This window comes from Saccopteryx bilineata, chromosome 5 (assembly GCF_036850765.1).
Source record: "Saccopteryx bilineata isolate mSacBil1 chromosome 5, mSacBil1_pri_phased_curated, whole genome shotgun sequence".
NCBI classification, from domain to species: Eukaryota; Metazoa; Chordata; class Mammalia; order Chiroptera; family Emballonuridae; genus Saccopteryx; species Saccopteryx bilineata.
This window is the reverse complement of record NC_089494.1, coordinates 113,263,324-113,407,502: the sequence shown is the minus strand read 5'-3', so window position 1 is coordinate 113,407,502 and position 144,179 is coordinate 113,263,324. Positions and strand designations below refer to the sequence as shown.

The 144,179-nt window shown below is 42.9% G+C and overlaps 1 protein-coding gene and 1 pseudogene across 4 annotated transcripts; one reads left to right on the top strand and one right to left on the bottom strand.

Annotated features, from left to right (window-relative positions):
* Window positions 1-23,764: 23,764 nt before the first annotated feature.
* Window positions 23,765-24,480, bottom strand: LOC136338428 (ferritin light chain pseudogene; annotated as a pseudogene).
* Window positions 24,481-35,354: 10,874 nt separating this feature from the next.
* On the top strand, window positions 35,355-129,992 carry CCDC93 (coiled-coil domain containing 93). 4 transcript variants are annotated; one of them, XM_066281160.1, is made up of 25 exons: window positions 35,355-35,818; window positions 40,296-40,405; window positions 41,910-42,004; window positions 55,658-55,769; window positions 59,758-59,856; window positions 60,563-60,619; window positions 64,058-64,158; window positions 65,168-65,185; window positions 73,250-73,286; window positions 76,089-76,181; window positions 76,463-76,513; window positions 77,615-77,701; window positions 94,341-94,457; window positions 101,174-101,236; window positions 106,246-106,319; window positions 107,478-107,559; window positions 108,853-108,924; window positions 110,458-110,511; window positions 112,315-112,377; window positions 114,951-115,059; window positions 120,059-120,141; window positions 122,365-122,402; window positions 122,518-122,602; window positions 124,707-124,820; window positions 129,603-129,992. In XM_066281160.1, exons 1-25 carry the CDS (start codon window positions 35,413-35,415, stop codon window positions 129,654-129,656), a joined length of 2,274 nt encoding a protein of 757 aa, XP_066137257.1. In that variant the 5' UTR covers window positions 35,355-35,412; the 3' UTR covers window positions 129,657-129,992. The 4 variants fall into 4 exon arrangements, with proteins under 4 accessions (XP_066137257.1, XP_066137258.1, XP_066137259.1 ...); XM_066281162.1 differs by having other exon boundaries at window positions 35,646-35,818; window positions 40,292-40,405; XM_066281161.1 differs by lacking the exon at window positions 65,168-65,185 and having other exon boundaries at window positions 35,357-35,818.
* Window positions 129,993-144,179: the final 14,187 nt, after the last annotated feature.

Genomic DNA, 144,179 nt, shown 5'->3' with positions numbered 1-144,179 from the left:
GAGAAGGGAATAAAGAATATATTCAAATAAATAATTGATAAGGACTTCACAAACCTATGTAAACAGCTAAACCCTTGAATCCAAGAAGCAATCAGAACACCTAGTTAACTCAGCCCAAAGAGGCCTTATCCAAGGCACATTGTGTTAAAACTGTCAAAAATTAACAACAAAGAAAGAATCCTCAAGGAAGCCAGGTAAAACAAGACAACATATAAAGGAAAGGCCATCAGATTATCATCAGACTTCCTAGCAGAAATGAGTGGACAGAAAGAGAGTGGACCCAAACACTCAAAGTACTAGAAGAGAGGAATTACCAGCTAAGAATAATATACGCATCAAAGTTATCCTTTGCATATTAAGAAGAAATAAAGACTTTTCCCAATATACAGAAGCTGAGGGAATTTATCACCAGAAAAGCCCTACTATAGGAAATACTCAGGAGGTTACTTTACCTGATACAAAAAACAAAACATCATAAAACTACAAGAACTCCAATAAGCTTACAATATAAATAAGGATAATCTCTGACAACTAAAACATAAAAGAAGAGGTGATAAAGGTCTGAATTAGCAAAGAAGAATGGAGGGCAGAAGTATTCATAAGACAAAAGATTATTACATATATGAAACTTTTTTTTCAATAACCTAATAGTAACCACCCACAAAAAAGCCAAAACTGAAATATATAGTTTAAAAAGGCAGAAACAGAAGAAAGAAGTATAGGATACTACCAAAGAAAAACAAATGAAACACAAAGGAAAAGACCAAAAAGAAGCACAGAACTATCAGAAAACAAAAGATAAAATGGCTATAGAAAATCCTTATGCATCAATAATTACCCTAAATTTAAATGGACTGAACTCACCAATAAAGAGGCACAGAGTAGCAGATTGGATCAAAAACAAAACTCAACCATTATGCTGCCTTTAGGATACATATCTAAGCTGCAGGGATAACAATGGACTCAAAGTGAAAGGTTGGAAAACAATTCACTAAGCAAATAATATCCAAAGAAAAGCAGATGCAGCCATACAGTTGTCCCTTACCATATTATGGTTCACTTTGCACTGTCTCACTGTATCACATATTTTTTAATTGTATATATCTAATTTTGTATCACAGATTTTTCACTATATTGCAGGATTGTTCAGTATAAAGGGATTTTTATATATTTCTTAATTATTTTGTGGTAAAATAAGCATTTTCTAGACTAAAAAATTGAAAACAATATAAAAATATTAATTAAAATATATTAAAAGAATATTAAATCAAAATAAAATACATAGCATACAGCAGATGAATAGACAAAGACTCACATGTATGGAAAATGCAACTACAGCCACTTCCATTTAAGCTAGTTTGCCCAGGTGAGAACATACATGGCAAACTATTGGCTGATGGATGGGAGGCAACCAACCAGAGCACTGTGTTCTGTATCCAGGGCGCTGATTGGCTCAGCGACTGTAGCCTTAAAATATATTAAATAATAAAATAAATATAAGGTCACTACTTTGCAGATTTTCACCTATCATGGAGGGTTCTGGAACCTAACCCCCATAATAGATGAGGGACCACTATACTTATATCAAACAATACTGATTTTAAGACAGAAAAGGTAACAAGAGCAAAAATAAACATTTTATAACAATAAAGGAGACACTACATCAAGAGGACATAATGCTTCTTAATATATACGCACCAAATCAGGGAGCAGCAAAATATATAAAGTAACTACTAATGGAACTAAAAAAAAATCAGACAAAAACAATAATAGTTGGGGATCTTAAGACTCCATTGACGTCTCTAGTTAGACCATTCAAACAGAAAATCAATAAAGAAATATCAGCCTTAAATGACACATTAGACCAAGTGGACATAATTTACATTTACAAAACCTATCATCCAAGAACATCCGATTGCACATTCTTCTCCAGCATACATGGAACATTCTCAAGGATAGACCATATGTTGGGCCACAAAACTAACCTCAACAATTTTAAGAACATTAAAATTACACCAAGCTTATTCTCTGACCATAATGCTCTAAAACTAGAATTCAACTGCAAAAAAGAAGTAAAGAGACACACGAAAAGGTGGAAATTAAACAACATGCTACTAAAGAAGAAATAAAAGGAGAAATAAAAAAATATATACAGACAGATGAGAATGACCAGAGATGGAATTAACAGTTGGTGCACTGGGAGTGCACCCTAGACCCCAACTTCTGAAGGACCTCACAAAACCTCAACTTTACACTTTTTTCTAATGACACCAAGTTTGGTTTAATATGTGTAATTTTAATTATGTACAAATTACATAAAAATATGGTTAAATGTATTTTCATTTTCCCTGTCTCTCTCTTTTTTTAAAAAATTTTTCTTCTGTGCCCTAGGCCTCAACCAACCTTAATCTGCCCCTGAGAATGACAACTCAACATAGCAAACCTTTGGGGATGCACTGAAAGCAGTAATAAGAGGAAATTTATATCATTACAGGCCTATCTCAAGAAATGAGAAAGATCCCAAGTAAACAACCTAACATTACATCTTAAAGAACTAAAAAAAGAACAAAGGCAACCCAAAGTCAGCAGAAGAAAAGAAATAATAAAAATTAAGTCAGAAGTAAATGAAATAGAGAACAAAAAAACAAATTAGTACAACAAAGAGTTGGTTCTTTGAAAAGGTTAATAAAATTGATAAAAACCCTGACTAGACTCACTAAGAAAAAAAGAGAAATGACTCATATAAATAAAATCCAAAATGAAAGAGAAGTTACCACCAACATCATAGATATACAAAGGATTATACTAGAATACTACAAAAGACTATATGCCACCAAAATCAAAAACCTAGAAGAAATGGTTAAGTTCTTAAAACTATACAATTGTCCTTGATTAAGTCATGAAGATGTGAAAAACATAAATAGACTGATGAACAGTGAGGAGATAGAAATAACTATCAAAAACTTCCGCCAAAATAAATTTCTGGACCAGATGGCTTCACTGCTGAATTCTACCAAACATTCAAAGAAGATTTAATACCTATTGTTCTCAAAGTCTTCCAAAAAAAAATTTAAGAAGAGGCTCTTCCCACACTGCCTGGGCAGCTGCAAGAGGATGTAGAGCAGCTGAAAAGTGGGGGCAAATCTTATGGAGCTTAAGGCTTTTACAGAGTAGAGCTGCTGTCTGGTCTCTAAGCAGGAGGAAGCTGATACTGATATACAGGTTGGCCCCTCCCACACTACCCAGGCACAGAAAACGCAGACACAAACAGTGAAAGGAGCAGTAGCTGCAGACACATAGCCCATAGAGGGTTATAAAAAAACAGCTGATGCCAATCCAAGAAGATCTAAAACACAACTGGTAGTGGTGTCAGAATGGCACTCATTATCATGTTTTTCACTCCATAAGAAGCACCTGACCATAAGATGCACCTAAGGTTTTAAGAAGGAAAATAAGAAAAAAAAACTGAACCAAATGGTGTTAAAATATTTAATAAAATATACCACAATAATATTTCAACAATGTAAACTCAACAGCAGTATTAATAACCATTAGCACTGTTATTAACAAATGAGAAGAGACTTTAATGTTCAAATACTCTTCTAGTTGTCCAGAAACTTACAGAAGCTAAAAAAACAAACAAACAAAAAAACCATTCACTCCATAAGACACATGGGCATTTTCCCCTTCACTTTTGGAGAATTAAAGTGCATCTTATAGAGCAAAAAACATGGTAACTAATCAACACACAATAAGTGCTGGCAAGGATGTGAGAAAAGGGAACCCTCCTGTACTGCAGGTGGAAGTGCCAACTTGTGCAGCCACTGTGGAAAACAGTATGGAGATTCCTCAAAAAATTAAAAATGGAACTGCCTTTTGACCCAGCTATCCCACTTTTAGGAATATATCCTAAGAATACCAAATCACTGATTCAAAAGAAAATATGCATTCCCATGTTTATTGCAGCATTGTTTACAATAGCCAAAATCTGAAAATAGCCCAAGTGTCCATCAGTGGACAAGTGCATTAAAAAGCTGTAGTACATGGAAAAGAAGAAGTAAAACTATCATTATTTGCAGATGATATGATATTGTATATAGAAAACCCTAAAGTCTCAGTCAAAAAACTACGGGACCTGATAAATGAATTCAGCAAAGTGGCAGGATATAAAATCAATACTCAGAAGTCAGAGACATTTTAATACGCCAACAATGAACAGTCAGAAAGAGAAATTAAGAAAACAATCCCCTTCACTATTACAACCAAAAAAATAAAGTACCTAGGAGTAAACTTAACCAAGGAGACTAAAGACTTGTACTCAGAAAATTACAAAGCATTGATAAAAGAAATCAAGGAAGATACTAACTAGTGGAAGCATATACCATGCTCATGGTTAGGAAGAATAAACATCATTAAAATGTCTATATTACCCAAAGCAATCTATAAATTGAATGTAATACCAATTAAAATACCAATGACATACTTCAAAGATATAGACCACATATTCCAAAAATTTATATGGAACCAAAAAAGAACACGAATACCCTCAGTAATCTTTAAAAAGAAGAATGAAGTGGGAGGTATCACACTTCCTGATATCAAGTTATACTACAAGGCCATTGTACTCAAAACAGCCTGGTACTGGCATAAGAACAGGCATATAGATCAATGGAACAGAACAGAGAACCCAGAAATAAACCCACAGCTCTATGGACAACTGATATTTGACAAAGGAGGTAAGGAAATACAATGGAGTAAGACAGCCTCTTTAACAAATGGTGTTGGGAAAATTGGACAGCTACCTGCAAAAAAATGAAACCAGACCACCAGCTTACACCACTCACAAAAATAAACTCAAAATGGATAAAAGACTTAAATGTAGGCTGTGAAACCATAAGCATCTTAGAAGAAAACATAGGCAGTAAGCTCTCTGACATCTCTCGGAGCAATATATTTGCTGATTTATCTCCACGGGGAACTGAAATAAAAGACAGGATAAACAAATGAGACTATATCAAACTAAAAATCTTTTGCACAGCTAAAGACAATAACAACAGAATAAAAAGACAAACTACACAATGGGAGAACATATTTGACAATACGTCTGATAAGGGGTTAATAACCAAGATTTATAAAGAACTTGTAAATCTCAACACCAGGAAGACAAACAATCCAATCAAAAAATGGGGGAAAAAAATGAATAGACACTTCTCCAAAGAGGACATACAGATGGCCAATAGGCATATGAAAAAATGCTCAATATCACTAATCTTAAGATAAATGCAAATTAAAACCACAATGAGATATCACCTCACACCAGCCAGAATGGTGCTCATCAACAAAACAACACAGAATAAGTGCTGGCTAGGATGTGGAGAAAAGGAAACTCTCCTGCACTGCTGGTGGGAATGCAGACTGGTGCAGCCACTGTGGAAAACAGTATGGAGATTCCTCAAAAAACTGAAAATCAAACTGTCTTTTGACCCAGCTATACCACTTTTAGGAATATACCCCAAGAACACCATAGCACTGTTTGAAAGGAAGAAATGCACCCCCATGTTTATGGCAGCATTGTTCACAATAGTAAGATCTGGAAACAAACCAAGTGTCCGTCAGAGGATGAGTGGATTAAAAAGCTTTGGTACATATATATTATGGAATACTACTCAGCCATAAGAAATGATGACATCGGATCATTTACAATAACATGGATGGACCTTGATAACATTATACGGAGTGAAATAAGTAAATCAGAAAAAACTAAGAACTATATGAATCCATATATAGATGGGACATAAAAATGAGACTCAGAGACATGAGGGGTATGCAGCATAATCAAAGGTCAAAATAATCTGGAGATGTTTTCTCGGAACATATGTACCCTGATTTATCAATGTCACTGCATTAAAATTAATAAAAATAAGATTAAAACAAAACAAAACAAAACAAAAAAGATAGGACCCACACTCTGGACTGGGAACTCAGTTTATTTATAGAGATCTGGGCAGCAAAATAAAGGGATATATAGTAGATTCTGCTGTCACCTCTAGTTCTTCCACATTTCTCCACCTTGTGAAAATAAATGACATAATATCTTTAAAATGCCTGATACAGAGTGGATGTTCAAAGTAAGAGTAATTATTGTTATTTTAAAATATTACATTTCTCTCACAACATGCCATACTTTCTTGATCAAGGCACTCATGTCACTACATTATAATGGCTCATTTGCCTCTTATTCTAGACTGTATACTATAAGAGAGTGGGAACAGTGGTACATAGTAATAACTTCATATGCATCTAATGAATGAATTAATTAATATATGCTTATTGGGTCTTTATTAAAGGATTTCTACAGACTAAAAAAAAAGAATGTGATGGCAACGGGGGTGGGGGTGGGGGGAAGGGGGAATGGAGCAAGGAAGGAGAGAGGGGGTGGGGGAGGGGAGGGGCACAAAGAAAACCAGATAGAAGGTGACAGAAGACATTTTGACTTTGGGTGAGGGGTATACAGCACAATCAAATGTCAAAATAATCTGGAGATGTTTTCTTTCAACATATGTACCCTGATTTATCAATGTCACTGCATTAAATTTAATAATAATAAAAAATACTACCAAAAAAAAGAAATAAAAAAAAAGCTGTAGTACATATTCACAAGGGAATACTACATGGCTGTGAAAAAGAAAGAAATCTTTCCTTTAGCAATGGTATGAATGGACCCAAAGATTATTATGCTAAGTGAAATATACCAGGCAGAGAAAGACAAATATCATAAGATCTCACTTAGATGTGGAATATAATGAACAAAGTAAACAGGAATAGAATAGAGGCAGAGGCAGGGTCACAGGGTCCAGAGGGAGAGCTATCAGTGGAAAGGGGGGTGAAGGGATGGGATCAGAGAAGGTGAAGGAATTTGTGAAATTATATATACATAACACATAAATACAGATAACATGACAGCAATTCCCAGAGGGAGGGGGGGAAAGGTCTGTAAACAGGGACACAAGGGTTGGGTGTAAGAGTGTTATTTTCAGTGAATATAACTTGAATCCATGTTAACACAATAAATTAAAATTTAAAAATATATGTGTACCAAATACCCAAATATATGATCTGAAACAATAAATTACATAGAGGAAAACATAGATAGATTGGACTTTGGCCATAGAAAACATTTCATGAATTTGACCCCAAAGGCTAAGGTAGTAGAGGCAAAAATAAATGAATGGTACTATATTAAACTAAAAAGCTTCTTCACAGTAAAAGAGACTGACAACAAAACAAAAAAGGCAACCAACCAACCAAGGGGTTAACATCCAAAATATATAAAGCACTCATAAAGCCCAACAACAAACAAACAATCCAACTAAAAAATGCGGGGAGGACCTGAACAGACACCTCTCTCATTTAGACATACAAACAACAAATAGATATATAAAAAGATGCTCATCTTTACTAGTTATTAGAAAAATGCAAATCATAACTACCATAAGATATCACCTCACATCTGATAGATTGGCTCTTATTAACAAGACAGGTAATAATCAGTGTTGGAGAGGGTGTGAAAAAAAAGAAATCTTCATTCACTGTTGGTGGGAATATAAACTGGTACAGCTAGTATGAAAAACAGTACGGTAGTTTTTCAAAAAATTAAGAATAGAGTTACCATATGACTCAGCAATACCTCTACCGGGTATCTATATGAAAAACTCAAAAACACTAGTACATAAAGACACATGCAGCCCCATGTTCATTGCAGCATCATTCACAGTGGCCAAGGCATGAAAACAACCAAAGTGTCCCTCAATAGAGAATTATATAAAGAAGATGTGGTACATATATATAACGGAATACCCCTCAGCCATAGAAATGATAAAATATTACTATTTAGACAATGTGGATGGACCTTGAGAATATTATGCCAAGCAAAATAAGTAAACCAGAAAAAGTTAAGAACTATATGATTTCACACTTAGGTGAGATACAAAACTGAGATTCACAGAAATAGACAAATGTGTGGTTACCAGAGGGGGGTTGTGGGTAGGAGGATAAAGGAGGCCAAATATATGGTGATGAAAAGTGGTTTGACTTTGAGTGATGGGCACAAAATGCAATGAATAGTTCACATGCTATGGAAATGTACACCTCAAACTTATGTGTTCCTATGGACCAATGTCACCCCATTAAATTTAATTTCCAAATTAAAAAAACAAAACAAAAAGAAATGTAAGACCCAAAACCATAAAACTAGAAGACAGCATAGGTGGTAAACTCTGACATCAATCTTATTAATATTTTGGGAGATATGTCATCTTGGGCAAAAGAGACAAAAAAAAGTTAACAAATAAGACTACATTAAATTAAAAAGTTTTTGCACAGAGGAAACCACCAACAAAACAAAAAGACAACCTACTGAACAGGAGAACATATTTATCAATGATACATCTGATAAGGGTTTAATATCCAAAATGCGAATAGAACTCATGTAACTTAACACCAAAAACTCCCAAATAATCTGATTAAAAATGAACATAGGATCTGAATAGACATTTCTCCAAAGAGGACATACAGTTGGCCAATAGATGCTCAATGTCACTAATCATCAGAAAATTGCAAATTAAAACCACAATAAAATATCATCTCAAACCTGTCAGAATGGGTATCATGATTAAATCAACAAACAAGCATTGGCAAGGATGTGGTGAAAAGGAAATCCTCATGTGTTGTTGATAAGATTGTAAATTGGGGCAGCCACTATGGAAAAGCAGTATGGAGATTCCTTGAAATATTAAAAATAAAACTACTATATGACCCAGCACTCTTACTTCTGGATATTTATCCAAATAAATCTAAAACACTAATTTAAAAGATATATTCATCCTTGTGTTCATTGCAGCATTATTTACAATAACTAAAATACAGAAGAAACCTAAGTGTTCACCGACAGACAAATGGAAGTGGTACATATATACAATGGAATATTACTCAGCCATAAAAAAGAATAAAATCTTACCACATGTGACAACATGAATGAACCTCGAGGTTATTATGCTAAGGGAGATAAGTCAGAGAGAGAAAGGCAAATAAATACCATATGATTTCCCTTAGATGTGGAATCTTTAAAAAAAAAGAAAAAGAAATGAGCAAACAAAACAAAAACAGACCCATAGATACAGAGAATAAACTGTTGGTTGCCAGATGTAAGGGAGGATTCAGGAGCTGAGGGGAAAAAAAGTAAAGGTTTAAGAAGTATAAACTGGCAATTACAAAACAGTCATGAGTATATAAAGTACAGCATAGAGGATATAATCAATAATATCATAATAGCTACATAGGATATAAGTGGGTATTAGACTTAATGGGGGGATCACCTTGTAAGTTACATAAATGTCTAACCACTATGCTGTACACATAATACTAAAATAAATAATTAAAAATTTTAATTTAAAAAGAAAATAATTTTATTGCATTTTTAACCCCTTTCAGAAACTTCCACAAAAGTAACTGAATTCCAAGCCCCATTCCGACTATCAGTGTTTTAATATAGTGTTTTTCATATCTCAAATCTAAAATCATGTTATCTATTTTAAATAATTTTAGTGGAACAGACTGCAAAGAACCCTAAAAATGATAATGCTGTTAAATCTGACATATTGAGAAATTTTGGTATTCAACCCAAGCTTTACATTTTCTTTGCACTTTTCAAGATGCACAGCCTCATGCTCTTTTACAAAAGCTCTGGGCTTATTCAGAACCAATTATGAAGAAAAGCAAAATTACCTTTCGTCATTCTATCTATTCAGAACCTTAGAAATGCAGACTGACAATGAGCTGACAATTATTTTTAATCCACTTTCAGTTAATTTCACTATATATTGAGCCTGAGAACTACTGACAAATAAAATATATTATTCTTCTGAAAACATTCTCTTTGGGACTACAGATCTCCAATTTATTTCATTAGTGATCATGATCAAACTAAGATGAGAACTGATTTATGCAATAGTTATCCCTCCACAATAATTAATTAGAAAAATAATACTTTAGCAGAGCTTTGAAAAGAAGCAGTTCCTAAGACTGTTTGATAAAATAGAAAACTTTTAAAATAATTATGAGGCAGTGTTCCTAAGGGAATAGATATGCATTTCCCTTGCCTATTTCCACATGTCACTAGACTTAAATCATAGTCAGGAAAATTCCTTGAATCTTAATTCAGTTCATTTCACAATTTTTAGCATGTAGTACATGCCAGGAACTGTGTGCTAAGTCTGTGAGTATTTCTGAAATGGAGGATTCTCAATGAGTAAACATGGACTAGTAACCAACCATTCACTGTCCTAATAAATGTTACGATAGACTTAACAGCAAAGTGTTTTTGTAGTCATAGAGGCTCCAGGGATTAATTCTGCTTGAATCATTGGGGAATGCTACATGGGGGAAAAAGTGGCATTGGAAATGGTCCTAGGACAATGAGCATATTTTCAATTGGCTGAAAAGAAGGGCTGTGGGCAAGAAGGAATGTAAACACAATCCTAAGCAGAGAGAATAGTGCAAACAATTACCAAGAATTAAGAAAAATCCAGGTGGGTTTGAGAAATGAAAAATCTAGAGTGGTTGTGAGAAGTTAGGAGAGGAAGATGTGTTGGGACCAGATTATAAAGGAGAAATTTAAAGTCCACAGACTATTTTTAAAAAACTGGTGTTTAAATTGAGGGCTGTGTTGTTCAGATAAAAGGATAAATCTGGTGGTAGTGCCATGGGATTGTAATTATTCTGGTGAGAGGAAATGAAAAAATTGTGGAAAGAAAAATAAGCATGCAAGAAGAAACAGAACTTGTGAATCATTTAGTTTACCCTATGGGGAGTCAAGGCACATTAAGGTCAGTGGTTGAAAGATCTATGAGTGATGATGTCATGGAAGTTGTGAGCAAGAGATGGTGAAGAAAATAAAGTATGAATTAATTGCCAAAGTCTTGAAGGAGGTGGGAGTGTCTTGGAAGGAGATAGAGAAGGAGGATGTTTCTTTTACTCTTAGGTTCACTTATTTATTCAAAACCCACTACACTGGGCAGTGGGGAAACAGACACCAGTAAGACACTAAGTCAGCAGTATGATCAAAGGGGGAACATACTATCTTCAATCAAGGTTTCGAGGTTGGATAACTCAACAAGAAAGTAGGAAGTCATAGACTTCCTTCAGAATAATGTATGCAGGTGAACCAGACCATGTAAAGAAATGGGAGGAAAATGCTGCTACAACTCCAACTTCATGTCACTTTTCCAAGTAGGAGGACTAGAAGAGAAAAAGGCAAATGCTGCATATGCTGAGTTATACCAGTTTTGAAGGATTTTTCCTGAAAACATCCACTTACATTTTTAAAAATTTTATTTAGACAATTAATTTTAACGGGGTGACATTGATCAATTTGAGTACATAGATTCAGAGAAAACATCTCCAGATCATTTTGACATTTGATTATGTTGTACTAGAAAGCTCGGCAGTCATACGAAATGACCGTTGTTCTAGATATTATAAATTGTAATTAAAATGATTTGTGCAAAGGTGTCTGCTAATTCAAACTGAATTACCCAGGGCAGGCGGCGAGGACGCCCCTTTGCTTACTGCCTCACGGGGTTTCCCCCTTCTACTTGCTTAATTGCTTAAAGTAGAGTGCAATGAAGGAAACCACTGGCGGTACATTTCTTAAGAGCCACCGCTAGCTCAATAAATAAAGGTAATTTAAATAATAAAATGTTAATTCACATGTCAAAGATCTCTTTGTACACAACATTTCTTGTGTAGATCTTTCCATCATTTTTAAGCTCGCCTTGCAGAGGACCATCAATTATTTTTAATTTTACGTCTGTTCTTTCACGAACTCTTGAACAGGCAACATAAAGTTGACCGTGTCCAAATGCAGGCTCAGGTAAAAAAATGCCAACACGCTTAAGCGTTTGGCCCTGAGACTTATTGATGGTCATAGCAAAGACAAGTTTTACAGGAAATTGTCTACGTCCCAATTGAAACGGCAACCCTGTTTGAGATGGAGCCAAATCAATTCTTGGAATGACATGTATTTCACCTTTAGAGGAGCCAGTCAAAGACTTAGCTATTATGACATTATTTTTCAATTGGAGAGCCTCTAGTCTTGTACCATTGCAATGACCCCTTCTGGTGTTAAGATTTCTTAACAGCATAATAATTGCTCCAATCTTTAACCTCAATTTGTGAGGTGGCATGCCAGAAGGCGATACTATTTGAATGTCATGGCAACTTCACCCCATTGGCTAGTACAGTTACGCAAGCAACCAATAAGCTATCGGCGACAGACACTTAAGCCGCATATAATAAAGATACCTATCACCCAAAATCAAATTGTCCTTCATTACCTTTTCCTTGGTTTTCTTTATGCCCATCCCCTCCCCCAACCCCTCCCACTCCACCTTTCCCCTTCTCCTGGTAACCACTGCACTCTTATCCTTGTCCATAATTCTCAATTTTGAGTGTATGTATGGAATCATACAGTTCTTAGTTTTTTCTGATTTACTTATTTCACTCAGTAACAGGGGTCCCCAAACTTTTTACACAGGGGGCCAGTTCACTGTCCCTCAGACCTTTGGAGGGCTGCCACATACAGTGCTCCTCTCACTGACCACCAATGAAAGAGGTGCCCCTTCCGGAACTGTGGCAGAGGGACTGGATAAATGGCCTCAGGGGGCCACATGCGGCCCACGGGCCGTAGTTTGGGGACACCTGCAGTATAATGTTGTCAAGGTCCATCCATGTTGTCGTAAATGATCATATGTCATCATTTCTTGTGGTTGAATAGTATTCCATAATATATATGAACCACTTTTTCTTCATCCAATCTTCTGTTGAAGGGCTTTTTGGTTATTTCCATGTCTTGGCCACTATGAATAATGCCGCAATGAACATGGGGCTGCGTGTGTCTTTATGTATCAATGTTTTTGAGTTTTGGGGGTATATACCCAGTAGAGAGATTGCTGGGTCATATGGTAGTTCTATTCTTAATTTTTTGAGGAACTACCATACTTTATTCCATAATGGTTGTACTACTTTACATTCCCACCACAACCTCTCCAACACTTGCTATTACCTGTCTTGTTGATAATAGCTAATCTAACAGATGTGAGATGGTATCTCATTGTAGTTTTTATTTGCATTTCTCTAATAACCAATGAAGATCAGCATCTTTTCAAATATCTATTGGCCATTTATATTTCTTTCTGGGAGAAGTGTCTGTCCTTTTCCCATTTTTTATTGCATTGTTTGCTTGTTTGTTGTTGAGTTTTGTGAGTTCTTTGAATATTTTGGATATTAGGCACTTATTTGAGCTGTTGTTTGAAAATATCATCTCCCATTTATTTGGCTGTCTGTTTTATTGTCAATTTCTTTTGCTGTGCAAAAGCTTCATAGTCTACTGTAGTCCCATTCATTTATCTTTGCCTTTCCTTCTCTTGCCTTTGGAGTCAAATTCATAAAACGTTCTTTATGGCCAAGGTCCATGAGCATAGTATCTATGTTTTCTTCTATGTACTTTAATGTTTCAAATCTTATATTTAGGTCTTTGATCCATTTTGAATTAATTTTGGTAGAAGGAGACAAACTGTAGTCGAGTTTCATTCTTTTATATGTGACTTTCCAGTTTTCCCAGCACCATTTATTGAAGAGGCTTCCTTTTCTCCATTGTGTGTTTTTGGCTCCTTTATCAGAGATGATTTGACCATATATATGTGGTTTTAATTCGGGGCTCTCTATTCTGTTCCATCAATCTGAGTGTCTATTTTTCTGCCAATACCATGATGTTTTGATTATCATGGCTCTATAATACAATTTGAAGTCAGGTATTGTAATACCTGATGAGGCCCCTAGCCTCGTTCTTTTTCTTTAGAATTACTCTGGCTATATGAGGTTTTTTTTATACTTCCATATAAACCTGATAATGTTTTCTATTTCTTTAAAAAATGACATTGGAATTTTGATGAAAATTGCATTAAATTTATATATTGCTTTGGGTAATAAAGTCATTTAAACTATATTTATTATTCCCAATCCAAGAACAAGAAATATCTTTCCATTTCATTGTATCTTTTTTTATTTCCCTTAACAGTACTTTATCATTTTCATTATATAGGTTCTTTATATTCTTTGTTATGTTTATTCCTAGGTATTGTTTTGTTGTTGTTGTTGCAACCGTAAAAGGTATTATTTGTTTAGTTCATTTTCTGAAGTTTATTTGTTGGCATATAAGAAGGCAATAGATTTCTGTATATTAATTTTATATCCTTCAACCTTACTGTATTGGTTTATTGTTTCTAATAGTCTTTTTCTGGAGTCTTCGAGTTTTCAATGTACAGGATCATATCATCTGAAAAAAGTGAAATCTTTACTTCTTTCCCAATATGAATGCCTTTTATTTCCTTCTCTTGTCTGATTGCTCTGGCTAGAACTTCCAGCACTACGTTAAATAAGAGAGGAGAGAGTGGGCATCCTTGTCTTGCTTCTGATTTCAGAGAAAAAGTTTTCAGTTTTTGGACATTTAATATGATGTTAGCTGATGGTTTGTCATAAATGGCCTTTATTGTGTTGAGATATTTTCCTTCTATACCCATTTTGTTGAGTGTTTTAAACATAAAATGATGTTATATTTTTCAAAAGCCTTTTCTGCATTTATTGATAGGATCATATGGTTTTTGTTGTTTTGTTGGTATGGTGTATTATGTTACCTATTTTATACATGTTGGACCATCCTTGTGATTCTGGGATGAATCCCACTTGATCATGATGAATTATTTTTTTTAATGTGCTGTTGTATTCAATTTGCTAGTATTTTGTTTAGGAGTTTAGCCTCTGTATTCATTAGAGATATTGGTCTATAGTTTTCTTTTTTCGTATTGTCCTTGCCAGGTTTTAGAATGAGGGTTATGCTGATCTCATAAAATGTATTTGGAAGTATTGCTTCTTCTTCAAATTTTCGGAAGACTGTGATTAGAATCAAAACCAAATCTTTGAATGTTTGATAGAATTCACTAGTATCACCATCTGGTCCTGGACTTTTATTTTTTGGGAGGTTTTTGATAGTTCTTTCTTTTTCCTCCCTGCTTATGGGTCATTTAGGCTATCTACTTCTTCATGATTCAGTCTAGAAAGATTGTATTGTTCTAGGAATTTATCCATTTCTTCTAGATTGTTAAGTTTGGTGGCATATTGTTTTTCATAGTATTCTATGATAATTCTTTGTATACATGTCTATGATACCTGTGGTTATTTTTCCTCTTTCATTTGGATTTTGTTTATATGAGTCCTTTCTCTTTTCTTCTTAGTGATTCTTGCCAAGGGTTTGTTAATTTTGTTTATTTTTTCAAAGAACCAGCTCCTTGTTTGTTTACTTCCTTTATGCAGCTGAATTCTAGTTTTAAAGCTTTATGGTTAGGGAATATGCTTGGTATAATTTCAATCTTTCTGAATATGTTGATGTTAGTTTTGTGGCCCTACATATGTTCAATTCTTGAGAATGTTCCATGTACACTGTAGAAAAATGTATACTTTGGTATTTTGGGATGAAATGTCCTGTAGATATCTATAATATCTTATTGTTCTTGTGTTTTGTTTAAGGCCAATATTTCTTTATTGATTTTCTGTTTGGATGAACAATCTAGAGCCGTCAACGGTGTATTGAGGTCTCCAAGTATGATTGTATTTTTGTCAGTTTTAGATCAGTTAGCACATGTCTTATATACTTTGGTGCTCCTTGGTTTGGTGCATATATATTTATATATTAAGAAGTGTTATGGCCTGACCAGATGGTGGCACAGTGAATAGAGTGTTGGACTGGGATGTGGAGGACCCAGGTTCGAGACCCCCAACATCACCAGCTTGAGCGCAGGCTCATCTGGTTTGAGCAAGGCTCACCAGCTTGTGCCCAAAGCCACTGGCTCAAGCAAGGGGTTACTCGGTCTGCTGAAGCCCCCTAGTCAAGGCACATATGAGAAAGCAATAAATGAACAACTAAGGAGCCGCAATGAAGAATTGATGTTTCCCATCTCTCTCCCTTCCTGTCTGTCTGTCCCTATCTGTCTCTCTCTCTGACTCTCTCTGTCTCTGCCACAAAAAAAGAAGTGTTATGTCTTCTTGATTAAATGTCCGCTTTATCATTATGAAATGACCATCATTGTCTCTGATTACATTTTCTGTCTTGTAGTTGGCATTGTTAGATATGAATACTGCTACCCTTGCTTTTCTTTAAATATTATTTGCTTGGAGAATCATTCTCCAACCTTTCACTTTGAATTTGTTTTTATCCTTGTAGCTTAGATGTATTTCTTGAAGGCAGCATACAGTTGGATTTTTTTTATCCACTCTGCTACTCTGTGTCTTTTTATTGCTGAGTTCAATCCATTTACATTTAATGTAATTTTTTGACACTTGAGGGTTTCCTATTACCATTTTATATATTGCTTTCTGATAGATCTGTATCTTGTTTGATTCTTCTCTTTTTTTTCTGTCATTTGTTTTTGTTTGGTTGTATTACATACTTCTTTTCTCTGTTTCTTCTTTTTTTTAAGCTGTGTGTTTCTATAGTGATTTTTTCAGGGGTGGATGCCATTAGGTAATAAAAAGGACATATATCATATTCATTGTAGTACATTATCTCATGAGTGCTTCTACTCTCCAACCTCCTTAGTTACTGTTAATCTTTGTCCTCTCCCCTTTTTTGTTTTTGTTGTCACAGATTAATCTTGTATTTATTGTGATCTTGTTAGAGCTTTTAATTGTGATTTTGTTTTATTTTATTTTTTGTATCTGGTTGGATTACCTCCTTTAGTATTTCCTGAAATGGGGGTTTTCTCATATAAATTTTTTCATCTTTTCTATATCTGTGAATGTTTTTATTTCCCCTTCGTATTTGAAGGATAGCTTTGATGGATATAATATTCTTAGCTAGAAGTTCCTCTCTTTCAGTACTTTAAATATTGGGGTCCACTCTCTTCTGGCTTGTAGATTTTCTGCTGAGAATCTGATGATAACCTAATATGCTTTCCTTTATATGTTTTATTCTTCTTTTCCTTGGTTGCCTTGAGGATTTTTTTCTTTGTCATTGGTTTGTGATAATTTCATTATGATGTGCCTTGGAGTAGGTCTGTTTGGGTTAAGGTCACTCAATGTTCTGTTTTCTTCTTGGTTTCAAGGTTCTAATTCTTTCCACTGGCTAAGGAAGTTCTCAGCTATTTTTTGTTTGAATATATTCTCCATTCCATTTTCTCTCTATTCTCCTTTGATATAACCATTATCCTTATGTTGCTCTTTCTGATGGAGTTAGACAGTTCCTGTAGGGTTTTCTCAATTTTTTTAATTCATAAGTCTCTCTCCTCTTCTCTCTGCAGTATCTCTAATTGCCTATCTTCTATGTCACTAATTCTCTCCTCTATCTGGCCTGTTCTATAAGCTAAGCTTGTTAACTCATTTGTCAGTTCATGTATTGAGTTTTTCATCTCTGTTTGGTTCCTTTTTATAGTTTCAATTTCCTTGGTGAAGTATTCTTTTTGTTCATTAAATTGTTTTTTGAACTCTCTAAATTGCCTTTCAGTGCTTTCTTATATTTCCCTGAGTATTTCTAGGATGTTCATTTTTAATTCTCTGTCATTTAACTCTAAGGTTTTCAAGCAATTAAAATTTTTTCTAAAGATTTCTCATCATCTATCTGAGCTACGTCTGTCTTCTGTATCCATGATATTTGATTTCTTTTTTTAATGGCATTCGAGAGTGGTATTGTTAATAACACTAATCAGAGATCATTTTAAAAATAAAACAAAGATTGAAAAAATACAGTGAAAAAATGAAAATTTTATAATGATAGTGGAACAAAAACTACAGAGAATAAGGAGCAGAAACTGAGAAAAAACAACAAAAGATAAAAAATGAATTAAGGCCCTGGCCGGTTGGCTCAGTGGTAGAGCATCGACCTGGCGTATGGGGGACCCGGGTTTGATTCCTGGCCAGGGCACATAGGAGAAGCGCCCATTTGCTTCTCCACCCCCCCTCCTTCCTCTCTGTCTCTCTCTTCCCCTCCCACAGCCAAGGCTCCATTGGAGCAAAGATGGCCCGGGCGCTGGGGATGGCTCCTTGGCCTCTGCCCCAGGCACTAGAGTGGCTCTGGTCACGGCAGAGTGACCCCCCAGAGGGGCAGAGCATCACCCCCTGGTGAGCAGAGCATCACCCCTGGTGGGCGTGCCAGGTGGATCCCGGTCGGGCGCATGCGGGAGTCTGTCTGACTGTCCCCGTTTCCAGCTTCAGAAAAATACAAAAAAAAAAAAAAAAAGAATTAAAAAACATGCAAAACACCACAAAGAAAAATTTGAATCCAAAATATACTAATTTGTTGATAAGTGATGATCAAATGAGAGAAAAAGAAAAAAAAAGTAAAGATTTTTAAAATGAAACCCTTATAAAACAAAACAAGAATGAAAAATGTAACAACTATAGATAATGAAGTTCAAAAGGAAAAGGAAAGAATAAAAGGGAAAGAAGATAAAATGATAAAAATGGAAAAAAAATTGGTTATAAAAATGTAATTTCTTTTGGTTTTGAGTGGTAGCTCCTTTCTTTTTGGGGGGCAGGTGTTGCTGTACTACATGTTTTGCCCCTGTGGGGCTCTTGGGCAGAAGTTTACTGTCGTGTCACTGTGGCAATGATGTAGGCTGGCCTCAGTCCCATTGGTAGAAGGGGCTTGTTGGGCTGGGAGGCCCTGAAAATGGGAGTCTCCATTTTCCAGGTGCCTCTCTCCCTGCGTCTCTTTCACCTGAGCTAGCAGCCTGGGGACTTAGCTGTGAGGTTCGCCCCTGCCACTGCTTGCAAAGCAAGAGGCTCTAAGAGCAGCCAAGTCCTTCCTCCAATGCCGCTCAAAGCACAATTCTAGGTAAGGCTGTGCCAACCAGAGCTGCCAGCAAGAGCAGGCAGGGCTGGGAGCTGCCTGCAGATCTAGTGCCTTTCTAAGTGCTGGTGGACAGGTCCAGCACATCTCAGTGTGCCGTGGGTTGGATGCCATTTCCAGATCAAGCGCCTTTCTATGGGCCCCCAGGCAGGTCTAGTATGGCTCAGTGCTCTGCTGGTCTAATCTCCACAGGCTTTTCCCTTTTGAACTGTTTGGTAGCCTGAGCAAGCCACGTGCATGCCCAGCCCTCGTGTCTTCAGCAGTGCACACAGAGATCTGCACCCACCCACTTAGGCACAAAGAGCCTGTGAACTCAGGCCAAGCTGGGAATGCAGAAATGTGCTCAGAAGCTTTTATTGGCCACATGGAGGCACCTGCTCGGGCAGTCTCTGATCCAGGGACCCCAGTCCTTGTGCATGTCCCATGCTGGTGATTGTAGAGCTAAGAATGCACAAAGATGCTGGCAACAGCCCATACAGATGTCTATCACTGACAATCTTGGGATAAGCCCTTCACGCGGGCATGTACCTATGCCAGAGTTGCCAGGTGAAGCCACTTGCACAACCTCCATGATCGTGGATCCAGGAGCACACAAAGCTGCTGGCACCAGTGCCGGCTCCCATGGGCACCCCGCACTGGTAACCTTTGCCACAGCCTGCTGCCCAATTGCACCCCTTGTCTACGATCTCAGGCAGATCTGGTATGTGCTTTCTTTGCTTGACCATCCACCCTAACCCAGTTCCTTCTCTCTGCCTCGGAACCTTCGCTTCACTCGGTTCCAGATGAAAGCAATCCTTCCTCAGATCAGTGAGGAAAGTGAAAAGCCCCATTCTCCATCTTATTTCCTTCAGAGTGGATTATATATTCAGCCACCTTTTTGCCCAATTATACCTTTGTCGGTTGTGTATATTTCAGGGGCTCCTGAGATTTTTTCTCTGTCTTTAGTTGTTGAATTTGTTGGAATTACAAGGGGAGATATTGGGAGCACCCCTCGTGGTGCCATTTCTCTGACATTACTCCAAGTTACATTTTATTTTTAGAACTGAGTCACGTGTCTACCGGTAATCTGCATGGCAGGCTGAGAAATTTGGCATTTAACTGAACGCATTTTTAAGCCAAACAAGTTCTGCTAGAAAGAAAAGGAGAATAGACATTGTATAGACAACTAGCCAGTATATTTTTCATGTTTAAATATAGTATTATTCTATCTCCTAGTTAATTCAAATCTTATGAGATATAGAATTTTAAGTTAAAAATAGATTTTTCTTTAGAATTTTGAACGCATTGATCCATTGTGTTCTAGATACTGGTGTTTCCCTTGACAAATGCTATTCTGATTCTCATCTCTTTGTTACATGACCTCGTCTTTCTCTAAAATCTTAGCATCATCACTTTATCTCTAGTGTTTAAAAATTCCATTTTAATGTGATTTAGAGTGGGTCATTTTTTTATTTATGATGCATAGTATTTGGAGAGTTTTTTCAATCTGGACACTGTTTTATTATTTCTTTTGAAATCCGCTCCCTTATTGTCCTCTCTTGGATGTCTAACCTGCTGGATGTTTTCTTGGCTCTATCTTCCAATTCTTTCATGAATTTTTATTTTTAGCTATTATTATTGATTGATTGATTTTTAATTTATTGTGTTTACATAGATTTTAGTGTTGCCCCGAATGTATCCCCCCTCCCCCATATTCTCCTCAACATCTCTCTTGCCCCCCTCCCCATAGCGCCCTCCCCCTTTCCCATCAGGTTTATTCCATCCTATCATCCTCTTTACCTCTGTTCTCTTTTCCTCTGATACCTTTGATATCTCCTCTGTCTCAATTCCATTCCTCAGTACACATTGTTCATTAGATTCCTCAAATGAGTGAGGTCATATGATATTTCTCTTTTTATGCCTGGCTTATTTCACTTAACATAATAGTTTCCATATCCATCCATGTTGTCACAAAAGGTAGGATTTCCTTCTTTTTTATGGCCCCATAGTATTCCATTGTATATATGTACCAAAGCTTTTTAATCCACTCTTCCACTAATGGAAACTTGGCCTGTTTTTAGATCTTTGCTATTTTGAACCATGCTGCCAAAAACATGGGGGTGCATTTCTCCTTTTGAAAAAGTGCTATGGTGTTCTTGGAATATATTCCTAAAAGTGGGATATCTGGGTCAAAAGACAGTTCCATTTTTAATTTTTTGAGGAATCTCCATACTGTTTTCCACAGTGGCTGCACCAGTCTGCATTCCCACCAGCAGTGCAGGAGGGTTCCCTTTTCTCCACATTCTCGCCAGCACTTATTCTGTGTTGTTTTGTTGATGAGCGCCATTCTGACTGGTGTGAGGTGATATCTCATTGTGGTTTTAATTTGCATTTCTCTAATGATTAGTGATGTTGAGCATTTTTTCATATGCCTATTGGCCATCTGTATGTCCTCTTTGGAGAAGTGTCTATTCATTTCTTTAGTCCATTTTTTTATTGGATTGTTTATCTTCCTGGTGTTGAGTTTTACAAGTTTTACATATATTTTGGTTATTAACCCTTTATCAGATGTATTGTCAAATATGTTCTCCCATTGTATAATTTGTCCTTTTATTCTCTTCTTATTGTCTTTAGCTATGAAAAAGATTTTTAGTTTGATATAGTCTCATTTGTTTATCTTGTCTTTTATTTCCCTTGCCCGTGGAGGTAAATCAGCAAATATATTGCTGCAAGAGATGTCGGAGAGCTTACTGTCTATGTTTTCTTCTAAGATGCTTATGGTTTCAGAGCCTACATTTAAGTCTTTTATCCATTTTGAGTTTATTTTTGTGAATGGTGTAAGTTGGTGGTCTAGTTTCATTATTTTGCAGGTAGCTGTCCAATTTTCCCAACACCATTTGTTGAAGAGGCTGTCTTTACTTCATTGTATGCTCTAACCGCCTTTGTCAATATCAGTTGTCCATAAAGGTGTGGGTTTATTTCTGGGTTCTCTGTTCTGTTCCATTGATATATATGCCTGTTCTTATGCCAGTACAAAGCTGTTTTGAGTACAATGGCCTTGTAGTATAACTTGATGTCCAAAAGTGTGATACCTCAAACTTTATAATTTCTTTTCAAGATTGCTGAGGCTATTTGTGTTTTTATTGGTTTCATATAAATTTTTGGAATATATGTTCTATATCTTTGAAGTATGACATTGGTTTTTTAATTGGTATTGCACTGAATTTATAAATTGCTTTGAGTAATATAGACATTTCAATGATGTTTAGTCTTCCTAACCATGAGCACAGTATATGTTTCCACTTGTTTATGTCTTCCTTGATTTCTTTTATCAATATTTTATAATTTTACGAGTACAAGTCCTCAATCTCCATGGTTAAATTTACTCCTAAATACTTTATTTTTTTGGTTGCAATAGTGAAGAGGATTGTTTTCTTAATTTCTCTGTCTGACAGTTCATTATTGGTGTATAAAAATGCCTCTTATTTCTGAATATTAATTTTATATCCTGCCACCTTGCTGAATTCATTTATCAGGTCCAGTAGTTTTTTGACTGAGACTTTAGGATTTTCTATATATCATCTGCAAATAATGATAGTTTTACTTCTTCTTTTCCAATTTGAATGCCTTTTATTTCTTCTTCTTATCTGATTGCTGTGGCTAGAAATTCCAGGTCTATGTTGCATAAGAGTGGTGAAGGGGGCAACCCTGCCTTGTTCTTGATCTTAAGGGGATTGCTTTTAATTTTTGCCCATTGAGTATGATGTTGGCTGTGGATTTGTCATGTTGGCCTTTATCATGTTGAGGTATGTTTTCTGTATTCCCACTTTGCTGAGAGTTTTGATCATGAATGGGTGCTGGATTTTATCAAATGCTTTTTCTGCATCTGTTGAAATTATCATGTGGTTTTTTTCTCCTTCCTTTTGTTTATGTGATGAATCACATTGATTGATTTGAGAATATTGTAGCTGCCTTGCCTCCCCAGAATCAATCCCAATTGATCATGCTGTATAATTTTTTTCATATATGCTGGATCTGGTTGGCTAATATTTTGTTGAGGATTTTAGCATCTAGATTCATCAGGGATATTGGACTATAATTTTTGTGTGTGTGTGTTGCCTTTGCCTGGTTTTAGAAGCAGAATTATGCTCACCTCATAAAAGGAGCTTGGAAGTCTTCCTTCCTCTTGAATTTTTTAAAATAGCTTGAGAAGGATATAAGTTAGTTCTTCTTTGAATATTTGGTAGATATAACTTGTGAAGCCATAGGGCCCTGGGCTTTTGTTTGTTGGGAGATTTTTGATAACTGTTTCAATTTCATTTGTTGTAATTGGCCTGTTTAGGTTTTCTGATTCTTGCAGATTGATTTTTAAAATATTATATATTTCAAGAAATTTGTCAATTTCATCTAGGTTGTCTAATTTTTTGGCATACACTTCTTCATAGTATTTTCTTACAATCCTTTGTATTTCTGTTGTATCAGTTGTTATTTCTCCACTCTCATTTCTAATTTTATTTATTTCAGTCCTCTCTTTCTCTTAGTGAGTCTGGTTAAAGGTTCATTGATCTTCTTTATTTTTTCTAAGAACCAGCTCCTTGTTTCATTGATCCTCTGTATTGTTTCTTTAGCCTCTATGTCATTATTTCCACTCTGATCTTTTTTTTTTCCTGCAAAAAGCTTTATTTCCATTTGGTCCATTGCATGGGAGAGGGCTGCAGGGAAGTTAAAAGGATGCAGAATGGTTTCAGGGAGAGGCTCAAACCAATGCCAGACACATTGCAGAGGGGAATGCAGAGGGGCCCCTGAAAGGCTTCTGGGCTCTAAAGGCTCCTAGTCGTGCCTGAGGGTGAGACTTTCAAAGAGATACTCACCCACCCCAGCCTGGGGTTCAGCCAGTCTGCAGAGGTTGGTCAGGTGGTCGCCCATCTTCTTGATGATTTTCACCTCCTCTTCCAGGAAGTGGTCCTCCAGGAAGTCACAGAGATGAGGGTCTGTATGGGTAGAACCCAGGGCATGCAGATCCAGAAGGGCCTGGTTCAGACTCTTCTCCAAGGCCATGGTGGCTTCCATGGCATCCTGAGTTTTACCCCAATCATCTCGGGAAGGCTTCTGCACATCTTGGAAGAGAATGCAGCCACCGCGCTGGTTTTGCAGCTTTAAGACACGCTCAGTGCCCTCCCACTTCTCCTTGGCCAACTTGCGGAAGAAGTGGCTCACACCCTCCAGAGCCACATCCTCACTACCGAAATAGAAGCCCAGAGAGAGGTAGTTGTAGGAGGCCCACAGATGCAGGTTGATCAGGCGGTTGACGACAGCCTCCACATCCGGGGAATTATTCTGATGAACTTGGGAGCTCATGGTTACTACGCAGTAAGAAGTTAAGGTCAAAAACGGTGTGGGCTGGTCTCTGGAGGCTGAGGTGGTTCAGAAGGTAGTGACTGGAAAAGAGGTTGGAAGGTGGTTGAAGGCTGGAAGAAAGGATGTCCAAGGGTCTGCTCTGTCCAAACACTGTTGAAGCAAGAGACAGATCCGCGGACTGTGGCGGGCACTGTCTGATCTTTTTTTTTTTTTTTTATGGCTCTCATGGAATTACATTTTATTTTATTTTTTAGTCTTTTTTAAAAATTAATTTTAATGGGGTGACATTGATAAATCAGGGTACATATGTTCAGAGAAAATATCTCTAGGTTATTTTGACATTTGATTATGCTGCATTCCCATCACCCAAAGTCCAATTGTCTTCCGTCACCTTCTAACTGGTTTTCTTTGTGCCCCTCCCATCCCCCAACTCCCTCCATCTCCTCCCCCCGCACCCAGTAACGCTCATACTCTTGTCCATGTCTCTGAGTCTCATTTTCATGTCCCACTTATGTATGGAATCATATAGTTCTTAGTTTTTTCTGATTTACTTATTTCACTCAGTATAATGTTATCAAGGTCCATCCATGTTGTTGTAAATGATCCGATGTCATCATTTCTTATGGCTGAGTAGTATTCCATAATATATATGTACCAAAGCTTTTTAATCCACTCGTCCACTGACGGACACTTGGGCTTGTTTCCATATCTTACTATTGTGAACAATGCTGCCATAAACATGGGGGTGCATTTCTTCTTTTCAAACAGTGCTATGGTGTTCTTGGGGTATATTCCTAAAAGTGGTATAGCTGGGTCAAAAGGCATTTCGATTTTTAATTTTTTGAGGAATCTCCATACTGTTTTCCACAGTACCTGCACCAGTCTGCATTCCCACCAGCAGTGCAGGAGGGCTTCCTTTTCTGCACATCCTTGCCAGCACTTATTCTGTGTTGTTTTGTTGATGAGCACCAGTAAGGTGATATCTCACTGTGGTTTTAATTTGCATTTGTCTTATGATTAGTGATGTTGAGCATTTTTTCATATGCCTATTGGCCATCTGTATGTCCTCTTTGGAGAAGTGTCTATTCATTTCTTTCATCCATTTTTTGATTAGATTGTTTTGTCTTCCTGGTATTCAGTTTTACAAGTTTTTTAATAAATTTTGGTTATTAACCCCTTATCAGACATATTATCAAATATGTTCTCCCATTGTGTAGTTTGTCTTTTATTTTGTTCTTATTGTCTTTAACTGTGCAGAAGTTTTTTAGTTTGATATAGTCCCATTTGTTTATCCTGTCTTTTATTTCACTTGCCTGTGGAGATAAATCGGCAAATATATTGTTGCGAGAGATGTCAGAGAGCTTACTATCTATGTTTTCTTCTAAGATGCTTATGGTTTCACAGCCTACATTTAAGTCTTTTATCCATTTTGAGTTTATTTTTGTGAATGATGTAAGTTGGTGGTCTGGTTTCATTTTTTTGCAGGTAGCTGTCCAATTTTCCCAACACCATTTGTTGAAGAGGCTGTCTTTACTCTAATGTATGCTCTTACCTCCTTTGTCAAATATCAGTTGTCCATAAAAGTGTGGGTTTCTTTTGGGGTTCTCTGTTCTGTTCCATTGATCTGTATGCCTGTTCTTATGCCAGTACCAGGCTGTTTTGTGTACAATGGCCTTGTAGTATAACTTGATATCCGGAAGTGTGATACCTCCCTCTTTATTCGTCCTTTTCAAGATTTCTGAGGTTATTCATGTTCTCTTTTGGTTCCGTATAAATTTTTGGAATATGTGTTCTATATCTTTGAAGTAAGTCATTGGTATTTTAATTGGTATTGCATTGAATTTATAAATTGCTTTGGGTAACATAGACATTTTAATGATGTTTATTCTTCCTAACCATGAGCATGATATATGCTTCCACTTGTTTGTATCTTCCCTGATTTTTTTTAATCAATGTTTTATAATTTTCTGAGTACAAGTCTTTAATCTCCCTGGTTAAATTTATTCCTAGGTACTTTATTTTTTGGTTGCAATGGTAAATCCACTCTGATCTTTATTATTTCCTTCCTTCTGCTACCTCTGGGCTTACTTGCTGTTGTTTTTCTAACTCTTTTAGATGCAGGGTTAGGTTGTTAACTTGAACTTTTTCTTGCTGCTTAAGGTATGCCTGTAGTGCTATCAACTTTCCTTTCAGGACTGCTTTTGCTGTGTCCCATAAATTTTGAGTTGTTGTATGTTCATTTTCATTTGTCTCAAATTATTTTTTATATCTTTCTTGATCTCATTGTTAACTTATTCATTATTTAATAACATGCTATTTAGTTTTCAAGTGTTTGAGTGTTTTTCAGTTTTTCTGTTGTAGTTGATTTCTAGTTTCATGCCATTATAATTAGAGAAGATGCTTGATATAATCAGTCTTTTAAATTTATTGAGACTCATTTTGTGTCCTAACATGTGGTCTATCCTTAAGAATGTATCATGAGAACTTGAAAACAATGTATATTCTGCTGCTTTAGGGTGAAAAGTTCAGAAGATATCTATTAAATCCAGTTGATCTAGTGTGTTCTTCAAGTCTAACAAGTCTAACAAGTGTCTTTGTTAATTTTCTTTCTTGAGGATCTATCCAGTGATGTTAGTGGGGTATTGAAATCACCTACTATTATACTATTGTTATTGATCTCACCCTTTATGTCTATTGAAATCTGCTTTATATATTTATGTGCTCCTATATTAGGCACACACACACACACATATATATATAATGGTTATATCTTCCTGTTGGATTAATCCCTTTATCATTATGTAGTGACCTTCTTACTCCTCACTATATAACCTTGTTTAAAAGTCTATTTTGTCATATATATGTAGTGTTATCCAACGTTTTTTTCATTTCCATTTTCATGAAATATATTTTCCATCCTTTACTTTCAGTCTATGTGTATCTTTTGTTTTGAAGTGAGTCTCTTTTAGACAGCATATGTATAAATCCTTTTTTCTTATCCATTCAGCTACCTTATGTCTTTTGATTAGAGCATTTAATCCATTTACATTTAAGGTTATTATTGATATGTAATTGTTTATTGCCATTTTATTCTTTAAATTTATATTCTTTTTTACTAGATTTCCTCCTCCCTCCTTTGCTCTTTTTTACAGCAGGCCCGTTAACATTTCTTTTATCATTCATTGGTTTGGTTGTAATGAATTCCTTGAGTTTTTTTATTTTCTGGGAAGCTTTTTATTTCTCCTTCAATTTTAAATGATAACCTTGCTGGATAAAGAAGTCTTGATTGTACGTTCTTCTTTTGCATTATTTTAAATATATCTTGCCATTCCCTTCTGGCCTCCAGTGTTTCTATTGAAAAGTCGGATATCATCTTTATGGGTACTCCTTTGTAGGTTATTGACTGCTTTTCTCCTGCAGCTTTTAGTATTCTTTCTTTGTCTCTTAGCTTTGATATTTTAATTATGATTATCTTGGTGTAGGTCTCTTTGGGTTCCTTTTTTTTTTTTTTTTTTTTTTTTGTATTTTTCTGAAGCTGGAAATGGGGAGAGACAGTCAGATAGACTCCCGCATGCGCCCGACCGGGATCCACCCGGCACGCCCACCAGGGGTCGATGCTCTGCCCCTCTGGGGCGTCGCTATGCTGCGACCAGAACCACTCTAGCGCATGGGGCAGAGGCCATGGAGCCATCCCCAGCGCCCGGGCCATCTTTGCTCCAATGGAGCCTTGGCTGCAGGAGGAGAAGAGAGAGACAGAGAGGAAGGAGGGGGGGTGGAGAAGCAAATGGGCGCTTCTCCTATATGCCCTGGCCGGGAATTGAACCCGGGTCCCCCGCACGCCAGGCCGATGCTCTACCTCTGAGCTAACCGGCCAGGGCCTGGGTTCCTCTTTAATGGGATTCTCTGTGCTTCTTGAACTTATGTGACTTTTTCCTTCATCAATTTAGGGAAGTTTTCAGCTATGATTTCTTCAATCAGGTCTCCTATCTTTTGTTCTTTCTCTTATCCTTTAGGAACCCCTATGATGCAGATGTTGTTTCTCTTCATGTTTTCACAGAGCTCTCTTAGAGTTTCCTCAGATTTTTTGATCCTCTTTTCTTTTTGCTCGTCTTTTCTCTTTACTATTCTGCTTCTGTGCTTTTACTTATCTTGTCTTCTAAATTGCTGATTCAATCCTCTATTTCATCCAGCCTACTTTTAATTCCTTCCAGTGTAGTCTTCGTTTCTGATATTGTGTTTGTCATTTCTGACTGATTCTTTTTTATGATTTCAATGTGGTTTTTGATGCTTGCTATCTCTTTGTTTAGGTTCTCATTATGTCCACCTGTTGTTGCTTTCAGATCCTTGAGCATCCTAATAATCTTTATTTTAAACTCTGCATCCGGTATCTTGGTTATTTCCATCTCATTCAATTCTTTTTCTGGGGATTTCTCTTGTTGATTCATTTGAATTGCATTTCTCTGTCTTCTCATTTTTGTCTCTATATAGACTTTGGATGTGCTGTTTGTGTAGCTAGATGAGTATAGGGTTGGTGTTGTCTGCTTCCAGCTTTCAGTTGTGTTGTTTCTAGATCTTCATAGGTTGGCCTCAGTTGTTGATTGTAATGTGCTGTGGGCTACTTGTCTGCTGCTACTGCTCTTTTTGCTATTTGTGTCAGTGTTTTCTATGCCTTAGCTGGGTCAGGTGTGAGGAGAGTTTCCTTAAGATACCACTCTAACCAGGGTTGTTTGGTCCTGAGCTGATGCTCTTCATATCTGGTTGCTGGATGTACCAGCCCTGAATCTCCTTGGCCAGAACCTGGTGCAGACCTGTTTGGGTCACTGCTTATGACTGGCAGTTAGCAACCTTTTTGGAGCTACAAGCGATCTAGAATTTGTGGCTGCCTCTCCAGGGACCTGATGCCATTGTAAATATCAGCTGCATTCCTAGGCTGGCTTTTATCTACTCTTGGCTTGTGTGTGTGGCCTCTTTATTCCTGAGGTGTGGTCTTTCCACTGCCCCCCCCCACTGCCACCACCTCCTCGGGCACTGCTGGGTGCACGGGCTCACCAGCCGCAGCTCAGGCTGCCCACAGACATGTTGGATGCCTCTCTAACCTCCACCCCACCGAGGGGGGCAGGACTCCTCACCAGGCTCTGCCCCCTGCTGGTGCAGGGGAATCCTTGCCCCTCTGGGCTTCACTCCCCACAGGCACACGGGATGCCTCTCCAGGCTCTGCCCCTCATCTCCAGTGCACTGGCTGCCGGGTTCTGCTCCCCATGGGCATGCAGGATGCCTTGCCCCACCAAGCTCTGTCCCTCACTGCCCCCAGGTGGGCCGCCTGGCTCTGCCCCCACTATCTTGCTGGCTGAGCTCCGGGGTCGCTACTGCAACTGGGCCCTCCCGCCTTTTGTAGGGTATTCAGCAGTTTGGGGGGTGGTGTATCCCAGACCTTAGCCCTCAAAACCTGTATCCCTGATGTGTCCCTTGCTTCTAAGTGTCTCTTTGAACTGACTGGAGCAGGAGAGCCTCTGGTACAGGGTAATTGCTTCCCTTTGCCGGCTTGGTTCTCCCAGGAAAAATGGCCACTTTAGGTTTGGGGAGTGACCCAGTACAGGGGTCAGTTTGGCTGTCCTCCACAGTCTCTCTCTCTGCCCTCAAGACTACACTCTCCTCTCGCAACTCCAGCCCTCTCAGTGCTCCCCGCTTCTAAAGCCCCAGGTAAGTGGCTGAGAACAAGGTTTTCTGTGCAGTACCTTTAAGATGAAGCCTGGGTCTGAGAGTTCTGTCTCCCTCTCGCAAACAGTAACTTGGCTCTTCTTTCAGCTAAATACTGTCCATATGCTTCCTCTAGTCTCTGGGGCTCTAGTCTGGGGCTCTGGTCCTGGCACTGAGGATACGCAACTCTCCGGGCAACCCACCCCACTGTGAGAGACCCTCTGGGCCACCTCTCACTTCTGGAAGTGGGGCAGCTCTTTCCACATCTCTGCCCTTTCTACCAGCTCAGTCTAGTTTCTTTGGCGATGCTTGGTTATAGATTCCTCTTAGTTTAGTCCAAAATTGGTTTTCCAGATGATTGTTCCTAAGTTAAGTTGTAATCCACTTTGGCTCTGGGAGGTGGAAGCTGTAATGTCCACCTACTCTGTTACCATATTCTCTTATAAATAACATTGTGATGAAGATCTTTGTACATAAATCTTAAAAGTGGAATTATCCTATCCAGAGATATTTCTAAGTTCTTGATGTTTCACCAAATTAGTATTGTGATTCTATTCTCCAAGCCCCAACTGTCACGATCCTCCCAACCAGGATCCACACCCCAGATCTGCATTCTCTAGGTGCCCACACTTCAGCCTCTGCTGATGAAGCCCTTACTGGCCAGCCTTGCACAGCAGCAAGCAAGGTTAGACAGGTGAGAATGGGTCTGGAGGGCAGAGGGAAGATGCCCAGATCATCCCAGATGCTCCTTCCTCCTGGAGTGCTCTTTTCTGAAATGGTCCCACAACACCTTCTCAAGTTTAGGTGTCTCCTCAATTCTGAGAACCCTTTATCTAAAAGAGCCTCTGATTCCAGCTATGCTCTATCTCCCTACACTGGTCTGGGTGTTTTCCTGCAGAGCACTTATTTCTACCAATATTATCTTCTTCATTTACGTGTTTAATTTCTGTCAGTAATTCTCTTGTCTGGTTTGCTGACTGCAGTGCATGAAACTATTCTCTGGCACAGAGAAGAGTGGTTCTCAAAACTGCTCCATGGCCTCACCTGTGAAATTTTAAAAATTCGACCCCCCCAATAAGTATGCTGTAAAATTGTACTGTTAGAGAATAGACTGGCATACAATTAAGCATTTTCAGGAAGAACTTTTTTACTTAAGGACTCTTAGTTTATGAATTTTAAATCTGTGTGCCACTACACTCTATAAAGAAACATTATAATAATGAGGTCACTGTTTACTACTGTGTTGCCCTGTTGCCCAGGGTATACATCCCTTCTATTGAATTATACATAAATAATATTTTTCTTATGTACAGAATGATATATTTCAAAGGGAAAAATAAACATTTATATTTCTCCCCAAATCAATTAAACCTGAATCTGTGGGGGTGGAATTTAGTCATTGGTAGCTTTTAAAACTCCCCAGGTGATTACAACATGCAGCCACATTTAATATCCAATGACACAGAAGGAACTCAAAATATCTGTTGGATAGATGAATCAGTAGATATATGATAGATAAATAAAAAGACATTGTAAATCAGAAATTTGGGGCACTAATCCCAGCACTGCCACTAATATGATATGTGATCTCAACTGTCACTTTACTTTTCTAAATACCCGTAGTTACACTAGATGCTTCCTAAGGTCCTTTCCTGCTTTAAGACTTCACAATTCCCCCTTCTTAGTGGCAGCAAGCGCCCAGAGTGAAAGGACCAAGAGAAACATAAAGACAGAATGATTGAGGTTTTATAAAAATCTTCATCCAGGTTACAGGTGTTCCTTACAGAAAGCTGTTTATTATGGCACCCTTTACCCAGGAAAAAAAGTATTTGTGAGGTTCTGGAGACTATTTCACTTAGAAGAACATCATGTAGCTCTGGATTAGACTTGCACAGGAGGGACAGGATGATCTCTAATCCCCAAATATCCCAGTAGAGAGACGAAATGTGTGTATGGATACCCTGATCCAGGGGTGAGGGAGAGAGATGCATTTATCTAAGTTAAGTCCTCACAAACCTACATTATCTCCAAGGCTGTGTAGGGTTCCTCTCTCAAACATGGGCTCAAAGATTTCTTGAGCTGTTATGCTAGGATCTTTTGTGAGTGTGTATGTGTGTGTGTGTGTGTGTGTGTGTGTGTGTGTCAGAGACAGAGAGAGTCAGAGAGAGGGACAGACAGGAAGAAAGAGAGATAAGAAATATCAATTCTTCCTTGCAGCTCCTTAGTTGTTCATTGATTGATTTCTCATATGTGCCTTGACCGGGGGCTACAGCAGACCGAGTGACCCCTTGCTCGAGCCAGTGACCTTGGGCTCAAGCTGGTGAGCCAGATGAGCCCACGCTCAAGCTGGTGACATCGGGGTCTCGAACCTGAGTCCTCCACATCCCAGTCCAATGCTCTATCCACTGCGCCACTGCCTGGTCAGGCTATGCAGGATCTTTAAAAACTAAAATAAAATGCTATTAGCTCAACTCTACAACTGTCACCTTACAGCAGTGGTTCTCAAAATGTGTGCCCTACAAGATTTCCAGGTGAGCCCTATGGTATTCCAGAGAAATATATGCCTATTGGGGAGCAAAAAACCAACAGGGTTTTTGGATTTTAGATTTTTTAGGTACAGAGGTGTGGGGAATTGGCTGTAAGCTGAGAGTCTGCCCAACCCCCCACCTCACTTGCCTGGTTGGGTTGCAAAAGGCTGTTAAGCTGTGTTGCTGGATTGTTTACACTACCCCACATGTTCCCCAGAAAGACTGGAGGCAAGTTTCTTCTATCCTTTGTTTGGGGTAAAGTTAAGATGATATGTATGGTGGTGGTTTTCTGCACTCAACACAATTAGGAGTAAAGAGAGAGGAATTCTTCAATGTATTGATGAGAAAATGAGAGTTTGCCTTTCAAATATATGCCCAAACATTGAAGAAATCACTAGGACACATTAGGCTTATGTTTCTCATAAACACAAGAATGAAAAAACTTAACACATTCATGCCGGGACCTGCCGAATTTACTAAATCTTACTAAGAATGTATCTATCTATATATATATATCTATATATATATATATATATATATATATATATATATATAAACAGATAAATTTTCTGTCTTTTTATTTTTTAGCCCCTCTTCTTTACAAATTCTAAAAAAGCATAACTCAAAAAATTTAACATAAAATGTTTTTTAATGTCAGAATAAATTTAATTTTGTCTTGTTTTGTTTACCATAAATGCATGCTTAGACTTTATGTTTTTTTCTTTAATATCTGACTTAATTATTATATTTCTCAGAAATTTGTATATAGTGCACCTACAATTATTTGTAGGATTTTAAGTGCGCCCCGACTTAAAAAAGTTTGAGAACCACTGCCTTACACAGTTAAAAGAGGACAGTTTCTTATTGGGAAAGATAGCTGCTTATGCTTATTTAAAAATATTGCAAAGGCATTTACAATGGGGGACTCCTGTGTAGCTTACCCAAGTCCTAGTATTTTTCAGGCTCTATTCCCTGGTGTGCTCTATATATAGCAATTTAGGTTCTCCTGCTATGTGAGATTTTGCTACCTGTCCTTAGGCATCAATACCTATCTGGTCACCCAACAGATAGGTACCTATCTGGCTACAAATGATCACCCTCCATTATTTCTCATTCTATACGATTTCAGGGAAGAACAATTTTAAGAGTCCAAAATAACACATTTGGAGAGCTATGAGAGTAGGCACTTTAGAAATTGAATTTCATTGGCTTCAAAATGGGTAAGAGCCAGAGGTCACTTCTCCTTCATCATTTTTTTTTTTTTTTGCAATAGAGAGAGAGAGACAGAGAGAAAAGTGTCATAGTTGCAACACTTTAGTTGTACATTCATTGCTTCTCATATGTGCTTTAACCATGGGGCTCCAGCAGAGGCAGTGACCCCTTGCTCAAGCCAGCAACCTTTGGGTTCAAGCCAGCAACAATGGGGTCACGTTGATGATCCTACACTCAAGCCAGCGACCTCTAGCTCAAGCTGGTGAGCCTGCACTCAAGCTAGATGAGCTTGCGCTCAAGGCCACAACCTTTGGATTTTGACCCTGAGTCCTCAGTGTCCCAGGTCAATGCTCCATTCACTGCACTATCACTGTCAGGCATATTCATCACTTTTAATACACATAAAATTAACATAACAGAGTTCCCATCTCAACACCTAATTTACATATTCAAAAATTTCAAATTATTGGGAACTGGGGGTAGGTGACACACAGTATTTCTAGCAATATTGTTAACTACATTTAAGAAGGAAATGGCTGTGCATAAGGAACTTCCAACCACTTGTGTACTCTGGTTCCAGAGATGTCTCTTCTGTCGGTTTTGACTCTAAAACTACAAAAGGCGCAAAGAATTTCTTCAAGGACAAATATTTACTGAATACCCACTTTTTAAGATGCTAAGGAAGCAGGCAGGAAACACACACACACAACCTCTTTGACCTCAAGGAGCTCATAGCCTCACATTCCGGCCCCTCTTCAAACACACACACACACACATCAAGTTTTCACGTGTCATCTTTCTTCATCACTTAAAAAAAGAAGAAGAAAATGCTGGAGAAACCATTATGGAGCGGGTGCAGTGGCTTGTGGCCAGAAGACAACTCTTTATTGATTTTTTAAAATTTTTTTTAATTTAATTTAATTTTTTTACAGACAGAGAGTCAGAGAGAGGGATAGATAGGGACAGACAGACAGGAATGGAGAGAGCTGAGAAGCATCAATCATCAGTTTTTCATTGTGGCGCTTTAGTTTAGCTGTTCATTGATTGCTCTCTCATATGTGCCTTGACCGTGGGGCTACAGCAGACCGAATAACCCCTTGCTTGAGCCAGGGACCTTGGGTCCAAGCTGGTGAGCTTTGCTCAAACTAGATGAGTCCGCGCTTAAACTGGCGACCTTGGGGTCTCGAACCTGGGTCCTCCACATCCCAGTCCGACGCTCTATCCACTGCGCCACTGCCTGGCCAGGCCAGAAGACAACTCTTACATAGCTGCTATCCTCTGGAAAGCCAAGGGGTGCATCATGTAAGTGATGTGGCTGCCAAAATAACCTTAAGTCGCCTTCTCAGAGACCTTCCCTTAAGGAAGACCAGAAGTTGGGGTGGGGTGGGGGGAGGATATTATCCCAGATGAGGTTTCCTGGGGAAAATGATGCATTGGCTCAGACATTAGGGAGGCAACAGGCATGAAGAAACGTTCTTACGAGGCTCAATTCCTGGTCTGTAGGTCTAGAAGTGTGCCCAAGTGAGCATTAGTCAGGGTACACTCGATTCTGACTTAGAACCGAGCCGTGTCTGGAATCCGTAAGCCCATCAGTACTCGGGAGTCTGACTCAGGAGCGAAGGGGTTTCCAAAGCACGGAAGCGACTTGAATCGTGCCTGTGAGAAGCAGAAAAGGGACTCCAAATGCAAAATTTCCCCAGATGCAGGAATAGCCCTTTTTATAAAACAGCTTGGAAGAAAACGCAAAGCCCCAGTACGACGCTCCCGCAGATCATCAGCGCCTACACCACAAGACAGCAGTTCCAACGTTCCCTCAGTCCTCCCTCCTCTGGGTCTCCGTCGCGCAGGCGCAGCGGCGCCGCGTCCCCGCCCCAATGCGCATGCTCCACAGGGCAGAAGCGCTCCCGGCCCGCGGCAGCAGCGGTTTCAGAAGTGGCGGAGGGAATTTTCCCTTCGTACTCCATCCCGGTAGCAGCTTCACGGCTGGGGACAGCTTCCTCCGGGCGCTCCGCGGATAGGTGCCGCCACGTGGCAGTCCAGCCGGATCATGGGCTTGCCCAAGACGCCGGAGCGCCAGGGTCTCCCCGAGGTAAGGGACCCCTCTTCCTGACATGTCAGGTTCCCGAGAGAGGGCCGAGCCAGCCCAGCGCCGGGGGCCCGGGGCCCGGGGGCCCGGCTGCGTTGGGGACGCCCCGCCCCCTTGTTCAGGTGTGCACCGCGGGCGCACCGGCCGGGTCGTCTGGGCCTGAGCAGGTCCTCCTGCGAGGACGGGGATTCCTGGGACCGAGGTGGGCCTTCCCAACCCAGTAACTGCCCCAGACGCCGCGGCCCCGGGGCCCCACCTCCCCTGCTTTCCGGGGTAGTCTCCCCGATCCTCGGCGCCGCGAGGCGCCCGCACGGCCCGGGCTGCTGCGCCAGGAGTCACGAGACGTGCTTGGGGACAGCGAGGGCTCGGCTTGTGCAAAGGGCGGTGACCTGCCGCCGCCTCGTGGGGCTCCCGCGGCCCCGGCGGCCAGCCCCACCGCCTTGGTGTCTGGAGGGAACGCCCCCCATGGGACCCCGACCTGAGACCGGGCGGCGGAAGGACGTTAGGAGCTGTGGCCGTAGTAGGTTGTGCGGCACTGGTTCCATGGCCGCGCTGTTCCGCGCTTCCCGCGGCCCGCAGTGTGGCGGGGCGCGCAGCCCTGCGGGGATGTAACGCGCGCCTTTCCTTCCAGGGGTGTTCGTTACCGACCACTCAGGCGGTCCTAAGGAACAGGGTCATCAGGGGTTTCCGGGCTTCCACTTTGGGAATAAAGAGAAAGGCATTTCTTTATGGATGTAAACGTTACTTAGCTAGGCGCTTTACATCTGCCTTCTCTTCCAGTTGATTTATCTGAAAGCGAGACTGGTATATTGGCTTCTTGATAGAAATGGAGCCCACGCTGCACCTCTGTCCTCCTCGTGAGGTTCTGAGAGAGACTTTCGGCAGGGGACTGATTACGGGACCGGGCGAGTGGTCCTTTGGCTCTTAGCTGCCTGTGGCCAGTCTTGCTTCTCTGTCCCCCTCCCGCTCATATCTTTCCTCTTGCAGGTTCCCGCTAATTGAGAGATCGTTCGGTGCGTAAAAGCTGGGGATATAGTGATGGAAGGATAGTCTTACCTGTCAGTATGTGTTCCCAGAATGCAAGTCCGTTTTGTTTTTATCTTAGGAAACCCTAACAAGTGTAATGTTGTCAGAACCCTTGTAGTAAGTAAAAACCTTACTAGTTGTTTTAATGGAGCAGATATTGTGAATGCTAGGGTGGATACTGTGATATTTTATTTGACATTTTTCTTGCTGCTTCTTTATTCTAGGCTCTCATCAAATTTTTGTTATAGACTCCTGTCTAATCTCTCTGGTTTTACCTTAAATCCTTCCTATTCAATGTCCCACCACCAATGGAGATCTATCTCCCATCCAAGTACTAACCAAGCCCAACCCTACTTAGTTTCCGAGATCAGCTGAGATCTGGTGCATTCAGGGTGGTATGGCCATAGACAGGATCTTTCTAAAATAAAAGGCAACCTGCTCCTGTGTGTCCTTTGTTTAACCTTTCTCTACTAGGTCAGAGAGGCTAGGTCTTATTTGTCACTTTTCCAAGAGCCTAGGACAGTTCTTGGCAATTAGGAAGCAGACAGGGTGACTCTATAATCAAGTTATTTTTTAGTTCAAAGACCAGCACGTACAGTCATTAAACTGTTACTAGTCCCATTAATCCATTAACTTCTCTTCTTAAACACTTTATGGTGTGTCTGTGGTGAGGTAGCTAGTTTTGGCCTGGCCCTCCGGCTTGCATGAACTACATACAGTATAGGGCAATTGAAGATTTAAGTGTGCCTGGTTTAGGAGTTCACAGTCATTCTTTACCAGAATTTTAGTTTTTTAACAATTGGAGGTATTAACCAGCCTGGGGACTTTTTATTTGGCTTCAAGAGGGCATTCTTTCAGGCTCTTTTCCATTTTTTTTTTTTCAGTGTTAATCTGTGAAATGAATGGTATCTTATTAGCATTATCCATTCAGTATCTTGTGCCAAAAAAGTTATTTCACAGGTTATATTTGCAAAAGTATACTTCTTCATTCTGGGGGTGAGCGGCAAGGAGCATGAGCCATGCATTCCATTGGATGTGCCTTAAGTAGAAGTTGAGGCAGGGCTGATCCTCCCATGATGTGCTGTCCTCTTCTTAGAAGTGTGTTTATGATAAATGATGGTTGAGCAAATGAAGGCTTCCTATTTTACATCCCAAGAGTTTAAAAAAAATACTTGTATGATCCTGTTTTTCTTTTCTATCCTTTATGGACCAAAACTACTCTTCACCATCTTTTTTAGTTGAGTTTCTCCACATGTAGCTGTTTTTTACTCATCACAGATGTTTTTCCAAGGAAGAGAGGGTGTGAGTAATTAATATTACTTTATCTTTGCATGTCCACTATTAACTAGTGAAGGCTGTCCTTCAGAATCTTTGATAGACTGGCCCGGGGTTCATTTGAGAGGTAAGTCAAATGCATAGTGGTACATGGTTGTCACCTCCTCCCACCCCCCCATGGCAAGGGATGAAGAGTCACTTTAATAATTCCTTGTTCAACTATATGTTAATATGTATACTCCCTCTCCTGTCAGTTTGTACTTCAAAACAAACCTGAATTTTCATTATCTATGTCATGATTATGAAAACATTTTGTTAATACATGATTGTCTTAGGTCATGCACTTTATGTAGTGATTGAGCATGCCATTCTATATATAATACGTGTGTCTTTGAAGGATAATTTTGTTTCAGAACAGAGTACTAAACATGGGTAAATAATGTATGGGCCGTCTCTTGAACCAGATAATATAATAATAGTCTATTTGGAAAGGTAGGCATGTTTATTAACACCAGAAATGTCACTCTAAAGAGATTGTTACTTTTTATTTTTACAGAGACAGAGAGAGAGTCAGAGAGAGGGATAGACAGGGACAAACAGACAGGAACGGAGAGAGATAAGAAGCATAAATCATCAGTTTTTTGTTGCTACACTGTAGTTGTTCATTGATTGCTTTCTCATATGTGCCTTGACCGTGGGCCTTCAGCAGACTGAGTAACCCCTTGCTCAAGCCAGCTACCTTGGGTCCAAGCTGGTGGGCTTTGCTCAAACCAGATAAGCCCACACTCAAGCTGGTGACCTCGGGGTTTCAAACTTGGGTCCTCCGCATCCCAGTCCAACACTCTGTCCACTGCGCCACCACCTGGTCACAAGAGGTTGTTACTTAATTGTGTGAATGACATGGTTTATAAATAAAATAGAAATGCAGAGAAATGACCATTTCAGGCTGGATTTTTAAAGATTTGGCGTCAGACAGGAGCTGGAATTTGAGGATGACTTCTGAGTGATCAGAGACTGTAAGAAGAAAGCAGGTGGTGTGAACAGTGCTTGTGTAGGTTGGCCATAGCCATGTCTGAATTGTTTTGTGAGAGGAGAAGGATGAAGCTGAAAGATAAATTGCAGCCAAAGATCTGGAAACCAAATGAAGACATTTAGAGTTTATCTTACAGACAGTGTCTGATATACTAATGATGAGGGCCAGGGGATGAGCTAGGAGGCAATGATGTGAAAGCTGTGATTGAGGAATGAAGGAGCAAGACAAATTAACGGAGAAGAAAGATTGAATGGCTGTTGCAGTAGTCCTGGCATGAAGTGTGAATAAAAGGAATGCGCAGATTAATGTGAGCATCTTAGTAAAGGAAGATTTAACAAGCATTGTTGAGTAAGGGAGTAGTCATAAATGGTGCGTACAAGGATTCGAACCAAGTTACCTTGGTGGTGGTGTTTTATGTAGACAGATATATATAAATACATATTTCTCTGCAATGATGTAAGAGAGGAAAGGCATATAGTCCATGAAAGTGAATGGTGGCGAAAGTACTAGAATATTTAGATATAATTGACTTGTAAAATACCTGGAAGTGAAGGTAGGATATAAATTAAAGTTAAGTCAAATCTTTATTGAAATATATTAGATGAATTTCTTACTTGTAAAGCAAGCCTGTTGTATGGCAGTATTCTCCCTTTAATATTTTTGGGTTGAAAGCCTTTATATTTGCCTTAGAGATTAAAAAAAAAAATGAAGTATAGAGAGGCATACTGGTTTGAATTCTCTGTTCTTGCCCCTCTAGAAAATAACTTGGACCAAAATGAGTATGAAGTTGAAAAAAAAAGTGAAAACCCCCTTGTTGGTATCTGTAAGAAATGTATCTAGCTGAGAAGGCTGTCAGGTAAAGTAAAGCACATGTTAGAGAACAGGGAGGTAATGTGCTGTAATCTTCCTCTCTCTGGGTCTGTTCAGCAGCTGGTGAATAGGCTGTGCTGCTTGTGTCTTCTCCCCCCCCCCATGATGATTAACATCTGTCTTCTGTGAAACTGGCAGCACTGTGTCCCCAAGTTCCTTCATGACTGCAGTGATATAGCCACTGTCACTTGGCAGTGTCGTGGCATCAGGAGATACACCTGCTGTTCCTTTAGTCAAGGTAGCTTTTATTGGCATTTCACTTTTTGTTTTAGGTAGAAACTAGAGAAGATGAAGAACAAAATGTCAAGTTGACTGAAATTCTGGAGCTGTTGGTTGCAGCTGGGTATTTTAGGGCAAGAATTAAAGGCTTGTCACCTTTTGATAAGGTAAGAGGGAATCTTTCTAACCATTAAGCTATTTTTTGTCAGGAGAGCCTGGTTAACCATGGAAAGGAGGAAGAGACCGTCTTTTTACTTTCTCTATGTCCATGTTTCCATTTCTCCCTTATTAAGATTCATTATAGAGGTGTTCTAATTTATTAAAAGAAATTAATAATCTGTTGGTAGATAAATTTTGAATTATTTTTCTATGCATGAAGCTTTGGGGAATGCAAATAAGCAAATGAAATAGTTCCTCATTTCAAGGAATTTACAATATAGGTGGGAAGAGAAAACTTATATAAAACAAAATACTCTTGAGTTAATTAGTAGCTGTCCCAAGTTGGTATGCTCATAGACAATTGCCAGGTTTTTGGAGATGGGTGGTAAATGCTTAGTTTGGAGGAGGGAGAAGTCACTATGGGGCGAAATTTAATTCAGCAGAACCTTAAACAATTATTATGCACGAGGCATAGTAATAGGTATTGAAGGCAGAGATAAGACAGATACCCTGTACTCAAAGGACCTGACCACAATAGCGTAAGGAAGAGAGACAAGTAAACCAGCATGCATGAAATAAATGGCATGCTGCAGTAAGGACTACTGCAGTGAACTGTACACGGAAATGAAGCGTCCAGATCAGACAGGGAGGCCTAGAAAGCTTCCTGGTGGAAGACAGTATTGAGTGCTCCCATGGGCCACAGCCCTGGCTGCTAATAACAGAATCACTGTGGATTGTTTTAGAATACAAATGGCTAGGCCTCACCCATTGAAATTCTGGTCAGTTAAGTCGTTCTGGGACCTGGAATCTGTATGTTACTAGACATCTCACATGAGTCTACAGCACAGCCAGGAGTAAGTGACTGTTGTTTTGTCTTTTTTTTTTTTAACATCAAACTATCTGAAAAGGATTTTGTTTCAAATAGATTTTTAGCCTTAGACTCTTTTGTGTCTCAGAGAAATCCTGTGAGAAAAGTAGAGCAGGGATTCCCATCTCCTTTAGGTAGATAAAAAAATAAGATATATGGAAATTACATAATGATCCACAGAATGTCGGTTTTGCTAGTCCTATGTCTTGTCCATAAACCATATAATTTCTCTGGAATCTGGCACTTGCTTGAAGCTGGGTTAAGACTTCCCTTACCTGAGATTTAATGTCTATCTCTTTCAGTGTAAAGGAAGTCTGTGAATGATGATATGTCCAGTTAGTAATAAAAGTCAGTTTCTCAGTTGCACTAGCCACATTTCAGGTGCTCAGTAACCACATGTGGCTAGCCGCTCCTGTACTGGACAGTGCAGATACAAGAACATTTCCATCACTGCAGAAAGTATTATTTAACAGTGCTGTTTTAGATGAATTGTGGTTGATGGGGTCAGGACATACATACTCTAACAGTACATAATTTTGTATGTTCTTTAAGTCCATAAAAAACACTTAGATTTTAACTACCTGTCACTTCTTTCCCTCTCCCTAAACTAGAAAAAGAAAACACGTATTTTCTTTGTTTTGCAGGTGGTAGGAGGAATGACTTGGTGCATTACAACTTGCAACTTTGATGTAGATGTTGATTTGCTCTTTCAAGAAAACTCTACAATAGGTCAAAAAATGTAAGTTGTTAGAGTTTGCCATAGAAGAGCCTAAAAGGGGAGAAGAGATTAACTTTTGAGTGCCTACTGTGTGTCAGAAGTTGTGCTAGATACTTTACATATTTTAATTTTCATTACAACAGGTATTACCGCAGTTTTATAGATTATAAAACTGAGGCTGAAAGAAGCCAGGGTCACACAGGTAGCATAAAAGAGTTGTTTTAATGTTTAGGCTACTTCTAACACTATTTTAAAATTTTTTTCTACCTTTATTAAGATATAATTGGCACATAACATTGTATTAGTTTAAGGTGTTGAAAATAAAATGCTTTGATATATATATATATATATATATATATATATGGAAATGATCACCACAATAACTTGAGTTAAAACATTCATCATCTCACATAGGTATTATTTTTTTCATTGGGATAAGAACTTTTAAGATCTGTTCTCTTAGCAACTTTCAGATATACAATGTCATATTGATAAAATAGTCAGCATGCTGTACATTACTCTCTAAAACTTGTTTATTTTATAATGGAACTTTGTATCTCTGACCACCTTTACCCCATTATTCCACCTCTGCCAACCACTAATCTGTTCTCTGTTTCTGTGAGTTCGGTTAAGTGAGACCATACAGTATTTGTCTTTCTCTTCTGACTTATGTCACTTAGCACAGTGCCCTCAGTGTCTTTCCATGTTGTTGCAAATAGCAGGATTTCCTTCTTTCTTATGACTTAAGATAATTTTCATTTTGTATGTATATTATATTTTCTTTATCCATTCATCTGTTGATGGACACTTAGGTTGTCTCCATGTCTTTGTTATTGTAAATAATGCTGCAATGAATATGGGGATGCACATACCTCTTCAAGATAGTGATAGTGTCTCCTTCTAATATAGACTTGGAAATGAAATTGCTGAATCATATAATAGATCTATTTTAAATTTTTTGAGGAACCTCCATACTGTTTTCCACAGCAGCTAGACTGAGTCACCATTCCACCAACAGTACATGGGATTTCGTTTTCTCTACCTCTCACCAGCTCTCATTATCCTTCTTTTCTTGATAATATGCATTCTAACAGGTGTGAGATGATAATTTCATTGTGGTTTTGATTTATATTTCTCTGATGAGTAGTGCTGTTCAGTAGCTCTAATACTTTTTCTTGATAGAAGTTACTAGAGACTGCTTATTGTGTCTCTTTCTAATGGCAGCTCATTTGAGTAGAAGATTGTGATGGGATCAGAGAAAAGCAATTGTAATCTTCTGGACAATAATGGTGCTGTTTAATGGGGTGAGGAAAGGAGCGTCTTTCCCTCCCTGTTGCCTTTGTGAAAGACAGAGCTTCACTTGGTCTGCCATCCAGAGATAGCATGGGCTGCTGGTTAGAGATTTCAGCTGAGGGCTCCCTGGCTAGTCTTCTGTAGCTCACCAGGGGCTTGGTGATTTCATTAGACCAATTGGGATCTCTGGTTTTGCTCTCAGCCCTGCCATTGTGTAGCTGTGTGACCTTGGGCAAGCCTCTGCTCCCTTGTCTGTAAAAATAGGGATTTATGATCTCACATCTGTGTCTCATTTTTTGAAACCTTATTCTGCCCTAAGAATAAACATTTCCAAATGGATTAAAGATAGTTTACAAATATGCATATGAAGCAATAAGAGTGGGAAGTTGAGGCAAAGATAAAACAAAGCGAATGGATAAAAACAATGGAGACAAAAGGGACATTTGGGGATAAGGCTAATAATACATATGTGATGGGCCACAAAATGCCTTGCTTTCTTAGGGTGGGCTGCAGATTTAGCTTAAGCTTTCTGGCAGCCAACAGAAGAACACCATAATAAATGACCCAATTCACAGTTTCTGTACAGTAGAAGAAAAATCAGTCCCTTAGAATCACCAAAATTTTTAATGCTAAGACCAGAGGACATCTCTTGAGACACCTGTTGTTTAACACAGTGACACTATTCTTGTCAGTGCCCAGCCATGAAGAGGGCTCTACATCTCTAACATCTGCTGCTCTGGGACTGTGACATCATATCCTGCCACCAGTAATAAAAAGTCCTATCCTGAGAGGCAGTGCAACGGAGTCCAGATGTGTGGCCATGCTCTCTGCTGGTCAGACTAAATCAAGAAGTAGCTTTTTATTCTTGTCTTTTTGTTTGTTTCTATTATGTAGGTATTAACATCCATAAAGTAAAAAAGAATTCAAATACTACCAAAGGGAACAAAATATACAGCTCTTTCCCCCTACCCTTCCCATTCTATACACCAGTTTATCTCCTATAGTCATTTTAACTGTTTAGTTTTGGATTCTTCATAGTGGTCACATCTGTATTTCTATATATACAGGGTACACTGTTTCATTCATATCTAATGAGGGGAGAAAATTAGTTCAATTTTAATCTACCTAAGCTTCCATTTCTTGACCTATTAACATAAGATACTTTCCCCTGGTTTCTAAGCATTTTAGTATCTCTGTTTCTCCTTTCACTTTTCAGCTTCCGTCTACCATCATAACATTACTTTTATAATGTCTGTTCAGTAATAGCAATTTATAGTCTCTTCAGTAATAGCAATTAACTTGTCCATGTTCTATAAACACTGTTTACAATAAGAACTAAGATTGTGATGGGATCAGAGAAAAGCAAATGTAATCTTCTGGACAATAATGGTGCTGTTTAAAGGAGAATATTTCAAATACCTCCATCAAAAGTAATCTCTTTCCACCTATTCATTGACTCAAAAAATATCTATTGAGTTCTTACTACGGGTCAGGCATTATTCTAGGTACTTTGGTTGCATTAAGGATTTCTTTTTCATTTTTCTTTTTTATGAGAGAGACAGGAAAGGAGAGATGAGAAGCATCAATTCTTTGTTGCAACACCTTAATTGTTCATTGATTGCTTTTTCATATGTGCCTTGACCCAGGGAGGGGGGATTGCAGTAGAGCAAATGACCCCTTGCTCAAGCCAGCAACCTTGGGCTTTAAGCCAGTGACCTTTGGCTGTGATCCCATGCTCAAGCCTGTGACCCCGTGTTCAAGCTGGTGAGCCCACACTCAAGCTGATGAACCCACACGCAAGCCAGCGACCTCAGGTTTTGAACCTGGGTCTTCTGTGTCCCAGGCCAATGCTCTATCCACTATGCCACCACCTGGTCAGGCAGGGATTTTTTGACAGATTGGATATGGAGTGTGAATAAGAGGGAAGTCAAGGATTATTCTGAGTTATTTGGCCTGAACAAGTGAAGGTGACCTCTGTGAGCCACTGAAAATCAGGCACATTGTATGTATTTTCAATCTGTAATTGGGAATTGGCAGATGCAGAGGATTAACTAATTATATATGAATTTTCAGCAGTGTGGGGTCAGTGCCCTAAACCCCCACATTGTTCAAGGGTCCGCTCTATTTGCTTTATAATTATATATATAGCTTTTAAACATTTTTTGAGTTTCTGATTGCCATTTTTTTCTTAACAATAAAGCACATACCTTTACCTGCAGTACAGATCAGCCAGCTTCTTAATCAGTCTGTGTACTAACATGGATTCATCATCTTTTTGAGGACACTGGATTGAAGCCTCTTTCTGTTACAGTGTGAGCTGATTGCTTCTTGCACTTGGGGCAACCCGGCCATGCTGGGGTTTCTTTCCATTGCACTCTTTCTGGGCTAGTCCTGTCAATTCTGAGATTCTGCATATCTTTTCTTCTTAAATTTCTTTGGAGTTTTACAGTGGTTCTTATTAGTCCATTTTCACCTTGGGAGTTGTATACATTTTCATCAGTGACAGTACTCTTAGTGGATAATGGAACATCATGTTTTTTATATAGATTTTCAATCCTTTATTCATATTTCTAAACTTTAACATTAATTGGAAGGACTCTTTATTTTCTTTTTAAGTGTGGATGTAAAACTTACATGAAGGCAAAAATGTGACCTGAACTGGCTTAAAGCCATTTGTAGTCTTTATTGATCCCCCTTATGTGAGTATCCATAAATTTTGCTGCATAAATATTAATTTCTTTGATTTCAGAGTAGTGGTCTAGATTTTACTGTGGTCTTACATAGTACATAATGTATGTCTCTTTCAACGTAAAAAAAAACTTACAAACCTGTAAGAATTTTTATGACTTTATTTGAGCCAAACTGTTGACAATTGCCAGGAAGCAAAGTCTCAAAGAATTGAGAAAGTGCTCCAGAAAATGGCGGTTTCACCATGTAAAGCCAGTAGGCAGGGCCAGGGCCGCTATCACAGCAGCCTTCTGGCCTATGCAGGTTCACATTGGATTCAGACAGTCGGTAAAGAAACAGCGGAGCCAAAAACTGATGGGCCATAGTCTTTAATTCTAGCTTGCACCCGGCGGGCAAGTAAAAATATACACTGGACTCCAAAACCCAGTCACATTCAGTGCTCACTGTAAAGCCAGAAGCCACGGCCAGGGCTACCATCAGAGCAGCCCGGCCCATGCAGGTTTGCATTGGATTCGGACAGTCGGTAAAGAAACCGTGGAGCCAAAAACTGGTGGGCCATAGCCTTTAATCCTACCTTGCATCCAGCGGGCAAGTAAAAATACACGCTGGGCTCCAAAACCCAGTCACACTCAGTGCTCACAAAGCTACTGATTTATCCAAGTTTCCTAGAATCAAAGGTTTCTAGCTCACCAGACTTATTCTCCTCTGTTCCCCATCTCCTTCCTTATCCCAAATACAAACTACACAAACTGGCATCTCACTCAGCACTCCACCATCTTGGCTGCTTCTCCTGGCCTACTCCACGTGGCCTCCTTCTGCTGCTGGCTCTACTTTCTCTGCTCTCTCATGCTAATCTCAGGAACCAAGAGCCAAACTCCCGCTCTGTTCCCATTTTATAGTGTAGAAATCCAAACCCTTAATCCAATATACATAACAGGGAAGTCTCTAATACAAAGTCACTTCTCTGAGGCATGATAGGATTGTACCACCTTACACCAAAAAGGGTAGGAAAGGGTTAATCCCAAAACCAAGCCCCAGGCTACAAGGATTCTGCCTGCCTTTAGCCCACCCCAACACACATTAATATCACCTGGGCAATGGCCTCTTTAACAAAGTGAGCATAATACATTTTATCTGCCCAACACTCACAAAGCTACTGACTTATCCGAGTTTCCTAGAATCAAAGGTTTCTAGCTCACCAGACTTATTCACCTCTGTTCCCCATCTCCTTCCTTATCCCAGATACAAACTCTACACAAACTGGCCTCTCACTCAGCACTCCACCATCTTGGCTGCTTCTCCTGGCCTCCTCCACGTGGCCTTTCTCTGCTCTCCTCTGCTCTCTCTTCTAATGATAATCTCCCAGGAACCAAGAGCCTAAGCTCTCATTCTACCCTCATTTTATAGTGTAGCTTCACAACCTCTAATCCAATATATAAAATAGGGAAGTCTCTAATACAAAGTTACTTCTCTGAGGCATGATTGGATTGTACCACCCCATATCAAAAAGGGTGGGAAAGACTTAATCCCAAAACCAAGCCCCAGGCTACAAGGATTCTCAACACACATTAATATCACCTGGGCGACGGCCTCCATCTTTAACAAAGTGAGCATAATACATTTTATCTGCCCAACACACCACTTATTTATAAAATAATTAGAATCAAAGGGGAACACGTAAGGGGGTTCCATGAAATTGGTGATACATTAGGGAGACAGGATAAAGCAAAGCGGGGGAATCCCTGGGATTGTGTAAAAGGTAAAAGTGTATATGCTGAAACTTCTTTACATAGGCGGAACAGTTAATGGTTACAGAACAGTAACAATGAGGGGTGTTTTGGCTTCTGTTTGGTGGGTTGTCTGACCTTACATTCCAAAGGCATGTTATCAGGCACGTTATCATAGACCAGCAGTTCTCAACCTGTGGGTCGCGACAGAGCCCGGAGGGTTGAGAACCGCTGCCATAGGTGCAGAAGATAGCAGACAGGCTGTAAAAGCAAACATTGACCTTTGTTTAGAGAAAGTTCCACCCTGAACTTCTTCCAGCTATTGGGGTTTAGTTGAGACCACCCAGTGTTTACCTTAGTTCCCTGAGTTCACAAGGCCACCGTGCAGGCCCTCCCTGAGCCTGCCAGGCTCAGTTCCTGGCAACATCTTCATTTATTAAAAAAAAAATTTTTTTTTGTCCACACCTCTTAGGTACATACACTAAGGTAGAAACATCTTTTAAAAAATCTGAATTCTGGGTGTTGGCCCTCCTGGGAGCACACCCACGCCTTTCCCTTCCTCCTTTCTCTCCCTACCTCCCAGGTGTATATCCACTAAACTGTAAGGGTCCTTGTTACATCCTAGCGAGAGAGGCCACAGCAGACACAAAGTGAATTTTATAAGTTTTATTGCAGACCTGCACAGGGACTGCAGGCAACCCATGCAAGGGAGCACTGCAGCCCCCCAAACCTGCACAGGGACTGCAGGTAACCTACACAGGGGAACACTGCAGCCCCCCAAACCTGCACAGGGATGCAGGTAACCCACACAGGGGAACACTGCAGCCCCCCAAACCTGCGCAGGGACTGCAGGCAACCCACGCCTCCGAAGAGACTGGAGCACTGCAGCCACGAGCTTCTAAAATGGCTCCTTTTATAGGGTGGCTATCTAGGATGAGCAAGCATCATACAGAAGCTGATGTGGCTGTTAGTCATTGGCTAGGGAGGTCGTGCACAGTTACGGGGGGGGGGGTATTACTCAGTGAAGAATTTCAAACATAAACTTCTGATAAGGGTCTCTGACTCAATGCAGGATGTTGCTGAACTCTTTGTTCTCAGCGTCACAGGGGCCCTTGTCGGCACTCCCTGTTCCTTCAGTAGTTACACTCTTGGCAGTCCCGAGCATATCAGTACTCCTTGAATCTAACAGTCCTCACCAGGGGAGCAGTGGGCAAAGGTGGCTCATCCAGGGCTAAGCCCTGGTCCTGTATTCAAGGCCCCCTTTTCTCTGACTTCCCAGTGTAGGCTCTCCTGTTGCTTCTGTTCTTGGCCCTCCTCGTTTCACTGCCCCCAGCTTTCTTAAGCTTACTCTCAAAATCAGAAAAATTAAATAATTAAAAATTCTGAATTCTGAAACACATTTGGCTTCAAAAGGGTTGGATAAAGGGTCAAAGATTGGTCTCTGGTGGGTACTTCTTGTGTAGCTTGTTTGTTTTTTTTTTGTATTTTTTTTTTTTTTTCTGAAGCTAGAAACCGGGAGAGACAGTCAGACAGACTCCCGCATGCGCCTGACCGGGATCCACCCGGCACGCCCACCAGGGGGCAACGCTCTGCCCACCAGGGGGCGATGCTCTGCCCCTCCGGGGCGTCACTCTGCCGCGACCAGAGCCACTCTAGCGCCTGGGGCAGAGGCCAAGGAGCCATCCCCAGCGCCCAGGCCATCTTTGCTCCAATGGAGCCTTGGCTGCGGGAGGGGAAGAGAGAGAAAGAGAGGAAGGGGGGGGGGGTGGAGAAGCAAATGGGCGCTTCTCCTATGTGCCCTGGCCGGGAATCAAACCCGGGTCCCCCGCATGCCAGGCTGACGCTCTACCGCTGAGCCAACCGGCCAGGGCCTCTTGTGTAGCTTTTTAAGTTTATAGCTGTGAATTGTCATTGTGGGCAAAGCTGGGGACAGGGATTTGTATGACTAAAGACCCGTCAGACTCCTAGCAGTACATGAGTAATTGTGTCTTTATTATTGTAGAAGTGTCATGTCATAGTCACAGGACACCAAATTATCCAAAACTCTTCTGTTTTATTTGATTATGTGTTCTGGGTTTGGGGTATTTGCACGAATGTTTCTGGTTAGATACAGTTTAGCCTAATACTGCCTTATGTTTGCAGCGCCTTGGCATTGTCCCAGCTGATGTGATTGGTGGCCAGCAACACTGTCTGAGGAGTGCACTTGTTTGTTGAGGGTGTGATTATCTTTCAGGCTCTTCTGAATGTGCTAACTGGGGCTGTATTCTCCTTTATCCTTTTTCCTTGAGGGTTACATGAGCTTCTGCTCAGAGATCCATGAGATTTTAGCTTTATAACTGAATTTATTTTAACACACATTTACTAGGCCCCTGTGTGCAGAGCACTTGTATATGCTTTTTATTATTTATTTCATAACAGCCTTTGAATAGGCAGGGCAGTGGTTATCCTTTGTTTTATGATGGGAGTATTGGACCATAAAGACCAGGTAACTTACCAAAAGTTCCAGAGTAAGTGATGGAGCTGGAACTTAGGCCCAGGCTTAATTCACTCTCTTTTAAACTACCACAGAGGAAGAAACTTTCAGTGAACAGTCTTAAAAGCTAAAGTATCATACTGATCACCTGCAATGACAAATGGGCATGTTAAAATCTTAGACTAGGAAACCTACCTGATAACCTCTACAGCTTCCGTTCTCCTTTATTTTCAGAAAGTCAGAGGCTTCACCCTGAGCTCCAGGGAGAAGCCAGATGGGGACTGGAGGTTTTCTGTATGAAGTCTTCCTAGTTTTTGTCCCGCCTACACTTTTCTATATATGCCCCACCCCCTCGCCCTCTGTCAGTGTTAGTGCCTTCAGGTACTTTCACAGGCTGCCAAGACTGTCCAGACTTGGAAGTCATCTCTGGGAGGTGGGTTTAAGAGGGTTGTAAACCCTGCGATGACCTGCAGCATCCATCCTTTAGGGCCTTTATAAGCGGGGAGAGTAGTCTGTCTTTGAGGAATGGCTGGGGAGAACCTTGTCTAAAGGTTGTTGTTAGGGATCCCAGGCTTGTTTTTAAGCTACTGAATGGTTGAGGGTAGAAAATTGGGCTGGTTGGTGGTGGGGGTCTCAGCCTTGTTTTTAAGCTACTGACTGGTTATAGACAGTCAGTAACCCTGTGCAAAACTGTAGACCTGTAGCCACTAGAGGGAGCTTTCTTCCTGTTGTACCAAAATATAGCTGAGAGGAAAGGATGCTTCCTGTATGTATCAATAGTTAAGACCTTCCTGTAGCAAGGGCACAAGCCAGGGTTGGTAATCATCTTCATTTGCTAAGGTTGGAATTTGAGGAGCAGGACCAATTAAGCACCCATTTCTTCCCTTCACAAGTTCCAAGGCATAGGAGTCTGATGGAAATGAAAATAAAAAAGTTTATTGAAGAGAGAGAGCTTTAGATATGTTGCCAAATGGGTTTGTTAATACATCTATCTTTCCTTTTTTTTTTTTTTTTTTTTGTATTTTTTTTTTTTTCTGAAGCTGGAAACGGGGAGAGACAGACAGACTCCCGCATGCGCCCGACCAGGATCCACCTGGCACGCCCACCAGGGGACCATGCTCTGCCCCTCCGGGGACCATGCTCTGCCCCTCCGGGGGTCGCTGTGCCGAGACCAGAGCCACTCCAGCGCCTGGGGCAGAGGCCAAGGAGCCATCCCCAGCGCCCAGGCCATCTTTGCTCCAATGGAGCCTTGGCTGTGGGAGGGGAAGAGAGAGACAGAGAGGAAGGAGGGGGTGGGGGTGGAGAAGCAAATGGGCGCTTCTCCTATGTGCCCTGGCCGGGAATCGAACCCGGGTTCCCCCACATGCCAGGCCGACGCTCTACCTCTGAGCCAACCAGCCAGGGCCTTGTTAATACATCTCTAACAAACTTTCCAATTTCAAACCCCAAGAAGAGCTGGACAACCACAGGCTTCTTCATTGAGGCAGGGCAGAAATGATGCATGTGACCCATAGGCGGGCTGCTCAGAAGGGAGGAAATGCAGGAGTGGCTGAGAGCCACTTGATGAGTTTCTTTTCGTATTCTGGATCTTTAGCATAAATCATACCTCCTATATGCTTTCCTCCTGGGAGGTGGGAAGGTGGACAATCCTACCCTCTGTGACTGTGTACAGTAGGGTATCAGTCTTTTTCTTTCCAAATTGTTTTCTCTTGTCATGTTAGACTTGGCATTGATACTACAGATGTGTGGAGATGGGAGTGTGGTTGTGTCCCTCAACAGCTTTAACCGTGGCCCCACCTTGTATAGCTGCTTTTTGTATGTAAATGTATTCATAGTATGTTCTCCAGGAACCTTTCTCTGATGAGCCATTTAGCTTTCGTCCCTAGTTTACTTAGTTTCTCTCAAGATAGGAGGTGAAAGCTGCTAAGGGAACACAGATAAGACAGTGATTGCTCTCACCCAGGTCTGAGTGGGATGTTGATCTTAAAGGTGTCTGTCTCCTGGGAAGATTATGGAACTGCGGAAAGATAAAGATTTCTTTAAACAGAGAACATGTTTGGTAGATCTAAAACTTACTGAATTTAAAGCATCTATTAAGATTTGGTGACTATTGGGCAGATAAAATATATTATGCTCACTTTGTTAAAGATGGCGCTGCCCATGTGGAAGCCCGTTGCCCAGATGATTGCTTGGGATGGGCATGATTGTATTAATGTGTGTTTGTTAGAATCCATCGGAGTTTGTAGAGCCAGTATCCAAGGCTACTATCACAGCCGCCTGGCCCATGCAGGTTTGCATTGGATTCGGACTGTCGGTAAAGAAACAACAAAGCCAAAAACTGGTGCACCATCATCTTTAATTCTAGCTTGCACCCGGTGGGCAAGTAAAAACACACACTGGGCTCCAAAACCCACTCACATTCAGTGCTCACAAAGCTACTGACTTATCCGAGTTTCCTAGAATCAAAGGTTTCTAGCTCACCAGCCTTATTCACCTCTGTTCCCCATCTCCTTCCTTCTCCCTGCACAAACTCGGCACAAACTGGCCTCTCATTCAACACTCCATCATCTTGGCTGCTTCTCCTGGCCTCCTCCACGTGGCCTTTCTCTGCTCTCTGCTCTCTAATGCTAATTTCAGGAACTAAGAGAGCAAGCTCCTGTTCTGCCCCCATTTTATAATGTAGATTCATAATCTTTAATCCAATATACAAAATAGAGAAGTCTCTACTACGAAGTCACTTATCTGAGTCATGATGGGATTGTACCACCCCACATCAAAAAGGGTGAGAAAGGCTTAGTCCTAAAACCAAGCCCCAGGCTATAAGGATCCTGCCTGCCCATAGCCTGCCCCCAACACACATTAATATCACCTGGGCTACGGCTTCCACATGGGCAGTGCCATCTTTAACAAAGTGAGCATAATATCAATATATTTTATCTGCCCAACAGAGTTCGAAAAGACCAGTGTAACAAGCTTTATTGAAAGGAAGAAAGGAACCCTGCCGGGCTGACTCGCAAGGGAGAGTTGCGCCAGGCACATCCTGGGACCTGGTTTTAAGGGTTTAGGGGAGGGGGAGTGAGACAGGTCGTGGGACATTAGCCCATTGGCTGCTGGACCAAGGAGGGTCTTTTATGGAAGTTTGCCAGGACTTCTTGGCTTGTGACTTCAGACATTCTTTTGCGATTGGTCGTCTGCTGCGAGCTCTGAAACAGACTTCCTGGAAGGATTAAAGAAATGAAACCTAAGAGTGTTGGGGGAGGGCTTTCGCACCAAAAGGTTTAAAAGGAAGAGAGATCACGTTGTTCCGGGAGAAGAGTGATTGTGGTCTAGGAGGAGGGCAGAGAAAGGCCACGTGGAGGACAGGAGAAGCAGCCAAGATGGTGGAGTGTTGAAGGAGAAGCCAGTTTGTGCAGAGTTTGTGCAGAGAGAAGGAGATGGGGAACAGAGATGAATAAGGCTAATGAGCTAGAAACTTTGATTCTAGGAAACTCGGATAAGTCAGTAGCTTTGGGAGCCCTGAATGGAAAGGGAAGTGTTTTCCCACTGTGTGTATTTCTTGCCCGCTGGGTGCAAGGATATAAAGATGGTCCACCAGTTTTTGGCTCCGTTGTTTCATTACCGACTGTCCGAATCTAATGCGAACCTGCATTGGCCAGGCGGCTGTGATGGTGGCCGTGGCTACTGGCTTTATAGTGACTTTATTCACTGGGGCCTTCAACTACTACCTTATATCCCCACATATAAGATGCTCCCATGTATAAGACGCACCTTAAATTTGGGGCCCGAAATTTGAAAAAAAAAAAGTGTTACATAAAGTTATTGAACTCAAGTGTTATTCATTATAAAATTCATACAACTCCTCATCACTGTCAAAACTCCCATCCATTAGCTTGTCCTCATCTGTGTCTGATGATGAATCACTATCTACAACAGTGAGTGTAAATCAAGTGCAAAAAAAGAGGGAAATGCAAGTAAAGAAATCTACAACCACTGTATAAGACGTACCCAGTTTTTAAACCCCAAATTTTTCAGAAAAGTTGTGTCTTATACATGGGGAAATACGGTATATTAACAAATAGTTCTACGTGTGTAAATAAGGCCACAGTATTTTCTGTAACTGGCTAAGATTTTTTTAAGGGTCTTAAATGAGGTTATAACCTAAACTCTCCATGTAGGTTGAGTCAGAAGCTCCCATTACTCCATATGGCCCCATAGGGCCATGCCTTATGACCATTTCTCAAGGTTCCTGGTCTATATGTGCATGATATTGGGATTTAGGAAAACCACAAAATAACCTTTATTCACTCCTTTTGAATCTGATTTAAGTAGAATATAAGAAGGCTGTTGGAGATCAAATATCAACTGATTAGAGAAGGAGGCTTAAATCTGTGGCCAGATGGACTTGCACGCAAATCCTTCTATCACTCCTGTGAAACTGGCCCACCCAGGCCCAGATTGAGCCTAGGAACCTCCAGCCAGGCGGAGAATGCTTACCTCCTGACCAGGACAGGAGAATGCTTCCGGCCCTCAGCCTGGTGCCTGCCTCCTTCCTCCCAGCCATTTAGGAGGAGGACCGAGCTAAGGTGTTGGAGAGAGATCAGTGTCCCTCATGAGAAGAGAACATTTCTCTGTGGGAAAATGAGTGAGGATACGTGCTTGTCCCCCAAATCTAGCATTGATTTTAGAGTTTCAAAAAATTAAAGAATATTTTTTATTATAAAAATGCTTTTGTATCAGAGTAGAGAACTCCAATTTTTTCTTAAGCTTGAGGCCCCATGTTTTATCTTAATAGTCTGGGGACCTGGCACAAGTCTGGTAATTATTACTTACCAGAGTGATATTTACAATTTAATGTGTATCCTAGTGGTTCCCAGACTTTTGGGAAAAATGGATCAGTAAAATGAAATATAAAAGAATATGGGGCACTGATAACTTTTTTTTTTTTAATTTTTAATTTATTCATTTTTTAGAGAGGAGAGGGAGAGACAGAGAGAGAGAGAGAGAGAGAGGAGAGACAGAGAGAGAAGGAGGGGAGGAGCTGGAAGCATCAACTCCCATATGTGCCTTGACCAGGCAAGCCCAGGGTTTCGAACTGGCGACCTCAGCATTTCCAGGTCGACGCTTTTTCCACTGCGCCACCACAGATCAGGCAGGGCACTGATAACTTTTTATTTTATCATGTAAAGATGTTAAAAAATAATTACTACCTCAGACATCACCATAATTTCTCAAACAATATTTTAATGTGAAACTGTAGGAAGCGCACAGTCTCAGAATAGAGGATGGAGGCAGTGCTGTGGATTCACTTGCGTGCACACACACATCTAAACGGTGCTTATTTGCTCTAGTTTTACAGTCAGCTAGGAGAAACTTGGTCACGGTCTGGCATGGAGGAGCCCCAGATTTTTCTGGGATGCTGCCCAGACTTGAGAGATGTCTTTAAGGGTCACTTGGTTTGTTCTCACTCTTTGTTTATTGTTTTTTTCCAAATAGAGCTCTATCAGAAAAAATTGTCTCAGTTCTGCCGAGGATGAAGTGTCCGCACCAGCTGGAGCCTCACCAGATCCAGGGGATGGATTTTATTCACATATTTCCTGTTGTTCAGGTGAGAGCCTCTGTGTGGTTTCTTGTCCCCTGGACACCAAAATCCTACCATGGGCCTGGCTCTTGGGCTGTCTGGCTTATATCCTAGATCTAATAATGGGTGTGGTGTGGATTTGCTGGCAGCAGAACATAGCGATGTTTTCTGATGTCATCCTGAGAAGGTGGCTGGTACTCCACCTCCCCCAGTTTCACACTGTCACCTGATCTTTGAATGTCCCCATTAGTTGCTTCTCATTGTCTTTTTGGTAAAGTTAGGACTCCACAGCCCCCATGCTCTGGTGTCTTCTGACCTGTCCAGCCTCATTTCTTGCTTTTCTTTGTTCATTCTGTTTTAGCCCCTCTGACTTTTATATTTTCTCACAGTTGCTATGCTTCCTCCTGACAAAGGCCTTTTCCCCACTCTGGAAAGCTCTTTCTTTTACTTCTTAACTGTGTAATTCATATTTATCCTTCAGACCTCTGTTCCATCAAGCTTCCTCAAAAAAGCTTCCCCGATCCCTAATCTAGAACAGTTTCCTTTTTTATATCTACTCATAAGGCCATTTTCTTTCTACACAGGGATGTTCCTTACCGTAGTTTATACCAGCTGTAGTCAAGTGTGTGGTTATTTATCTGTCTCTGCGTCCGACTGTACGCTTCATGAGGACAGGCACTGTGTTTGTATTGCTCACTGTTGTATCTAGCAGCTCATGAACTGTCTGGCATTTTGGAGGAATTCAGTTCTTATTTGATGACTAAATGTATGCTGGGAGACTTATCTCCAACCCAGCTTTTCACCAAGACTCTGAGGTTAAGTGGCTTGTGCTCTGTGGCTACCTATACTCTCTGCATTTCTTGTGTGCCTCCTAAAGAGGAGGAGCAAAGGGACTCACCTTTGTTGCCTGCATTGTGAATGGTACTTTGCACTTGATCCTAATAGTCTTTGGAGCATCTGTTATAACCGCAGTCTGAACATCTGAGAAAAGTGAGAGTCAGAGAGGGTAACTGATTTGCTTAAAGGCAGAGTAGAAAAGCAAATGTTCCAGTGTAAACTCTCTGTCTTCAAGCCTTGTACTTTTTCGGTCCACCATTCATGCAGCCACCTTGAACAAAACTGTGCAGCTCTTACAAGATAAGTCTTCTAATTCTGTCTAGATTATATAGTGTAGGTGTGTGGACCGTAGAGACTTCCTGGGTTCATATCTTGGCTCTGATGTGTGACCTTGGACAAAGGACTTAACTTCATATCTGTTAACTAATTGATAGGATAAGAATTAAGTTACCATGTGTCAAGCTCTTAGCTGAAGGACTGGCACATTTAGTAAGTGCTTTGTAAGTGTTAATAATTGTTTCTTTTGTTATTACTGTGTTGGGCATCTTCCCTGAATTAGACTTTGAATCAAATGCCATGTAATTTGTAAATTTGAGGTTGAAACTTTTACATAAAATTTGATAAAGTTTGTTAGACTTTCTGTTTCTCTGATTCAAGAAAATGTTACCTAATCCTTTTTGCAAAAACAGGAAGTAGGGACCCTATATTGACTGCTACTGACACCTCCAGCATCATCACACTATGAGCTTGTTGCCTCTTCCCAAAAACCTGCATCTCTAGTGATTAAATCTTACCAACCTTATGCTGGAACTTTAAGGGCAAAACTCGAGTCCAGATAAAAGAAGGGGATGAAAGGGAACTTATCTACTGTTAGTTTGGGCACTTTGAGTGTCTGTGAGTGAGCAGTTCCATTTTGTGAGTAGAGTGCTGGAGGGCTTTCTGTCTGGACGTGAGAGCACAAGCTCGTACTTACCCTCTTTCTTAATTTCATGGGCCTGTAAAATGTAAAGGAAAAGTGGAGGTTGACTGACAGCTGCACCTTATTTTGCCAGGCAAGGATGTTTTCTAAGGCAACAACTATCTTACTTTCACCATCATTTCCTAAAAGAAATGCCATTCCTAAAAGAATGACCCCAATCTCATAGTAAAGAACAGGTCTTCAAATTTAATATCTTTAGCATTATCAGAAAACTCACCACATGCTGGTAGTTTTTTCCTATTTTGCTGGAGACCAATGAAAGAACAGTCACAGACCATCAATTGGGAGCCATTGAACTCGTTTATGTGATTCTAGGGGCTCAGCAGCCATGTTCACACTTTTTAGTGAGGTTGAATTCCGGCCAAGAGAAAAACAGTTTACCGTCCAGCCACTGTTAGTTCTAGGTCACATTCTTTTTTTCCATGACAGACATGTGAAGCCTGTGAGGATAGGTGTGGTTTTCCTAATTCTTGGGATCTGTGGCAGAGCTTGGTCATCCAGGAGGTTCCCTCCATAGCCCTTCTTCTCGCTGGGAGCGCCAACACAGAGCAATCCGTTCTCTAAGGGAGTCCTATGACTCAGCAGGCTTTACTTTCCGTATTTGATCACACTCTCCAGGATCCAGCCAAATAGTAACTCAGTGTAGGTTTGATTAATGGAGGTGGATCTGAACAGGAACAAGTATGAAAGACCAAAAGCTGATCTCCCCATCTGAAGGAATGCGGAGCAAAATTGAGTTGAGCAAGAGTCCGCCTCCTAAGTCGTCCTGGGCCATGGTGTTGCATGGGGGTACGGTAAGGGATAGAGTAATTCTGAGTGCTGTCTGACCTTCTGTTCTGCCTCTGGATTTTAGCCAGTGTCTGAAATGGGTGGAGTGGAGTGATGGAAATAAATGGGAGATATTAATAACAAAAGAATATTCCTCATATAGTTCTTTGCAGCCACCCCTATTTTGGGCAACTTCCTACATGTTTACTTGCTAAATGTGACCTTTACTTAGACAGGCCCCTCAGCAAGCATCCTCTCCAGCTCTGGAGGAACACCGTGTTATGTGCCACATGTCTACTTGCCTAGAGAGCTGCATTTTGCCAAGTGTGACTGTGTTCCTGGAGAAACACCGCTGCTCTCCAAAAACTGCTTCTGAGATCCAGTAGCTCTCTCTGGAGAGAGAATGACCACCCTTACAGATGAGATCTGCTTCTGTAATGTTCTTCAGTACTAAAGGGAATGAGTGAAGAGCCAGGGTGGAGATGTGAAGGCTCTTTTGCTGTTAGTTTTCTTACCTTGGGAGTGTCTGGATCTCCCACAGATTATGGGGTAGGAGTGTGTGCATGTGTGTGTTTTAATTAAAGTGGAGTTTTAAGTAGGAGAAAATGAAGAGCAGCTACTTCTGCACCTCAATCCAGTAGAACTGGGAAACATTTATAATGAAACCCGTATGTCCAGTCTTCTGGTGTAGAAGACCCTCCAAGTAGTGACTCATGGCTTTGTGGCTTGCTAGCTATGGGTCAATGGGTAAATTACATATCCTCTCTGAGCTTCAGGTTCTGTAAAATGCACTTGGTACCAACTGCTTATAGTGTTATGTGGATTAAAAGAGAAAATGTTGTGAGTATCAGACTTACCCGAAACCTGGGGCTGTGTACTCAGTATACCCTATTCTCAAATCTGAATATTTGAGTTTTTTAATCTGTCAAATGAGGGGTTATATGAGGTGTTCCTTGTGTTTCTTCTCTATTCTTTGGTCTCTGGTGCAAGCAGCTCAGGAGAAAGAGTTACAGTAAGATCTGCCTAGATCCAGATAGTTGTGGAGAATGGCTCTGTTCGCATTGTGCTTCAGGTATTTGAAAAGCACTTTAGTACTTGTGATTTCATTTGCTCCCATGGCAGCTCTTTGAGGTGAAAGGAACTGTTACTCTCACCTCTGCTTTGCCCGAAGGTGGGAACTGAGTCCTGAGGCTCTGAGGTGAGGCTTTCAAGCTCCTGCACAGCCACTCAGCTCCAAGTCTCACTGGATCTTATCATCTCAGACATCTAGCTGCTGGCTTTGCCTGTAGGACAGAACACGTTGATAGTATTTCATCAACTGGTCCATTCAAATATGGTGATTGGGGTTCACAAGTTGTGCCATCTCTGAGTTGGCTTTCACCGTGGTGGTATTTCAGCCCTACTCACCACGTTCCTAACTTTCTTCCCCAGTGGCTGGTGAAGCGAGCTATAGAGACAAAAGAAGAGATGGGTGACTACATCCGCTCCTACTCTATATCCCAGTTTCAGAAAACCTACAGTCTCCCTGAGGTCAGTTTTCTTCTTTTCTCTTCTCATCCAGCCTATACCGTGAGTGCACACTTAGAGACTCCCAGGAAGGGGCTTAGTAAGCTCAGGCTCCTCTACATACCCCCTGGGAACTGAGCGTGAAGACCTACAGTTTTGTCCTTTTTGTCTCAATTTTGGTACCTGATCCAGAACTTTTCTTAAATTGCAAGGACATGAATATATTTTTATATAATCACATAAAGCTTTTTGAGAGCCCACCTGCCTGGGACATTCCTATATTAACAGTTTAACAATCATCCCTACAATAGCAACAGCTGAGAGCTAGCATGTTCTTATTGTATCCCAGTCACAGCATAGCACATGCCTTCTACTTCAGTCCTCTCCGTCGCTCCCTGAGATAGATGTTGATGTCTCATTTTACAAATGGAGAAACTGAGGGTTAGATGTTAGGTAACCTGTTCATAAGGGTTCTCAGTGTGAGCACCTGTGTGCACCACAGCACTCTCTGGTTCCCCTTTCTCTTACTCACTGTGTGAATCTGTTTCAGAGCTCTCTGCAGAGGCTCTGGCTTTTCCCCACATTTTATATGTTTCAGTCTGTTAGAAAATTAAGACTTCCTTAGGCAAAGTTATGATTTGAAATCAGTTTATAAGATAGATTTCTGAGCAGTCCAGTTGAGTTTCAGTCTTTACACAGATTTGCATAATCCCTGTGTTTTGTCTTACAGGATGATGACTTCATAAAGAGAAAAGAAAAGGCCATCAAGACTGTTGTTGACCTTTCAGTAAGTTCCCTTGCTTCTATTTTTCTGTAAAAGAACATAGATTCACAGCCTCTAAATAGCGCTTTGATTTAAATCACAAAACCGTCTTCCTGAGGTTGGTGTCTGTTGGCATTACCCAGGTGCTGACCTCTGAGGGTGTGAGGGCCCTGCTTGTCTCATGTACTGCATATTTGGACACACCAGTCTCAGATAAAACTTGCCACTGCCCTCTGTTTTTCTTAGTTCCAGCTTTAAGGGAGACATTTTCCAAACCCAAAGCCCTTCCTCATTTGTGCCAGTGACAAGTGTAAACTTTGAATACCTCCAAAAAAGCAGATTATGAGCTGGATATGGTAAAGTGAGGTTACCACCCCTACTGTGGCTTTGGAGAGGCAGAGTAGCTTCTGAGCTCTATGTAGGAGACTCTAGAATGGCCTTTGTTACCATATGCACAGTGTGTCTTAATGTGAGCCTGCTTCCCCAGCACAAGAGGCAGTGGAGAGCTCTGGGCCTTTCCAAACACTCTGGGCCGAAGCCCAGCAGAACCTTGTCAGCCCACCCCCAGCTCACCCCCAGCCTTCGTAACTGAGCTGATGGGGAAGCCTCAGTGCCTAGGTGTACATTCTCTCCCATTCAAATACTAACCAGGCCCGACCCTGCTTAGCTTCCGAGATCATACGAGATCGGGCACGTTCAGGGTGGTATGGCCGTAGACTGGGTGTACATTCTCTTCCGAGAATAATGTACAGTGTTATTTTACATGTTTTTTACTTTAAAAATAAGTATGTGGTCTCCCACGGTGCTTTCTCTCGAATGAGTAGCAATCATTTGATGATGAAAGACACAAAGTGCTTATTTACCCACCCCCCCAAATTCTCACTTTATAGTTGTAACCTGTATCTTTTCCTCAATTCCATTTTGGAAATGGGAGAACTGGACAATTTGTTTGTTTTTTAGGTGAGAAGAGGGGAGATAGTGAGGCAGACTCCCACATGCACCCAAATCGGGATCCACCCAGCAACCCCAACTTGGGCTAATGCTCAAGTACAGAGCTATATTTAGCGCCTGAGGCTGATGTGCTTCAGTGGAGCTATCCTAGGCACCCAGGGCCACACTTGAACCAGTCAGACCACTGGCTGTGGGAGGGAAAGAGGGAAAGAGGGGGAGAAGGAAGGAGGAGAAGCAGATGGTCACTTCTCCTGTGTGCCCTGACTGGAGATCTATCAGGACATCCATATGCCAGGCCACAGTGTTCTATCTACTGAGCCACTGGCAGAGCCGGGACAATCTTTAAGATGATTAAACTCTGAGGCCAAATACTATTTTCAGATTTGATGGCAGTATTAATATACAGTAAGAAAAAGAGCACATGCCTGACCAGGTGGTTGCGCAGTGATTAGAGCATCTACCTGGGGCACTGAAGACCCAGATTTGAAATCACGAGGTTGCCGGCTTGAGCGAGGGCTCATCTGGCTTAAGCGTAGGATCATGGACATGACCCCGTGGTTGCTGGCTTGAGCCCTAAGGTCACTGGCTTGAGCAAGGGGTCATTGGCTTGACTGGAGCACTCCACCCACCCAAAGCCTCATTAGAGCACATACGAGAGAAAAACCATTAAGGAACAGCTAAAAGGGCCACAACTATGAGTTACTGCTTCCCATCTCTCTTCCTGTCTCTAGCTGTCTGTCTCTCACTAAAAGAAAAAGAGCAGATGATGACAGTACTTGACTTTCTTTAAAATTTCTTGACTTTTCAAGCAATAGTTAGCTGCTCCCTTCACCACCTTCTACTTCCTCACCACGATGGCTCACACACAGGCCCACTGAGGGAGCTGCCTTTCCCAAGGTCATACAGCTAGTTAGTGCCAGAGACAGGACTAGACATCAGTATTCCTGACTCATATTGCTTTCTAGGGTGACTCAGCAATAGTCCTTTTTGGTTGGCCTAGAAACCTCTCACTTTTAGGTTTGTATTACTGTTAGGTCCTTATTAGGTCCCGATCCCTGTAATGATTCAAGTGGTAGCTTCAGATTATACAGTGAGTCGCATGAGAGGGCTCAGCTGAATGGTTGTGGGTGACTGGAGGGCCCATCAGTACCAAAGTAGTGTAGTGGTGAACCCTTGGGGCCAGAGCGCCTGGGGCCAGGCCTAATATTCTCCCAGCAATCCAGAGCAAATGATTTCATCTTTGCTTCTTCAGTGTGAGAAGTATGAGTAATAATTACACAAAGCCAACATTTTCATTGTCAGAATAAAACGTCCTTGTAGCTGTTGGTTTCAGTATGCTATGTTTTGGAGTTGATTCTTTTTTTAGGAGAGTTCAGTTTTCTGCCTTGGGTCATTGACTCTATCAATGGTAACTAAGGAAGATAGCAGTTAAGCTCAATTAGATAGTTCTGCTATAATAGCAGAGCTTAGTGGAAATTGAAGCAGATGCAGTAATTGATGTCATCTGGGATCATTATATTTTTCTGCTTTCCCACAAATATATTTTATGCTATTTCTATCTTCCTACTTATAGGGACACCAGCAGCAAACACGGGAATATTTGCGGTGGCAATCTATCAGAACAGCCCTCCGGCATCATCTCAGACCCTGGTTCATTCCTTTTCCAAAAAACTGTTGAAATTATATAGTATATGTTACAGAAAGTTTTTTCTGTATGTTTGAAATATTTTATAATAAAAAGTAAAATAACAATAAACAGCCAGAATTATCAAGGGGAACAATTCTAATTAGAATAAAAATGCCACTATCTGGAGAAAGCTGACAGGGTTGCTTGTCCGGGTGGTGCCCAGGTAGAGATTAGATGCAGTGGACTTTGGTGGTGAAGAAAAGATCCAGAGACACAAACTAGAATACCCCGCTAGCATACACAACTGCCAGCTTGGCAGTTAAAAGGACATTTGGGAGAAAATGACAACCCAGGTCATCTGGGGGCGAAGACCATCATTAATTGAGCACATATTACATGCCATATACTTGTTTAGAAGGTGTGTGTGTGTGTGTGTATTTCAAATAGGGAAAAGGATAGACTTAAATTGATGACTTTGTGGAACTTGATTTTCCATTCAGAAAAAAATAGCTAGACCCCTACCTTTCACTATACAAAAAAAAAAATCTGAATAGATGAAAAGGCTAAATATAAACTATAAAAGTAACAAAGAAGTTCCTTCACAAGCCCTGGAATGAGAAGCTACAAAGTGATTGATAAGTTTGACTATATAAAATGTTAAAATGTTGTAGGACAAAAAACACCAGTTGAAAAGCAATAGATTGGGTGGAAATATTTGCTACCCATATAAAAGTCAAAGGAGCAGAGTCCTGAAGGCAGCACCCTGAGTGCCCACTATTGTAATTGGAAAAGACACTCTCCTGGCTGGCTGTTTGCATTAGACAACCAGTACTGGAGGAAAGCCTCCTCAAACTCTGAACTCCTCTGTCTCATTCATTCCTTAGGATGTTTACAAGCCCCGTAGAAAATACAAACGCCAACAGGGAGCAGAGGAGCTGCTCGATGAAGAATCTCGAATCCATGCTACACTTTTGGAATATGGCAGGTATGAGTGGGATTTCTTCATTGGGATTAATTTGGTTGGCTTTTACCTGATTAGTTTACCATTTTGGACCCAGGATTTCTGGCATCTAAATCTTTTCTGTCTAGCATTGAGTTACCCAAGTTTTTAGGGTAGCTTCCCTGATGATGGTTGAGGCCTGAACTCTGAAACTCCTCTCTAGAAATGTGTGTAACTGTGCTCTGGATTGCTCTCCTTGTGAGTTGGGAGTTTGGGGCGTTTGTGGAGACCGGGGATTGTTTGCCCTTCATGTCTCTGCCCTTTGATAAAACCTTCAGGTAAAGTAGAATGTTCAACACTTTTGCTTTAAGTGTTAGAATAATAGTTTGGGGGTTTCTTGTGAAGAATTTTCCTGAGTAGGAAAATGAAGAATTTGGAAGTAGTTTTGTCACTTCTTAAAACACTTCTAGTTTTTAAAAAGCAATTCTTATTTCATATTCTTAGTTTTTACCTAAAACTCAAATAAGGCCTGACCGGGCAGTGGCACAGTGAATAGAGCATCGGACTGGGGCGCGGAGGACCCAGTTTCGAAACCCCAAGGTTGCTGGCTTGAGTGTGGGCTCATTTGGTTTGAGCATGGTTCACCAGCTTGAGCATGGGGTCGCTGGCTTGAGCGTGGGATCATAGACATGACCCCATGGTCGCTAGCTCAAGCCCAAAGGTTGCTGGTTTGAAGCCCAAGGTCGCTGGTTTGAGCAAGGGGTCATTTGCTCTGCTGGAGCCCTCCTGTCAAGGCACTTATGAGAAAGCAATCAATGAACAACTACGGTGCCACAGTGAAGAATTGATGCTTCTCATCTCTCTCCCTTCCTGTCTGTCTGTCCCTGTCTGTCTGTCTGTCTCTCTCTCTCTCTCTCTCTCTGTGTCTCTGTCACACATACACACACACACACACACGCACACACAAAAACACAAGTAAGGAGGTACTTCTCCCTGAAGTTTTTGGTTGACGCTGGGTATTAACCTTTACTTATGTCCTGCATTTTCTACTTAGGGTAACTGATTCCTTGATGTGAGTATATCCCCCTGCGCTGCTTCCTTTCTGCTCTGTGCTGGTTGCTGTGTGCTGCTCCGCCTCATCACCCAGCCCTGTGTGTGGTGGCACTAACAGCACTGCCACTCGCTCCCCCGAGTGAGCATCTGATGGCGCCCCCTCCAGGAGATGGGAGAGAAACACATGGATACTAGGCTTATTGGCTTAAGTATTCTGTCTTTCAAATTGCTATTGCTACTACTTTTGTTGTTTTTTAAGGGGGTTGTGTGGAGTCAAGTCCTTCCTGTCTAAGAATGAAAACTAGTCTGTTTCATTCAAAAGAAGTTGTTAGTTCTGGCCCTAAGCTGGTGTGAGGGCTGCCTCCACAGCTTGCCGGTTGCTGCTGTGATTTGAACTCTTTTGAGTCAGGCATCATCAGACCAACTATATAATATGCGTGGCCCAATGTGGCACAGTATAAAATGAAAGTGCAGGGCCCCTTGTTAAGAATTATTAATAATAATTAATTATTAAGAATTTCAAGACAGCAAAACAACTAAATGTGGGGCACTTCTGAGTGTGGAGCCCTTTGTGACAGATTACATGCCCTGGGCACTGTGAGCGGGTCTTTCCAGCTGAGCCCCAGCGGTGGTTGGGCAGGTGAGGCTGTTCTGGGTGGGCTGGAGCTGGAGGGGAGAACTTGTTTGTGTCAACATGTTCCAGAGCCCGACAGCACTCAGGGCAGTGTTGTGGCTTTGGTAGTTTGTATTGGTCAAAGCTCCAGTTTTTCCATTACCATGGAAACACCAATGTTCCTGGGGCTGAAAAGGAGTTGGAGATTCAATAAATTTCCCACCTCATGGAGACCATGCTGACAAATCTCAATTTTTTTTATTTTTTTTTTGAAATTCTCATTGAATTCACATTGAATTTCATGCATGTGTCATAGATCAGTGGTTTTCATCCACTCTGCGGACTGGTGATGGTCTGACAGAAATGTCATTCTGGTCCGTGAAAGAGGTAACCACCCTGATGTTATATGAAGACTAGAGTTTATATAGTCATTGGGTCTATAGTCTTCATATAACATCAAGGTTGCTTTCTCGTGATCAGGCACCAGTCTGTGTACTGACAATTGAAAAACACTGTCATAGATGATCGTTGTTATCACCATGTGATGCCTGGGTGAATTCGGGACCTCCCTGCTCATCCTCAGGAGTGCTTGGGGCAGTTTGATGCCAGAGCCTGGCTTGGTTCTCTTCAGGGAAGGGAGTAAGGTACAGGTTTCATCTGTGACTCTTTGCATATTTGGAGTGTGATAAAGAGCAAGGTGTCTCAATACCAACCTCAGTTCCTGCTGGTGTTCATGCTGACCTCTAAGCCTAGATAGATAGGATGGAGGATTTGTTGATTTTATTTTTTAGGAGAGGGATTATTTTGCTTTCTTTTTAGCTTTGCTGATAAAGAATGGTGAGTGTTTGAGAGATGGGGAAGTAAATATTTATTACATTCTTATAATTTATTTGGTTCATTTTCCTTATTGAGAATGATAAAGACAGCATTCAAAAGGTTAACAAATAATGTGCCCAAGTCAACTATTAACTGTTAAAAACTATTCAGAGCCTCAAACTAGGACTTGAAGTCAGGTTCCTTGGACTCCAAAAGTATGACTTGCCTGACCAGGCGGTGGCACAGTGGATAGAGCGTCAGACTGGGACCCAGAGGACCCAGGTTCGAAACCCCGAGGTCGCCGACTTGAGCGTGGGCTCACCAGCTTGAGTGTGGGGTGGAGTCACTGGCTTGAGCATGGGATCATAGACATGACCCCATGGTCGCTGGGTTGAAGCCCAGGGTCACTGGTTTGAACCCAAGGTTGCTGGCTTGAGCAAGGGGTCCCTTGCTCTACAGTACCCCCCACCCCCCATCAAGGCACATATGAGAAAGCAATCAATGAACAACTAAGGAGACTAAGGAGCTGCAACAAAGAATTGATGCTTCCCATCTCTCCCTTCCTGTCTGTCTGTCCCTATCTGTCCCTCTCTCTGTCTCTCGCTCTCTGTCCCTGTCACAAAAAAAATAAAGGTATGTCATTATCATTATCTACAAATATTGTTTGAGTCTCCAGTGAGAGTTTGGTTCTTGATTTTAGAAAGACAGGCCCAGTCTTTGTTGTTTTGTCTGAGACTAAACAATAAGAGAGTGGTTATTAATCTGATAAATAAAATGGATAAAACTCAAAGCCCCAACAAGTGTATGTTTTATTCCCTATTCTGGGGAAGGCCCCTTCCCTCTTTTCTGACTATTAGACTCTTTCCTCATGGTCTATTGAGTACTCTATACTGCTTGGGGATCTCGACCATTAAATGTGGATTACATAATCACATGAAGGACTGTCAGCAGTTTGTCCCCTGTAGAAAGCAGTAAATGTTATTAGGTCCTAGCAGTAGCAGCAGCAGCAGCAGTAGCAGATTTCAGTTCTAAAATTCCCTTAAGTATAACCTTTAGATTCAAATGACGATTCTTTCCTATTAGTTACTTGTCCCTATATTCTCATTTCTCCTGTAACTAGCCCTCTTTCTAGCCCCTGTATGCGAAGCCTTACCCATTCTTCCTTCCCTTCTCCCTTCAATCAGGCTGGACCTTTGCTGGCTGTGGGACTCCCCTCATGGATTTTCACCCTCCATTGCTCATCCTCACCTAGGAATCCACATCCCCCATCTTCCATCGGTGCTCCTGTCACGCATCAGCCTAGGCCCACAGTGCATCTGGCTGGGAGGTCAGCATCCCAGCTTCTTCCCCCTTCTTTGACTTTTCATTTGTCAAATAACACTAGAAATTGAGCTATTATGGTTCCAATCAACCTTTAGGAGCTAACCTAAACACCTAATCACAGGTTAAAACTGTCACTGTAGAAAAATGTATTTTACGTGCAGTGTATTTTACTTGCAAGTGGACTTTGAAACCCAACTACTAGCATGCTGCAGTTAGCCTATTCTACACTGTTTGAGGCTTGATTTTGAGTTGTGTTGAGTCATTCTGTACTTAGTAAATGAAATAAGACATGTCTCTCCCAACCTCTGTCCCACGTGATAGTAAGGCTTTTGTGTGCTCATAGAAAGTATTTAGTAAATGAATGAACAAAGAGCAGGGTTCACAGTCTTTAGTATTAAGGGCTTTCTTAAGCCCCTGTTTTGTTCACATTCCAGAGAGCTTGATTTGCCCTGGGCAATTGTTCTTGAAGATTAGTTTGTTTTCTAGAACTGTGATATCCAATAAGGTAGCCACCAGCTATATGTGGTTATTTGCAATGTGACTAGTGTGGCTTATGAACAGAATTATAATTTTAAGTTAAATATAAATTTTAAAACTCATGCTTGACTTACTTATTAGAATATGGTTTATTGTCAGAATAACTTGAGTATTATGAATCTACTAATGTAAAGTTATATACGTGGCTCTCGTTTTATTTCCTGTGGGCTCCGCTGTTCTAGAAGATGCACATCCTTGATGTTCAAGACTGAGTAGTGGGTGTAGGTAAGAGGTGCTGATGGCGGCAGCCGTTGGCAGAGCTGGTGAGTCAGAGGTAACCAGGGGAAAGGCAGGAACACATTGAACCACATGGCACTGCTGATCAGGCTGCTCTTGAGAGGAAAGGTTAGGGCTGACTGGGAAGAGGAGAGAGGCTGGCTCTAGGATAGAGCAGCATACCTGGGGAGGGTGAAAGAGAAGTAAATGCTTTTGTAGTGGAAATAAATTGAAAATCTCCCTGCTCTTTGTAGGGAATGATGGGCCCTAAGGGGATATCTCTTTTTCCTGGTGAAGCTTGAACATAATTGGAAGAGGAAAAATAGGGTACACAGTGTGGCAGGCATTAATGGGCAACAGAAGACAGGTCTTGTCATGGAAGCATCGCCATCATGTCACATGGAGAAGGAAGCCTTTAGAAAAATCACCTGGACTCTTCCTTCAGCAAACCTTTATTGAGTGCCAGCTGTTAGGTTGGCCGGAGAGGTAGGCTATGCAAGAATTCACTAGGAGTGGAATGCTGAAATAGAAAAGTGGATTACTTTCCAAGAGTGGAAAGGGCCGGGCTCTAGGACAGTAGCACCGGCTCCGAGACAGGTGGGGGTTTGGCATCTGTTGGGTTTTCAGGAACAGTGTGCTTATCGTCACAAGACAACTGGGCATTGGAGGGCAGTTTGGTTCTGTGGTTGTCCAGCTGCAGTAGGTCATTCAAGTTATCTTGAGTGATGGCAGTTGTCTTGGAAGCTGCAGGCGGCTTAGCTTATACTCCTCTGTGTTTGTAAAACAAGGTTAAAACTGTGTCAGGAGGTTAGGTTAGGAGTCAGAGATAGCTTTCTATCCTTTAACTGCTGTGTGCCGGGCACAGTACTGGGTATTAGGGATACAAAAATGAATGAAGCTGTACATGAATATATGTAACAGCGCTAATCACAGTTGCTAAAATGAAAGGACACAGATGTCCATCAGCTGATGAGTAGATAAACAAAATGTGGTTTATCCATAATGGGATATTATTTAGTCAGAAAAAGGAATTAAATACTGATTTGTACTACAAAATGGATGAACCTTAAAAACATGCTAAAAAAAGCTAGACATAAAAGGCCACATATTGTGTAATTTCATCTATTGGCAAATTCAGAGACAGAAAGCAGGTTACTGGTTGCCAGGGGATGGGAGAGAGGGAAGTGGTGCTAACTGCTGATAGGTGTGGGTTTCTTTTGGGGGTGATGAAACTATTCTGGAATTAGTTAGTGGTGATGCTCGCACAAAATAGTGACTACACTAAAAACCACTGAAGTATATATACAGTTTACAATGGTAAATTTTATATTATGTGAATTACACCTCTATTTTTAAAATGTAGAAAGATAATGAAGCAAATACTACCCTCCTCCACCTTGCCCCAGGAGCTCAACAGGCAGATTCCACAGAACATAATTAGTCTACACAGTAGGATGAGTGCACTGCTGGTATAAACACAAACAGTAGATGAGGGCTCTCTGCCTGAGGGCATGTCCTCTGCCCTTTGCTCTACACCAGGGGTCTCAAACTCGCGGAACAATTTTGTGCGGCCCGCAGACTAATCCACGAAGTTCAAAATATTTTGGATAAAATTAAGTAAGCCTAGGGGCCTACTTGTATTTTTCATTTCTCTAGCATCCTAGCTAGATATTAGCTTAGTTAACAGCAGTTGTGATGCGAACTACAGTTTCTGGTCGTTTTGTGACACTGAGTAAACTGCATGTACGATTGTGCTTGTTGTACTGATTTTTTTTTTTTTTTTCAACTGCAGTGAGAAAAGTGTTGCGTAACAGTTGCCTTTTGTAGACCTAGTGCGGCCCGCCGAACGGCTGTGACCTTGCTCTGCGGCCCACATGATGAGTTGAGTTTGAGACCCCTGCTCTACACAGACTATAAAGCCTGGAAAGCAAATACTCAAGGTGCAGGGACACTTTGGGATCAGAAACTTGGTGAGATCCAAAATTGGTCAAGGATCCCTGGTTGAGAACACACAAAGCCTTCCTGCTAGTTCCAGCAGAAGGATTAGTTATAAGGGTCCATAGGAAGGCTTAAATCATGTTATCTCGACTGAGTCAGGGCCATCTCCCAAGCACCACATTAGAACAGGGCTTCCAAGGGTGCTGCTGTACTCCACAATCAGAAAGCTGCTTAGCGAGCAGCCTGTGGAATCAGGAAGCTGGGCTGCAGCTGCTGACAAAAGACCACACTACTTCTGCCAGAATCAGGAAGCCACTGTGACAGCTGCTGGCCCCCAACCAGGTTACTTCTACTGTGAGCCACACCGCACAGTGAATCCTTTATGACCTCCCTCTCTCCTCATCTAACTGTTGTACTTTCAAAACTCCAGCAAAGGCATCTGACTGATGGAAACTAACTGGCATTCGGAACCCTATGTACAAGGGAGTATGAAAACTAGAGTTTTTGTTTCCAGCCTCTCCACTATAGGAAGATACAATAGATATGGACTAAGCCAATTCACAAATCTGCAGTGAGATCCATTACAGAATGTGGTAGATACCCCAACTTTAGTTTCTGTCTGCTGTGCTTTGGGCCTGTAGATTTATGCCTAATGGATGGGCACATTGTGCCCAGCAGTGAGTGACTGGTTTCCCCAATTGTATGACAACCTATTGCATGTCAGGTGATACTTTTGGCTTCTTGATTTCTGTGTTTTCTTTCACTTGTGTTAGTTTTTTTATTCAACATACATTGGAATGACCAAATGTAAAAGTAGCATCGATGCTGTAAAGTCAGTAGCCACGGCCACCATCACAGCCACCTGGCCCCGTGCAGGTTCATATTGTATTTGAACAAATGGTAATGAAACAACAGAGCCAAGAACTGGTGGGCCATTAACTTTAATCCTAGCTTGCACCCGGCAGGCAAGAAATACACACAGTGGGAAAACACTTCCCTTTCCATTCAAGGCTCCCAAAGCCACTGACTTATCTGAGTTTCCTAGAATCAAAGGTCTCACCAGCCTTATTCACCTCTGTTCCCCATCTCCTTCTCTCTGCACAAACTGGCTTCTCCTTTAACACTCCACCATCTTGGCTGCTTCTCCTCTCCTCCACGTGACCTTTCTCTGCTCTGTTCTCTAATGCTAATCTCAGGAACCAAGAGAGAGCAAGCTCCTAGTCTGCCCCATTTTATAGTATAGAAATCAAAACCTTTAATCCAATATACAAACAAGGAAGTCTCTGATACAAAGTAACTTATCTGAGGCACAAATGGGATTCCTCATAAGCATGCACCACCCCCTATCCTGCAGTAGTCAAGGATGTGGGGAAAAGCTTAGTCTTAAAACTAAGCCTTAGGTTATAAGGACCCTGCCTGCTTACAGCCCGTCCCTCACATGCAATGCAAACTATAAGCAAGTAAACATATATATCATACTTACCAACTTATTTGACCAACAGATGCCCTCCAGGAGAATGATGTAGACATGCAGATAGGTAGGTGGGCATGATTACCTTCTGGAACATGGGGGGACACATAGAGACACAGGATGGATCATCCAGGGCAGAGTGTCTGCATGAGGAGGCTTTGGAGCTGAGGTGCAGGAGCATAGGAAAGAGAAGCAGAAGACTGCAGTGTGTGCAAAGCTCTCTGTTCAGGCAGTTTGATGCACAGGAGCATGTATGGTGAGCTACAGGAGGTGAGGCAGAGTGGTGGTTAAGCGGACCATGGAAGGGAGCTAATGAGAGTGTCCAGGAGGTCCTGTTTCATCCTGAGGGAGGTGGTGGCCACTGATGAGTGCTGATCAAGCCAATGGGAAGTTGAATAAGAATGGGGAATTGAATAAGAGGAGGAACAAGTGAAGCTGGAGGCAGAAGACCAGGTAAGAGGCCAATGCACTGATCCAGTAAGTAAGGCCAGAGTGAGAGCCCTTGGTTTGTTTTTCTTAAATGGTTGACTGTAACTTTTATTTGCCTATAAATTATTTAAAGGTAAGTGAGGTTGGGTATTTTACACCATGTTTTTTGTTTTAAGTTGAATGATTTTTGCATTGTTTTACTTGCTTTAAAAAATAGATTTCAGAGCTAGAAAATAAACTTATTTTAACTAAAGTGCATTTGTGAAGTTCTTTGACTTTAAAGTTGAGTGATGTGAGTACAGTGTTATTGGCGAAATCCTTCAGTTATGCTTGAGAATGAAAAGTGGGTTGGACTGGAGGTTGTGAAAGTCACTGTTAGCATGTTTAGCTTGAGCAAACACATTCACATTTGTTTCTACAGGTATTTGTAAGGCTTTTAGCTTCAACTGTGTGTCTGAAATGCAGTTTCTTCTTCGGAGAACAATGGTTGCACTTGCAGAGAATGTTGCACTCCGGACTATCTATGAGTTCCCATTTAAGTATTTAAGTGATAAATAGGGGACTGGCCCTTCATTCAGAAACAGTGGAATATGTTTGTGGTTTAGGCACTTAAAATATTTCTCCAGTCACCAAATAGCCTCAATTTGCTTTTCATATAAAAATCCAATTAAAATGTATATGACAGATGTCATGTGATTTTTTTTAATAGTAATTGAACTTCCCTTTTTTGTGGCCTGCAGGAGATACGGATTTAGCCACCAGAGCAAAAAAGAGAAGGTAAGAAAAGCATAGACAATGGGAGAGAATATTTGAGAGACAGGGTAACCCTGCCTTTGCCTCTGTCTGACACTGACAGGCTGCCTAGCAGGCGTGAGAAGGCAGGACTGCTGCCAGCCAGGCTCTGGGCCTTGGGCAGCCCGGGGCTGCAAGGATGTCCCCTGGCCGGGGAGCAGCAGCAGCCTAGTCCCGGGGCTGGAAGTGAAGGGTGACTGAAAGTCATGGCCCCAGGGTCAATCCTCTGGATTGTGATAACTCTAAAAGTGTGAAGGTGATGTCCACTGCCGGACCCTGAGCACCTCTCCCTGCGTGAGAGACTCTAGACGGATGCCAGCAGATGCTGACAGAGACAGAGCACAGGTATACGCTACACGCCTGCTCTGTAGTAAGGTGTCTAGTGCAGAAAATCAGGTAAGTCAAGATGGGTTCTCTGACTTCTGAAAGCAGTCTCAGATTTTTTTTCATTTGTGTATTTATTAATGAACCTTGATGTCAGCCTCCGGGCATGCCTGTAAATCTCACAGTGCCCAACCTTTTCTGCACTCTAGGCCCTTTGTTCAGAGTTCCTGGTGTGGTTTTGCACTTGCTCCTCTGAATGCATCCATAAGGAAGATACTTATTCCTGTGTTTCTCAGGTCAGAAAGCTGAGGCCCAGAGAGGCCAAGTGATCTGTCCAAGATCACACAGCTCCTTAAGTGCCATAATAAGAGGATGAATCCAGGTTGTGTGACGTAAAGCCTGTGCTCTTAACCACTGCCTTTTAAATAATAAGGTGCTAACTAAAGTAGACAGTGGCCTCTTAAAAGGTAGAGTTCTACATCTTGAGGTATATTAATAATCTTTTTTATCATTCCTCACCCAGCCCTCAGGTTTTCCTGAATGGGACACCACTGTTTCCTGCCCCCTTTGCTCTGTCTGCCTTCACACCCTTTAGGTTTTCTCTCAGGAGGCCATCCCTGCTGTGTCCCCTCTGTGTCCTGAGTAACTGTCTTTCTGTCATCAGAGGGTCCTGGTGGGGACTAGGGGCATATGATCCAACAGCAGACTTGCTGGTTTCAGATCTTCACTTCATCCCTTTTCTGTGTGACATTGGACAGTATGCTTAATCCTTGTGCCTTAATTCAGCATCTATAAAATGAGGGCAGTAATTGTACCACCATGTAGCATTGTTGTGAAGATTAAAATGTAAAGGACATAGAATGATCCAAAACATAGTAAACATCTAATTCTTCTTATTTCATTAGCAATCAGTCATGCACTAATTATATCTTTTTTTGGTTTTCTCATTTATTTTTTTCACATTTGTGTTTTCACTCCACTAAAAGTTATTTCCTCCAAAATAGGGTATATTTTAGGTTTCAGTATGTCATATGGCATCTGGTATATAAGAATTTTATGTATACATTTAATTTGATGTGTAATTTAAGTCTGAAAATAATCTTTATGCATATGACTATATTCTGAAATAAGGCAGTTTGATTATGGTTGGAAAAATCCTGAGATGAAAGAGTATTCACATTGGGCCTGTCTTGTCATTCTTGTGTTCGATGACACATCTGAGCTGGAAGTTGTGTCCTCTGTAACTATACCCAGCAGTTGGGAGCTCAGGCTGTTCCTCAGGATCAGTTTTAGACTTATTGTAGAAAAGCATTCTAAAATTGGGATGGTCTGAAAAGGGTGTTTGAGACCAGTCCTCCCTTTCAACTCTGGATGACCCTGATATCCACAGAAAGTAAGCCTGAGGTTACCCAGCTGGTAGATGGCAGAGATGGAATTTTTTTTTTTTTTTTTTTTGCATTTTTCTGAAGCTGGAAACAGGGAGAGACAGTCAGACAGACTCCCGCATGCGCCCGACCGGGATCCACCCGGCACGCCCACCATGGGGCGATGCTCTGCCCACCAGGGGACGATGCTCTGCCCATCCTGGGCGTCGCCATGTTGCGACCAGAGCCACTCTAGCGCCTGAGGCAGAGGCCACAGAGCCATCCCCAGCGCCCGGGCCATCTTTGCTCCAATGGAGCCTTGGCTGCGGGAGGGGAAGAGAGAGACAGAGAGGAAAGCGTGGCGGAGGGGTGGAGAAGCAAATGGGCGCTTCTCCTGTGTGCCCTGGCCGGGAATCGAACCCGGGTCCTCCGCACGCTAGGCCGACGCTCTACCGCTGAGCCAACCGGCCAGGGCCCAGAGATGGAATTAAAGCCAAGAACTCAAGACTTCAGCCCATGTCTGTGGGACAGTAGTTAATTCAGGTATCCTGAGTGTGGTGTGTCACATTTAGAGCCACAGACTGGATCAGAATGTGGAGCTTGGTCACCAAGGGAAGCAGTTTAGATTTTTATTCTTTAGGCCAGTGCTTTTTGAGCTTTGTTGACTTCAGGTTTCATAAAACAGTACTTAAACCCTTGACTACCTGCAAAGCACTCTGATACGTTCTTTTCTGTTATTTTATTTCATCCGTTTAGATTAGATGCATGTCCCACTAGTAGGTCTCAATTGGCAGTTTAAAAAAACTCCTTTAGGCATTGATCTGCTCTGGAAGGCATTAAGAAGGGGAGAGTTCCCATCAGAGTAAGGACGCGTCCGGCAAATGTGTACTGTTTGCTCGGGGTTTAGTCAGCAAGCAGTTCAGTGATGGAGACGGGCCCTGGCAGGGCCTGCAGTTCGGCCTGCCTGCTCTGCAGTCGGAGCAGAAGCTCAGGCCCTGGACTGTCAGGGGCTGCCAGACTAGGCCTCTTTGCAATGCTGTCCTCTCTCTACTGCGTCTCCAAACCTGATGCTCAGCTCTTTTTGCATTTTCCCTTCCAGGCTGAGGACAAGAAAACGACACTTCCCACGGGGCTCTTGACTACAGAAAAAGCTGATGTTCGTGAGGAAGATGAGCTTCGAGCTGCTGAAGAGGTGTGTGGCCCATGTAGACCCCTGAGGTTTCTGTTTCAATCATTTGGGAAGATTTCCCTTTCATCCCAGCTTGCAGAATGGCCGGGCGCTTTCTCAGCCAGATGCTATCAGTTGGCCTTTCTCACTCTTTCCAGCTTCCTCCTGTCACCTCTCATGAGGCTCACCACGAAGCAAGGTCAAGTAAAACAAACCGCAGATTTCACCGCAAAGACCTACTGAGACACATTGCATAAGTCTCACACCATCAGACCCACTCACTGCTCCTTCTTTCCATCCCTCAGCAGCGTATCCAGTCCCTGATGACCAAGATGACTACCATGGCCAGTGAGGAGGTGAGTGAGGTGGGAGTGGTTGTGGGGGAGGCTGTAGTGTGAGGTGGAGACTTTTTTTTTAAAGATTTTATTAATTGATTTTACAGAGAGAAGGGGGAAGAGTGAGAAGTATCACTCAAAGTTGCTCCACTTTAGTTGTTCATTGATAGCTTGTTATATGTACCTTGACCAGGCAAGCCCAGGGTTTCAAACCTGTGACCTCAGCGTTCCAGGTTAACGCTTTAGCCACTGTGCCACCACAGGCCAGGCAGAGGTGGAGACTTGGAACCAGCCTGCCTGGCTCTGTGGAACTCCTTCCCAGGGGGACCCCCCTTCTTCAGAGCCCTATCTTTACCTATTCAGCACTCAGCATTTCCTGTTTCCCAGGGAGCTTTCTTTCAGAAAGCTGTTTATAGTGTTGCTACCCATGGGGACCCCTGGGAGAAAGACTTGAAGGATCCTTGTGAAGGCATGGTGTCCCTCTGGGACAGCACCAATATTATGAGGCTCAGCGGAAGAGCCATGGTGCGGTCCTGCCCCTCCATAACCATGAGTTACACCCCATGCCACGGCAACCAGTGTCTTCTGTTCTCCCTTCCTGTACCATCTAGGGAGGAAATAGAGTGCTGGGTTTAGACTGGTCTTCTCAGAACTGAGGGCCTCCAGAAGGTTTAACCAGTGCTTTGAATGTATCCTTCCTTTGGGGGATAGGAAAGTTCTGTGGTAAAGATATTTTAGGAGTTCTGAGATTCCTCTTCTCCCATTTGTTTTTCTTTTTTTCTGGGTCCTTAGCCCACCAAGCTCCCTGTAGGCTCTGCATTGTGACCCTTAGGAAGAAAGACCTTTGGATGGGATATACAGGATGAAGACTAGGTTTGCCAGAGGTACCCCAGGTCCTAAGGGAATCCAGCACAGTTAGCGGAGTGACTCAGGAGGTGGAGAGAGGCTTCATATTTGTCCCGAGGCTTATTTTCTCCCTTTCTCATTGATGAATGCGTAAGCAAAAGCCAGATCATCTTCTCCCCTGGGAATATTATGTAGTGTGCTCAGTGCTCAGTGTTAGGTTTTACAGTTCCGGGAAAGACAATGATAGCCCTGAGAACACCCTTCCTGTGATTGCAGAGTCATCTCACTGCCAGCTCCGTGGTCCAGATCGTGGGCCTGTGCTCTGCTGAGATCAAGCAGATTGTGTCTGAGTATGCAGAGAAGGTACGTAGGGGCCTGGCTGGAGTCCGCCTCGGGTAATGCCCCAGGGTTCTGTCCTTTCTCTCTGCACCCTCCCCCAGCCATGATGGAGGCAGATTGTAATCTATCAGCCCCCTTTGTCAATAACACATGCGTCACACAAAGCCATTATTAGCTAAATTAATTTCTTTGCAGTGCCTAATTTTCTGTAAGTATAAAGAGAAAACTTGTCTCTGGGAACAGTTATCGCACCTGATAAATCTATGGCTGAGGTAAGCACAGGCATTTTCTCTTCTCTACCAGGCTTCTTACAACTTGGGCTCAGTCTAGTGATTGGGCTGAGGGATGAAGCTTGGCCACTGAAGGATAAACCCCATAACTCAGCCAAGCCCAAGGCAGATTCTTTTTTGTTCCACTTTATTAAAAAGGTACAAAATGAACAAAAGCCTGAAAGTCATATTTCAGTGTTAGATTTTTTTTTTTAATGCTGAGAATAGGCCTCAGGACCTTGACTATCTCAGGGAGACAGTGATTAATCATCTTACCCATAACTGATTTAGGCCTGGCTGAGATGCAGTAACAGTAAAATCAGATTTACACGGCATTGTTTCATCTTTCCATTCCTGCCATACTCATCCTGCCCCCTGAAGTGTTCATGGCTATTGAAGCATCCACTTTGCTTTCCCTGTCTTGGAAGCCTTGACAAAAAGTTATCTATGCTCCAAACCCTGGGCAATATTCCTCTGAAGTGAGCACACAGATGATGTAACTGGCAAAGAGGTAGCCCCTGTAACTGGTGTTATACTCGGCTGTAAACAGCAGGTGAGCTTCTCCCCCCAGGTAAACTCAGAAGACGTGAAGGTGTGGTTGTGTCCTTTTAGGGTAATCTAAGTCCTTTCTGGGCAAACCTCATACGGCACTTTGACCACTCTCACCTCTCCTATGTTGTAAATTGAAATAGAGGACACTGTATTTTATGAAAGTTGGATTAGAAAACCCATGTTAAGAAATATTGACTTGGGGGAGGAGGGGACCAGAGATCTCTGCCCCAGACGGTTGAAACTGGCTTACTCACTGTCTTGCTCAGAAGGCTAGAGAAGTGAAATTAGAAGTAGTTTTGGAGAGGTCTCTTTCCAAAGATAGGTAATTTTACTTCTCAGAGAGAATTGGAGGTCAGGAGTTCACTACTTGGTTATATGTGTTGTTTCCATTGAGTAGATCATAGAGCATTAAAGACGATGGTTTTTAAAGTCAGATTGCCTTTAGTCCGAGTCCCATATCACAGGTATTTCACATTTGTATGTTATCTGCCAGTACTTGTCGCTGATACCATACTTGTCCCTAGTCATCACAGAGGTAGAGCACAGTGTAGTTAATTAAACACAGCACTTGGAGTCATCTCTTGGTTCATCTGTTTCCTCTGCTCCCAGCTGTGTGATAATGACCAGGTTACTTAACCTCCCCTTGCCCTAGTGTCTTCATTTGTAAAATGAGAATGTATTGATGTCCTTGCAGGGTGTTGTAAAGATTAAATGAAATGTACCCAGAGTGCCTAAAATTGTGCCTGGCACATTTTAGCTCTTCAGCTAATGTTAACCTTTATTTACATCTTTATAGTCTGCATTGTTTTGTCTCATCAAATCCTGAATATTTTCTGTTTTAGCCTACATGATTATTTGAATGCTAGATAATCCGTGAGTTGGCAAAGCACAGTTCATTAAACATTTCTCTATTGTTAGACTTTTAAGTTGTTTCTGTTTGCCATTGTATATACTACTGTTGTAAAATCTGAATAGTTTCTGCTGAAAGGTTTCCTAGAGTTGATGATTGGATTATGACTCCTCTGTGTTGCCTTGCAAATAAGTTGGAATAGTATAAAATACTATCAGTAATGAGGGGCCAAAGACTGCTAGGAACACACTGGTAGGTGAACGAATTGCATTAGAAAGACTTAATGGATTTAGGCCTGTTTTAGGTCATTTGGGGGAAAGTTCAAGAAAGTAGGGCTTTGCTCCATGTTGGGTTCCTTAAGGAGGGGCAATTCAATACATGGGCCTCTAAATAAATCTTATACAGCAACAAAAGATGATAGAAATGTGAAATCTGCACCAAATAAAAGGAAAACCCTCCCAGTTTCAGTAGGATGATGTGGCAGCATGTATGCATGCGCAGATGATGATGTAACACCGTGTATACAGCGGAGCAGCCCACAGCCATGCCAGTCGAGATGTGGACAGTACAGAGGAAAGTTCAGTGTGTTCTGTTGCTCGCTAAATTCGAATCCGTGACCAAAGTGCAACGTAAATATTGACACATTTATAATGAAGCGCCACGACATTAATCACTTAAAACAGAGAATCACAGACATTATTCACTCTGTTACACCAGACGTCCTTACCCATGTGTGGCAAGAACTTCACTATCGTTTGGATGTATGTAGGGCAACAAATGGAGCCCACATTGAACTGCACTGAATAGGTATGAAACTGGGAGAGATTTCCTTTTATTTGGTACAGATTTCACATTTCTATCGTCTTTTGCTACTTTCCTGTGACTGGTCAAAAGTGCACCAAGACTTTATGGACACACTGTATATGATACAGGGAATGAATCAAAGTTGAAGCTATGTACTTATATTAGCCAGTATCAGGGGGTGTTTCCTCATTTGGGGGATCTGGACAGTGTTCATGTTTTTGTCCATGTTCTGACATGATTACAGAATGGCCTTTTTTGCCCCTATCTTCATGATATTGTCTGATGTTGATGTTTTTTGGAATTATGTTGAACACCAAGGCCTAGTCTAAGTCTAGGCCAGCTCCAGCACCATCAAGACCTTGCTGAGGCGAGCTTCCTCTAATTTTTGTCTTTTACCTATAGTAATTACCTATTGCTGCATAGCAATATTACCACAAATGCAGTAGCTTAAAACAACACACATTTATTAGCACATAGTTTGTGTGGGTCAGTAGTTGGATACCACTCAGCAGGGTTCATTGCTTTATACTCTTACAATGGAGGTGCAGAGAGCTGAACTCTCATCTGAGGCTCAGCTGGGGAAGGATTCACTTCTGAGCTCATGTGGCTATTGGTGGCACTCAGTTCTTGCTGGCTATCAACTGGAGGCTGCCTTCAGTTCCTTGCCATATGGGTCAGTTATTTCATCAAAGCCAGCAAAGGAGAACTCTTCTTCATAAGACACATTACAGATCATGTAACATATACATGCAATCACATACATCCCATCACTTTTGCTGTTCGCTTGGTTAGAAGCAAGTCACAGGCCCCACCCATATTCCGGGGAGGTATTACACAAAGGCCTGAGCACTAAAAGGCAGAGATTATGGGCCATTTTAGGGTTGTCTGCCACGACGTGTATGTTTTTCTCTTAATCTTACTGCCATAAATTGAGCTGAAACCAGGCACTGGCAGTTCATCTAAAAATCTGTGCCCCTGCCTTCAGGGTGTCCGTGATGAAACCCGTGGAAGTAGAGATGGGATTGAGGATGCCCAGGAGGGAAGCAATCAGTGGTACCTGGATGAAACTCAGATTAGGATAAGATCAGGATAGATTTTTGTTTAGTGAAGAAAAGAGACAAAATAGTCTAAGGAGGATGAAAATTATTTTGTGACCAAGGAATGAATCGAGCAGCCTACCTGGTACCAGTGTTTAGAAAGTCAACAGGCATTGGGATATAAAAATGAGAGTAAAAAAATACAGGCTTCTCTCATTTGTAGGGTTCAGCAGTTCTTATGACAATTAAACGTGATAAATAATCCACAGGTGTTAAAGCAGGTCTCTGAGCTGTGTGACAGTGTGATATGGGTCCTGTAAAGATCAGGAAAGAGGAATGTGAGGAAGCTTCCAGACATAGAATTCGTGAGTGTCAGTAGGCTTTCGGCCAGGGAGCACCATCTCGCTTTGTTCCCTTCCCAGAATGTGCTAGGTGACGTCCTGGGGCTGTGTTGGTGCTGATGCCTAATATGCCCACTATATCTTAGCTTTTGTTTCATAGGAAAGGAGAGTCTATTACTGTGCTTTGCAGAAAACTAAAAAGCCTGACTATCTAAGGAACACTTCTCCTCTGCTGACCCCCACTGAGCCACAGGAAAGGGGATGAAACTGGGCCAGGGAGGTTACAGGGTTCCTAGAAGGGCAGGAAGGGACTCACCCTAATGCTATGTACTAACCAACCATACACCATTTGACCACTTGCACCAAATCCTTCCTTGGTCGACATCTCCCTGAGACAGAATCTTAGAGGCACAGATCTGTCTTGGGGAATCAGAAGACTCTACCCTGAGTGCCTTCTTTGTGCCAGGTACTTTGTGTACCATTATCTCATTTAATTCTCAAAACAGTGTGCTGCTTGTTTGTAATCTTCTCCCTTTTTCCGTCATTATACTGACTCATAGGCAGTTGAAACTGTTTATGTGTATATGGACCACATTTCTCTGTTTGCTCAGAGCCTCAGCTGGGGCCTGACAGCATTGGTGCTCAGTACATAGGAATGTGATATTCTATCCATTTTTCAGATGAAAGTACTAAAGGACAGAGGTGTTACGTAACTTGTTCAGCACCATGGAGCTATTAAGTTCCAAGTTTGCACACAGGACGATCTGACATGAGACCTCTGTTTTGGCAAGTGGAACAGCCTTAGGGGGAAGTGGGGAAGGCCTCGTCTGCCATACTTCCTCTGCCTTCCAGGCTCGTGGTGACAGGGCCCTTAGACTCTCCTGCCATCGGACTCCACACCTTGGGCTAAGTGGAGAGAAGAGGCCAGGTCATGTTGAGAGCTAAAAACAGAAATGAGTAAAAATGAAAATGGTACATCCCAGGCACTCATACACAGTAACACCTAATTGTTGTACTGTGGAAGTTTCTCTTTGCAATAAGTGAGTGGCTTTTATATTACTGGAAAATACCACATTAAAATATTCTCATGTAACTCTAGGGTGTAGAATCCTAGCCAAAACACTGTCAACATCTTGATCATATTTCCATGATGAGATGAATTTTGAGTCATCACAGGACTTATTTGTATAAAGATTTTTTTTTCTTATAGGTTTTAGAAATTTTCTTCTTTAGCAGTTAAATTCGGCACCATTGCTTCTGCCCTTCTGATTCTGAGGACCACTCTCTGGCAGTTAATTGGAAGCCTGTCCTCTGTCTTGAAATATCGTTCAAGGGCACCTAGAGCATCTGGGGTCGTTAGAGATGGATATAGACAGAGAGATAAAGGCCAGGGTCTGGTGAGGAATGTGCATAGAAAAACACAAGGGAAAGAACATCTGTGGAAAATGCAGGCAACCACATTTGATTAGAGTGCATTTTGTCTTCCTCTACCACAGGAGTCAGGAACCTATGGCTCGCGAGCCAGATGTGGCTCTTTTGATGGCTGCATCTGGCTCGCAGACAAATCTTTAATAATAAAAAAAAACATTAAAAATATAAAACATTCTCATGTATTACAATTCATTCATTTCCTACCGCTCATGTTCATGGTTGCGGGTGGCTGGAGCCAATCACAGCTGTTCTCCAGGACAACACCAATTTTTTACTGGATAATATGTAACATTCACGGATCGTTGTATGGTTCTCATGGAATTACATTTTAAAATATGTGGCGTTCATGGCTCTCTCAGCCAAAAAGGTTCCTGACCCCTGCTCTACCATGATCATTTTTTAAATTTATTTTTATTTTTTAAATTTATTTATTGATTTTCACAAGAGGAAGGGAGAGAGAGAGGGAAACATCAATCTGTTTCTGTATATGACCTGACCAGGGATCCAGCTGGCGACCTGCACGTGTCAACCAGGCCATCCAGCCAGGACACTACCATGATCATTTTTGTTATACTTTATAATGCAGCCAGCAGAGAAAACAGTCTCTTAAGTCCTGCCATTCACTGACCTGGAGAGTGGACTTTATAGTACCTTTTGGATGCAAGTGATAGTAACTCTTCCATGAGTGGTGGTGTAAGCAGAAGGGGGCCTTTGTTAGCTCTCCTGACTGAAAGGAACGTGAGTGCTGACAGCCTTGTCCTGTCTCTTTGCCTGTGCTTCGCTCCTCTCGCTGTCTTTCAGCACCTGAAGGCTTCACCACAGCCTATTCAGTCTTACAGCCTCCTCCCTGCAACTTGGTGTAAAATCCTAAGGAAAGACTCTCCTCCAACATGGTTCAAGTCATATATTTCTCCCTGGGCCATTTGTTGGGGCCGGGTGGCCATCCTCCTGATTGGCAGCTCCTCTGATTTCAAAAAGAGAGGGCAAGATGGTGATTCCCCAAAGGAAGGGAATGCTGCTATGAAACCAAAGAATTCTGGACACTCATGATGGCTAACACCTCCATAAGCTTTGTCCATAGTAGATTCTCAGGAGATTGTCTAACTAAGGTGAAGTTGATGCAAAAGAATCCATTGTTTCATATGGTTTCTCTTTCCATGGTTTCAGTTACCTGGAACAGTATTATAACCGTACTATAATTGTTTTATTTTTTTACTAATTATTGTTGCTAACTTCTTACTGTGCCTGATTTATAAATTAAACATCATGTGTATGTATAGGAAAAAGACTGAGTGTAAATGCTTTGGTACTGTCCGTGGTTTCAGGCATCCACTGGGGTCTGGGAACTACGGAATGCCATCTGCCCTCTGGAGGTAGCTGCCTTCTTGTTGGATTTTTTTTTCTCTGCCCCTGGTTTTATTTTTTCAACTACTGTTATGAAACCTTCTCAAACACTGAAAAGAGAATTGGTGTAATTTGGGAGTGTTTTCTGTCTTTAGCTTGATGTCTTTTCTGCCAAAGAACTGTGACAGAATTGACCCTCAGGGTGAGATGATGATTTCTTTTAGCAAACATGTGTACATGTGCTGTGTCCCAGGCAGGGTCAGGTGTAGGGGCAGCTGCAGCGTTTTGAGTAGGCATGCATGCTGTCTGAGGAACTCTCAGTGAGAAATCTACTATTTTGACATGGGAAAATATTATTGAATGACATTTAAATCTCATTCCTCTATGAATGGAAGTTGTGAATACATGTCATTCATTAGAAAACATTGACTCTGATCTAGAAGTCATCTAATCCATGTTGTAGTTTTAAAAGCACATTCCTAATCTGAAATTGTTGAACAAAATTAAATTGCTACTGTAGCCTGCACACCAGTATAAACACAAATGGAATATTTGTACGTGGTTGGTATTTTTTGAGAGATGTTGCACTTTTCAAGTAGAAATCTGTTAAGATGCCCCAGGATTTAATTTCTTTTTTTCTGTCAGGGATGTACTGAAAAGTCCCCTTTCCTATTCTCCACCTGGACAATTTTATCTCATCCTTCCATATCCAATTTGGTCCTCTTCAGTATTCTTCCACTGTGACTCCCAGTGAACAGAGTGTCAGATGAGACAGACTGCCTCAAAGACCTGTTCCTGCCTTCATCACTCTCATGCTTTTGGCTTTGTAGGGGGTATTTGAAAGAAATGAAAAACTTAGATTGCATAATTAAAAGTATGTCTGGAAAATGGAGCAGTTTGACCTGGCCGGTTGGCTCAGTGGATAGAGTGTTGACCCGATGTATGTTCATCCAAGGTTTGATCTTCAGGGCACACAAGAGAAGCAACCATCTATTTCCCCCTCTATCTCTCCCTTCTCTCCCTCTTTCCCTCCCTCAGCCAGTGGCCCAATTGGTTCAAGCATTGTCCCAGGTGCTGAGGATAGCTCATTGGTCTGAGCGTATCAGCCTCAGGTGCTAATAATAGCTTGATTGATTTGAATATCAGCCCCAGACAGGGGTTGCTGGGTGGATCCCACTTGGGATCCATGCAGGAGTCTGTCTCACTGTCTTCCCTCTTCTCACTTAGGAAAAAAAAAATAGAGCAGTTAGCTTTCCGTTGACTAGGTTAAGAACTCTGTGCAGTTCAACTCTGGAATAAATGATTTTTTTTTGTACAAAAATAACTCCCCATTAAACAAAGCAGTTTGCATAGCACCATCTCAAAACTCAAAAGCAAATGAAGGAACTCACAAATTTATATATATAATACAATGGGCCTGTTCATGTGCATATTACTCATTTTAATTGGGCTGGAGAAATGTCAAATATGCAAATGGACTATCCTGATACTAGTGTACATGAATGCTATTGGAATCCATGGGAGTCAGAAAAAGACCAGAGTAACAGGCTTTATTGAAAGGAAGAAAGGAACCCTGCCAGGCACTTCTTCCAGGGAGAAGAGCACCATGGTTATAGACTATGAGGCGAATTTTATAGCGTTTGGGGGAGCCTGAGGGGATACTGAGTCAAAAGTTCTGGTATGTTCAGCTTTCTGGAATGCTCCTTCTTGTGGAGCGTGCCAGCTTCATGGAATTCTTCTGTCTCAGGGGCAATAGTCCAGTAAGGGTGAGGTCTGACAGATAAGCAGAACATCAAGAGGGCAGTTTGGAATTCATGTATCTATCATTTCTCAACTCTGTGGTTACATATAAAAGAAAAGCAGTTATTAATTTTATAATATATGGTGAGGGGTGATGAGAAAGAGGAGAAAAAATTGGAAAATTATTGCTTCTTCTGAAGAGAACTCAAGAAAGAACCTTGCCAAGCCAAGTCCCTCATCCAGTTAAGGAGGTCATCAATTTCCATGCTGTGAGGTCTGAACCAGGCGATATTTTCGAAAACCTGAGTGAGGAAGTAAAAAAAAATTTGCATGGTAATAATTGTTAGTTGCTTGTTGCGAGTGCTGATCTGGTTCCTCTCGAATGGGAGGACATGTGGAGATTTTTAGAGACAGGGAGCCTGTTGGTGTAAGTTTTTGAAGGACTATGTGTGGTTTAAAAGGAAGGGGGTTTGGAGAACATTCAGGAGGGAACTTCTCGGGCTGAGGGCCGGCTTCTTCCTGCTGTCATCCCTACCTATTTGATATTTCCCTTGTGAAGTTCTCTTTGGGGTATTGGGGAATAGGAGTGTAGGAGCATTTGATTGTAGGTAATCCTAGAGATTTCTCTCATCTGGGCCTGTAGGAACTTGATAACGAAGGGGGCAAGTATTTGGAGATCAGGAGGTAAGGAGGGTTGTATAGCAGGGGTGAAAGTTCTTCCATGGTGAAATTAGAGATATTCTTTCCTGGCAGCCCTGGAGAAAGCAATTAGCTTGAGCTAAAAGAAATGTTTCATGTCCATTTGTAGGCCCTTCTTCAGCCAAGAAGACCCAGTGATCTTGTCCCCTTACTATGTGAAGGGTAAAAAGACTGAGAAGTGTTAAGAGGTGAATGCTATTCATTCTCCTAGTTCTTCAGGGATACGGGAGAGCTTTAGGGTTAGGGGACCTGTAGGGGTTGAAAGATAAGATTTAGGAGGTTAGCTGATACAGGGTTTCAGATTTTTCTGTTTCGTGAGGGCAGGTTTCAGGGTTGGTGTGTAGGGTTAGGTAGATTTTTTCCAACTTTCTGATTGACGAAGGTCTGCATGCGGTTCTGTAAGAAACTAGTGAACAAACGTAAGAGGCAGGATCCAAAAGTTAGAAAAATAAATAGGAGAATGAGTGGACTAATGAAAGGCAATAGTCAAGACACCCAGTTTGTGTGAAACCACTGATTCCATGTATACAAATTTGCTAGGCTTCAGAGAGAGAGAGAGTAGAAATAAGACAGGGCAGTGGCCAGTCCCCTTGCCCCTAGACCTACTTTTGTAGAGATTCCTAAAGCAGCAAGAAGAAGGATTACCTATACAGCTCGTTTGGTCTTTAGATTGACGGAGGCTCATGGGGTGGGATTAGGTTGATATTTGGGGTGAAATAGATTAGGGTACAGGTTTCTGTCCAATTAGTAGGGAGACACATATAGGTGTTATGCCGTCTTTCTACTTTAGCAGCAGTGGGAGTTGTCAGGATCATGGTGTGTGGACCTGTCCACGTGAAAGTCAGTTCTTGGGTGATGTGCTGCTGGAAGCACCTCTTGGACAGTCTTTGAATAATTTGCTGAGTAACCTGTAAATCCTGCAAGTACTTAGGGAAAGGGTGGTTACATTTCTACACTTTGTAGTTAGAGTTTAAGTCCTAGTGACCACTGCTTCTAGCTGGAATTAGCAGCAGGTCCTAGCCTACAATAGGCATGGGGCATTGAGACAAGAGGAATAAAGGAGATACTATATATTAAATAAAGTAATGAACTCAGACTGTCAATACCCACAGTAGAGATCTTTGAGTGATAAATAAAATTCAAATATTCAGGCAAGGCATAGTAGATGGCCCTTGTGTTCACAAGAAATGAGATCAGTTTATCTGCTACTTGGAAGAAATACCTTAGGCTTGTGAACGATGTCCTTGGACCTTCAGTGACAATTCCCAGCACACTGGGCAAGGTCAGGTCATAGGTAGCTGGAGCAGGACTAGAAGAGACTGAACCCTCCCTCCATGGAGCAAGGGGGCAGCTTACCTTCTCGTGTCTCTCTTTCCACAGTACAGACATGTAAACCGGTGGGGCCGGGAAGCCTGGCAGGCTTCAGTTCAATGACCTTTCTTTCCACTCTGGAGCAGGGCCCTGATGAAATCCTATGAAGCCCTTTAGGGCGCTGGAGCCTTTAAGAGCGTATGCCAAAAGCTGGTATTTCCTGACTTCTTTTGAGCCTTATTTGCCTTTTCTGTTACTCACTTGGCCATTATAGACCTTAAAAGCCATGCTCAGAAGATCTCACTGAGGGGCTTGACTATGAGAGCAAAATTGGGAATTCAGTGTTTGAAGAAGCCTATTAGACCAAGGAAAGAAAGGATTTGATTTGCAGTGGTAGGTGGTTGGAGACTGCGGAGGGTCTGAGTTTGATCTAGGGTGAGACCTCAGATGGTGGCGGTTAAGGTGATGCCCAGATAGACTATGGACTAAGAGTGAAGTTGAGCCATAGCAGAGAAGACATGATATCCCTTCACAGCGAGGAAGTTAGGAAGGGTGGTAGTGTCTCCTTGAGGCAGGCAGGGAGGGGCTGCAGAGGAGTAGGTTATTTACATATTTTAAGAGAGTACTAGTTTTGAGATTGCATGCTGCTAAATCCTGAGCTAATGCCTGCTGAAACAGGTGTGGGCTGTTTTTGATCCCTTGGGGTAAGACAGTCCACGTAAGTTGTTGGGCTGCATTAGTGTCTGCGTCAGTTTAAATAAGGTAAATGCAAACAAAGTAAGAGTCAGGGTGTAGAGGAATGGTAAAGAAGGCATTCTTGAGGTTTAGGATCCTGAAGTGAGTGGTGTTTGAGGGAATGTGTGACAGTAACCTGTAGAGATTAGGGACTACTGGATGGAGGGGAACTACAGCCTCATTGATCAGGTGTAAGGCTTGTACGAGGTGATAAGCCCCTGAAGGTTTTTGAACAGGAAGGATGGGAGTGTTGCAGGGAGAGTCCATGGGGATGGGTAAGCCTTGATTTAAGAGGTGGGTAATTATTGGTTAAAGGCCTTAGAAACAGACACAGTTACACATTAAACAAAGAGTTTATATATAAATTATGAATTAAGGAATTTAAATGAGTGTGCTTTACTTGTTATACTAGAGGTATTTTCTGACAAACAAAGAGACAAGACAGATTATTCACTCACACGGCTCAATAGAAGAAGCCAGTGGGGTTGGGGGATGGGTCAAAGAAGAAAAAGAGACAAAGTTGCCCATCTGTAAGGAGGTAGGAGGGGTTTAAGAACACAGTGGAGAAGGGAGGGGGCCCCTGGTCATCAGGGGAGGAGAAAGAGAGACTGGTATTTGCAAGTGAATGAGAAAACAGTTTTCTGCGAAGGGAGGGGCTCTTGGAGGGAAGAGACCCAAGCGAAAGAGATTTGCAGAGGGACCAGAGAGGTGTCCCAAGAGAGGGATGCTCCGGATGTCAGGTAGGAGGTGGAGAGAGTTGGGAGTCAGGCGAAGGAAAGATTAGGAGTGAAGGTTTTAGGTGAGGTTTCTTTGGCCAAAAACGGCCTGCGTGTAGAACAAGCGGCACAGAGATTAAGGACAGGAGAGAAGGGAGAAGAAAAACCTGCATGTAAGGAATCTCTGATGCCCTCCCCATCCGGTGGCAGAAATTGTCAAGATCTCTTAGGATATTGTAATAGTAGTAGAAAGCAACCTGGGTAGGTGCCTAGACTTTTGAGGAAGTCCGTAGAAGCAGGTTGCGTGGAGTAGAAACCTCCCAAACTGTGAACCTCAGAGAGTAGGGTGAGTCCCGAAGGAGTAGAGGAGTAGTCTCTGAGGCCTGAGATGGGAGGAGCCCGTGTTCCGAGGGGAGTCTGTCTGGACGGTTTGGACTGAGAGGAGCCCACAGTAGAGGAGACTGGTGAGAGAAGGGGGCATCCCCGCCTTCAGTCACAGTTCCGAGAGGAAACAATCTCCGTAGGAAGAGAATCTCAGACAGGAGGTCGTCGCCCCAAGGCTGAGATCCCGGGACATAGGAGAGGGGCCTGGCTAGGCGCGCCTAGACTTTCGTAGAAGTCCATAAAGGAGTAGAGACAGACCACTCGTAGATATGGGGTCTGAAGTCAAAACCATCCGACCAGGAAGGGGTGTTTTTAGAGAGAAATTTAGAGGCCAACCGGGGAAGGGGAAGGGAGAAACTCCTTACCTTCCTGGTCCAGCAGGGGTTCAGGACAGGGACAGATTGCCGGCCAATCAACCTACAATTACATATCCAAACAGAATCAGGGAGTAAGCCTGGGACGAGCTGCCGCTGCCCATTGCTTCCCTGGTTGTAAGTTTGGACAGCAGAGAGGGATCGTCCAGGCAGTTAGTACCCTGTCCCGGGTTTCGGCACCAAATGTTGGAATCCATGGGAGTCCCAAAGACCAGAGTAACAGGCTTTATTGAAAGGAAGAAAGGAACCCTGCCGGGCACTTCTTCCAGGGAGAAGAGCACCGGTTATAGACTATGAGGTGAATTTTATAGCGTTTGGAAGAGCCTGAGGGGATACTGAGTCAAAAGGTCTGGTATGTTCCCTTTTACGGTTTTAGGATTTCAGCTTTCTGTAATGCTCCTTCTTGTGGGGCTTGCTAGCTTCATGGAATTCTTCTGTCTCGGGGGCAATAGTCCAGTAAGGGTGAGGTCTGACAGATAAGTGGAACATCAAGAGGGCAGTTTGGAATTCGCGTATCTGTCAGATGCTTTGCAGGTACAGATTTCAGGGACTCCACAGTGCAATGAGAACTACTCCCCAGCAGTAAGAGGAAGGACTTTGAAAGCATATGTTTGCTGAAAACATATATTATCATTGCAGATATATAATAGAATATTTGTGCAGAGATATCAAGTCTTTCTGTGCACTGCAAGTATTTTCTCTCTGTATGGTTCTCTGAATCACCTGTCTGGTAAAAGAGTGGAATCAGAAGAAACTTTCCCCTCTAGTGTATATAAATGATGCATGGACATACTTCATTGATTAGAGCTTAGCGCTAATGAGGCTGTTCCAATCAATGATTGGGACCAGTACACAAGTGAATCAGGACCCTTTAGAACTCTTAAAAATTACTGAAATTCCAGTAGCTTATATATCAATTCATTTACAAATGACAATAATAAGTACATTATTAACATCAAAGCAGTGATATCACATGTCATGTAATGTGGAAAATTCCACTGTAAAATCATGACAATGAGAATGAAAAAAATGATATCTTAGTATTCTTATAAAAAGGGTTTTGACCTTGAAGGCCTCCTGAAAGGATATTGTGGGACCATGTAGTTAAAATTTTAAAAGAGAAAGAAAAGACTGCCAGCTGGAGAGAAAAAGAGAGAGATAGGCCAGCCTGGAAATCTTTTCAGATATCAAGATAGCTACTGGTTTTCCTCCAAGAAGAGTTTTTGAAAGTGAAGTCAGCGGTCATAGTTAAAAAAAAAAGCTATGTGTATACCAGGTACACTGATAAGGGGGTGTGGAAGCTGGGTAGGAAATACAGTTTTCATTCTCTTGGAACTTTGGCCATAAAATTAGTTAATTGGCAGAAAAACCCGCTAAGACTTAGAGACATCATCTAACCCATGCCCAAGGTGCAGAATAGTGCTGAATGAGTGTGAACTCACCCCTGCAGACTTGAAGGCTGGGAGGTGAGCGAGACATGACCCTCCAAAGCCTGGCTACCCACAGCTTATTTTGGCCCAAAGCCAGACTCAAGATAATCCAAACATCAAACCGAGACATACCACGTGAGGCAGTTCCTGTGAATGGGGAATTAATTCTATTTCAGATGTCAGTAAATTGTGAGATAAAAGGCTTATGTTATTCTGCTAGTAAGGTAAAATGCTTTGAGGATTTTCCAGTGACACTTTAGAAATCAAGGTCAGAGAATCTAAGTTGGATGTAAAAACCCAAATCTGAAATTATAAGAAAAAAGCTACTAAATGCATAGCAAAGTGGCAAATTAATAACACAGTTTAAGATAATGCAGTCAAAGTAGAGCAGATATAATTAGTTAATTATAATTCTATTTCTGACAAGTGGTTTAGAAATTGAGAAGGGATAGTCTTCCGTCTTTCTCCCCTTTTTTGTACTTAGATACTTTTCAGACACCATTCTCCTTCCCCAGACCACAAGTTATAGATATCTTGATGTGTCCAATTGCATCTTTAAAAGGTAACTCCAGCCCTGGCCAGTTGGCTCAGTGATAGAGCATCGGCCTGGCGTGCAGGGGTCCCGGGTTCGATTCCCGGCCAGGGCACACAGGAGAAGCGCCCATCTGCTTCTCCACCCCTCCCCCTCTCCTTCCTCTCTGTCTCTTCCCCTCCCGCAGCCGAGGCTCCATTGGAGCAAAGATGGCCCGGGCGCTGGGGATGGCTCCTTGGCCTCTGCCCCAGGTGCTAGAGTGGCTCTGGTCGTGACAGAGCGACGCCCCAGAGGGGCAGAGCATCGCCCCCTGGTGGGCAGAGCATCGCCTCTGGTGGGCATGCCGGGTGGATCCCGGTTAGGCGCATGTGGGAGTCTGTCTGACTGTCTCTCCCCGTTTCCAGCTTCGGAAAAATACAAAAAAAAAAAAAAAGGTAACTCCAATCTCATAAATCCAAATAAGCTGGAATATGTTAGTTAATTTTCCAGAACCCCCCCATCTAGGTTTCAAGCCTAGATGTGTTGCAAAATCAAATGCTTAGTATTTCTATTTCCTTTATGGCCTCCCAGCCCACAAGGTAGAATATGATGTTCCTTACTGTTTTATGCAGCCATGTCCTGCTGGTCATTTCCTATGTCCAAGTAGTTAAGCAGCAAAAATTCATCATCTGTTAATAATGCTGCTGAATTGCTCAGGGAAAAATCCTCAGCCAAAGTAAATGATGACTCTGCTTACCTAATTTCTCCTCCTCCTCAACTTCCTATCTCTTTTCCCAATGGGTAAATTTTTAAGACTTTTAAGCCCATGATCACTGTTGAAACATACAGGGTAATATCAAATATTAAAACTGTTTTGTTGTACTTGGGCTCAAAATCACTGATTTGCTTAAAATTGGGATGCTTCCAGTAAAAACAGAAATGTGGGTATAATGGGCATTTAACTGTTTAATAAAGCTATCTATAATCATCCAACAAATATTCTCAATACACCTATTGCAACAGGGTCCATGCTGCGACCAGCGCGGGAAAGTAAAGACCTGAGTGGGGGCAACGGAGGATTAAGGAAAACAGAGAGACATAAATAAAAGTTTAGGCCGGGTGGGACATTGTGCTCTGATCGAGACACAGTGACTCCAAACCTGTTTTCAGGCTGATGATCTCTTGGGGCTTCGAACCTGGATCCTTTCTTATCCCAGTTCAACACTATCCACTATGTCAGTGCTGACCCTGCTTCTGGCGTCATTACCACGAACAGCCTTCAAGTTGTTTCAGTGACCTTGCCCTGCCAGCTCACTCCAGGCCAAGCAGGGCCCTTGCTCTGCACTCAGCTGCACGTGGGCCAGGCACACTCAGACGCAGTGGCCTCTCCAGGTCCACCTTTTTCTCTTTTTGGGGCTTCTCATTGGGGTCCTGAGGCATGTGTCTGTGTTCAGTGTCTACACCAGGCTGCTTCCTTCTTTGTGTGATCTCTTGGTAATGTTGCTACATTCACCTCATCACCCAATCCAGAAATCTCTGCATTGCTTTCTTTCCTGACCATCTTTATGTCCTGTTCAGTCTTTCTTCTCCATTCCCTTTTTATGTATGTAATTTCAGGAATTTTCTACTTGCCTCTGTCAGCAACTTTTATCCCTCTCAAATCTCTGCTACATGAACACCAGGAAAGGAGAAATGTTAAAAGCCCATAGATGGGGAAAAACTAGTTTGGAGACTGTTGCTTTTCATTGTAAGTGCTTCTGAATGTTTAAACTTTTTAACTATATGCTTATAATACTCTGATGAAAGTGAATCAGTTCATCCTTGATAACTGTAGAATGATATTATGAAGATGTCAGTGTAGCCGGATTAAGACCCTTGATGATGCCCCATTGCCTACGTGATATCAGCGTAACCAGTCACATATTCCTGCGCTCCTGCACATGCCATCCCCTCTGCCAGGAATGCAGATTTCATTTATAGGAATGGAGCATTGTACCCAAATCTCCTTCTTTGGACCTGGGGTTTGCACAGGAGCCAACAGTACTCTACCTAGACTGAGCAGGGATGGAGCGGTCTTACATGAACCAAGGTGGACTAATTAAATCCTTTGGATTTATTCTCCCTGTTTTTTGCAGCAATCTGAGCTATCAGCTGAAGAAAGTCCAGAAAAATTAGGAACCTCCCAACTTCACCATCGAAAAGTCATTTCCTTGAACAAGCAGATTCTGCAGAAGACCAAACATCTGGAAGAGGTTGGTGTTTTCTCTTTATAACTTTAAGTAAAATGAAATTATTTTTTAAGAAGGGAAAAATTGGTGAAAAAGTTAAGATCTTTGAGGTAGAATGGTCAAAGGAAGTTCCAGAACAGGGGTCAGTATAATGTGACCCTCGTGCCAGCCCAGTCTCCACTTGTTTTTGTAAATAAAGTTTTGTTGGAAGACATGTACACCCATATGTTACATATTTTTTGTGTCTACTTTCAAGCTCCAGTGGCAGAGTTGAGTAGGTACAGCAGAGACCACATGGCCTCAAAGCCTGAAATATTTATTATCTGGCCCTTTACAGGAAAAGTTTGCCAGCGTCTTATTCTAGAAGAAGATCACAGGGCAGGAGTAGCTTTTATTAGTTCACAAATATTTATTTAGTACTTCTGTGTGCTAGGAGCTAAACTAGGCTTGTGGATGAACAAAGAACAAGTTATGATCCCCGCTTTCAAGATCTTAAGGTAGTAATGGGAGACACACACTAAACAAACCTCACACAGCATTTAGTTACAGCTGTGATGAGTGCTATAAGAAGCCTCGAGAGCGACTGCTGGGGAGACCTGGCCTGACCGTGGGTCTAGGGAGACTGCAGCTGGCCAGATGAGTAGGCATGGGCTTGGCAGGAAGTCTGCACTGGAGGTGTGGGGGCTGGGGTGAGGACTGTGCAACCATCTGAACTAAGACCTGGGAGAGGAAGGGTCCTGGCTAATTTCTCTTTTGTAGCTGGAGAGTCATGAGTGAGACAGCTGGTCAGCAGAGTATGCTTGGACAAGACCTTCAAGATCATGTTAAAGACAATGGGAGCCATTGGAAGGTTTAAGTAGTAGAGTAGCATGATCTCATTTGCCAAAAACCATTCTGTTTGCTGTGGGAGCAGGAATTAATTGGTTTGGGGTGAGGAGGGGATTAGGGAGAAGAACCCTTGGGAGGCTGATGCAGAAGTCCAGACATGAGCCTTTGGTGGCTTTGACTCGTGTTGGTAGGGGAAATGGAGGAAACCAGGTCCTTTTTCAGAGAGCTTGAGGAGATGGCATTTTGTAATACCCGATGACAGATGGAGCTTTATAAAAGACCTTCATGTATTTGCCTTGAAAGGTAGACATAAGAGAAGCTGGGGAGTGTGACTCAGGAGTCATTAGAAGACAAAATGTTACATGGTTCAGTTTCATTGCCAGTAAAATTTAATTACTTAGAAAAATACAGGTAGCAGAAGATAGTGGAAATGAATATGGTTTTCTAAAGAACAGTTCACAAGTAGTTCCTACAACAATGTATTTTCTAAAAATGGGTGCCAGTTTGGCATTTTTAACTTGTGCAGTTTTCATCTTTCAAATCCCACATATTCAAAAGATAGTGCTATATCAAATGGTCCTACCCAGTAATTTCTTTTATTGAATTTTTCTATTAGAATTTGTTGTAGCCATCACTTCTCGGCCTTGTGGCTAAGATCAGTGTAGAATTTGTTCTGCCACAGCTGAACAGACAATAGCCTGGTTTTACCCACTGCTCTGAACCATGAAGAAACAAGGGTTCCAGAGTGAACTATAAATTGATTTTCACTCGATAATTTGTTCAGGCATTTTAATTCTCAGCCCAGAGAGTATCATCTTTACTCCTGACCCTTGCTAGTGAAAAGAACCTGGAAGGGATTGGTTCAAAAAGAATTCGCAGCATCAAGCTGAGAGTGAATCAAGGGTGAGGCTTTATCCATCAGAATGTCATTGTCCTCTGAAGGAGGACAGTTTTGAGGATGTTGCAGACCCCATGAGCCAGATTATCTCAGCATGAGTAGTTTTTTCGTTTTGTTTTTTGTTCTGTTTTTGTTTTTAACTCCTGTCTAAATTTGAAGAGAAGGAGCACTGAGCCTCATTCTAGTGGCGTTCCTGGAACACTCTGAGTCCAGTTGAAAGGGCAAGCCTCTCTGAGCCTGCATTTACCAGAGCCTGTTACCTTTTTGGCGTACTGCCTAATATTTAGCAGGCCGTCAGTAGGGCTAATGATCATTATTGCAGTGGTTAGTGTAAATAAAGATGACCAGCATAGGCAGTGACCCCTGCCTGTGTAGCTAGGTCAACTGGATAAGGAAAATGTGCTAGGGTGGTTGCGATTTGCCCAGGGTCACATATCACATTGAGTTTAGGCGATTCAGATGATAAAAATGTGCCTAGAGAGATTGCTTCAAATATAATTAGTAATACACTTTTTATGACCCAAAGCTTTATGCAAATATAAGAAACCAAAGATGAAAATATTTCCAAATAAGCTTAAGTATGAATGTTTCATAAAGATTTAAAACCAACATTATTAGTCCTGGCTGAGGTGGACAGAGCATTGGCCTGGACCTCCAGTCACCCATTCGATCTTGGGGTTGCTTTCTCAAGCCTGGGGTTGCCAGCTTGATCCTGGCATCACCAGCTCAATCCTGGGGTCACCAATCCTGAGGTCACCAGCTCAATTCTGAGGGTGCTGGCTTGACCCCAAAGGCACCAGCTTGATCCCGAGGGCACCAGTTGGAGGCCCACCCAAGGCACATATGAGAAGCAGTCAAGGGCACAATTAAGTGGAGCAAAAAGTTGATGTCCCTCTCTTCCTCAAAAAAAACCAACATCAATATTTTTATAAACTTTTTTTCCTAAAAAATGATTTGAGCTATAAGAATATGTCTTTCTTCTAGGTAACTTAGTAAACTCATTTTAATTTGAAATGTTCTATCAAAAAAATCTGAAGCCTCTAAACTTTGTTACTGTCTCGAAATTTGTCCTGCTGTAAATGGTTGCTCACCTCTAGGCTACCTGGTCTACAGAATGTTTTCATCCTCTAATAGTCTCTGATTCTGTCTGTGCAAAGTCATAGGGGCAACAAACAACAATCCTAGCAACAAGTCTTTGATTAAGAATTCCGGCCTCTCCCCCTGACTGCCTCCCTGGCCACCTCATCAGGCCTGTGGGCACCCGCACTCCTTGCTGTGCACTGAATGGCGAGTTTTGTATGTGTATATGGGTAGGTGTGCTAAACACATTTTTTTCTGTCTCTATCAATTTTTAAATACTTCAACCACATTTTTTTTAATTATAGGAGTCATACAGGCCTTACTGTAAATAAACCAAATAGTATAGAAGTACATTTTAAAAATGATAAAAATGTTCTACTTCTTAGAGCCAGCCTTTATCTTCTAGCCTTTACAAGCACTTATCTATGGCCATTCACCTGGGGACAGTGGGTTGTCTGGGTTCTAAATGGAATTCTTCACTTTCTCTATCACAGATAGCTCTCTTTCAGTATTAATAATGGCAAATAAGGACATTTTTACCAAGTAATTACAGGTGGATATTATTGTTTTTGTTGTTTTTTGGTGACAGAGACAGAGAGAGGGATGAGAAGCATCAATTCTTCATTGCGGCTCCTTAGTTATTCATTGATTATTTCCTCTTAAGTGCTTTGACTGGGGGGCTACAGCTGAGCCAGTGACCCCTTACTCAAGCCAGCGACCTTGGGCTTCAAGCCAGTGACCTTTGGGCTCAAGCCAGTGACCATAGGTTCATGTCTATGATCCCACACTCAAGCCAGCAACCCCGTGCTCAAGCCAGCAAGCCCATGCTTAAGTTGGTGAACCCTCTCTCAAGCCGGCAATCTTGGGGGTTCTTGACCCTGGGTCCTCTGTGCCCCAGTGCGATGCTCTACCCACTGTGCCACCGCCTGGTCAGGCACAGGTGGTTTTTTTTTTTTTAATTAACTTATTCAGTTCACACTGCATCCTTATGAAGAAGAAGGTAGTGTTACTATCCTTTCCCATCCAAGTACTAACCAGTCCTGACCCTGCTTAGCTGATGAGATCAGGTGCATTTCAATAGTGCCATAGACTATCCTCATTTTACAAATAAGAAAACTGACACACAGAAATGAAGTAATTTTTCACTTGGTCACACAGTTTGTTAGCACTGGAACCATGGTTTGTACCTACAGATCTACCTCATTCTTTCTAATGACTGCATATTGTGACATAATGTACATGTACCATAATTTTTTTAACCTATCCCCTACTTATATGTTTTTTTCCAAAACTTCTTTCCCAATTGCAGTATGCTGCCATGAATATCTTCATGCCATCTTTATGCAAATATGAAAATGTCTTTAAGATAGATTTTAGAAAGTAAAATTGCTGGATCAAAAAATAGATATTTGCATTTTCAGTTTTGCTAAGAACTGTCAAGTTTTTCATCAGTTATTTTACCAGTGCACATTTCTGCTGATAGTATATGAGAGAATCGAAACTGCAGATCTAAGAGCCTCTCCTACAAGGAAATGCAGAGGATAGCAACCAAGATGCACTCGTGGCCTTAGTGCTAAGAACCCTGGAGAAGGTCTTCTCCCACTGGAGGAGTGGGGGAGGGCTGAAAGCAAAAGAAGGAGTAGAGGGCATCTCATAGTCCACCTCATAGAGGACATCACATCTTTCCCAGAAAGGGAATGTGCCTCAATGGCACCAAACTTCATGTAGCCAATCGACAGCTGGGAAGACCCTGGACACTGATGGGAGAAAGAGGAATCAAGAAAGAAAATATCATATTAGCCAGCCTCTGAATTTTGGGGGTAATGAAGGTTCATGAAAAAGAGAATGGAAGTAGGAGAATCATGGAGAACTATAGCAAGATGAAAACTAAGCCTAGCTACTCACATTTCTAGAAAATATGGTCAGATGAAGAGAAGAAGAAAACTTATTAGTCAAATTAACTAGAGAAGAGATGAGCCTTCCATCCTTAGCACACATCTGCTTCCCTGCCAGGCCTCGCTTGTGTGAGTCTTATCGGGGAAGCTTTCCTTCCTGAACTCCCTGATGAGTCAGGTGGCTGGGCCTGTCTCTCTCTCCTGCTGGCCTTCTCATTTTTTGCTCTGATCCCTGATTTATTGGTCCAGTGTTGGAGGGCGACAACTGTCATGTTTGTGCCTCCTCCACTCACCTCTGAGGTCAAATAGGTGAGCGAATGCAGGGGTGAGAGGTGGGGAAATGCCAGGACCCCATCCTGGAACTCCACAGAGCATCAAGAGTTAAGTTACTAGCCTGACCTGAGGTGGTGCAGTGGATAAAGCGTTGACCTGGAAATGCTGAGGTCACTGGTTTGAAACCCTGGGCTTGCCTGGTCAAGGCACATATGGGAGTTGATGCTTCCAGCTCCTCCCCCCTTCTCTCTCTCTCTCTCTCTCTCTCTCCTCTGTCTCTCTCTCTCTCTGTCTCTCCCTCTCCTCTCTAAAATGAATAAAAAAATAAAATAAAATAAAATAAAAAATACTTTGTTAAAAAAGAGTTAAGTTACTAGTATTTCAATAGAAAAAAAAGAAAATTTTCTCCAGAACTACTCTCACCTACCGATTATAGGCAGGTTCATGAAAACTCCTTGCATATGGCTTCCTTTGAAGAGGGAGAAGGCAGAGCCCTGCTGCCCCCTTCAGTATCACTTCTGCTCTGTTTGAATCTGCTTCCTGATAGACTCGGGTCAAGTGTAACTGTCTGAAGTATTATTAAGGAGTAATGATTTCTGAAGATGACATAAATCTCAAGAAGTTGCTTATAGGTTCAAGGATGGGGCAAGTTATTTTGACATAACTTGAGATACAGGATACAATGTCTCGTTAATTTGTACACAGGTAACAAAGAACCTGATGATGATTTTCTGCCACTTCCCATTTTTAAAAGTAGAAAAGTACAAAACCTTTGAACCCTTTTTTTTTTTTTTTTTTTTTTTTACAGAGACAGAGGGAATCAGAGAGAGGGACAGATAGGGACAGACAGACAGGAACGGAGACAGATGAGAAGCATCAATCATTAGTTTTTCATTGCAACATCTTAGTTGTTCATTGATTGCTTTCTCATATGTGCCTTGACCGCGGGCCTTCAGCAGACCGAGTAACCCCTTGCTCAAGCCAGTGACCTTGGGTCCAAGCTGGTGGGTTTCTGCTCAAACCAGATGAGTGCACGCTCAAGCTGGCGACCTCGGGGTCTCAAGCCTGGGTCCTTGGCATTCCAGTCCAACGCTCTATCCACTGTGCCACTGCCTGGTCAGGCCCTTTGAACTTTTAATGGGCTGTTTGCAGATTTCTAAAAGTTCATAGGCAGCACAAGGTTATACCTTCTTAGTTAGGAAAAGGAAAGTGACATTTTTTAGATGCACACTTACAGTCTATGTAACTTTGAACATAAAGCTAATTCTTTCTCTTAGTGTCCTTCTATCTTGCATTGTGTACCTGCCACTCCTACTCTGTGCTAGAATCCTAAGAGCTGAAATGCAGTTTGTGTTCTGTGAATGGGGAGTTGGTTCACCAAATCAGTTGTAGCCATACAGACAAGTTAGACCTGAATTTAAATCAGGGCTTGATCAGTTTTCAGCTATGAAGCTTCAGTCAAGTAATTTAACCCTTCTGAGTCTTTATCTACCATCTATAAAATAAGGATAGTATTCCACTGAATATCAGGTTTAGTGATAGTATTTATGCAGAGATATCTACTGTATCTCTTGACATGTAGTTGGTGCTAATTATGTATGAGTTTTCTTCTTTATTTGTTGTTGGCAACCTTTCTAAAATTTTTAGGTTTGCTCAATTTAAATCTTTCTGAGCTTCCATTTTTTCATTCGAGCAGTGGGGAGATTATGCATGTCTTTGTTGTAAGAATCAAATGACAGCAGGTGTCTTTTATTTTTCATCTACAGCTGCAAGCAAACCATACCAGCCTACAAGCCAGATACGATGAAAAAAAGGCAGTGCTGACAGAGGTGAGCAGATTTGCCTTCCTCCTTGGGCTTCTTAAGGGTCATTTTTGATCTACACTGTCAATGGAGTGCCATGTGTCATCGGTCTGTGTGGGGGAGTCATTTCCTTCTCAGGGCACAGGTCCATTTAGGGGCACAGCACAATCATATGACAGTGCCTGACCCATGCCATCAATTTATCCATGCTTCCACGCTCTAACCCAGCAGCGGATTAGGCGGGAGAGATCACTGAGTGGGTGCAAGAGTCAGGATAGGCTTCCTGAGGAGAGTGGGCCTGATCTGCAGGGGCGGGCGACACAGAGGAACGTGAAGGTTACTCACAGTAAATGGCCCCTGCTCAAGCTGCAGGTTGTAGAGTAGCTCCAAAATACTAATATCCATGAGAGGGAGACGGTTTCTGTTTACAATACGAGAGAACCACAGTGACATAATTCATTCTGCAAGGTGACTGATTAAGCCCAAGTGGGATGGGGGAGGGGTTCTCAAGAGGAAGAGGGGGTTTAGTTTGAAGCATGTGACTCATTTTTAACCCAGGTTCTGAGTATACTGTCTCCCGTCATCGATAGTGTTGCTTACATCCACGTCTGAAGCCTGGGAAGCCAGGTGAGGAGAGCAGCACCTCTGGTGTGGCTCTGCCATGAGGGCAGTAAGATATTGCTGTCCTTGTCTTCCTGTAGAGCTGCCCCCATTGGGTCAGAAAGGCTCTGATTGTGCTTGTGGCGCTCGGGCTGTGGCTGCACCCACGAGGCCTCACTGCGAGACCCACCTCGTCCTCTCTGGACCTTGTAGAAACCAGACTGGTCTGCAGAGAGATCTCTGAAACCAAACCCGTCCCTGTTCTTTTAAATTTCACATGAAATTTGTCCATTTAAAAATTTTATGTTTATAGCAATATAAACCTGATAAGGTTTTTCAGTTCTGACCTGGACTAGTCTCTTTGATTATTGTCAGGACGTTTAAAAAGGGCAATCAGAGTAAAAAGAAATTTGCTTCTCCCTAAAGACGCCTGCGTTGCATTAGAACAGATCAGTTTTCTTTTCACTGCCTGTGGCTGTGTTTCTTACGGATTAGATGGCAAACCCCTGGGGTAGAATTTCTGCTGCTATCACACTTTTAATGCTGCAATTTGCCAAGTCATGGATCAGTCTTTGTATACACGGTCTGGAAAAGACTGAAAGCAAAATATCGGGATGTTAATTTCCTAAACCACATGTATGACTTAGGATATAACTCCTAAGTGGCTTTTTATCCTGGACACTAAATCAAATATTTGTTGAGCTGCTTGCAAGCACTAGAAAGGTAGAAGTGTGATTTAAGTCAATAATAAGAGGTAATCTTTCTATCCTCAGCCAGCATTACTATGTGCTAGGGTGTTCTGGGCACCTCGCTTGTATTAGTCCAATGAATCTTCACAGAAGCCCTAATGACACACTGTTATCATTCCTGTTCTGCAGAGAGGGGAACTAAGAAAGGTCACAAAGAGGACCCGGCTGGCCTTCTGGCCCCGAAGACCTCTCAGAGAGGAACAGTCAAACTTATTCCCATCTACAGAAGTGGGAAGCTCTACAAAACCTAGTTCTGAACTGCTTATGAAGAAGCTAGATTTGCTCAGAATACTGAAGACCAGGCCACAGAATATATAATGAACTTTGCGTTGAGGCCTCGTTCTCCTTATGTATTATAGGCAAAGGTTGGGCAAAGTGAACACGCTGAACCCTTTCACACCAGTATTCCCAGCTTTTACCTTTCCAGTGAAACCTGCCCTTCCGGGATATCCTACTGGTACTAAAACACAGAAGAGACCTATCTTTCCAGTAAGTTAGGAAAAGTAAAGCTGAGCATAGAAGTAGAGGACAGCTTGGGGTCAGGGAGGCTGGACACCGCTGCAAGAAGGCCAGGAGACTGGCTGGCCCCTGTATTGTCACCAGTACATTGCTGTTTTTTTGTTTTGTTTTGTTTTTGTAACAGAGACAGAGAGAGGGACAGATAGAGGCAGGCAGACAGGAAGAGAGAGAGATGAGAAGCATCAATTCTTCATTGCAGCACCTTAGTTGTTCACTGATTGCTTTCTCATATGTGCCTTGACCGGGGGGCTACAGCAGAGCAAGTAACCCCTTGCTCAAGCCAGCGACCTTGGACTCAAGCCAGCAACTATGGGGTCCTGTCTATGATCCCAGCTCAAGCCAGCTACTTGGTGCTCAAGCCGGATGAGCCTGCGCTCAAGCCGGCAACCTCAGGGTTTCAAGCCTGGGTCCTCTGCGTCCCAGTCCAACGCTCTATGCACTGCACCACTGCCTGGTCAGGCACCAGTACACTTTTTAATTTCAGTAATCACAGTTTTAATTTCCTATTTGTGAGCTTGATCCTCTTTAATATATGCACTACTCTGTCTTGTTTCTCTAAAATCATTAATTGTCTAAAGTTTTTCTTGACCTATAAACTATTTCTTCAGATCAAAATTCATGTTGAGTTGATATATCTCTTTTTTTTTTTTGTATTTTTTTGAAGTGATAAGCAAGGAGGCAGAGACAGACTCCTGCATGCACCCTACTGGCATCGACCTGGCATGCCCACCAGGGGGCGATGCTCTGCCTATCTGGGGCGTTGCTCCGCTGCAATAGGAGCCACTCTATCACCTGAGGCGGAGGCCATGGAACCGTCCTCAGTGCCCAGGCCAACATTGCTGCAGTGGAGCCTTGGCTGTTGGAGGGGAAGAGAGAGACAGACAGGAAGGAGTGGGGGAAAGGTGGAGAAGCAGATGGGTGCTTTTCCTGTGTGCTCTGTCCAGGAATCTAACCTGGACTTCCACATGCCAGGCCGACACTCTACCACTGAGCCAATTGGCCACAGCTGATATATCTTTTTTATGGTTTTATTTTTCTTCAGATGTTTGATAATTCTTGGTGGTGTACCTGTCTTTGATTCTCAAACTTCTTGTTTCCAACAGTGGATTTTGTATTCATTTTATGCAGCCTGCTTCATGTGATTATTTTTAGAAGGGTGAATCCACTCTTTGGTGGTATTGGCCAGTGGTAACTATTATTCAGGGTTGGGGATCTCTTCATTTACCCTGGTTATTGTGGGCTCTGGGGCCTTGCCCTGGGGCCCTGCCCCTGTGACTCCAGCATCAGCTCTTGAATTAACTTATGGGTAGAGGGAGCCAGGCTGGGTTGCTTAGCTGGCTGTCTGTCCCTGATGCATGTCTCCACCCTACTAGCCAGTCACCTGCGTCGCTAATTTCACACCACTGGTACCCTCACTCCATTACTGCCTGTTGGCCATCTTTCTAGTCCCTTGTTTCAACATAATAGTCTGGACTTTTTAGGATCTAAGGAAAGAAGGGGCTTCTGCAACTTGTGTTTGGTCTTTCATTTTCAACTAGAACCCTTGGAACTTTTTTTAAGTTGCTTTTTAAATAGGTAACACATTCACATGGCTCAAAATTTAGAAAGTACAAAAAGTGTATTCCTGTAACTCAGCCATATAGTCTCTAGAGGTAACCAGTGTAACCAGTTTCTTATAACTCTTTCCGGAAGTACATTATATATATACAAGTAACATGAATTTTCCTTTATACATGTATGCACTTAGTACATACATTCCTTTACGCTAATTGTGGGTGCATATTATACTTGTGGTTTTGTACCTTTTCTTCATGTAACAGTAGATATTAGAGATCATCATAAAAAACATTATGTTTTTTTGTATAAATTTACTTTTATTATTTGATATCAGTATTTCAGTGTAATTGGTTTCCTTTGTAAGCCCATATATTCTTTCTATGCATTTAGAAATGTTTTCTTATGAGAAATCCAAATATTTTGTTGTGTTGTTTTTTTTGTTTGTTTTTTCTTTTTTTTTAATTTTTATTTATTTATTTATTATTTTTTAGAGAGAGAGTGAGTCACAGAGAGAGGGATAGACAGGGACAGACAGGAACGGAGAGAGATGAGAAGCATCAATCATTAGTTTTTCATTGCACGTTGCAACACCTTAGTTGTTCATTGATTGCTTTCTCATATGTGCCTTGACCGCGGGCCTTCAGCAGACCGAGTAACCCCTTGCTGGAGCCAGCGACCTTGGGTTCAAGCCAGTGGGCCTTTCCTCAAACCAGATGAGCCCACACTCAAGCTGGCGACCTCGGGGTCGCGAACCCGGGTCCTCTGCATCCCAGTTCGACCCTCTATCCACTGCGCCACCGCCTGGTTAGGCTGTTGTTGTTTTTTTACAGAGACAGAGAGTCAGAGAGAGGGATGGATAGGGACAGACAGACAGGAACGGAGAGAGATGAGAAGCATCAATCATCAGTTTTTTGGTGCGACACCTTAGTTCATTGATTGCTTTCTCATATGTGCCTTGACCGTGGGGCTACAGCAGACCTTGAGTCCAAGCTGGTGATCTTTGCTCAAGCCAGATAAGCCGGCACTCAAGCTGGCGACCTTGGGGTCTCGAACCTGAGTCCTCTGCATCCTAGTCTGACGCTTTATCCACTGCGCCACTGCCCGGTCAGGCTACATTATGTTTTTAATAGCAACTTAGTATTCTATTATATGATATAATCGTACACTTTATAAGTTACACTTAATGTTTATAAAAATGTTTTAGAAATCTATCTGACTCAGAAAATAAAGCTGAAATTATTCAAGAAGATAGATTTAACCCTGTCCCTATTAATAGCCATGATGCTGGCATTCTGAAATTCAGACCCAGGTCTGTCTGTCATAGAAACTCATTTATTTCCCCCTTCCTGCTGAAAGACACCTGTTGTCAAGTTACTATTGACTTTTTATCTATTTGCTGCTGTGATTGAAAGCTGTTGCGGAGGTTTTATTAACCAGCAGCGTGCATCAGGAAGGATCTGCTGTCGACCTCTCCAGGTTTCCCTCCACGGCCATCCTGTGGGCTCGGACTGTCAGAGTGGAGCACAGGTGGAACTGAGGGGACCGAGGATAGAGGAGCCACTGTCTGGACTCCCTCAGCTCTAGCCACAGTGCCCCCATTCTCTCTTGCAGTTGAAGAGTTACAGTGAGAAACTGGACAGGGAACAGGCTGCCCTCGAGAAGATAGAATCCAAAGCTGACCCAAGGTAAGAGGTCTCAGCATGTGCCCAGTTTCTCTCTGAGGAAAGGAACTTTGCCAGAACCTAGTGGCTTCATTGGTTGGAACACAGACTAAGGAGCCGGGGGTCATGCATTTGTTCTCATACAGGTAGCGCTTTTCACGTGCTGCCCAGAGGGTGCCGCTGCTCCAGCACACGCTGAGGTCAGCTTGGTCTGCCTGTTCCTTCCAGTTGCCCTGGGGATCAGAAGCACTATGTTTTGGGGTTTTAATGTTTTTTCATTTTTCTGTTTTTAAAAACTAAGTAATACATTCACAGTACAAAATAGCATGTGGTGAAGAGTTGCCCACCCCATCCCTCAGACACCCAGTTCTCCCTGGAGTTGACCATAGTTACCAGTTCTTAACAGCGCTCATTCTGGCCATGTCTCCTTAGGAGTAAAGGTGCAGTCTTTTCTGCCAAGAACAGCTGCTGCATTGTTGGGGTTTTTTGTTTGTTTGTTTGTTTTATTTTAAATGCATTGTCTTTACACAATTTAAGTTATATCAAAGAAGTACTTACATTTCACATTTTGTCACCAATCTGTTTGGGTGGTAAAATCTCTTAAGTGTCACTCACTTGAATGAGATTATGAAATCATGAAAGGCTTCAGGCACAAACTTGGCAGTTCTGGGTTTGAGAGACATTTTTAGCAAAGAAGTAATCACAGCTTACATGGCTTTATAATTAGAAACCCGTCTGTCATGATATGAAGCAAAAGTACTATTAGACACTTGACATTTTTATTTTCAAATTAGTGTGTTTAATGACTGTAATATCCTTTTCAGAATGGATATTAAAAATGATTTTCATTCTGTCTGTGCTTTGAGTACTGTTTGGAAATTGGTATCACTAAGTATGTCCAGTACTCTGAAACTCCTTGCTGTTTCTGCAGGTGGAATTTTAATTCTGCATTCTGTGATGTTTGTTTAGGGGTAGCCAGATGGACTCTAGCACTTAAATGAATAATGATGTCAGTTACATAATGGCAGTCTTCATCGTTTGTGAAGAACCCATTGGACACTAGAGAGAGACAAAGAAAATTAAAAAGGAAATTCTTTTTTAGCCAGGGACCTGTTTTTATCTGTGACTCATACAATCATAATGGCTTGCTATATGTCATTTTTTTGGTTTTTTTCTCATCAGTATCCTACAGAACTTGAGAGCACTCGTAGCCATGAATGAGAACCTGAAAAGCCAGGAACAGGAGTTTAAAGCACATTGTCGAGTAAGTGTTGTTTGGTGTCAACAGACATTCAACCAGAACTCTTGTAAAATGTATGTCTTGCTTTGCCTCCCCTTGTCCTGGGTGCCATCCTGTCCAGGTGCAGTCAGAAAAGTGGGTCCATCCAGCAGTCAGGGGTCAGTCGCGGGAGAGGAATAGAGCACTGTGGTAGGCACTCTCCAAGGGCACCAGGAGTGAGTTAGATTAGGAACTGTGAGTGCCAAAACCCAAAATTGAGAGCACAGTCTTACAAACAATGTTTTCTAATTTACAAATGTATTTAAAAGAAGTCTTATCAAATATTAAAGGATAACATTATATAGAACCAGGGATGTCCGGCAAACCTGGGGTGTCTGTGTGTGTGTAAGCCCTCGTTTCTGCCACCTGGGAACTCATCCGGTAGTGGGGGTGATGGGGGCACCGGTGCCTGTGAGCACAGCAGAGGCCGGGAACGGGGCCCAGCGAGCTCTGTGTGAGAGGAGAGGCCCATCTGGCTCAGGCGCCATCTGGAAGCTGGATCTTACTTAAGGGCAGGTGAGGATGGCAGGTGGAGGGGAGGGGCTCGGTGAGGTAGGGCTGCAGGTTGGAGGGGACCAGGAAAGTGGACAGGCTGTGGAGGAGGGGAGACAGTGAAGGCCGATTGAAAGTGGGCGTCAAGCCACCCATTCATTTCATGCCCTAGCGCTGCTGCCCTTTACAGAGAAGGCCCTTCTGACCGGAGAACAGCTGCCTGTCGCCTCCTGACAAAAGCTTTCCCAGGTTGAAAAGTGGAGATAAGGGCAGCTAGTTCCTAATGGACTTGTCTTAGCATAAACTCACAAAATGTGAAAATAAGATTCTGGGTCGAGTTTTAAAAAATGCATCCAATTTCTAACTTGTCCAAGTTTTTTGTTTTTTTGTTTTTGACAGAGACAAAGAGAGAGACAGGGACAGACAGGAAGAGAGAGAGATGAGAAACATCAATTCATTGCAGCTTCTTAGTTATTCATTGATTGCTTTCTCATATGTGCTGTGACCAGGGGACTACAGCAGAGCGAGTGACCCCTTGCTCAAGCCAGTGACCTTGGACTTCAAGCCAGTGACCTTTGGGCTTCAAGCCAGTGACCATGGGTCATGACTAGGATCCCATGCTCAAGCCAATGACCCCGTGCTCAAGCCGGATGAGCCCACGCTTAAGCTGGCGATGTCGGGGTTTTGAACCTGGGTCTTTCGCATCCCAATTTGGCACTCTGTCCACTGCGCCACCGCCTGGTCAGGCATGTCCAAGTTTTGTAACTATCTCTGTCACTCTTACAGGAAGAGATGGTGCGGCTGCAGCAGGAAATCGAGAACTTGAAAGCTGAGCGCGCACCAGGTGGGGAAGAAAAGGTAAGACTTGGCAGTCCTCACACCAATAGGCGCTGCTCTGACAACAGACTGTGGAGAGGTTTCTAAAGTACTAACCCCGCCTGACCTGTGGTGGCGCAGTGGATAAAGCGTCGACCTGGAAATGCTGAGGTCGCCAGTTCGAAACCCTGGGCTTGCCTGGTCAAGGCACATATGGGACTTGATGCTTCCAGCTCCTCCCCCCTTCTCTCTCTCTGTCTCTCTCTCCGTCTCTCTCTCCTCTCTCTCCCTCTCTGTCTCTTTCTCCTCTCTAAAAATGAATAAAAATAAAAAAACCTCTAAAGTACTAACCCCAGGAAGGACGAACCCCTAACCTGGCCCCCTGCATGTGCCTTTCTCAACTGGTCTCATCACATGGTGTTCATAGGCACCCCTTCCTCCCCTTTTCTTTCTTCTGGCGGGAAGAGGCAGCAGCAGTGTGGATGGCAGCTAGCCCAGACCAGTTACCAGATTACAAGTCTCCGCTCTTCTCCCTTTAGGGAATGGGTGTTTTCAGGAACCGTCTGCGCTCTCTTTCCTACTCACCCTGTCCTTCTCTACATTTGGTCCCAGCTTACTCCTTTCCCCCTTCACTCCTGCCCATGGACATGCCCCCTTACAAGGCAGCAGTGAGCAGGGAACAGTGGAGCAGGGCTGGCCTTGTGCCAGAGCTCCCGCAGCGCGGTGCCTTTTGGGACCTGAGGAGCATGTCTGGCTCTCTGAGCAAAGGCTGGCTCTCCTGGGGAGCTGGTGGAGATTTCCATCAGGTGTTACGTTGTAACACAAGGACAGGAAAGAGGTGTTTCCCTCCCAAGTGATATTTTAAGAATTGCTGTGTTTCCCAAGTGATATTTTAAGAATTGCTGTGTTTTTTTTCCCCGTCTCACATTTGATTTGAAGGTTATTTCCTGAGCACCCCTGTGCTTGGGATGTAGGAGTTGGATGAGGCCTTAAAACTCACTGATGGCACCATCTCCCTGTGATAATGTGGGACTTGAGGCTCAGGAAAGGAAAGGGCCTTGTGCCATCCAGCCGGCAGGAGTGCGCCCTGCCCCGTGGCTGAGGGGCCGGGAGAGACGCCGTGGTCTCCGGGCGTGATGGCTTCTGCACTTTCAGCCAGGCCGCACCACTCATTCCACCAGTGAGAAGGGGGACGGCAGGATCTGGCTGTGCAGTGCACTGGGGTCCTGCGGCCATCGTCACGCAACCTGCCCTTTCAGTTTCTAAAACGCTGAACCTTGGAGGCTCCCATTGTCAGTCAGCTTCTGAGTTCGCACACAGCCCAGATTTCTTGGATCCCATTTCTCTCCTCAGCATTCGCATCTCCTTAGGGGGATTGTTACATTCAAAGACAAGGTGAGCTTATTCATGTGAAACAGATTTAAGAATAATTTAAAATCTGGGACCATACACAACTGTTCAAATTCTGTTTCCTGATCAACTGGGCTTCATTCCACTCCTTCCAACATCTGCACCCTCAGCTCTTACCCCATGCACCTTACTCAGAAGCTGTTTCTTTACTATTGATCATTTCAGAACCCCTCCAGTGGGGAGCCGGACAGTGCCCCCGCCCCTGCAATGACTCATAATGTAAGTACCTGGCCATTGTCGGGCCGCTGGTGTCCTCTGTGGGTGTGGCGGCCGGCCTTTCTCTCCCATGATAGTTTCTCATGCCTGCTTTAGTTTTCTCTCTGGCCAGCTCCTATCTGTGGGCTGTTAGGAGCATTGCCCCATTTTACACAGCTGGCCCCCCCGATGGAGGCAGGATCTCAGCAGGGACGACCCGAACGCCACCATTTCAGAGGTGGGGTCCTCGCACCTTGTGCAGGTGTTCTGTCTGTCCTCAGGCATCTGTGCTGACAAGGAGCGAGGCCACATAGGCTGTAAGGGGTGCAGGTAGCGCCCAGGGAAGGGACTCCTCTCTATGCTGCTACCGTCCAGGGTCAGCAAGCTGTGAAGGGCCAGACAGTAAGTCTGCTATAGAGATCATAGCCAATATGTAAATCAAGGACGTGGCTGTGTCCCAATGAAACTTTACAGAAATAGAGAGTTGAACTTGGCCCAAGAACTGTAGGACTTCTTGGGGCCATAGCTTGCTGATCCCTGTCCTGGGTTAGAGTGCTCCCAGGACTCCAGAGCTCCAGCAAACCTCCAGGAGAAAGAGAAAAGGGAGAGGAGAGGAAAAGAGGAGTAGGACAGCCTCTAAACGTTTCCCTTCATTAGGGTTTCTCCTCCCTTTCAGCTTAGAACTTGTAGAAAATGAACTTCAGGACTCCTGTAGTGAAGTCTGTAGGGTTTGCCTACAGCTGAGCCCTGGGGAGGAGACTGTGTGTTGTTTCTCTCTCCCTCTCCCTTTCTGTGTGTGTGTGCGTGCATGTATGGTGTGTGTGCATGCATGCGTGTGCATATGTGTGTGTTTGGGAAGGGGACACTTCTGACACCATTATATAGCTTTCTCTTACTCAACAAACCACCTGGCCATGTCTCTTACCGCATTGGGTCCGGTGAGCCAGCTAGTTTCTCTCTTAATTCAATGCTGTCCAAAAGAACTTTCTACAGTTGTAGGAATGTCCTATATCTGCACTGTCCAATACGGTAGCCTCTAGCTACATGTGGTTACTGAGCCTTGAAATGTGGCCACTGCAATTGAGAAACTGATTTTTCTTTTATTTGATATAAATTTACTTAGCCACATGTGGCTAGTGGTTATCGTATTAGACAGTATAGCTCTAAACACAAATGGCAAACCAGCATCGTCTCCAAACACAGAGGCATAGGACAGTGGGTTCTTTGGGTCACTTTGGGGGATACTTTACTCAAGAGCACTGGATTAAGCCTGGAACCCAGAAGAAGGAAGAATTGTTATAAAGGGATTTTAATGCCTGACCAGGTGGTGGTGCAGTGGATAGAGCATTGGACTGGGATGTGGAAGACCCAGGTTTGAGACCCCGAGGTCACCAGCTTGAGTGCGGGCTCATCAGGTTTGAGCAAGGCTCACCAGCTTGAGCCCAAGGTTGCTGACTTGAGCAAGGGGTCACTCGGTCTGCTGTAGCCCCCTGGTCAAGGCACATATGAGAAATCAATGAACAACTAAGCAACCGCAGAGAAGAATTGATGCTTCTCATCTCTCTCCATTCTTGTCTGTCTGTCCCTCTTTATCCCTCTCTCTGACTCTCTCTGTCTCTGCCAAAAAAAAAAAAAAAAAAGAAAAAGATGTTAAAGGGTGTTGAAGGCCTCACATGACATAGGACCCAGACCCTAAACTTGGCCATTTGAGAAGAGAAATTTGGGACCTCAGAATGGGGAAGAAAGGTAAAAAGCATTCAACTTCAAGACTTCATCAAACAATGAAAGCTTCCTATTCTCAGATAATTGTCTTTTTCCAATTTTTAGGATGACTTAGACAGACGATATAATATGGAGAAAGAAAAACTTTATAAGATCCGTTTACTACAGGTGAGTAAAACATAAGAGCACAGAAATACGTGAATGTATCTAGCTGGGTGTGACTGTCCGACACAGAATGGGGAGTTTTGGTCTCAGAACTAGAGACTCGTTCTAAGGCTGCTGCTTGCTGCCCTTCTCTCGGGGGTAACTCGTGGTTTAAGATGCTGATAGTACACCTTTCACTCTCATCTTGTTTGATTTGTCACTCTGGGTAGAGAGTAGGTATTAGCCTCATTTTCTGTATGAAGAAATTGAGTCAGAACTATAAGTACTTGACCAAGATCAAGCACCTGATAAGTGCCAGAGCCAACATTCAGGTCCCAGTGTTCTTGTCTGATACTTTTTCTCTAAAATTGAGTGCCCACTTTAACTGTCTTAGTTGATAACCTTGGAGGTTTGTGAGGACATCGGTTATGGGGGATTTAGGTTTTAAATTTGGCTGTAAAGCCAAATTCACATAGAGTTAAAATCACATTGCAAAAACCTCTTACATTGCTGGGATCTGGCTCACAGTAGCTCAAAGCCAAGAGTTAACTTGTGTTGTACTCTGGGAAGGGAAAGCAGGGTTTGGCAGAAGTGGCCAAAGGGCTGCAGAGGCCACTGGGACCCTGTTCTTTCTATCTCCAGCTCTTGCTTATTTTGCTGAACTGTTTGGTTAAATTCAGGTGAGTTAAATTTGTCCTTGATACAAGGATGCTGTACTAATCTTTAAAGAGACACGGAACTAAATAAAATAAAATCAGGACAGTAAACTGTGTGTTTATGACTGTGTGACTACTGTATATTTAGTGTTGCCTTAAGTCCCAGGAATAGTAAATGGGGTTGCCCATTTTCTGGGATCTGGCTGGCTCTTTGAGGACCAAGATAAGTACCAAGCTACATCCATATACATCAAAGTGCAAGGGAGCTTATATGCGAATGGCCAACTGTGTATAGCTTCAGACAAGCTAAAGGGAAGCTGCAGTGAATTCACAAGGACCTAAGCCAGGGCAGGATTGGTGGAGATGGAAATGAACTGGCAGGGGAGAGATGGAGAAGCCGTGTCTGCTGGAACTGATTGATGGGCAAGAGATAAAGAGGAGTCAAGGGTGGTGCTTTGATTTCTGACTTGGAGAGTAGGGTGTTATTCATTAAGAAAAAGCCATAAAGGAGAAAGAATAGGGCTGAAGGAGGTGGGAGTGTGATTAAATGTTAATGAGATACGTTAGGGGCTCTTAAAGGTTGGAGTACTCAACTATGTAGAAATGTCAGGGAGGTGATAGGTATTGAGTCTGGGCTGGGGGTTGGGTGTCAGCACTGTGGAGGTGATAATAGAGTTTGTGAACTTGTAGGCCAAGAGGAGACCCAGGGAGCAGAGGAACCGCGAATGAGGGTTGAGAGCATGTGGGCAGCTGAAGGCAAGGAAACAGGAGCCAGCGTTCTCGTGGGAGCTGAGCAGAGCGCCCAGTAGGGAGAATGGTCAGGGTTGCTGGAAGCTAAGAATTGCCCATTAGATGTGTCCCAGAAAAGCTGTGTGGTGACAGTGGCAGAACAGTTTCAGTGGGGTGTTGGGAGACGCCAGAAATAGTGTGGGGTGACAATGACTGGAGGGCATGGGGAGTTAGAGGAGCAGAGGGTGCGGTCTCAGGAAGAGAAGACAGGCTGGTTGACCAGGGTTTAAGGAAGGGCTTTTTTAAAGGAGTGAGAGTACTGATGAGAAGGAGGCAGTAGAAAGGGAGAGGTTAGAGATACAGTAAAAAGGATGAATAATTGTATCTTTTGATTGCTAAAATAGAAACAGGAGTCAGAGCCTGAGCACCCATGGGAGTGTAGCCTTGGCCAAAAGGAGCGATGCGTGTTTCCCTCCTACCAGAGTGGGTGGTGGGTTTCTATTTGGAGCCTCCTGTTCCCCAGTGACTTAGAGATCCACACCTGCTGTTGTGAGTGAAGCAGGGCTGGGGGGCCGGGACTAGGAGGCACAGGGGAGAGGCCGCGCCAAGCGCTGCTCCGTCCTGAGACTGGCAGTGTGTGCTGGGAGCTGAGCCATGTCCTCTGGCAGCTGCTGCCCCGGGAGCCCGCCCTCTCCCTGTGCTAAACCGCACTGTGCTGCCTCTCCAGATACAGTCTGGGAGGCACTGTGGCCACTAGACCCCCATCTCCAGTGGAGAAAATACTGCAGAGGAATTTTAGGGGTCAATTGCAGGAGTTTTTCAACCCGGCAAAGGGAGTTGGAATTTATACAGAGGCAGCAACATGACATCAGTTCCTTGTCACCTGGCACTAGTGAAATTGGCTACTCTAGAGTATTTGGGGGCCTGGTGGGCTGGCCAGGCTCTCTGACCACACAGCCCATCCCCTTCAGAATACTCTTTCCTTATCCATTACTTTGATGCCCACTGTGGTTCCAATCCGCAGCCACACCTGCCCCATGTATTGTAAGATCAGAATCTGAGACGGAACCTCAAGCCAACAGTGGAGTTTTGGGCCGGCACTCCAGGGCATGTGGCTGTGCTCTGTGTGGTGGAGAGCAATGTTTTGGCTCTCCAGAGAACACCAAAGACTTTTACTAAAGAGTGTTGTCTTCTTCTCCCTTTTGCATTTAGGCTCGAAGAAATCGAGAAATAGCAATTTTGCATCGCAAGATTGATGAAGTACCCAGCCGAGCCGAGCTAATACAGTATCAAAAGAGATTTATTGAACTCTACCGGCAGAGTAGGTGCATCGACCACAAATGAGCTATCAAGCCTGGTCCTGGGGGGGGACAGGAGGCAAAGGGGTTTCCCCATGCTAGTGGCGTGGAGCATGCACCCTACCTAGCACAGGCATGAAAGCTCCCGCTGGAAAGGGCTTTGTTTCACTGTCAGGCCAACTCAGCACTCATCCCACAGAGCCCTGGTGGGTAACTCATAATCCTGGGACAGCACCAAGCGCTCTTACCGCCTTCTCCGTGAACAGTTGACTCCAGTTGAGCTCTTATAATTTCCAAACCAGCCTTCACCCCAATCAGCTATGTGCTCCACTGAGCTCCCAATCCACCTCCCAGCATTATACAGAACATCGTGACACCATTGTCTTCTCTAGATCAGTTTCCACTCATTGTCCTTCTCTACAAACTTTCTGGATTGTGTGGCCCTAGCTTTTACCAGTACTGTATTCACCCAGGAATCCAGGACTGGCTCCCCTCCACCTCCTATCAGGCTCAGAGTGGCCCTCAAGGCTGTCAGTGCCTTTCTGTTCCCATGGCTACTGCCGTATCTGTTCTTACTTGTATCACAGCTCAGCTGACTGACCATCAGCTGGTCTGCAGCCCCTTCTGCAAGTCTCTTACACATCTGATTGTGTCACTTCTCCCTCTGCTGAGAAACCTTCAGGAGCTCCCCAAGGCCTTCCAAATAGGCCTCTCTCATTTTTCCAGGATCCTCCCCAATCCCAGTGGCTGCCTGGGGGCCCCTTCCTTTCTTGTAAGTCCAAACTCTGGCCTCACCAGTCCATTCACTGCCTCTGAACACACTATGCACTTTGACACGTGAGGCTTCTACCCCTCCTATTAGCTGTGTCTTGGACCTTTTCTCCTCTATCTGACAAAATCCTTCAGTACCCAGCTCAAATATCCTCTGTAAACAGGTTCTTCTAGCATTCCACTTTTACATGTCCCCTGGACACCTCTGACTCTACAACTACAAAACTGAATTCAGCCTTCCTATCTGTTTTTTCTCTTGGTCACTGGGATCGCTGTCTAGCCAAGCTGGGCCCCCATTAATCCACTCTGACTCATACCACTGTGCCTGTTAAAAGTTCTGCGTAATAGGAAAGTCTATTTCTTTATTACTGCCTGGAGTCTGACTCCTTCTCTGCACTCTTGCCTGGAAAATCCTTCTCAAACATAAACTTTATCATTTATAATTTTATTCTGAGAGCTCTAATATTTAATAACTCTCCACAGCTTGTTGGATAATTCTTCAGGATCCTAAATGCAGTGTTGAAGTCCTGCATTGTCCGCGCCAGAGTCACCAGCTGGCTTCCCCTGTAGTCATTTGGTTCCTCACCCCTCTCAGGAGGGTATCTGAGTCTTGGCCTACCAGCTGGTCCCCAAGTCCAGTTGCCATTGCCCTACAGTTTTCCCTTGGCAAACTTCTACTCTTCTTGAAAATCTACCTCAGATTTTGCCTTAAGATCTTGACCTCTCAAGCATCTTTCTGGTTCAGTCTAGAGCAGTGGTCCCTAACCCCCAGGCCACAGACCAGTAGCGGTCCGTGGGCCATTTGGTACCAGTCCGCAGAGAAAGAATAAATAACATTATTTCCTTTTTATTTATATTTAAGTCTGAACGATGTTTTATTTTTAAAAGATGACCAGATTCCCTCTGTTACATCCGTCTAAGACTCACTCTTGACCAGGGGTCCCCAAACTGCGGCCCGCGGGCCACATCCGGCCCCCGCTGCACCTCCGATAGGGGCACCTCTTTCATTGGTGGTCAGTGAGAGGAGCACAGGATCCATCCTCATCCTGTGCTCTGGGAGTACTGTATGTGGTGGTGCCACAAAGCGCAGCTTGGCTCACGTACAGTACTACTTCCGGTGACGTGGGATGCATGCATCACGGCTCCGGAAGCGCGTCATATCACCTGTTACGGCTAGAAGTGACAAATATGGAACCGGACATTGACCATCTCATTAGCCAAAAGCAGGCCTATAGTTCCCATTGAAATACTGGTCAGTTTGTTGATTTAAATTGACTTGTTCTTTATTTTAAATATTGTATTTGTTCCCATTTTTTTTTACTTTAAAATAAGATATGTGTAGTGTGCGTAGGGATTTGTTCATAGTTTTTTTTATAGTCCGGCCCTCCAACCGTCTGAGGGACAGTGAACTGGCCCCCTGTGTAAAAAGTTTGGGGACCCCTGCTCTTGACGCTTGTCTCGGTCACGTGATACATTTATCCGTCCCACCCTAAAGGCTGGTCTGTGAAGATATTTTCTGACATTAAACCGGTCCGTGGCCCAAAAAAGCTTGAGGACCACTGGTCTAGAACACTGTTTTTTCTTGAGCCCAGAACCATGCTTGCTTTTACATGTTCTGTCCTGCCATTCTGAGGATTAGTCTTCACAGTGGGTTCTGGTGCTCTGGTGCAGGGATCAACAATGGCAGTTTCTCAGCAGAAAATTGTTTCTGCCTTTAAGTTAAAGCTTTTCCTTTAATTTTCTACTCTGTCTACTTTAAAGCTTTTAACGATAATAAGTAACTTGTACCTGTATATTTCACAGGGTAAAATTCACATGTTAAAAGACATTTTTAGGCCCTGGCTGGTTGGCTCAGTGGTAGAGCGTTGGCCTGGTGTGCGGAAGTCCCGGGTTTGATTTCCGGCCAGGGCACACAGGAGAAGCACCCATCTGCTTCTCCACCCCTCCCCCTCTCCTTCCTCTCTGTCTCTCTTCCCCTCCCGCAGCCGAGGCTCCATTGGAGCAGAGATGGCCCGGTAGTGGCTCTGGTCGCAACAGAGCAATCCCTCCCCCCCCCCCCCCAGGGGCAGAGCGTTGCCCCCTGGTGGGCATGCCGGGTGGATCCCAGTCGGGCGCATGTGGGAGTCTGTCTGTCTCTCCCCGTTTCCAGCTTCAGAAAAAAAAGACATTTTTACACCAAAGACATTTTTAATCAGTTTTAGTGGGATATATACATCTTTTTTTTTTTTAATTACCATCAAATACCTGCATCCCAAACCAGTCCTTAGGCTGGATGGGTTGAGGATGTTGGCTACTTCCTGAGCAGTAAAGCTAACAGCGGCTGGTGTGTTTACAGCAGTGATCTTCAACTGCGGCCACCCACTATAGTCACCTGGCTGCACCCCTGGAAGTCTTCTGGAATTGGTCATGTTCTTTAAAAGCTCTTGGTGATTCCCTTTTTTAGGCAGGATTTAGTACCGCTATTCTAAAGCTTTTAGCAATAATAATACTATATACTTTATATCAGGGGTCTCAAACTTGCGGCCCGCGGGCCACATGCGGCCCGGTTGGATTAGTCTGCGGGCCAGTCTGCGGGCCGCACAAAATTGGTGGGTGGGCTGCATGCGGCCCGCGGGCCCGAGTTTGAGACCCCTGCTTTATATTGAGTAATTCATTATGTGATTTTCATACAAATTAGATATTTTGATGGGAACATTTTTTAATGTGGCATCAAAATACCTGTATCAGATTTTTTTTTTTTTTGTATTTTTCCGAAGCTAGAAACGGGGAGAGACAGTCAGACAGACTCCTGCATGCGCCCGACCGGGATCCACCCGGCATGCCCATCAGGGGGCGAGGCTCTGCCCACCAGGGGGTGATGCTCTGCCCCTCCAGGGCATCACTCTGTCATGACCAGAGCCACTCTAGTGCCTGGGGCAGAGGCCAAGGAGCTATCCCCAGAGCCCGGGCCATCTTTGCTCCCATGGAGCCTCAGCTGCGGGAGGGGAAGAGAGAGACAGAGAGGAAGGAGAGGGGGAGGGGTGGAGAAGCAGATGGGCGCTTCTCCTATGTGCCCTGGCCGGGAATCGAACCCGGGACTTCTGCACGCCAGGCCGACGCCCTACCACTGAGCCAACCGGCCAAGGCTCAGATTATTTACTTCTGTTTCTGAGTATGTTCAGTAAGTTTTCCTGACCTTCATCTGTCTTTGAGCTGCACTGCTGGAGGGAAACAGCTATTACTGGATATAAAAGTTAAAAGCTGACTGGTTTAAAGAATCAGATTTAAATGTTAATGGCAGTTGCCCAAGGAAACCAAATTTTTCTAGGCCGCTGTGCTTGTCCCCTCCCCCGGTTGTGCTGCTCCAGAAGGGCCTGCTTTCAGGGATACAGAGCCCACTGGGCATGGGCTGGCCTGGTAGCCATCAGGCCTCAAGGCCTTCGGCTACAGCTCCATTGCCATGCTCAGCTCAGGCTCAAAGCCTGCATGTGAACCCAGGTCTTGGGATTTTATCTCTTTTTGGGCAGCTGTGTATTCTGGGAACTTGGGGCAGGAGGTAGGTCGCATAGGCGCAGAGCTACGTGGTGTTGCCCAGCCTGAATAGAGGGGGTCAGTTTGAGGAGGAAACCTTCATGTCAGTGACCTCAGTCTCTGGTGAACATGGCACACTCACTGTCCTGTGGAGAAGTGAAGAAGGGGCATTAGGCAGAAATGCAGAGTGATTTCAAAGGTAAAGACACTGGGAGCCCTGGTGATAAGTGCCCCTGCAGTTTTATGCACAGGGATGGGAAGAGAATTCACAGTTGTTAGGCAGGTGTTCGGCTCTGGGATGGGAATGCCATTCTTCTAGGAAGTATTTTAGAGGGTCTTCTAAAGAGGCCTGTGCTAACCGTGGAGTTACAGAAGTGAATGGTGCTCCTGCTCTTGGATATGGGAAAGGAGGAAGCTGCACAAACATGAAGAGGTGGCATGGTGGCTTCATCCTTACCACCTTTCTCCCATGACTCGCCACGTGTAGGAATTCTGAGAAACCCACATCTGATAGGGAAACTCTTCAAGCTCCCCCCCTTGGCTGCACCAGTTATAACTGGCAACCTGCCGTCAGCCTGCAGCTGCTCTCAGGCTTCGGTGCCCTGTAGGGATCTGCCCCGAAGGCAAGTCGAGGGTGCCAGCTTGACAGTCTGACTCGAGACAGTGCTTCAGTGGGTGAGGATGCCTAGAGTCGTTTTGATCCAGTTTCTTATTCATGTGCTGATTTCTCTGCGTTTACAGTTTCAGCAGTGCACAAAGAAACCAAGCAGTTCTTCACCTTATATAATACCCTGGACGACAAAAAGGTTTATTTGGAAAAAGAGGTAAGAATCTTTATAAAAAGAAAATACTTAATCAGATGAGCAGCTACCAGTGCTGTTGACCCCAGGAGGTTCAGACGAACTTGGTGTCTGGGGTGCATTCAGCCTGAGCAGGAGCGCCTGCTGTGTGCCCAGGGCTGGGGTGCAGATCAGAAAGGCCAGGACTCCATGGGAACTCGTGCTGTCTGCAGTGCCGTGAGGCTGGTGGCCACCTGTCTCATAGTGCGTGGGAGACAGGCCATCATTCAGAGAAACGTAGTGGCATTCAGGAGATGCATATGGATGGGGTCCTGGAGTTGGGGAATCTTAAGTTTGAATTTTAAAGGAAATAACCAGCTACCTCTCCTGTGGTAGCGCAGTGAATCAAGTGTCAACCTGGAATGCTGAGGTCACTGGTTCAAGACCCCCAGCCTGCCTGGTGAAGGCACATAAGGGAGTTGATGCTTCCTGCTCCTCCCCAGCCCCTTTCTGTCTCTCTCTCTCTCTCTCCCCCCCTCTCTCTTAAAAAGTCAATCAATAAAATGTGTTTATAAAGGGAAGGAAGCAGCTAAAGGAAATGGGGATGGTAGGCTTGTCATGTTTACATGGAGAAATGTCTGTCTCATTGTCAGTGGCAGACAGAGGCATGTACTAAAGGATCATAAAAAGCATGAGTGGAAAGGGGTTCCCATAGCACTGACAGCCCCTCCATATTACTCTGACTCTCAGGTTAAGTTCGTTCATGATTCAGGGCTCCCCAACTGGATGACGAAAGATTGGGGTGGCATATGCAACTACATTTAGGAGAAAACAGGACTGGTCTTCACAGTACAGCACCGTGTGGTGGAGAGACCATGGCTTTGGAGCCAGGTTTGTGTGGTAGCCTGGCCTTATTCTGCTCACCAGGAACATGGGGACACACCTGCTGCAGATGGTTATGATGGGGACAGAATGAGAAAAAACCACCCCTGTTGGTTCTCAGTATAAGTTCTTGCGTACCCCTCACCTTGAGGTTGACAGGGTTTGTTTTCATTTTATCACCTTGCAACCTGTGCTGTTGTCACTTTGATAAGAAGAGTATTATAGATGTATTGTTTACCTACACCCACATGGAGGCATCTGTAATTGTTGCCTTTTTTTGCCTGTTGTTAATCAGATGGGATCAATCTCTCCTAGAGGAGCACTCTGTAAGGAGTGCTGAGCTCTCATTTTCTCTACATCCAGGACCTACACATTGATGAGGCACATAAGGGACATTTGATGAGTGTTCAGATAGGTGAGTTGTTTGCCTTTGGTGAGATATCTCTGCTATATGTCCTGGCCTTGGGGGTCTTACCTGGCCTGAGAAAGACTTGCCAATCTTTACTAAAGGACAGGGTAGCCCCTTCTGAAAAAACCTTGACCTCATTGACCTGCCTTCATTAGCAGTGTCTGAAGTTGTTGCATTCCTTTAAAAACTGGGAGTATACAGGGGAGTGGGGGCTTTTTTTAATTCTAAGCCGTATTAACACAGAACTTTGCATTTGAATAAATTGTGTTTTATTCCAAATCTCTTTCTACCTGTAATATTTTAGTTTTCAGACATCCTCGTGGAGTCATAAGGACAAGAATATCATTTCCATGTCAGACTGTGAACCTGAGGTCCAAGTGTAGTAAATGCTTAGTCCTGAGCCCACAAGTTGAGTTAGTGACTCACTCAGAAGGAGGAACTAGGTTTCTAGTTTCTCTGGACTCAGAGCCTGGCAGATGGAGGGGGTATACTGTGCAGGGAGGGCAGTTTCCATGAGAATGGAGGCCTTGAAAAATGCATTCCACAGAGCCTCTCAGAGCTGCCTGGCAGCTGACCACATCGGGGAATAGGATAGACACAGTGTTCTCACTGCCCACCCTGACTAACCCTGTGCTTAGCTAAAATCCCTCAAAATAAAGTGCAGTGCTGGCAAGATCAGAAAGGCAGTGAGCAGCTGGCAAAGAGCCCTGATGTTAACATCTTTTCTTTGGGAGTTGAGGTCCCTTCAAGGAGGCCTCTTCCTACATCCCTGTGGTCATGGGGTGTCAGGTAGAGTCTCTGGAGAAAATGGTGGGGCCAAAAAACTGCTGGTTGGTTTGTTTCCATGTTACTTTCACCCCCCACAAACAAGGTGTGCTTGTTCAGAAGTGCTGTCCAGAGAGGACAGGCTTTCAGGTGAGGCGGCACAGCGATCTTTTCATCTTTTGCTCAGTATTTTCTTTTTCTTTCTTCCTCAGATTAGCCTGCTGAACTCCATTCATGAGAACTTCCCACAGTAAGTACTGGCAGGCTGTCAGTCCTCCCTGCCAGGGCCGTGGGGTACCTGGGCGCAGGGCCGACTCACTTAGAGTCCTGCATGCTGCTCAGACCTCCACTGGTTTTTCTTTCAGAGCCATGGCTTCCCCTGCTGCCCGGGACCAGTTTTTACGTCAGATGGAACAGATCGTAGAAGGAATTAAGCAAAGTAGAATGAAGGTTAGATGTCCTCTTTTGCATGGTGCGGGTTTTATGCTGGTGATGGAGAAGGTCCTGGGAAGAGCAGGGCCTTGTTCTCAGTATTGTGCTCTTACTCCTGAAGACACACCTTCTGTGTCCCTGCAGTGGGCAGGGCCCGCTTCGGCTCCCAGGGCTTCCTGCTCTGGTGCTGCAAACGGGGCTCTTAGCAATAGCTCCCACTGTGCTGACCCTAAAGCCCTCTTCAGTGAGCGGTGCTATACCCATTTTACAGATGAGGAAGCAGCTTTCACCAGCAGCTTTCCTCACTGGATCTTTGGTTCCTGACATTCTACCACTAGAGATTTGACTCCTTAGGACAGTGGTTCTCAAAGTGTGCATCAAGGCGCACTGGTGCACTCTAGAAGATTTCCAGGTGCACCCTATGGTATTCCAGAGAAATATGTGCCTGTTGGAGACCAAAAAACCAACAGGGTTTTTGGAGTTTAGATTTTTGGGGGACAGAGGTGTGAGGAATTGGCTGTAAGCTGACAGTCTGCCCAACCCCCACCTCACTTGCCTGATTAGGTTGCAAAAGGCTGTTAAGCTGTGGTGCTGGATTGTTTACACTACCCCCCATGTTCCCTAGAAAGACTGGAGGCAAGTTTCTTCTATCCTTTGTTTGGTGTAAAGTTAACATGATATTTATGGTGGAGGTTTTGGATTGATGATTAAACATAAGGAATTATCTCTTGAAGCCTTTTGGATTTCTATAAAAGAAGAATATGTGGCAATATCTAAAAAAGCTTTGAACATTTTACTACAATTTTCAACATCCTATTTATGTGAATTAGGATTTTCTACCTCAACACAATTAAGAGTAAAAAGAGAGGAATTCTTCAATGTATTGACGAGGAAATGAGAGTTTGCCTTTCAAATATATGCCCAAACATTGGAGAAATCACTAGGACACATTAGGCTCATGTTTCTCATAAACACAAGAATGAAAAAACTTAACACATTCGTAGTAGGACCTGCTGAATTTACTAAATCTTACTAAGAATGTATCTCTATATATAAAAAGATAACTCTTCTGTCGTTTTTTTATTTTTAGCCCCTTTTTTACAAATTCTAAAAAGCATAACTCAAAAAATGTAACGTTTTTTATTATCAGAATAAATTTAATTTTGTTGTATTTATTTTGTTTAATTACCATAAAAGCATGCTTGAACTTTATATTGTTTTCTTTAATATTTGACTTATTATAACATATTTCTCAGAAATTTGTATATAGTGCGCCTACAATTATCTGTAGGATTTAAAATGTGCTTTGACTTCAAAAAGTTTTAGAACCACTGCCTTTGGATCTTGAGACCGTTGTAGTTTTCAGGAACCTCCTGTAAAAAATGCAAATAATTACTAAAGTAGAATTCAGGAGGATATTGAATGCCTCAGAAGTCAGAATAGAAAATAGGGGACCTGAAAGGGGTGTGGGAGCCCCAGAGGTAGCTCCGTAGAGAGTCGTCCCGGCCGGAACAGCATAGGGCCTCTGTGGCTCCTTAGGTGGGCCCTTTCGTCTGGAGCTAAGCAGACCTCTGACTGTCTCCATGTGGTGGGTCTTTCCTCTCTGCCATGCTCCTTCTTGGGGAGCTGCTCTTGCCAAGAGTAGAGAACAATAGGAGCTCACTGAAGTTTCTTCCTTTGCTTTTCCTTGTGTACTGGGAGATGCCTTCCTGGGGAAGGCAATATCTAACTCTCATTCTGTCCCTCAGTGCTGGGGAGTTCTTGTTGTCTAGGCAGTATAAGATGCTTAGCAGCCTCCCTGTCTCCAGACATTGCCCGATGTCCTCTGGGTGCAGAGTAGCACTTGGTTGAGAATCACCAACCTATTGATTGTGAATTATTTTTAGTTATCTCAATAAAAAAAAAAGGACCAGTTAATGCCCAGTGATAGAAGAAATGCTGACTCAGTAGTCTCTATGCAATATCATGCAAATAATTAAAGCAGCCTCAGAAATGTTATAAAGAAGGAAAACCCTGGAAGGAAATCTGTGAAAGTATTAGTAATAGTTGCCTTTTGGATGTTTCTGGCAGCGCTTGGTCAGAACATGCCTTTTCATTATCATTTCCCAAAATGTGTCTACAGATGGAGAAGAAGAAGCAAGAGAACAAAATGAGAAGAGACCAGCTGAATGACCAGTACTTAGAATTGTTGGAGAAGCAGAGGCTCTACTTTAAGACCGTGAAGGAGTTCAAGGAGGTAAGAGGGAGGTTGGGCCTGGCATTTAAAGCAAGGGGAGATTTATGTTCACTTCTGGATGAGCCTTGAAAGACCAGAGCACTTCACTGGCGTCCCCAGACTGTGACGGGACACAGCATGTTGCTGTGTGATCTGATGGCAGTGTGGCACTGGACAGTCAGATGGCCTCTCTGAGGCCACCATGGGGCTGTAATTGAATTTTCAAGCGACATCACATCTTTATTTTCATTTTATTAGCACTTAATCACACATTAAATCTGTAAAATGGCATCATCAGCCCATCTCGGGAGCCGCCTAGAAATGTTTGTTATAGATTCAGATTTAGAGCTTTCCCTCTTCTCAGTCTTAGAATGGGGAGGGCCCCTGAGAAGCCGGGTAGGAAGAGAGTGAGCTTTGAAGTGTGCTAGGCTTGGGCTGGAACCCTACCTTTACCGCTTTCCAGCTGCAGTGGGACAGTGACCTAGTCCCTCCAAGCCTCCGTCTTATGTTGGTGGGTTCTGTTAGGTCAGATGAGAGATGAACACATCTAGCAGTGTGTCTGCACCTGTAATACCCAATAGCCACTGCAGTTCATCTGTCCCTGTCTTTTCTTCCCTACATTTGGGCGAGTTACTCTCCATTGTTCCGGAAAGAAGAGTGTTAGCCCTTGAGATATTTTCCAGGAAAGACACTGTCACTTCCCAGGATCTCAGCAGCTTCCGAGAATTTCTTTCCCCATTCTAGCCTAAATCTGTGTGGTTTTAGTGAATTTAGAGATTGCCGAAAATACAAAGGCACTCAGGGGAAGTTGTAGGCTGGTGTTTGGTCTACAGAAAAAGAAAAAAGAAACATTTTTCCATACCATTAATTTTGTTCTTGTGTATTTTTAAGACCCTCTTTTCTTCCTTTCTACTTTCCTTTCTTCCTTTCCACTTTTGTTTTATCCTTTCTTTCTTTCCCATCTACCCATCTTTACATTCTCTGCTTCTCCTTCCCTTTTTTGTAATTTAACTTTTGGGACACATAGCCCATGGACATTTCAAAATCTTCCATCTTTTCAATTAATATTCTTGTAGCTCCAACCATGTCCCTAGGGATCTATCGGGTTGTAATATAGGCTCAGTCAGTCCCTATGTCAAGAAGCTTATATTGTGATGGGGGAGGCAGGGAACAAGCAAGGAAACAAACCCTAATAAACTAGTGATAACAAGTACTTGATCCCAGTCATGCCCCAGGGAACTAGTGTCCGTGGGGGTGAAGGAAGGCCTCTCTCAGTCTGGAAGGACTCAGCCATGGACAGAACAGAAGTCCCCAGCCAGAAGCAGCTGGGTGAAGGCCTGAGGCTGGGGGGCACGGCTATGGGCAGAACAGGAGTCCCCAGCCAGGAGCAGCTGGGTGAAGGCCTGAGGCTGGGGGGCACGGCCAAATGACCACACAAGGTGTTCGAGCTCCAGGAGCTGGAGCTGAGGTTGCGGAAGGACCAGTGAGAGAGCTGGCAGGGGACAAACAGAGGCTCATTTTGTCCTTTACTTCAAGTAACTGACAAAGAGATAAGGCCCAGAGGAGAAGAATTACATTTTAAATGTTGCTTGGCTCCGCCAGCACTGCTCTTGGACAGCAGAAACCAAAAACCAACAAGCTGGGGAGGACAAGCCTGTGTTGTCAGAATCAGAGCAAGGAAAAGCGAAATGGAAAAGCCCATTCTTGCTCCACAGCCTCTCAGGGCTGAAAGCTTAGGATGACCTGCAAGAGGACCAGTCCCTTCAGATTAGTAAGCACTGAGATTTCTGGTTCCCGCCGCCTCAGACCCAGCTCCTCTCTCAGCAGAGACCCCGGGAAGACCCCGGGCCAGGTGCTGCCGGTGCTCTTAGTCTAGAGTGAGTTAGAAAAAGGGGGAGGGGAAACAGGATGTGTTCTTCAGACAGCTAAATAGTTTTATGTAAAGGCCTCACCTTTGAAAAAAAAATAGCATGTCCTGTTCTTTTTTTATGTTGAAATTGTCTTCCTCTTATAAAATAATGACAATAACACATAATTCTTTGTTGTTGTTAACATTTTACTTGGCAAAAATTTTAAATTAGCAACCATATGTCAGTATTTCAAAACCTTAAACTTTGTTTCACAAGCGCCTCTAAAGTAATTTGGGGTCACCACGGGTGTTGAGGGCAGGGGGCCGTGGTGCTTGCTTGTTGCGCCCACTCCTCCCCATACCGTCAGCCAGAGTAATTCTTATATTGTACATGTTGCAGTTCCAGATAAGATCTCATTTGTGGCCCTGGCTGGATCGCTCGATTGGTTAGAGCATATTCCCAATATACAGAGATTGTGGGTTCGATCCCTGGTCAGGGCACACCCAGGAACAGAAACGATGTTTCTCTCTTTCTCTCTCTTTCATTCCTTCTCTCTCCCTCTCCCTCTCCCTCTCCCTCCCTTCCTGTCTCTACAATCAGTAAATAAAAAAATAAAAAGATCTCTTTTGTGATAGTAAACTGGTTTGAAAAGTTGGACTTTTCCCCCAGGGTGGAATTCTCTCCCGGAGCCCTCTCTGCCCTGCCTCTGCCCGTGCTTGCTCTTCCACTCCTCAGGTTTGAACTTCCACCGCATCCTGGTCCCTAGCACTTGTGTGGGACAATAATTATTCCCATGCAGGTCACAATATGATTGTCCAGACATCGTCTTTGACCACGTTAGTAGTTCCCTTTATTGCGTGTGATTTGCTCCACACTAATTGGTCACCAGGGAAGCCCCCGGGGGCTCCATGTTGGCAGTCATGCCTCACCCTGACTGCCAGCCTCCTCTGCTATCAGCCTGACTGAGACACGGGTTATCTCTAAAATGCCATTGACTGGCATCACCCTGGGAGAGCTTGTTAACAACAGGATTGCCAGGAAACAACACATACTCTGAAATCACCTTAATCACAGTATTACATCAATTATTGTGTCTCTAAACCACAGTCTCTCACATGGTCACCAAACCAAGATTTAGCCTCTAGCCTAGCACTGATGAATGAGCTGGCTTTGCATCCATAATCTTGCTGTGCCTGGCATGTAGCAGGCCCCTGTGGCTTTAAGCTGGAAAGAAACAGAGGCAAGGAGACATTTTCCCTTTTTTTCTGGAAAAAAAATGCCTAAAGGATCCTTTCTGTGTTTGTTTTGAGCAAATAGTATCATTCTGTAGTCTCCCAAAAGGCTTCTAGTGGATTGCTTGGAATTTAATCAGTGCTCACACACACCAGCTGACACCCTAGATATCTTTACTGAAGAAACAGCTGTCACCTCCTTGCGATGTGGCCTATAGAATTACCCCACTAAGGTGGGGACTCCTTTACCACCCGGGCGTTGATGCTTCTGGGCTGTTTCTGCTTCATTTGAAGGCTGAGGTGGGTCACAGTTAAGCTAATTTATTTATTATTTTATTGTTACATCTTTTGGGGGGGAGTTTTAAACTACGCAGGAGCAGAACAAGTGCTATAACAATGACTACCTGTTCTTGTTCTATCTCTACCCCTCCCCACTTTGAGGGGTGGGGGGCTGGAAGTTTTTTCTTCCAATCAAATCTCAATAACTCATTTTTAAAAGGAAAACTTTCTTCTTAATTTTTCTAATAGAACAAATTTACTCAACTTCACCTTTTTTCTCTTCCCACACCCAGGAAAAATTAACTGCCTTCCCCTTCAAAACCATGTGCATACAAATTGTCAGGGTACCTTGCTTGGTGATAGAATTCAGCCTTACCCCAGCCCAAGAGTCTGGCTATTCCCCGGCTCTGAGGGAAAGATAAGTATATACCTTATAGGTGAACTGGCATTTGTCTTAGCAAATCCAGGGCATTGCAGCCAGGACCAATGATGCTGCTAGAAGAAGCAAAGGGCCTTTAGAAAGCTGGGAGCACTTAGGCCCAGGGAGATGGCCATGTTGACTTTGGGGGTCTTGGATGCAGAGGGTTCAAGGGTGAAACAAAGTTTTTCTTCTACACTAAATAGGTCTCCAGGGAACCTGGCTACTGGAGGCCTGGGCCCTCCAGCTCAACCTCTCCAGGTTCTTCCCAATACCATGTTCACCTCTCATTTTAAATAGGTCTCCCTGTGACACGGCCGGGAAGGGGGCAGGCTTTTGCTAGCAGATGGAGGCATATCCTGGGCTGTCGAGGCTGCTGGGAACAAGGGCTGGAGGACACACAGTGAGAAGCCTTTGAAGATGTCTGAAGAAGAGAATATGTAAAATGTACCACTGGACATCAGTTCCATAGGCAGGGGCTGGGGCGGTGACCTTCCTTAGTCACTTTCCTAAGCATGTACAGTAATAGATGTCACACAGCTCATTCTTAGGGAGAGTGTGGGGATGTCTCTTGATGCCTATTTCTCATTATGTCTACTGTGAGTTGCTGTGTTTCTTCAGGTTAAGGATATTCTTAAGCTTCACTGGTGTTAGAGTAAGAACTTTCCTACTGCTTCGCCTGCTGTGCTCCTTTGTCTGTCTCCAAGGACCTTCCCCCATCTCCTCCCTCCCCATAGGAATCCCAGATTGGCACGTAAGTGTGTTTTCAGCTTCTGTCCCCTTGAAGGTTTAGAGGCTTCGTGAAGTCTTAGTGACAATTCCTAATCCGCCTGTCCTGTTTTCAGTCTGACAGTGTGGACAGTGTCAGCAAGTTTCACCACACGGGTGGCGACCTGCGAGGAGGCCGGTGTAGTTGGTCAGAAGTTGTCTCCCATGGTCTGGAGAAAGGACAGGGAGACCACGTGCGCCTCGCTGGGTGCTGATGTAGCCACCAGCTCTCTATACACACTCTCTTTCCTTCCAGGAAGGCCGCAGGAACGAGGTGCTGCTGTCCAATGTGAAGGCCAAGGCCTCCTGAAAACGCCTGCCGTCATTTATGTCATTGGTTTTGAAACGCCACACGTCAACTTCAAGGTCTTGAAATGGTTCTGAATGCTACAGTGGAGAGATGCAGCTTAGTGATTTCCAAACCCCAGACGTTTCCTCTCTTGTTGGCTTCCATTCCATCTCTGTGCTGCTCATCGTTGATGGAATCGGACGGGTAAACAGCGTGGCTTACATAACACCCATCACCCTCTGCAGCAGTGTGGGCAGTTTGTGTTCTCTGGGTCCATTTTATTTCTCCTGTAACAGTTATGAAGGTACCTGTGTTTGTATGGACTCGGAATAAAGAGGAATTTGTTTGTTCAGCAAATACTAATTGAACAACTATTGACAAGTAAGCATTGAGGAAGATAGAAATATCAAACACAGTCCCTGCAATGGGGCACCCTGCAAGGGGGCCAGGGAGCGGATACAGCCCACCTGACCCCGGAGCTTGTTCAGTAAACACAGGTTTACAGCGGAGGGCCATTTTGCCAAAATTACAACTATGACTAAAAATTCAAGAGGGTTTGAGAGACTACAAGGCACGCTTTTTAGTAGAGCATTGGAGGGCCTTGAAGGGAAGGCTGAGACTTAACTTTATCCTCTGAAAACGAGCAGTTCAAACCAAGCACGGAGCTCCTACCTTGGCCCCCAGGGATCTGACATCTCAGAGTCAAGTTCAGGAAGCCCCAGTGTGAAGTTTGCACTTTATTTGTATAAGCTTTGCACACATACCAGTCAGATTTGGCCCATAAAGCATAAAAGCTTAAACATATTAGGCAAATAGGTCATTCAGTGCAGTCTCAAGGAAAGGCACATTAGTTTAACCCCTTCGTGTATGTAACTAAGCAGGGCTGATGTGCATACTTACAAAGAAACGCATGCTGGGCTGGCAGCAGCCATTGGTCTGTGCCGGGTCGGTGAGGCCGGCGTGACAGGCGGCTACTTCTGGAGCTGGTGGAAGCAGCAGCATTTGAAATGATACCCCATGTGCTGAACCATGGCATTTCCCTTCAGGCTGGTCCCTGGACCATAGTCATTTGTAGATTTTGAAAGGGCTGGTTAAGTTAAAATAAGAAGTTGCCAAAGAGCAGGTGACACCTGGAGGGCAGAGGAGGGAAACAGTAGTTTAACTATAAATTATTTCAGGTTTAGGGAAACATCTCCATTATCTTGTTATAAGCTCATAGACCTATTCCCTAGTTGATAAATTTCTGAGGATTTCAGAGATTATTTGGATATTTGTCCAAAGGTGGTAGGGCAGAGTGGGTGACATTCTGGGGTTACTGCAGGCCACATCTCTGAGTATTGGGAAAGTTACGGCATGACTAATGCAAAGAAACCCATCGTTCTTTTCAAGTAGGGGCATCTATATAGTATGTGGGCTATGTTTCTCAAGTGTTTTACTTGGTTATGTTTTGGTGCAGGAAGGTCTCAATAGATAGATACCTTTTTCCTTTTTGTCATCCACAGGCCTAATACAAGTAACGAATTAGTTCCCATTCCTTGAACACATTTTGAATTAGCAGAAGCCAGTCTGGAGAATTCCATGTTTGCTACAGATGACCTACAGAGTAGATGGTGCCTTCATGAATAATAGCAGAGGCAGATTTAACGGCGGGCATACCAGGCGCGCACCCAGGGTCCCGACTCCGAAGGGCCCACAAAACCCCTTCTTCACACTTTTTTCTTCACACCAAGTTTGGTTTCATATGTGCAATATTAACATTAATAGTACATAATATTATTTATTTATTTAAAAATATGGTTAACATGTATTTTTATTTTCCCTCTTTTTTTAAGGGGTCCAATATTTTCTTCTGCACCCAGGGCCTCAACCAACCTTAATCCTCCTCTGAGCAATAGGACATTAGTGTGTTGCACAGTCGGGCCTTACAGGCTCAGGTGATGCCCCAAGCCCAGTCATCTCAGAAGCCAGCAGGAGGTTCCTCCCAGGACCATGTCCTTCTGTGCACCAGACAGAGTATGGCTGGGTGTTCTGCCAAGCCCAGTTTCCCAGAGTTAAGAAAGGAGGGGCAAACATCTTTAAGTGACTTACAAACTGTGCATCCAGAGGAAGGTTTCCGCAGCGAGCACGCCATGGTCCAGCAGTGAGTGTGCTGACAGGGCAGACTTCCTGTGCCTGGACACCTGTGCCCTAGGGCTCTGCGCCCGCCTCTGGGCTGGGAGCTCCCTACATCCACGTGCATCTCATGGTACACAGGGACCTGCTTTGATGTAAACCAGAGTCGGAGCTGCTGTGAGCAGGACAGACTAGAAGAGGCATCTGGGGAGACACTTGGGGCATATTTCTTATTGTCCTTGGGTTCTTATTGTCCTTGGTTCGGTCTCTCATGGCTCACTGGGGTCAGCTAATAGCACTCGAGAGTGGTGCCAAGTGTTAGAGAACAGCTGCCACAGTCACACAGCAGAGGTCTGCTTCCCTTTTTTATAGAGAGCATAGACTCCGCGTTTGTCAGAACTGAGCTCTTAGCATCTGGAGTGTATGGTTTCAGCTGGGCTCTGGTTTGTGCCCTGTGTTCTGTGGGTACCCACGTCCTGCCAGCATCTACTCAGTCTCAAAGCAGACCCAGAAGGCAGGGGAGGCTGGTCCAGATACGGGGCCTTTCCCAGGCTGAGGACGTTTCAGGTGGACAGCGTAGTGGTTAGACAGTCACATAATGTAGGCCAAGATTACCACTACCCACCTGACCCCACACATAGTTTTTATAATATAATTGACTATTTTTCCTATGCTATACTTTTCACCCCTGTGACTACTATGTAACTACCAATTTGACCTTTTTATCTCTTCACCTTTTTCACCCAGTTCTTCCATTCCCCTCCCCTCTGACAACTGTCAGTCTGTTCTTTATATTTATTGAGTCTGTTTCAATTTTGTGTTTGTTAATTTTGGTTTTTATATTCCATGTTTAAGTGAAATCATATGTTATTTGTTTTTCTCTGACTGACATATTTCATTTAGCATAATGCCCTCTAGGTCTATCCATGATGTCGAAAATGGTAAAATTTCTTTTTTTTGTTTTATATGTACTACAGCTTTTTATTCATTCATCTACTCATGGGCACATCTTGGGTATTGTAAATAGCGCTGCAGTGAATGTAGGGGTGCATATATTTCAAATTAAGTGTTTTGGATTTCTTTAGCTATATACAAAGAGTGGAATTGCTGGGTCATAAGGCACTTCCATTTTTAGTGTTTTGAGGAAGTGCCACACTGTGTTCCATTGTGGCTGCACCAATCTGCAGTCCCAATAGTGCATGACAGTTCCCTTTTCTCCACATTTTTGCCAGTGCTTGTTTGTTGATTTATTGACAATTGCCGTTTTAACATGTGTGAGGTGATACAGTGTATTTTATTTTATTTTTATTAATTTTAGAGAAAAGAAGGTGTTGGGGTGGGTAGCGGGAAGCATCAACTAGTAGTAGTTGCTTCTTGTATGAGCCCTGACTGGGCAAGTCCGGGGTTTTGAACCAGTGACCTCAGCATTCCAGGTCGATGTTTAATCCACTGAACCACCCACAGACCAGGCTGTGAGGTGATATCTCATTGTGGTTTTAATTTGCACTTCTCTGATGATTAGTGACAAGCATTTTTTCATACATCTAATGGCCATCCGTGTATCTTCTTTGAAAAAGTGCCTATTCAGGTCCTCTGCCCATTTTTTAATTGAATTGTTTAGTTTTTTTGGTGTTGAATTGTATGAGTTTTTTTAAATTTTGGATATTAACTTCTTATCAGATGTATCATTGGCAAATTCTCTCTTCCATTTAGTAGTTGGAAATGGTCCAGATACGGGGCCTTTCCCAGGCTGAGGACGTTTCAGGTAGACAGCGTAGTGGTTAGACAGTCACATAATGTAGGCCAAGATTACCACTACCCACCTGACCCCACACAAAGACCGAACCCGTATCTTTTCATTTTGTTGATGCAAAATATTTTTAGTTTGCTGTAGTTTTATTTGTTTATTTTTTTTCCTTGTTCCCATTACTCAAGAAGATAGAAAAAATATTGCTAAGAGAAATATCAGAGATTTTACTGCCTGGGTTTTCTTGTAGGTGTTTTGTGGTTTTGGGTATTACATTTAAGTCTTTAATCCATTTTGAGTTTATTCTTATACACGGTGTAAGAAAATGGTCTAGTTTTTTTTGTTGTTGGTATCTGTTTTTTTGGGTTTTTTTCATGAGTTGTCTCTGTTTTCCCAACACCACTTATTGAATAGGTTGCCTTTACCCCATTTCTGTTCTTGGCTTTTTTGTCATATATTAATTGACCACATAAGTATGAGTTTATTTCTGGGCTCTCTATTCTGTTTCACTGAGTTATATGTATGTTGAGGATAGGTCTTTTATCTCTTCGATTAGATTTATTCCTAGATTTTTTTTGAGAGAGAGAGAGTGAAAAATATCAACTTGTAGTTGCTTCATTTTAGTTGTCTAGTGATTGCTTCTCGTATGTGCCTTGACCAGGGTGGGGGGGCTCAAGCCGAGCCAGTGACCTTGAGATCATGTTGATGTTCGCACTCAAGCCAGCAACCCTGTGCTCAAGCCGTCAAGCCCACGTTGAAGCCTGCGACTTTGCAGTTTCAAACCGGAGACCTCAGCATCCCACGTCACTTTATCCACTGTGCCACCACTGGTCAGAATAGATATTTTAATTTTTGATGCAATTGTAAATGGGATTGCTTTCTTAGTTTCCTCTTTTGACAGATCATTATTGGTATATAAAAATGAAACAAATTTATAAATACAGTGTGTCCATAAAGTCATGGTGCGCTTTTGACCGGTCACAGGAAAGCAACAAAAGACGGTAGAAATGTGAAATCTGCACCAAATAAAAGGAAAACCCTCCCAGTTTCTGTAGGATGTTGTGGCAGCATGTGCGCATGCACAGATGATGATGTAACACCGTGTATACAGTAGAGCAGCCCATGGCCATGCCAGTCGAGATGTGGACGGTACAGAGGAAAGTTCAGTGTGTTTCGTGGCTCGCTAAATTCGAATCCGTGACCAAAGTGCAACGTGAATATCGGCGTGTTTATAACAAAGCGCCACCACATAGGAATAACATTACTCAGTGGAATAAGCAGTTGAAAGAAACCGGCAGTTTGGTGGAGAAACCCCGTTTTGGTAGGCCATCAGTCAGTGACGAGTCTGTAGAGGCTATACGGGATAGCTACCTAAGGAGCCCTAAAAAATCTGTGTGTGAGCCCACATCGAACTGCACTGAATAGGTATGAAACTGGGAGAGTTTTCCTTTTGGTGCAGATTTCACATTTCTATCATCTTTTGTTGCTTTCCTGTGACCGGTCAAAAGTGCACCATGACTTTACAGACACACTGTATTTTACGTATATTGCCACATTACTGAATTCATTTATCAGTTCTAGTAGTTTTTAGGGGGAATCTTTTGGAATTTCTATATACAAGTATCACAGCATCATGTCATGGAGAAATAATGACAGTTTTACTTCTTCCTTTGCAGTCTGGATACCTTCTAATCCTTGTTTTTGTCTGATTGTTGTGCCTAGGATTTTCAGTACTATGTTGAGTAACAGTGGTAAGAGTGCACATCTTTGTCTTGTGGGATTGTCGTATGTGGCCTTTATTATGTTGAAATATGATATGTTCCTTCTATTCCCACTTTGCTGAGAGTTTTTATCATAAATGTGTGCTGGATTTTGTCAAATGCTTTTTCTGCATCTATTGAAATGATCGTATGTTTTTTATCCTTCATTTTGTTATGTGGTATATCACATTAATTGCTTTGTATATATGGTACCAACCTTGCATCCCAGGAATAAATCCCACTTGATCATGTTTATGATCTTTTCAATGTATTACTGAATTTGGTTTGCTAATATTCTGTTGAGGATTTTTGCATCTATTTTTGGATTATAATTTTCTTTCTTTGCTGTATCTTTATCTGGTTTTAGAATTAGGATAATGCTGATCTCATAAAATGAGCTAGGAGCCTTCTTGCCTCTTGAATATTTTGAAATAGTTTGAGAAATAAATGTGTTCTTTGAATGTTTGGTAAAATTTACCAGTGAAGTCATCAAGTCCAGGACTTCCGTTTGTTGGGAGTTGTTTCCTTACTACTTCTATTTCGTTAGTTGTATTCAGTCTGCTCAGATTTTCTGTTTAGTCTTGATTCAGTTTGGAAGATTGTTATGTTTCTAGGAATGTATTCATTTCTATCAGATTGTCCAATTTGTTGACATACATTTCTTCATAATATTTTTTATAATCCTTTATTTCTTTGGTGTTAGTTGTTACTTCTCTTTCATTTCTTATTTATCTGGGTTCTCTTTTTTCTTGATGAGTCTAGTAAAGGTTTATTAATCTTGTTTATCTTTTCAAAGAACAAGCTCTTGGTTCACTGATCTTTTGTATTGCTTTTCTAGACACCATTTTATTTCCACTCTGATCTTTATGATTTCTTCTACTCACTTTAAGTTTTGTTGTTGTTTTTTTCTTTTTCTCATTCCTTTAGGTGTAAGGTTAGATTGTGTCTTTTAGATTTTTCTTGTTTCTTTTTTTCCCCATGTTCACCACAACTTATTATACATAGAGTATAATGAAAAATCTGACCTTGAATTCTACTTTTTTGCCAATTTTTTAAATCATTTTTTATTTTTCAGTTATAGTTGACATTCAGGATTATATAGGTTTCAGCTGTACAACCCAGTAATTAGACATATAACTAAGTGGTCACCCTGATATGTCTCACACCCATCTGACACCCTCCCTAGTTATTACAATATAATTACCTTCTCTGGGCTGTACTTTAGATCCCCATGACTATTCTGTAATTGTGAAATTTGTACTTCTTAATCCCTTTTTTACTTTTTTAACCCATCTCCCAACCCCTTCATTCTGGCAACCATCAAAATGTTCTTTCTATCTGGAAGTCTATTTCTGTGCTGCTTCTTTGTTTATTTTGTTTAGATTCAGTTGTTAAATGTGTATTTATTGCCATTTTATTATTCATATATTTTATCTTTTTTTTCTTCCTTTTTTTTTTAAAGAAAATCCTTTAACATTTCATGTAATACTGGTTTGGTGGTGATGAAGTCTTTTAGCTTTTTCTTGTCTGGGAAACTCTTTATATGTCCTTTGCTTCTCAATGACAGCTTTGCTGGGTAGAGTAATTTGGGTTGTAGGTCTTGCTCTTCATCACCTTGAGTATTTCTTGCCACTCCCTTCTGGCCTGCACAGTTTCTGTTGAGAAATCCACTGACAGTCTTCTCTCTCTCTCTCTTTTTTTTTTTTTACAGAGACAGAGAGAGAGTCAGAGAGAGGGATAGATAGGAATAGACAGGAATGGAGAGAGATGAGAAGCATCAATCATTAGTTTTTCATTGCGACACCTTAGTTGTTCACTGATTGCTTTCTCATATGTGCCTTGACCATGGGCCTTCAGCAGACCGAGTAACCCCTTGCTGGAGCCAGTGACCTTGGGTCCAAGCTGGTGAGTTTTGCTCAAACCAGCTGAATCCATGCTCAAGCTGGCGACCTCAGGGTCTCAAACCTCGGTCCTTCCTCATCCCAGTCCAACGCTCTATCCACTGCGTCACCGCCTGGTCAGGCTCCACTGACAGTCTTATGGGAACTCCCTTGTAGGCAACTAACTGCTTTTATCTTGCTGGTTTTAAGATTCTCTCTTTGTTTTTAACCTTTTACATTTTAATTATGATGTGTCTTGGTGTGGGCCTCTTTAGGTTCATTTTGTTTGGGACTCTGCACTTCCTGGACTTATATGTTCTTCACCAGGTTAGAGACCTTTTCTGTCATTATTTTTTGAAAGAGGTTTTCAAGTTCTTGCTCTCTGTCTTCTCCTTCTGGCACCTCAATGATGCAAATGTTGGTATACTTTAAGTTGTCCCAGGGGTTCTTTACACTATCTTTATTCTTTTGAATTCTTTTTTCTTTTTGCTGTTCTGATTGGGTGTTTTGTGCTTTTTTATATTCCAAATCACTAATTCAGTTTTCAACTTCCTCTGTTCTACTATTGATTCCCTATAAATTATTCTTCATTTCAGTTAGTGTATTCTTCACTTCTGACTGATTCCTTTTTATGGTTTCTGTGTTCCTACTAAGTTTCTTGAGCATCCTTATAACCATTGTTTTGAACTCTTTTTTTTTTTTTTTTGTATTTTTCTGAAGCTAGAAACCGGGAGAGACAGTCAGACAGACTCCCGCATGCGCCCGACCAGGATCCACCCGGCACGCCCACCAGGGGGCGACGCTCTGCCCACCAGGGGTTGATGCTCTGCCCCTCCGGGGTGTCGCTCAGCTGCCACCAGAGCCACTCTAGCGCCTGGGGCAGAGGCCAAGGAGCCATCCCCAGCGCCAGGGCCATCTTTGCTCCAATGGAGCCTCGGCTGCGGGAGGGGAAGAGAGAAACAGAGATGAAGGAGAGGGGGAGGGGTGGAGAAGCAAATGGGTGCTTCTCCTGTGTGCCCTAGCCGGGAATCGAACCCGGGACTTCTACACGCCAGGCCGACGCTCTACCACTGAGCCAACCAGCCAGGGCCTCTTTTTTTTTTTTTTTTTTAATCAACTGACAGGAATGGAGGCAGAGACAGACTCCCGCATGTACCCCAACCCCAGTCCACCTGGCAAGGCCCCTACTAGGCAGTGCTGTGCTCATCTGGGGACACTGCTCCATTGCTTGACAACCAAGCTATTTTAGTGCCTGAGACCGAGGCCATGAAGCCAACCTTAGCACCCGGGGCCAACTTTGCTTGAACCATTTGAGCCATGGCGATGGAGGGGAAGAGAGAGAGAAAAAGAAATAGGGGGGCAGATATTGCTTCTGTATATACCCTGACCAGAAATTGAACCCAGGACTTCCATACTCCTGGCTGACACTACTGCTAATCCAATCGGCCAGGGCCTGTTTTGAACTTTTTTTTTTTGCATTTTTCCGAAGCTGGAAACGGGGAGGCAGTTAGAGTTAGACTCCCGCATGCGCCCGACCGGGATCCACCCAGTGTGCCCACCAGGGGGTGATGCTCTGCCCATCTGGGGTGTCGCTCTGTTGCATCCAGAGCCATCCCAGTGCCCGAGGCAGAGGCCACAGAGCCATTCCCACGCCCGGGCCATTTTGCTCCAATGGAGCCTCGGCTGTGGGAGGGGAAGAGAGAGACAGAGAGGAAGGAGAGGGGGAGGGGTGGAGAAGCAGATGGGCTTCTCCTGTGTGCCCTGGCCAGGAATCGAACCTGGGACTCCTGCACGCCAGGCCGATGCTCTACCACTGAGCCAACTGGCCACGGCCTGTTTTGAACTTTTATCTCATAGTTTGCTTGCCTCCATTTTATTTAGTTCTTTTACTGGAGATTTCTCCTGTTTTTTCACTTTGGACATGTTTCTTTGTCTCTGCGTTTGGGATGCTTCCCTGTGTTTGTTTCTGTGTATTAAGTAGAGCTGCTGTGTCCTCTGGGCTTGGTAGAGTGGCCTTTGGAGCAGGTGTCCTGTAGGGCCCAGTATGCAGCCTCCCCACTCACCGAAGCTGGACGCTTCAGGTGCACTCCTATGTGGGCTGTGTGCACTATAGTTGAACCTGGGTTTCTGTTGGCATCACTAGGAGGTATTGCCCCCCAGGCAGGTTGGCTATGAGGACCTGCTGCAACTGCAGTGGAGGAGTCAACCCTAGGGAGCAGGACTTGCTTCAGTGGGGCTCTGGTGTGCTCTCCAGGTCCGCCCCTTGAGTGTGTTGCTCATGGAGGTGGTAGGATTGCAATCCAGTGCGGTCTGAAGCTGGGGCACTGGCTCAGGGCCTCCCAGGAAATACAGGATCAGCTACCTTCAGTGCCCTGCCTTGCAGGAGCTACAGAGCGATATGTGAGGGCTGCTGCTTGTGCTGGGCTTTGAGGCTCTCAGGAGAAGCCAAGCTGTGAACCAGGGCCAGCTGCCACTACTGCCAGGCCTGGGACCACTTAGCAGGAGGTACAGGGCACAGAGAGGCTGGACGCTCCGTGTTTCAGAGATTTTAGGAAAGTCTAAAGCATGAGGCAAGAGAGGCCATTTGAATGGTAAAGCCACTGGAAAAGACTTGGGTGGGCCCATAGGTTAGGTGGGGCGGGGTCTCAGAGAGTCACCTATTTTCTGGTCTCACAATGGCATTTTTTGCTTCTGTATTTTTCTTTGATTGCTGAATTGTGGTCAGCTTTGCTATGCTTGGTTTCATGACATTCTTGGTATCAAAATTAAGATCTTCATTGTCTGATATAGGCCATGAGGTATCATTGCCAGGTTTGCTCAAATTCTCCTTAAAATGTCTGCTTCAGAACTCACCCACTAGATTGCTACTTTCAGAAGTCTTTGTAGATCTCCTTTTTTTCCATATATTCCCAGGTTGGTGATTGCTCCAAAGCTAAAGTGAAGGGACAAAAGGAAGTCTCTTGTCCAACTTAGATACTAAATAGTAAAAGTTGCTAAAAAGTCTTCATAGAGTCTCTCCACCCCCACGTTACTACAGCCTCCACCATTTTTGGACCCAGCAGCCTGCGCATCTGTCCGTCTCGTTTGTTGGTTGATTGGCCTGTTGGTGAGCAGTCCGTGCCCACCCCGACGTGCCCACCTTCTTGCACTAGCAGTAAGTCCTGACAGTTACTTTGGCTGAGTCTGAGATGTAGATAGTTGGCTTGAAACATGGTCTGAGGAAGTACACTTCAAGAACATACATGCTTTATGATTTGGTTATGGCCAGAGCTGACCTCAAGGTAAAGGCACATCTTATTACAGAGCAGTTCTGTGGAGAGTCCAGTCGGATGAGGTAATGCTGTCTGTCCATGGGGCTGGACACTCACCAGGTGCCCTGCCTTGTGTGACGCATCTTCAGCATCCCCCAGTTGAGAACATTCCTTTGTATAGCACGTGGTGATAGGCTAAAAATGCAATGTTACCATGTCTGTCCTCACAATAAATGTCTGTAAACATTGGGAGGGGTTTAGTAGCTGGTCTGCAGCCTGTGGACAACATGAGAATTCTATGTGTTCTCTATGCCAGCCTACATCAGTTTCTCAAACAAGCGAAGCTCACACCTCTCTATGGCCAATTCTCTTGCTGTTACCACGCCTGGACTGCTCTCCAAGGTCGTGGACAGTGAGTGGCTGAGCCTGACCGCCTAATACTTGTGCAAATCGACTCAGTGTCATCTCGCAGGCCTGACTCACTCTGCCTCTCCCTGCTGTCTGGCTGAAGGCACTTGCTGGCACTGTGTGAGAGGTAGTCCTTGTGAGGGCTGCTGCCTGCCCTGCCTTCTGGGGCTCGGGGCCACACAGTCAGGGACCTCCTGCATTGTTCCCTGCAGTCTCCCCAGCATCTGGCTGCCTGCACAATGGGGACATTGCATTGGATAAAATAGCTTCTTCAAATTGCAACTTTGCACCTCTGTTTTAGCAAAGTTTAGATTTTAACCTTCTAATTCAGGGGTCTCAAACTCAACTCAGCATGTGGGCCGCAGAGCAAGGTCACAGCCGTTTGGCGGGCCGCACTACATCTACAAAAGGCAACTGTTACGCAACACTTTTCTCACTGCAGTTGAAAACAAAAAAAAATCAGTACTACAAGCACAATCGTACATGCAGTTTACTCAGTGTCACAAAACGACCAGAAACTGTAGTTCGCATCACAACTGCTGTTAACTAAGCTAATATCTAGCTAGGATGCTAGAGAAATGAAAAATACAAGTAGGCCCCTAGGCTTACTTAATTTTATCCAAAATATTTTGAACTTCGTGGATTAGTCTGCGGGCTGCACAAAATTGTTCGGCGGGCCGTGAGTTTGAGACCCCTGTTCTAATTCATGTTTAGCTTGAGAATAGATAGGCAACTTATTGAGCAGCTTTAGAGACTCATGGAGTGTATTTGTTATCCTCTCACCTTTAAGGTTGGGATGAAAAGTGTCAGAGATTTCAAATTTACCTTTTACAGATTTTTTTCTCCCCTTGTAGGTGGGGGAGCAAGAAGGGGAGCACACCAATGTCAGATTAGGTATTGAGTGTGTTCTGGCTCAAAGAATGTCTGAATCTAAAGGTAACTTGACCTGTTGAAGTGACTCAGCCACATGAAATCAAGAGGACCAAGAGGCTGAAGCTGCACTGGGTGTGGTGCAGGCGGAAGTATGAATTGACCGCCTCTGCAGGGCCAGTGGAGACTCCCTCAGAAGTGCAGCTGCACAGACCTCTCCAGCCAGCAGTGAGGCTTCCAAGAATGTTTCCTGTGTACAAGGATTTTCACTGCAGCGTTGTTTGTAATAGCAAAAAGGTGGACTCTATCGCCGTGATAGGGCACTGGGTGAAGACATCACAGTGAATCCACACAGTGGGATATTAGGACAGAGCCACTCTATGTACTGCCGTGGAGTGATCCCCAGGATGCCTGGTTAAGTGGGGGGAGGGGTCATGGTGCACTAGTTTTTGCATATAAAAAGAGGAAGGAGATGAAGAAAAATATGTGTCTGTAGGTGTATCTGTAGTCACAGACACAAATATATATCAAACACACCTGTGTGCCTATGCCTAGTATATTTCTGGGAGGATACACAGGAATCTGGTGGTCTTGGTTACCTCTGGGAAGAGGGGTGGGAAGTACTTTTCACTGTTTACCTTTTGTATATTTTGAATTTTATACCATGTACATTTATTATCTACTCAAAAAATCAAGTTTTAAAATTTTAATTTGGCTTACTTTTTAGAAAATAGAAATAAGACAGAAGATTCTCATTTAGTAAATCTGCCTTTCTTAGTAGTATAAAGCCCTTGAGTCAAAAGTAGTTAAACTCTCCTTTTCCCGAGTCTTAGAGGAAACAGGGACATGAAAGGGGGCTGTCCTCTTCTGGTGAGCAGCTTCAGGGAGAGAAAGCACTAGCTCTGATTGCGGGAGCATGTTGGGGTGATGGGAAGGGGATGGGGGTGAAGCCCTGTGAACAGGCGAAGGCTGCTGCAGGGTGGCCTCTGTCTCTTGAGGATCATAGCACAGCCCCTGTTCTTCTGGTTTGGGGTTCAAAAAGTAGAGGTGGCACCTCTGAGCCACAGTCTAAGGGGGAGGTGCTGACATTCTCCAGAAGCCACACTGTCCTGCATGGGGCTTGCTGTGGGTGGCCCTTCCCAGCAGAACTCCGACACTGTCCCACCCAGGAAAGGACTTGTGACAGCTGGTCTATATTAGTCATAGGAATCCTATTTGCCTTGCCAGATGCTGGTATACACATGGGTATCTAACCCACTGACACTGGTCAGTACCTGGTGTAACAGCTCCACATAGTGGTCGAAAAACAGTCCTCTTACAATTTATTCCTGATTGTGTGTTTTAGGGAAGAAGGTGTAGGGGAGAAGATCATTAACACCCCCTGGTGTCTTTCAGCGAAGATGGGGAAATCCTCATTAGCCCAAGCTTGAGCTATAGATAGCCCTTGAGACACAACTATGATGGATGACTAAGAAGGTCATTTGTCTAAGAATTACATAACTGCCTGCCCCCTTCCTCCAGGTTGTCAGTCAGCTGGAGGAATGTCTCCTACCTCAGCCATCGCCATAAGGCAAGCCAGTGGTGGAGAGGATTGTCTTGTGTAAATTAAAAAGCCTAATTAGCCTGACCAGGCAGTGGTGCAGTGGATAGAGCGTCAGACTGGGATGCAGAGGACCCAGGTTCGAGACCCCGAGGTCGCCAGCTTGAGCGCGGGCTCATCTGGTTTGAGCAGAAGCCCACCAGCTTGAACCCAAGGTCGCTGGCTCCAGCAAGGGGTTACTCGGTCTGCTGAAGGCCCGTAGTCAAGGCACATATGAGAAAGCAATCAATGAACAACTAAGGTGTTGCAACGCGCAATGAAAAACTAATGATTGATGCTTCTCATCTCTCTCCGTTCCTGTCTGTCCCTGTCTATCCTTCTCTCTGACTCACTCTCTGTCTCTGTAAAAAATAAATAAATAAAATTAAAGTAGTCACATCTTAAAAAAAGAAAGCCTAATTAGTAGGCATTCAGCCCACCTGCAAAATCAGCTAGACTGTGGCCAGGATGATTTAGTCCAGGTGTCCCCTTGTCCAAACCCTTGGATTCTTACATACATACTTATAGTTAATCAAACCAGGAAGGCCAAGATGCACCATGGTTTTTGCTGGTGGTATTTGTTTCTGAGTTCCACAACAGACACTTGCCCCATCTCTATGATGTGTATGTGTGTGTGTGTGTGTGTGTGTGTGTGTGTGTGTGTGTGTGTGTGTGTGTTTAATAGGTAGGTAGGTTTACATGCATATATATACATATGAGTGATTCTAAACCTAGAAAAGAATATTTCAAAACTATTTTTATTATACACACAATTCATTATGGTGAAACCATGGGACTTCTCCCTGCTGCCCTCCTTGTGGTACAGAAGCAGAGAGAAGGCCTGACCAGTGCCCTCGACGCTGGCTGCACACTGGAGTCACCTGAGGAGCCTTAAAAAGCACTGCTAACGGCCCTGGCCGGTTGGCTCAGCGGTAGA

Excerpts from the sequence above, each read along its gene's own strand:
- CCDC93 (XM_066281160.1), top strand. The coding sequence starts at position 35,413 with ATGCAAAATTTCCCCAGATGCAGGAATAGCCCTTTTTATAAAACAGCT. Across the intron at positions 108,925-110,457 it reads CACCAGGTGGGGAAGAAAAG|AACCCCTCCAGTGGGGAGCC; the intron begins GTAAGACTTGGC and ends TGATCATTTCAG. Across the intron at positions 112,378-114,950 it reads ATAAGATCCGTTTACTACAG|GCTCGAAGAAATCGAGAAAT; the intron begins GTGAGTAAAACA and ends TTTTGCATTTAG.